Below are 144179 nucleotides of genomic sequence, written 5' to 3'. Positions count from 1 at the left end.
AAGTGCTTCAGCCAGTTGGGCTCAGGAGCTATTTCCAACTCTCTTTGAAAATAAGGAAACTAAGCTATTGAGACTTACCCAAGATCACACAGATAGTAGGTGGGTGCAGAGGCTGATCTATTAAAAGCTACCTCCCTTCCCTCGCCGCCCCTCCCACCCTAGCAGCGACCCTCCTGGCTCTGTTAGAGTTTGCTTCTCAGCTGAGTTCCTAGGATTCAGCACTGGAAGGACCCTTAGAGATTATACAGTCTGATCCTCGTCATTTTACAAATGAGGAAACTGAGGTCCAGAGAAATGCAATGATTTGGCTAAAACTACATGTGTAGCGAATAGCAGAGGTGAGAGGTGGGCAGAAGTGGGATTCGAACGCTATCATTGCAAATGCAGTGATCTTTGCCACAATACCCTGCTTCTTCAGCTTGGAAGATCAGCTTGAGGGTTGTGTGGGATCAGAGGCAGATGCCCGGATGTTGCTCTTTTCACTGGCTTCAACCCAGACCTGATAATCACTGCTCTTCTATATTTGTTCCTCCCCTTGTCTGTCTCAGACCCTGTAGGCAAGGATCCAAGCTACCCACTCCCCATCACTAGTCCCCTCTTTCTATGTTCCTGCCTCACACCCCATCTGCCTCAGTACACAGAAGAAAGAGGACTTTTGTTTCTTTCCTAGGGTTCTTTGGTTCCTAGCAGAAGAGACAGAAAGTTAAGAAAGACCAGGACAGTCCCTGGGAACAGTGGACAGTCCCAGGGACCTACTCAGCAGATCATTGGACTGTGTTGGTTTGAGTGAAGGATCTGTGGGTAAGGTGGGTGGAGTGCGAAGCCTGCAGTCAGGAAGACTCGTCTTCCTGAGTTCAAATTTGGCCTCAGACATTTAGCAACTATGTGATGCTGGGCAAGTCTCTCATCCCTGTTTGCCTTTCTCAAAGAAGACTCCAGACAGAATGTTCTCCCTCCTCATCTCTGCCTCCTGTTCTTCCTAGCTTTCTTTGAGTTCCAGATAAAGTCCCATCTTTTACAAGAAGCCTTTTCTGATCCCTTTTTTTTTTTCAGGGTAATGGGGGTTAAGTGACTTGCCCAGGGTCACACAGCTGATCCCTTTTAACACTAATGCCTTCCTTCTGTTGATGATCCCCAACTGATCCAGTAGGTAGCTTTGATGTAGGAGGCAAAAAGGGGTTAACAGAAAAACCCAAGACCCAAGCTCTAATACAGATATTAGATCCCAGTTAATGGATAACTTCTGTTAGGTTCTCATACCCATAGTGATCAACATCCATAACGGACCAGAACGGGTTAGGTCAAAATAACAATAAAGGAAAAGGACAACCTATAGAAATTCTAATGAAAAATGAATATGTTTTGAAATTAGCCATGGGAATCAGAAAGAGACATGTGCAGAAAAGGCCAAATTTGTCCCCAGATTCACCTTATGACGTGTAAACCCCCAAAACACACCTCCACTGAAAAAGGTACCCACCTCGGGGGTTGGCTTAGGACCCCCAGGAACTCCAAATTAGGATAAGCCCTCCCTTGTAACACCCCTAGGTGGTGAATAGTATAATGAGTAGAACAGACCCTCCCCTGTACCTCCCCAAGGTGGAGATTATTATAATAAGACTGATAATCAATTTATCTATACTATAAATATAACTGTCTTTCCTTTCCTTACTTGAGAGATACCTTTCCACTATTCTGGTTCTTTCCCTATGATCACTCACAGTATTCTAATAAAACTTGGGAAACTGAGTCACTGAGTCTTGTAATTCTTTTGGGACGACTCACAATCAATTTGACCCCAAATTCCAGCCCACATCAGCTTGTTTGTACTTAGTTGTTAGCATGTTGTCTCCCTCATTAGAGTGGTATCTCCTTGAGGGCTGGGACCGTTTATTTGCTTTCTTTGTATCCCCTAGAACTTAACACAGACAGTGCCTGGCACATGTGATTGTTGTTCCAATTGTTTAGTCACCTCCAACTCTTTATGAGTCCATGGACCATAGCACACCAAACAAAGCATGCCATCTTGGTAAAGGTACTGGAGTGGTTTGCCATTTCCTTCTTCAGTGGGTTAAGGCAAATGGAAGTTAAGTGACTTGCTCAGGGTCACATAGCTAGTAAATGCCAGAGGCTGCATTTGAACTCAGGTCTTCCTGACTCCAGGTCCAGCGTTCTATCCACTGAGCTGCCTAGCTGCCTGGCACATAGTAGGTACTTAATAATTGCTTGTTTCCTGACCACCTTTCTTAACCTGGGTTTCTTCATCTGGAAAAAGGAGATAACAGTAGAGGGAGAATTCCCTCTCTGTATCACCAAAAAGTTTAGAACATGAAATGGAATAACAAAGTGAGAGCCCAGTATAAAGGTAAGCCATTTGTATGATTTTGAGGAGTTAGGGACTTAATGTTCTATTCTCTCGTTTATATTTGAAAGAATAGCCCAGAGCAGGCAATATTTAACCAAAAAGAATGAGTCACAAATGTTAGAGTTTGAGGAATCAATAAGGAAAGATATTTTGGGCTTTCCTTTGTAGGCAGCCATTTATTCTACCCATAGATTAGGCCAACCCCAAGACAGCTCTCTCCTTTCACTTCCTGGACTAGGTTTGCCAAGACATTGCTGTTAGGCAGGAGGAATGGATTTGGAAGTAGATTTCCTTGATTGTTGACTCCATAGAAGCTAGCTAAGCTGCAGGTCCTCTTCCTAAGGAGACCTCCAGCTTCCTTCTGCCATTCTTTTGTAATAACACTCACTGGGTCCTTGGGACTAGAGAACCCTCTCTTACTAAGGACTGAATCTAATCCTGAGGGAACCTGGCCTCTAAAGAGAAGGATTAGGCAAGCTTCTCAAATTCTAGGATTCTGTATACTCCCAGCCTAGAGCCCCAGGGAAAAAGCTTAAAAAGTCTTAGGTTTGGCTCCTGTCTAGCATCTTCCCAAAAGAGGTCAAAAAGATACATATTGTAGGGGCAGCTAGGTGGTACAGTGGATGGAGCACTGGCCTTGGAGTCAGGAGGTTCTTGGTTCAAATCTGGCCTCAGACACTTAACACTTACTAGCTGTGTGACCCTAGGCAAGTCACTTTACCCCAATTGCCTCACCAAAAAACAAACAAACAAACAAAAGATACTTAATGTAGAGAGTAGCACAGCTGTTGATTCCGTCCATATCACCCTCCAAATAAAGCTTAAGTACACCAAATACTCATAAGTACACACTGACAAATACTTAAAACATGATACAGTAACTTCCATTACACTCACCTAGGAAGTTAATACTAAAAACATTAAAACATAAAACACTGTGCAATTGGTAAATGGCTATTTCACCTTCACCTTGACTCTGCACTGTCTAATCAGCTTCCTCAATGTGTATATCTTCAAACCTAGGTATGGTTTTGGCTCAACCTCCTATATCAGTCATCATCTTTTCCTTTGAGAAATGTGTAGTTGCAGAAAAACTCCTGCTGCCAGTCAACTACAACTAAGATACCCAGGAATTCTTGAACTGGACAGTCTCTGCTGGAATTTGCAAAAATAGATTAGAGGGAGCTTGGGGAACAAAGAGAGGGAAAGAGACTATGTTCCCTTGTTCATCATGGACCAGAGTAAGGAGAATCTGACAAATATTTGAAACTATAAAAGGAGAAAGAATTCATTCATTCAACAAACATTTGTAAAATGTTTGTACTAAACCTAGGTTCACCTATATTTATGTAGAACATTGTGTTGGGAATATTTAATTTTTTTTAATATTAGGTGCTTACCCTCAAGGAGTTTAATGGGAGATAAGACAGAAACATAGTGATGTAAGGAATTAATTGTGATTTGGGGTTTCCATGACACAACTTTGCTTCATTATGGTCAGACTGAAAAGATGTAATCTTAAAAGCTATGCGGCTTTGGCGTCAAATTGCAGTATGTGGATGTAATGAAATATTACGGTGCTGTAAGAAATGACAGTTATGAGCAATTTATAGAAACATAGGAAGCCTTGTATGGCCCTGTAGTCTTTCATCCAGTGACACTGAACTCCTGGCTGTTCCACAAATATGATACTCCGTATCTTGTCTCTGGGTGTTTTATGTGGCTGACCCGCATGCCTGGAATATTCTTCCCTCCTTAACCTCCACTTACTGGCTTCCTTGGCTTTCTTTTTAAGTCTCAACTAAAATGTCATCTTCCCAACACTCTTCTTAATTCTAATACCTTCACTCTGTTAATTCTTTCTTATTTATCTTATGGGTAGCTAGCTATTATAGTGGGTAGAGTGCTAGGCTTGGAGTCAGAAAGACTCATCTTCCTGATTTCAGTGTGACCTTGGGCAAGTCATTTAACCCTGTTTGCTTCAGTTTCCTCATCTGTAAAATGATCTGGGGAAGGAAATGGCAAACCACTCCAGTATCTTTGCCAAGAAGAGCCCAAATGGGGTCACATAGAGTCAGACACAACTGAAACGACTCAACAATAACATTTATCTTTTATAAAAACTTGTTTGTTTACATTTGTTTGCATGTTGTCTCTTCCATTAGATCATGAACTTCTTGAGGGCAGGGACTGTCTTTTGCTTCCTTCTGTAACCCTGGTTCTTAGCGCAGTGCCTGGCATGTAAGTAGGCACTTTAACAAATGTTTATTGATTGATTAACAGATGAAGTGGAAAGTAAGCAGAACTGGGAAAACAATATAATTCCAACAACATAATTGGAAAGAATAAAGTCCAAGGCAAAGTTTCCGTTTCTCTGATGGAGATATTTTGGGGGATCAGGGAGGTACATTATGCTTAATTCCTACCTCCGTGCCTCAAGTCTCTGTGCCCCATTCTTTTCTACTTATCCAAATCCTATCCATTCTTCAAGGCTCAGCTTGAATAACAACTTCACTGTGACCCCAAATTCCCAATGCCAGAAGTGATCTCTGACATCTACAAGAGTGGGCGGCTATGACCAGGTCTGTAATAGCCCTGCCGTCCTTTTATTCACTCATAAAACATTTACCGAGGGTCTTTCCTGTGTAGGAGCCTTGGGTCAAGTTCTAGAAGGGGTGCAGTGGTGAATAAGATATGGTCCCTTTCCTTAAGGGACCTGACAGTCTAATTAAGGAGACAAAATACCTACAGAAATAAATATGAGGCAGGAGTTAATCAGGGCCATGAGAAAGTTAAAAACAAAGCACTATAGGGGCAGCTAGGTGGCACCGTGGATAGATCACTGGCCCTGGATTCAGGAGTACCTGAGTTCAAATCCGGTCTCAGACACTTAACACTTACTAGCTGTGTGACCCTGGGCAAATCACTTAACCCCATTGCCCCACAAAAACAAACAAACAAACAAAAAACAAAGCACTATAGAAGTTCAGAGGAAGGAGGATTTTCTTTTGACGTGAAGGATGGGAGAAGAGTCAGAGACGGGAAAAGGGTCATTTCAACTATGCCTTGATGGACCGCAGCATCCATGCCCTGAGAAGCGAGAAGGGACCTGTGGGATCTAGCTAAGAGGTAGATGAGATGAGGGCTCACCTGGCAGCAATACTGTATTTGGATCTGAACTTGGTAGGACCAATGCTCTATTGGAACTGATCTAAAAGTGTGCCCCTGAAGTGTTGGAGGGGGGGATTTTGTACATTTTCTTGCTAAAAATTTGAATTAAATATACCTTTCTTAAAAAAAAAAAAGATGGGCAGGAAATAAGTTTAATGTGATTGTACATATATAACCTATATCATATTGCTTTCTGTCTTGAGGGCAGGGAGGGAGAAAAATTTGGAACTAAAAATCTTATGAAAACAAATGTTGAAAACTATTTTTACATGTAGCTGGAAAATAATAAAATACTTTTATGATTTAAGAAAAAAGAGTTCCTGGATATCTTAGGACTTCTAAATATAGTATTGCTTTGAAAAATGAAAGGTATTTTCTTAGATGTAGGGCAGGTATACCTCTCTAACATTAGGAGTATCATCACTATTATTTAATGTCTATGTGAATGACAATTTTTGTTTTGGCTGTAATGGAGGGAGAATTCCAGAGACCTCTTGGTCTTGAGTCTGGTGTGAGAGAAACTGTGTTAGATCTGTTATTATTATTTTGTTTTGTTCTGGTTTTTGTTTGTTTGTTTGTGGGGCAATGAGGGTTAAGTGACTTGCCCAGGGTCACACAGCTAGTAAGGGTCAAATGTCTGAGGTCAGATTTTAACTCAGGCCCTCCTGAATCCAGGGCTGGTGCTTTATCCACTGCACCATCTAGCTGCCCCCCTAGATCTGTTATTGACTGGCTTTATAAACTTGGCCAAGCCCCTTTCCTCTACCTAATTTCCTCACACTTCAATTTAAGGGGTTATAAGAGGCAATAAAGGGGAAATTTGCCTACATAAACTTTGAGGTTTGCAAAATGCTTTATAGAAATAAACTCCTTGAAGCCTCACAACCACCCATTATTCCCATTTCACAGTTCAGGAAATTGAGGTTTAGAGAGTTTAATTGACTTTCCCATGATGATACAGCTAGTCAGTATCAGAGAGATTTGAATTCAGCTTTATCCTTACTACCATGGTACTCACTATAGGTACCATCCAGCTTCTAATGATCTCTGATGACCTAGAATGAGTGACTTTAGAAAACATGGTGCTACATATATAACCTATATCAAATTGTTTACCATCTTAACGATGGGAGTGGGGATGGAGGGAGGGAGAAAATTTGTAACTCAAATTTTATTTTTAAAAAAATGAATGTTCTATCTGAGGGGAGGGAGGAAAGGAGGGATAAAAATTGGAACCCCAAACTTTAAATAAAAGTGTTTATTACATTTTAAATGAATGTTAAAAAAATTTACATGTAATTGGAAAAAAATACTATTTTAAAAAAGAAAGCACTGTGCTACACAAGAGATGTGGAGCCAGGATCAAATCTAACCTTAGTACCAGGCATTCTGACTTCTTCCTTAACTGGATTTGACTTTAGTATCCCAGAAACTCTGTCTTTAATCATTGTTGTTGTTCAATCATTTCATTCGGGGTTTTCTTGGCAAAGATACTAGATTGGCTCTTCTCCAGATCATTTTACAGAGGAGGAAACTGAGACAAACAGGGTTAAGTGACTTGCCCAGGGTCATACAGCTCATAAATTTCTGAGGCTGGATTTAAACTCAGGAAGATGAGTCTTCCTGACTCTGGGTCCAATCCTTTATCCACCATGACACCTAGCTGCTTTAATCATTATCCTTGTCTAAACTTTGCCCCATAATGGGGTTAGTGTAATCTTGATTTTCTCTCCCAGACTCTGGAACCCAATCTTCAGTTCCTGCTCCTCTAAAAAGTTTGGCAATGAGTCAGGGTGGGCCAGAAGAGCATGTTCTATGGTGTGCTGGTCCTGCCTGACTGAAGATGCCAGGACATTCTGTTATAGGAGACCTACATGATTCTAACCCTAGGACCTGACCTTCTCTGGCCTTCTGCAAGTGTCCCCAAGTCAGAAGGAACATTCAGTGCCCTTGATTTGCCCTGTGGTCTCCCACAAGGCTGCTAGTGGTAATTATCACCGAGTCAGTGAGTGATTGTCATCATGCCCTCCAAGGCTAAGTCCCCGGTGAGTCCCTCATCCCTCATTCCTAAGCCTTTCATCTCTTGTCAACTGGTGATTTTATAGCTTCTTGCTCTACCCCTGCCCAATACTCCTTTGTTGGTAAAGTATGCTGAAGTAAGTGGGGAAAATCTAATAGGATGGAGACCAAGAGAGGAGAATCTTTCTCTTGCTCCCCTACCCAGGGCAAATACAAAGGCTGGTTGGTTTTAACAGTCCTGTTAATCTGATAGTAAACATTTGGAACCTACATATTATTGCTGGTTCCCTTTCCTTTTGTTTGTGGTCTCCTCTTCCATCTCTGGTCGCTTAGTAGAGAATCCCATGGGAGTTCAGGAAACAAGCTTTCACTTATCTGTTTCCATTCTTCCCTGACCTCAGACTCTTCCTCTTCTCTAGTATCCAAGAATATTAAGGGGAACACTGCCAAGGTTTCTGGTAGGTCTTCATTCTTTGGCCTTGGGAGCTTGGAATTACCTCCTCCTTTGGATCAAGGCAACCTCACCAGAAAAACTCCCTTAAAATGAATGTATTTTACCTGGGACAGGTAACATATTATCCTATGATTGCCTATTAAGACATTGGCTTGGGATTATTTTTTTAATTGTTTCAATTGTTTTTGGAGTTCCTAAGAAAAAGAAACACAGTAATGGGTGGGGTACAGTGGAAAGGGCATCAATGTGAAAGAAGGAAGAGGAGAAAGAGAAGAAGAAGAAGAAGAAGAAGAAGAAGAAGAAGAAGAAGAAGAAGAAGAAGAAGAAAAGGAGGAGGAGGAGGAGGAGGAAGGCTTTAAGATTTGAAAAGTGCTTTGCAAATATTACCCCATTTTATCCTCAGAATAACTCTGGGAGGTAGGTGCTATTATTATTCCATTTTACAAATGGGGAACCTGATGCAAACAGACATTGTGTCTTGCCCAGCATCACACAGCTTTGAAGTGTCAGAAGTCAGATTTGAACTTAGGTCTTTATGATTCTAGGTCCAAAGCTTTATCTATTGCACCATGTTACTTACCTACTAGAGTTCGAATTCTAGCTCCACTTCCTAGGTAACTGTGTAGACTTTGAACAAGTCATTTTATCTTTCTGAACCTCAATGGAGATAAAGATACTTTCACTGCTGACTTCATAAGGTTGTTAGGAAAGTCAAACAGAAGGATAGCATCTCAGAGTTGGAAGTCACCCCAGAAGTCATCTGGTCCAATCTATACCTGAACAAGAATCTTCTCTACAATAAATCCTTGGAGCATGTGATCATCCGGCCTTTGGCGCAAGACCTCCAGTGAGCCAACCCATTCCCATGTTGGATGGATGGATAACTACAGTTGTCAGAGTTCTCCCTGACATCAAGCCTATATATTCCTCTTTGCAATTCCCACCCATTTCTCCTATTCCTGCCTTCCTCAGCATAGCACAACAAATCCAATCCCTCTTCCTCAAGACAGACTTTCACCTACTTGAAGATATCTGTCATGTCTCCCTTAAATCTTCTTCCAGTTAAATGTCTCTAGTTCTATAACCACAAGCTACACACTCTCCAGGTGACTGCCATCCTCCATAAAATATGGGCCTATTTTGGATGTGAATTTGATCCACTTTACCTCAGACTTTCTGGGCATTTCCTCCATAGTCTCTTTCCTCCATGACTTTACTAGCTGGCTTTTCACCCTGGAGAAACTTCTGCCCTGGAGCCCCATTCTCTTGATTGGTAACTATTTCGGGAAAAGCTCTAACCACTCTTCATTTACTCTTGACTCTGCAGTCATATTTCTTGGGGAGCCCTCCTCCCTCCCCCCCACCCCCCCGGGCCAATTCTAGAACTATGACTCATGAAGCCAACTCCACAATTGTTCCTACGTGAAATATGTTAATCTCTTTTCTGATGGTCGTGCTCACTATACCTGGTTACTTTTGGGTCCAAAGTAACCCCTCTTTGGCCACTACTAACTACCCTTTGTGTGTCATTTCTTACATTAGAATATAAGCTTCCTGAGGGAAGGAGCAGTCTTTTCTTTTTGTATTTTGTATCCTCAGCAGTTGACATAGTACTTGGCACATTTATTGTTGTTTTGTTGTTCAGTTGTTTCTGACTCTTTGTGACCCCCTGGTCATGGTGTTTTCTTGGCAAGGATCCTAGAATGGTTTGCCATTTTCTTCTCCAGAGCCAAAAAGAGGTTAAGTGACTTACTTAGGGTCACACAGCTAATAGTGTCTGAGGTCAAATTTGAACTCAAATCTTCCTGACTCCAAGCCCAGTGTTCCATGCTTGGCACATAGTGCTTATTAAGTACTTTTTAAAAATTCATTCATTGATTCTTTGAATTCAGGTATAAGACTTTACATTTATTGCTATTAAGTCTCATCTTATTAAATATGAACCAACATTCTAGCCTGTCAAAACCTTTTGGGGACATCTGACTATCCATCAGAGGCAGCTAGATGGATCAATGGATAGAGCACTGGACGTGGAGTTAAGAAGACCTAAACTCAAATGTGACCTCAGACATCAACCAGCTGTGTGACCCTGGCAAGTCACTTCACCCTGTTTGCCTCAGTTTCCTCATCTGAAGAATGAGCTGAGAAGGAAATTGGAAACCACTCCAATATCTTTACCAAGAAAATCCCAAATGGCTAATAACAATGACTGTCACTATTTGCTTTTTGTCATCTACATATTTGGCAAGCATGGTATTATGATCGTATTCACGTCATAGATTAAGATATAGAACAGTACACAGTACACTGAGGCACTGATGAACTAAAAACTACTCTTTGCATGATGTCATTCAACCAATTCTGAATTTAACTTTATCTTTTTAAAAAAAGTTTTATTTTAACTTAGCCAACATATAATCAACTTCTTTCTTTCTTTCTTCCTTTCTTTCTTCCTTTCTTCTTCCTTCCTTCCTTCCTTCCTTCTTTGTTTGTTTGTTTCTTTCATGTGTGACTTACCCTGGGTCACACAGCTAGTGAGTGTCAGAAGCTAGATTTGAACTCAGGTCTTCTTGACTCCAGGGCAGGTGCTCTATCCTCTTCACCAACTAGCTGCCCACATATCTTCATATTTTCCATTGGATAGTCCCTTCTTGTAACAATATGAAAAACCCTGTCAAATACTTCGTTAAAATTTAAATGAACAATATCTCCAGAATTCCTCTGATCTATCATTTTTGTTTTGCTTTTTTAAAAAAGGAAATTGCTTTAGACTGGCATGACCTACACTTGGTGAAACCACATAGAATTTCTTTGATTACAGTTTCCTTTCCTAGATGTTTAGTAATGATTTTTAAAATTGGTATATCTTTAGTCCTTCTCCTGAGCTCTAGTCCTATGTTGCCAACTGCCCCTTGGATATTTTGAATTAGATGTTCTGTAGGCCTCTCAAATTAAACTTGTCCCAAAATGAGCTCCTCCTCCTCTTCTTCCTCTCCTTCTTCTCCTTCTCCTCCTCCTCCTCCTCCTCCTGCTTCTTCTTCTTCCTGTTCCCCCTCTTCCTCTTCCTCCTCTTCCTGACTCTAGAGCTAGTGTCTCTTCTTAATCTTCTTATTTTGATTATGGCCACCTTCATTCTTCTGGCCATCTAGGCTTATAACCTAGGTGTCATGCTTGACTTCTCATTCTGACTCACCCAGTATATCCAATCAGCTCTTAAGCCTTATCAATTTCACCTCTACATATTTTACATCCATCCCCTTCATCATCTCTTTCTTGGACTATGGTAATAGTCTTCCAGCTGGTCTCCCTGCCTCACATCTCCCCCCTTTCTAATTCATTCTCCACACATAGATGTCAAAGAAGTACTAAACCATCGGTCTGACCATGTCAGTGCTCTATTCAATGAACTCCAATGGCTTTCTCTCACCTCTACCTTCAAATATGAACTCCTCTGTTTGGCATTTAAAACCCTTCACAACCTGATTCTGACCTACATTTTCAGCCTTATTATACATTTCTCCTCCCTTTTCATTTCTTAGAACACAACCACATACCACTTATTTAGCCATTTCCCAAGTGATGGGCATCTCTTCACTCTCCAATTCTTTGCCACCACAAAATGAGCTGCTTTAAGTCTTTTTGTACATATAGGTCCTTTCCCTTTTTCTTTGATTTCTTTGGGATACAGACCTAGTAGTGGTATTGTTGGGTCAAAGGAAAAAAAAAGATATGCATAGTTTTATAGCCCTTTGGGTACCTGATTGCTATTCATTAATAGGGAAAGGAAGATGCCAAGCTTTATTTCCAATGCTTATCTCCATTCCCACCAAATGCCAGTCCCACAATGAACACATATATGTGTTCATATAGCAAATGACAAAGAAACCTATATAAATAGGTTTTTTTTTGTTTTGTTTTGTTTTTTGTTTTTGTTTTTGTTTTGTTTGCTGGGCAATTAGGGTTAAGTGACTTGCCCAAGGTCACACAGCTAGTATGTGTCAAATGTCTGAGGCTGGATTTGAACTTTTTTGAACTCAGGTCCTCCTGAATTCAAGGCCTGCGCTTCATCCACTGCACCATCTAGCTGCCCCTATAAATAGGTTTTGATAGCAAAAGAGAAACCAGAGGAAGTATACACAGGAGAATATAAACCACTCATACAGAGATGAAGGAGTTTCCCCACTGGGAGCAAAGCAAGTCCTCTCAAACAATAGAAAAAGAGTCCCAGGTCTCACCCAAAGGGAGATTTCCCCCAAGTCTCTAATTTAGTAATCTGTGAATAGTGACAAGATCCAAGTTTTGCATATTGGCTTCTTCCCAGAGTCTTTCTCTCCCTTCAGCAACCTGACAAGAGGTTTGAATGGTATATCTTTCCTCTTAAAGCTGGAAGGTAGAAGAGTCCCAAATCTCTCACCTTTCTCATTTTGCCCCATCCCTCATGCAAGCCTGGGGCACTGATCTTCACCAGAGAGGAGAAAGTTTTATACCCATGGGCTCTGAGGTTTGGGATATAGTATGATCTCTACTTATCTTTTTTAGCTAAAGATCATTCTACATGGCAAAGAAAAGAGAAGCAAAATTAGAGTTGAACAACTCTTCCTTCTCTCTGCAGTCCATTAACATCATTCAATGAACCCAGGGAGTAGGGCCGTTCCTTCTTTGAGCCTCTTCTACTGCCTAGAGCTAGTTTTTTTGTTTGTTTGTTTTTGCAACAAACATTTATTTTATTTTTTTCCAGTTACATGTAAGGATAGTTTTCAACATTCATTTTCATAAGATTTAGAGTTCTAAATTTTTCTCCCTCCCTTCCTTTCCTCCCCCCTCCACAAGATAGCAGTCAATCTGATATAGGTTGTATATAGACAATCCACAAGTGTAGAGCTAGCTCTTTTTGTTAGCTTTCTTTACTAGCTTCAGTTTATTCTGAGCCTTAGCACTCCTGATAATCTTACAGGACTGTGCTTCAGTTTTATGTTACTTGTGTTATCTATCCTTGCTTCCTCTTCTCTTTTGTATATTTCTTTTTTTGAAATCTAGCCTTTTAAAAAGTGTCTTTCTCTGGCAGTTCTTACTTTTTCTTTTCATCAGAATTGTTCCTCTTTGTTATCTGATGAATTTAACTCTTAAAATGCAGTCTTGGGGGCATAGTAATGTAATAGAATCATTCCTTAAAATAAATATATTATGCTATGAAAAGTTATGAAAGAGGTAATTTAGGAGAATACTGGGTAGTATGAGCTGATGCAGAGTGAAATGAGGATAACCCAGAGCACAATTTATATGAAGCTGACAACATCATCAATTAAAAAAACTTTATGAACTCTGAGCAATGTAGGGACCAACCATTCTTCCAGAGGATCTACGTGAAGCACGTTACCCTACTCCTGACATGCCCCACTGACAAAGAAGAACAGATGTCCATGGAAGGTGGCTCAGAAAAGGAAGACAGATAAAAATAAAGAAAAGATTCCAAGGAAAATGCCAGAGTCTAGAGACTCCAGTAAAAAAATATACAAGCTCCACTGGAATACACTTACATGCATTTCTGTAAATACGCTGGAAACACAAAACCCAAGGGATAGAGTGATGCAGCTAAAGTTAGACCAAGAGATTCTGGAATTTATTAATGACAACAATAACTAGTTCAAGAAATTTCCTCAGATGACCCCATATCACCAGATGCTGTTATACCAGGTTGCTGCCCATTTTGGAATGGACCACAATGTTGACCAAACTGGAAAAGCTGTTATCATCAACAAAACCAGTAACACAAGGATCCCAGAACATATGTTCTTAGAGCACGTCCAAGATGAGAAGGATGTAGAATTTCAGCAGAAGTTCATCTTGAAGAGAGATGACAACAACATGGACTGGGACGATAACCAGATCAGTTCTATTAAAGGAGGGAAGGAGGAGTAAGTCCCTAGAAGAAGGAGACAGGAAGAATATCAGAGGTTCTACATAGAATAGTTGCCTGAGAGACTGGCCAGAATAGATATCTAAATGACATGGGGGAAGTGGGAGGGGCTGAGCCACACCTCTAGCAGTTGCTACAACAGCACAGACAGTGAGATCCTATCCCTAGAACCCTGGTCCTGGAGCAGCAGAGACTCAAAATGGCTCTGTCTGTGGTATGTGGCCACTTATTACCAAAGCCAGGAACTTCTGTGGGATCTCTATTCTCACCTGGAGTGACAGCACTGGGAGCCATGAAAGAGGCAGTGTAGAAAGAATCTCTGTGAAAGCAATCTGAAACTATGCCCAAAGGGCTGTAAAACTGTGCCTACTTTGATCTACCAATACCACTGCTAGGTCTATATCTCAAAGACATAAAAAAGGGGGGGGGGGAACCTATTTATACAAAAACATTTATAGTAGCTCTTTTTGTAGTGGCTAAGAATTGGAAATCAGTTTGGGAATGGCTAAACAAGCTGTAGTATATGTTCGTGATAAAATATTATTGTGCTATAAGAAATGATAAGCAGGATGATTTCAGAGAGACCTGGAAAGACTTACATGAACTGATGCAAAGTGAAGGAAGCAGAACCAGGAAACTGATACTGTCTGAATATAGACTGAAGCATGCTATTTTGTACTTTCTTTTATTCTTTTCCTTTTATTTGAGTCTACTTGCACAAAACAACTAACATGAAAATATTTTACATGATTGAACATGTATAACATATCTGATTGCTTACAGTCTCAGGAAAGGAAGCGAGGGAGAGAGGACTCCCAGGTCCCACAGACCCCATATATGGTTCAGTGAAGTCACTATACATACTACAACATGGACCAACAGAGGCAAAAGCCTGGAGACCTGTAGCACCCTGAGAGCAGGCCCCCAGCCAACACACAGATGAATAGCCCCATCACATCTCCCATTTGGTCCCCAACACCGCCTCCTGTCACCAGCCTCAGGAGCGCCTGGACAGGACACAGTATCCTTGCTATCCTTACACAGTGCCCAGCCCAGAGCAATGGGCACTACTCCCTCCTGGGCCAACCATTACAATAACATGTGATCATCTGTCCACACGAGGAACAGATTAGAATGAAGCATGGAAACTGGGGAGGTGACAGATCTCACCGAAGGCATCACCAGCAGAGACAGACAAATTCCCCCAAGATCTAGTGGTTCAGGGACGCTTAGAGACTGCCAGGTAGCAGTGGAGTGGGGACAGGGGAGGTTGAGGGTGGGGATGGGGAGGGTGTAGTGGGGAACAAGAACAGGACTGCTGAGAATGGCCAGCACACAGATCTGGCTGCCACCAGAGGCCCAGCATGCCTCCCTCTACCTCAACAACAACTTGAGTTACTTTGAACTTCAAGTGGCCAAAAAGAACTACGACCTGAGGGTCCTGGGGCAGGCTGCTCCCCATAGGCAGAGGAGGGGAAGAGGCTGGCATCACCGGCTGGGAGCCGAGGTGGGGTGGGCTAGAGATAACAGAAGAAGGACAGATGGAGATGCCGATCCAGACGGACATGTAAATATACAGGATGCTAAGGAGCCCAATGGAGACTGAGGCCAGTCTCAAGCACTCGAGACTGGACTTTTAAAAAACCCTCTAAACTTTTAAAATAACTTCTATCTCTGTGGGATCATTTATTTCATTACTCATTCTTTCCTTGTAATTATTTGCCTTTCTTGTGTTTCTGTTATTTTATGGTGCTTGTAAGTAAAGAAAATGGCAAACCACTCCAATATCTTTGCCAAGAAAACCCCAAATGGGGTAAGACTGGACTGGAACAACAAACGCAACAAATATTCTTCTCATATCTTCTCCCCCAGCACCCCTCAGCAGTGACTTAAATACCACTCTTGTTGAACATCTATCTTTTTGTTGTTGTTATAAAATAGGGGTTTTCTCTACTATCTTTTCGCTCTCCTTCTTCAAGTGGCTCCTTTCCTTTCTGTGTCCCTCTCTTAGCCATCCTCTCCCTCCTTTTTTGCACATCCCTTTTACCATCCTGACTCCCAAATGTATTTCTTTCATATATTGAGAGTGGTATGGAGAGGTCCTATATTCCTCACTCCCCTCCTCCATCTCCACTCTTATTTTTGGTCTTTATAAATATATTTATATAGACAGAATTGAGAAGAAGAAAAAAAAATTATTTTCTCTCTCCTTTCACTTTCTTGTCTCCCCTATTCTGTGAGTTTAAACCTGTGCCTACCCCTCCTTTCATCTACCCCAACCCCCCAGAACATGCATATATATTGGGGTTTTTTAGGTTCCTGTGGGAGTAACAAATATAGTATTTAATCATACATACAAATATATGCTATGTATGTTTACTGTAAATTTTTATTAAGCTGGGTATTTTGTTTGTTTTGAGGGGTTGTTTGGGGAGTTTTTATTTTAATTTGGGTGGTTTTTTTTTTAAAGATCATCTGTCCCTGGGGAAAAAAATACTGGAATGCCACAATGAGGGAAAAAATACAAGAAAACTGTCCAGAACTTCTGTATAATGGAAATAAAATACCAATTAAAAAAACAATAGATTGCCTCCAGAACAAAACAAAATAAAACAAAACCTGTACTTCAAACTCCCTGACACATGGCAATTAAATTTTGCCATTCTCATGACGAATAACAAATTCTGCAAGCAACAAAAAAACCCAAACTTTTTGTACAATTTAAAATTAATTTTAATAACAAGATTATTCCACATCCTCTAATAACTGCAGAAGAGAATGGAACAGTATATTCTGAAAAGCAAAAGATCATAGGAGTTTAACTTTAAAGCTAAAAGGGACCTCAGAGGTTATCAGTTCTAACTGCAACCCAAAATTGCATACCTTACAAGCCTAAGCCTATCCTATATTTGAACTATTCCTGAAAAAGAGAAAAAAAGAAGACATGAGAAAAATACTTGACTTATAAACATCCTAAAATAACAAAAACACAGGAAAGGTAAATAATTACCAAGAAAAGAATAAGTAATGAAATAAATTATCCCATAGAGATAGAGATTATTTTTAGAAGTCATGGGGTTATTTTCTTTCTTTTTTTTTTTTTTTTTAAAGAGGTTATAAGGGGGCAGGTGGTGGCGCAGTGGATAGAGCACCGGCCCTGGATTCAGGAGGACCTGAGTTCAAATCCGGCCTCAGACACTTAACACTTACTAGCTGTGTGACCTTAGGCAAGTCACTTAACCCCAATTGCCTCACTAAAAAAAAAAAAGAAAAAGAAAAAGAAAAAAAAAAAAAGAGGTTATAGGGGGCAGCTAGGTGGTACAGTGGATAAATCACCAGCCCTGAATTCAGGAGTACCTAAGTTCAAATCTGGCCTCAAACACTTGACACTTACTAGCTGTGTGACCCTGGGCAAGTCACTTAACCCTCATTGCACAGCAAAAAAAAAAAAAAGGTTATTTTCTAAAAGGAGAAAAGAAAAAAAACCCTCACCTGTAGTTTTAAAAGGGGGGGGAGGGAGTAGAGTCATCAAGAGATTTTTTAAAACTTTAAAGAGACATTTAAAAATCAAAGACATACATAGAATTAAAATGAGAAGCAGGAACCAAATTTACTATGTATCAGGTGAATAAAAAACTAGAGTTCAAATCATACTATTGGACAAAGCAAAAATAACAATTTATAATATTAAAAGAGACAGGCATGGGAAAGACTGAATCAGAAACAAGAGAGCAATATCAACATTAAACATGCAGCAAATGATATCACATCTAAATTCATAAAGGAAAAATTAACTGAATTACAAAAGGCCATAGCAAAGCAATAATAGAAGGGGACTATAATGTTCCTCTCTCAAAGAAGATTAGATAAATATCTCTAATAAGACTCTGATATTGAGTATAAATAGCAATCGTTTGTATTCTGGCCAGAAACTCTAAAGTTCTTATCCTCCCAGATTGATTTTTTTTTTTTGAGTAGGCAAAGTAGGTCATCTTTTGCCTCATTTCTTTCTATCTTCAAATCACTGAATGGGCGTTGCTTCAAACAAACTGAGACCTGGGAAAGACCTTAGTCTTTACCAGTGTCTTGCCACTGGACTCAGATGACTCTGGAGGAGAGAGTGAGGCTGAAAAAAAAAAAAGAAAAGGGGCAACTAGGTGGCTCAGTGGATAAAACACTGGCCCTGGATTCAGGAGGACCTGAGTTCAAATCTAGTCTTAGCCAACTTGACACTTACTAGCTGTGTGACCCTGGGCAAGTCACTTAACCCCAATTACCTCACCCAAAAAAGAAAAAAAAGATGCATGCAGCTATCCATGCAGACTTCCTTTCTGCAAAGATCTGTCTCCAAGAGTCTACTGTACATATCTAAGGTTTTTTGCTTATACTCACTGTTAGCTCTTTGGTTTGATTTTGTTTTATTTTATTTTTCAGAGTTAATAGTTGGGGTATTACCTGTGTGATGGTATTTTTCAGAATTAACACCAGTTGCATAACCTCTGTGACTCTTTGATCATTTATCTTCAGGGTTTGACAGGCCCTCTCTTGCCTTAAGCTGAGATTTCATTTCTTTCCCATCTAAAGAGTTCATTCACTAGAGCATTTTCCTTCTTTCTTTCTTTCTTTTCTTCCTTACTTCCTTTTTTTTTTTTTTGCGGGACAATGAGGGTTAAGTGACTTGCCCAGGGTCACATAGCTAGTAAGTGTCAACTGTCTGAGGCCATATTTGAACTCAGGTCCTCCTGAATCCAGGGCCAGTGCATTATCCACTACACCCACCTAGCTACCCCTTAGAGTATTTTCTAATTTGTACAACTTCTCTGATTTATGTTTGCTTTGCACTTAGATAGATGGGTTTACTCTGCTATTTGTGTATGGGATATGTGGGGTGTTCAAGGAGGACTAGCACCTCTGGTGTGAGAGCTTACTGAGCCCTTTTCAGGGCCGCTCATCCACCCTTGGTGTCCATTTTTACCCGTCACTTGTGGCTCCAAGAAACTGGAGCATACACAGTGGCCACACCCCAGGTAAACTGTCTGGGCTCAAAAGCTGTTGGTAAATTAGGGGGATGTCTACACTAAATTTGTGAAGATTTCCCCCTGGCAGAATGGGTGGGTGAGGACAATTTGTTCCAATGGCCTTGAAAGTAGCTGAAGTAGGCACTGTGGAACTGTTAGAGCTTGGTTGAAAATGCCAAGGTCCTCTGATGGCATCCCAGGCCATCACCAGCTGTTTTGACTTGTGTCTTGCCACTGGACTTCAATGACTCTGGAAGAGAGAGTGAGGCTGACAACTTTGTGAAACTTTGCCTCCCTTAAATCCAATTCATGCATGACTCAAGACATCATACTGTGATGTCGTTGGTCCTCTTCCAAAATGAAGGCCAAAATAACAACAGTTATTTGTGACGGTCTTTTGTGTAACCAGTTTGGTAGGAAGGAGTATAAGTTAAAAGATTCACCTTCCTTTAAAAGTAACCAGAGGGGGCAATTAGGTGGTGCAGTGGATAGAGCACCGGCCCTGGATTCAGGAGGACCTGAGTTCAAATCCAGTCTCAGACACTTGACACTTACTAGCTGTGTGACCCTGGGCAAGTCACTTAACCCTCACTGTCCTGGAAAAAAAACCAACCCATATAACCCCCCCCTCCAAATCAAACAAACAAACAAACAAAAAGATACATACAGACCAGTAGTGAATTGGGTTAACCAGCTTTATCAAAATACCAGCTTTTAATAACACTAGTAATAATTTTTGTTCACTCATGTCTGACTCTTCATTACCCCATGCACTATAGTACACCAATACTATCCATGGGGCTTTCTTCTTCTTCTTCTTCTTCTTTTTGCGGGGCAATGAGGGTTAAGTGACTTGCCCAGGGTCACACAGCTACTAAGTCTCAAGTGTCTGAGGCTGGATTTGAACTCAGGTCCTCCTGAATCCACGGCTAGGGCTTTATCCACTGCGCCACCTAGCTGCCCCCCATGGGGCTTTCTTGGCAAAGAGACTGAAGTGGTTTGCCATTTCCTTCTCCAGTGGATTAAGGCAAACAGAGGGTAAGTGACTTTCCCAGGGTCACACAGCTAGTAAGTGTCTAAAAGCCAAATTTGAACTCAGGTCTTCCTGACTCCAGGGCCAGTGCTCTATCCACTGCACCACTTAGCGGCTGCATCATCATCATCATAGCTAACATTAATATATCACCTTAAGGTTTTAAAGCACTTTTTAGAAATTATTAGAAGCTAGTTGGACAGAAATGCAAGAAATTTTCAACAGATGAAGATGATTTTTTGGAATAGATACATATTCTCCCAGGAGAGGGAGGCGTCACCATTGACATCCTCAGCAAACAAAACAGTCACCACAATTGGCTCTGAAAAATGATACTGGCTCCTGGTTGTTCTGCAATGATCAACCACAGTCCTTTCCCTAGCATGTCATCCCACTGGGATGTCACTGGGATGACATGCTAGGGAAAAGACTGTGGCATTTGAACTTAGGTCCTCCCAACTTCAGGGCCAGGGCTCCATCCACTGTACCACCTAGCTACCCCAACCCAGTCCTAGCCTCTCTGTTGACCTCCAGTCTCTCATCTCTAACTGCCTGTGAAGTTTTTTTTTTTTTTTTTTTTGGTGAGGCAATTGGGGTTAAGCGACTTGCCCAGGGTCACACACCTAGTAAGTGTCAAGTGTCTGAGGTGGGATTTGAACTCAAGTCCTCCTGAGTCCAGAGCCGGTGCTCTATCCACTGCACCACCTAGCTGCCCCTGCCTGCGAAGTTTTATTATGTAGACATCTTAAACTCAACATGCCCAAAACTGAACCCATTATTCCCTCCACTTCCCTAACCCTCTCCTCTTCCTAATTTCCCAATTACTATTGAAAATACCTCCATCCGGTCCTCTCCTATCCTTTGCAGCTCAGACGCTCCCATACAGAGCTCCCACACACGCTCGCACTCTTTTTTTGTTTTGTATTTTTGGGGTTTTTTTGAGGGCAATGAGGGTTAAGTGACTTGCCCAGGGTCACACAGCTAGTTAAGTGTCAAGTGTCTGAGGCTGGATTTGAACTCAGGTCTTCCTGAATCCAAGGCCAGTGCTTTATCCACTGTGCCACCTAGCTGCCCCACACGCTCGCACTCTTACCCACGAGTTCTTGCCCCACACTGCTATATCCCTACTATGAACCATGGGCCGCTAGAAGGAGCTTGCGTCACACTGGGGGGACCTGCTGCAGATCCAGTACTGGCTGCTGTGCCAGGCTCTCCCTGAATGCCTTGAGACGCTCATACTAGTGATATTCGGCTGTGGCTCTGTGGCCCAGGTTGTGCTGAGCAGAAGGACACACGGTAGCTTTCTTACCATCAACCTGGCTTTTGGCTTTGTAGTCACACTTGGTATCCTTATTGCTGGCCAGGTGTCTGGGGCCCACCTGAATCCAGCTGTCACCTTTGCCATGTGCTTCCTGGTGAGGGAGCCATGGATCAAGCTGCCCATCTATACACTGGCCCAGACATTGGGGGCCTTCCTAGGGGCTGGGATTGTCTTTGGGCTATACTATGATGCAATTTGGGCCTTTGCTGGTAATGAACTTTTTGTCTCTGGCCCCAGTGGCACTGCTGACATCTTTGCCACCTACCCCTCTGGCCACTTGGACATGGTCAATAGCTTCTTTGACCAGGTCATTGTCACGGCATCACTCATCGTCTGTGTGTTGGCTATCATGGATCCCCACAACAACCCAGTTCCCCGAGGTCTGGAAGCCTTTCCTGTTGGCTTTGTGGTCCTGGTCATCGGTACATCCATGGGTGTCAACTCTGGTTATGCTGTTAATCCAGCTCGAGATTTTGGTTCCCGCCTGTTCACCGCCATTGCTGGCTGGGGTTCTGAGGTCTTCATGTAAGTGATAGATGCCCTTCTTTCTACTCCCTCCCTCTTTCTTTCTACTTTGGTTCCAACTTCCAACCTGGTCCCCCTCATTGGACTCTCCCTATTTTCCATCCTCCCTAAAAAGGGTCATCAGGGCAACTATGTCCTTCACATTACCTTAAAATAAATACCTTATGAGAGGACTGGTAAGGAGGGTTGATTGGGCTCTGTATGCCAGGAACCTCATACAGGTCTTTCCTTTTTCTTTCTTTCCAGAACGGGTCGGTACTGGTGGTAGGTCCCCATCGACTCACCACTTCTTGGTGCCATTGCTGGAGTTTTTGTCTATCAGCTCATGATTGACTTTCACCTGGAGACTCCACCTCCTTCCACAGAGCAGGAGAATGTCAAGCTGGCTCATGTGAAACACAAAGAACAGATCTGAGTTGGGAGTTACACCTCCCTCTCCCTCCAGGATCCCCACTCCTTCCCTTAGGAACTAACACTGATAGGACTGTGCCAGAGATATGTCCCCAAAGCAGCCATAGCCTCCACTTCTCTGGTCCCCATCCCTCCCACTCCTCTGGCCCTAGGAGACCCTTTCCTGAGGGCTATGTTTAGTAATAATGCTAAAAAAAAAAAAAAGACCCCTCAAATCTCTCTCCCCACCCTAGGGGGTCAATGAATCCTTGGGAATCCTGGTCAGTATGGATTTACAATGGATGTTGGACCTAAGGCCTGCCCTGAGAGTGTCAGACCTGAAGTAGGATATTTGCCAGAAACAATAAATCAGTTTTGAGTTCTTGGAAGGTTCTCCAGAGGGAAAAGGAGAGGGAAAGGCAATGGCTAGAAGCTCAGCAGATGTGTGAAAGAGGCTAGATAGGTGAGAGATGCATAGGTGTGAGGGTAGTTACAGCTATACAAGGGCACTTTAGCTTTGGGAAAGTCCCTCATTCATTCATTCATTCATTCAATCCTGATATGGGAGAGGTTTAAATGAAAGGGATTCTAAATGGAGACATGTTAAATGTATGACAGTACAAATGTAAAGAAAGCCCAAATGTCTGTGCGTGTGTGTGTGTGTGTGTGTGTGTGTGTGTGTCCAGGTATGAGTGATTGCAGATGTGTGTCAACTGAGATGTGTGTGTAAGGGGGAGGGTACATTTGATGAATATGTCCCAGAAAAGAGAGAGACCCAAAAGTAGAGGATCTCACTAGACTTTGAGGAAGGGGAGTCAGGGAGAGCAGAAGAACCTCAAGAGAGAGGCATTAATTTGTCTAGGATGGGGGTGTGTGTGTTGGGGGGGCTCAGAATTTGAGGTTCAGAGCTCTGCACAGAGGCAGAAGCCATTCGCATGTTCCCAGCATGAGGGGAGGGGGTGGGTGCTAAGTATAGGTGTATATTTCATTTTGGCAGATGTTACAGCTGGGGTTGGGGACCTTCCTTTCCAAACCAATACCCCTTGTTCCTTGCTCCTGGGTGTTCTCATTCCCTCTAGGCATTTCCAGGATGGTTCAAATAAGGGTGCCTATTCCTTAAATACTCCTTATTCACTATGTGGATACCCCCACTCCCTATATACTCTTTCTTGTATTTTTTAAAATAAAGACATTTACACAGAAAAAAAAAAAGAAAGAAAAGAAAATACCTCCATCTCCCAGGCACCCACACTCACAACCTGGATGACTCCTCATTCATCCTTGTCTCCTCACTCTTAATTACCCCACAACCAATCTGTTGCCATGACCTGTCAATTTTACCTTTGTAATATCTCTTCTATATTTTCCTCCTTTCCTTTGGTTCTGCCGCTACCCTGGCATAGGCACTCATCACCTCACATCTGGATCATTGAAATAGTGTGTTGGTTGGCCTATTCCACAAATCTCTCCCCACTATATAGTCCATCCTCCCCTCAGCTGCTGTGAGAAATAATTATTAATAATCAATATCTTGGGGGACCCAGAGATCTCTCCTTTTTAGTCCTATTTTCTCTCCACTCAAAGACAAGACCTCCTTGAGAGATTTCATCAAATCTCATCTAGGTCAAACCCAACCCAAACTGAAGCTAACAAAAGGAGCCTTGGGTGGAGACAGATTCTTTTGTCTAGATAAACCGAAGGACTTTACTGGTGAGATTTGGCCTGCTTGAACCAGTTCTGGATAGGAACCATTGTGCTGCTGGGTAGGGGTCTCTATATGTCATCTCCACTTGAGTCACATATCCCCCGACTTCATTTTAATATAAGCCACCTCTGAATCATGTCAACCAATTAGATTTGATTGCTGTGTGATGGGAGGCAAAACAGGCACTAGCCAATCTGTGTCAGGCTGGGAAAATGCTTGTGCAGCTGGGGTTCTTTGCAGATAAGCTGACCCTCCTATCTTCATAGTTTAAGCAGTTCCCAAAAGGAAAAGAATGAAGCTTTTACCATCACCTTGCTCCTCCCCTTCAGGAGGGGTTTTATCCTTTTCCCAGCCTTTATTCATAACTTTCCCCTCCCATGGCACACCCCTTCCTGTTTTCTCCTCCTCCTTTTGTTATACTGTTGGAAATATGGGTTCCACTTGTAGGTTCATTTCTCTTGTAATAACCCTGGTTTTCACGTAAATCTCATGATATTGTGATTGTCTATTGACACATGTTGTCTCTCCTGACATTGTCATTGCCTGTTGACACATGTTGTCTCATCTGACATTGTCATTGCCATTGCCTGTTGACACATGTTGTCTCTCCTGACATTGTCATTGCCTGGGGACACATGTTGTCATTGCTTTTTGACACATGATATCTCTCCTGACATTGTCATTGCCTGTTGACACATGTTGTCTCTCCTGACATTGTCATTGCCTGCTGACACATGTTATCTCTCCTGACATTGTCATTGCCTGTTGACACATATCTCTCCTGACATTGTCATTGCCTGTTGACACATGATATCTCTCCTGACATTGTCATTGCCTGTTGATACATGTTGTCTCTCCTGACATTGTCTTTGCCTGTTGACACATGTCTCTCCTGACATTATCATTTCCTGTTGCCACATGTTATCTCATCTGACATTGTCATTGCATGTGGACTGTGGTAAAAATTAATATCGAAAGTTTTAGCTGAATCATTTGGGAGGGGCCACACCTGGCCCACCCTGGGATTACGTATGTTACTAAGAAGGACCTCCCCTTTTGGGGGAGGAAAATGCCAGACGTGACCAGAAGGGAGGGAACTTCTGGTAGGAGGGGTGTGTTCAAAAAGTTTGTGGTCTTTTCGGCCTGGGGTGCAGTCTGGTGGTGCTTGGCTCGGCTCGGTGGTGGGGTGTTTCATGCTCAGTCTTGGACATGCTGGTTTTTGGCCTGGTGGGCAGTTCGGGATTGGTGAGTTTTATGAAGGGAAACCCTAAATTCCTTTGAACTAGCTTAATTGGGAACTCTCTGGGATCACATAGGCTAAGCTTAGAGTTAAGACTGTCCATCTGTATTTCTACTTCCTCATTTACCTAATTGGTTTCACCTTTGTGGTCTAATTAATTCCCAAGCAATAAAACCTGATCCTTTATGAACTAAAGCTCAGAGGCTCCTTTTCTTATTGGCCTGGGAGGAATATATAAAAGGGAAAGTTCAAAAGAGAGATTAATACTCCATAAATCAAATTTTGGCCCTCACAGTTCACATGTTATCTCTCCTGACATTGTCATTGCCTGTGGACACATGTTGTCCCTCCTGACATTGTCATTGCCTGTGGACACATGTTGTATCTCCTGACATTGTCGTTGCCTGTTGACACACGTTGTCTCTCCTGACATTATCATTGCCTGTTGCCACATGTTATCTCATCTGACATTGTCATTGCCTGTTGCCACATGTTATCTCTTCTGACATTGTCGTTGCCTGTGGACACATGTTGTCTCTCCTGACATTGTCGTTGCCTGTTGACACACGTTGTCTCTCCTGACATTATCATTGCCTGTTGCCACATGTTATCTCATCTGACATTGTCATTGCCTGTGGACACGTCATCTATCCTATTAGACTGAGTTCCTTGAGATCAGGGAATATCCTACTTCAAATCCCCAGTACTTAACATAGTGCCTGGCACATAGCAAGTACTTCAGAAATGTTCATTGACTGACTGAGTTCCAGAATTCTGAGCTGCAATGGGCTAAAGCTGATTGGATGGATATCCACACTAAATCTGGCACCAAAATAGTGAGCCCTTGGGCATGGGAGGGGAGTTTAATGCTCGAGCAGGGCTGAGGTTAGAAACAGCAGGATAAAGTGCCCATGCTGATCAGCAGTGGGATTAGACCCCATGAGTCACTATTGTGCTTCCAGTCTCCATGAAATAGGGAGTCTCCAAATTTTTTTTTAAATTAAATTAAAATTAAATTAAATTAAATATGTATGTATGTATGCGTGTATCTATGTATATATTCCCAAGGGGAACCATAGGTTTGACAAAATGGAAGTCTGTCTCAAACAATGCAACTTTTTTTTTAAATGGCATCTGCCAACCATGAGGCCTTTTCATCCCCTACACAGGATGATCTAACACATATATCTCCCTTTTAGACTGGGTAAGGCAGCCTCAGAAAGGGGCAGTGATTTATCCCAAGTTATACAGCAAGGTAATGGCAGCCCTATCTGTTCCCTTCTTCACTACCCCCACCCCCAACCAAACACACACACACACATACACACACACACATGCACACCTATCCTGCATCCATTCTCAGAGGGCTTTTTTCTCAACTGGTAGCTTTTCCAAGTGGAATTTTAGGCACAATTCCCAATCCTTTGGGGAAGGTATGGTCTTACATCCTTTAAACTACAGTACAGTATATAATTAGCTGCATATTCTGACAGAAAGCCTGGTGTAATGAAAAGATCACCAGTTTGTTCTTGTTTAGTCATGCTCCACTCTTCATTTTTTTTTGGTGGGGCAATGAGGGTTAAGTGACTTGCCCAGGGTCACACAGCTAGTGTCAAGTGTCTGAGGCCAAATTTGAACTCAGGTCCTTCTGATTCCAGGACTGATGTTTTATCCACTGTGCCACCTAGCTGCCCCCACACTCCACTCTTCGTGACTGCATTTGGGTTTGGTTTTTTTGTTTTGTTTTGTTTTGTTTTGCTTTTTTTTGACAAGATGTCAAACCGGTGTGGTTTGACATTTCCTTCTCCATTTCACAGATGAGGAAACTGAGGCCAACAGAGTTAAGCAACTTGCCAAGGGTCACACAGCTAATGTCTGAGGCCAGATTTGAACCCAGGAAGATGATTCTTCCTGACTCCCGGGCCAGCACTGTATTCACAGTGCCATCTAGCTGTCAAAATCACTGGATTAGGGCCAAGAAACAGGGGTTCAAGTCACAATTCAGCCACTTACTAGCTTTAACCTAGTTGAAATCTTCACAAGGCAAACCCCTTTAAATTTCTTTTCTGGGTCTTTGATAGCTCTGGTTGCTGTAGCTATGACCTACTGAGGGAGATGTCTGGACACATTTTAAGAAGTAAAATTGTTGGGGGGGACTTGCAACCTAGATGGGGGAGGGGTAAACTCACTCAAAGAATTAGAGGCTCATCATGAATCTTGTAAAATAAAAAGAGATTTGATATGGGGGGAAAAGCACATAGGGGCTTAGGATTCTTCTGTAAAGAATTACACTCCCGTGCAAGTCCTGTTTAGGAATAAAAGAACAGGTTTATTGGGGTACAAGAGAAACTGGCTGGGAGGAAGGTTTGAAAAACATTTTCCTCCTCAACTAGTTAGGGGAGAGCCCTTTTATAGGGCTAAGGTGGCATGGGTAAAATGTCCCTTATTGGGAGATGGGTTGGAAGTCATCTGGTGGTGGGTTGGGGTAGTTTGATGATGGGTCATGGGTGTTCTGGTTGTCATCAGTCGCTGCCTACTACACCCATCTCCCTTTCCCCATCTCCACCCACGATGCAGCCAAAGACTGTTTCCCCTCCCCCACCTACTCCACAGCCAAAGGCTGTCACCCCTCCCCCACTGGGCCCTGCGCCCAATCCTCTGTCTCCACTTGAGCTATCTCCCCAACCCAGGTCCGTACCAGTGTCTCCCACTGCTTCCCTGCTTCCATTAAGGGAATTTCCCATTGGGAAGGGCACAACATTAAGGCATGTCCCTTTTTCCATAAGCAGGTTATCTCAGATTAAAGAGAAATTGGGGAGCTACTCAGAGAACCCCACAAAGTTCATAGATGGCTTTAAGTCTGTGACACTGGAGTTTGACCTTTCCTGGACCGATTTGCAAATTATTCTTGCCAGCTATTGTACCCCTGACGAGAAAAAACAGATTTGGGACCTGGTGGTACAAGTTGGAGATGAACACTCGCAGGTTGGAAATTGGGTTGGGGTCCCTGGATTTACAGCTGTCCCGGTCGTAGAATCGAGATGGAACTATGATAACAGGGAAGACGGGGGCTCATAGAAATCACATGGTCACCTGCCTAGTTGAAGGAATGAGAAGGGGGGTTAAGAAACAAGTCAATTATGGAAAGGTGAGGGAGGCAACACAGGGTTCTGACGAAAATCCTGCTGTCTTCATGAGCCGCTTAGCGGACTCTCTGAAGAAATATACCAACCTAGACCCCCAAAGAGATGTAGGAATAATTGTCCTCAATATTCATTTTATCAGCCAGTCTGCTCCTGACATTAGGAGAGAGCTCCAGAAGTTAGACTGGGGTCCCCAGATCCCATCCTCACAACTCCTTGATATTGCTTTTAAGATTTTTAATAACAGGGACCTTGCAGTAGCCAAAGAGAGAGAAAAGATGGCTTGTGCCCGCTCCATAGACGAAGCTTCTATAATAGCAGCAGCCATCACCACATCTGCTACCAGCAGAACTCCAGCTAGCCCAGATTCTGGCAGCTGCAGTAAACCAGGACACAGAAGCGGGGACGCCGCACGAAGGTGAGGCCAGCTCTCCTACCTCTTTGTCCCCAGGGCAGCACCCAAGAGATCGACTTAGCGAAAATCCAGCGCTCTGCAGCTTGCTCTCCTGACCAGCACCTTGTCGGGCCCATGGCCAAGCTGGACATAGGAGGCAAGCCTAGGAATGGTTTTGGGGCAACCTCTGTCTTACTCACTGGTTCAGGTCCTAGTGTGCCATCAAGGTACAAAGTGGGGATGGGATAAAAGGACCCTAAATGTAGACAGATACTGCCTATCACAGAATTAGGTTTAATTTGATTACTTAACTCTGGTAAAGCAGGCCACACCCTGTCCTGAAAAAAGGTCCCACTTGACTCCTGATCTGATATAGTCCCTTTTCCTTTTTTTTTGCTCTGGTCAGTTTTAATTTTGTTTAAGTCTGTTCCATCTAGGCTCAAGGATTCATGGCAGATACCCATTGTGCCTATGTGTCGACTCTGGACCCTTTGGGCCCCTCACAGCTCCGAGTACTCCAGGCCTTCTCCACTTCTCTCCCCTCCCCCTCCCTTGCGCCGATTTCTTTGACCCCCAGTCAGCATGAAGCAGTTTCAGAAGAATCTTCATCCCCTTTCCTTATATATAGAGAAGTGGGGAATGTCATGGGGTGCAGAGCACCCCAGAAGTTCTCTGGGGCACATCAGGGAAACTTCTCCTTGAGAGACTAAATCAGAGGACAGATAACGCCTAGAGAGATAAGCTGAACCAAATTGGACAGAGCTAGTTAGGGATTCCTACCCTTCATTCTGGTCTCCCTTACCCTGGGGAGATAAATTTGGGTGTGGCTGTGACCTTTGTGTTCTGAAGAGGGATCTGTAGCCTCACCCAATTCCCCCAGCTACCACCACTGGGGGATGGTCCTCTCTCACTAAAGGAACTTTTCATGGGCAGATGGTCCACCCCCATCAGTCCTCTATAAAAGTACCTTCCACTCTCCTGTTCGAGGAGATTGGTACCTCTGAGCCATGTGCTTTGTGCCTGTCTCCCCATGAGAAGTCCAAGGATTTCTTTCATGGTTTCCCTCCCCCCACCCTTCCCTTCCCTTGGCCCTAAATAAACTACCACCTTATTCTAACTACTTTTGTGTGCAAGAGGGTGTAATTCTTTAAAGAGGAATTCCTAAGAACCCCAACCCGTACCCCATTTTCCCCCCATATCATGGTGATGGGCGTTAACTCCATCCTGGTGGGTCCAAGCAGTCTGCTGGTGGGTGGTTTCTTTGTCTTCTCCTAGTGCAGCCCTGCCTAACAGGATTACCTCATCAAGGTGGTGAGGAGGAATGGAATGCAGGGTGGTGGTCCTCAAACTGAGCAAGTGCTGCTTATCTCTTTTGGGTGTGTCTGTCCTTTGGTTGAGCTCAAGGAGAAGCTTCCTTGATCTCAGGGGAAAAACTCCTGGGGTTTCAAGGTAAAAGTCCCTTGACCTCCCCAGACAACTTCTGGGATAACCGGGACCCCATAATACTCCCATAACAGATTTATTAGGAGAGAGGAATACATGGCTGGGGGACAGATCACAATGGAAAGCTGTCCCAGTTGAGTCAGAGAAGACTTGGTCTTTTGTATGTTTACAAAACAAAGGGAAAGAAATTACAAAGCAAGAGGAAATAGCTGTGTGATCCTGGGCAAGTCACTTAACCCCGATTGCCTCACCAAAAAAAAAAAAAAAAAAAAGCAAGAGGAAATGCAAAAACTGGGAAGAGCAAGATAATTAGGAGGGGATCTTCAAATAATTAGGTATCAATAGGATATGCAGCATCTATCCATATTCTGCATATCATCTTGCAGACCTTGGTATTGCTTATCAGCTAGCAGGGTCCTGCTCCACAACACCTTATTCCTGAGATGGGAGATTGAAGTGCCTTTCCCTTGGGAAAGTAAGGATTCCTTGGGGGTTGGGATTGTTAACCTGGAAATTAAGGAAATGATAAATATAGGAGAAATAAGGTTTTTAATCATGGCAGAGGAACTATAGCTTGTGGTATTACAAAGCTCAGAAGCTAGGAATACCCAAAGATGAGAACAAAGGACAGGATTTTAATGAGGTAACAGAACAGAAGGGAACCAAAAGATTGCTCCAGAGTCAGGTACGACTACTTAATGTAAATGAACCTTTAACAAAAGAAATAATAGAACTGCTCCCAAATTAAATTTAGGTGCTGACTCTCAATAGAAACTACTTAATGTAGATGGACTTTTTTACATAATAATCATAAAGTCCAGGGATTAAGGTGGGGAACATTGGGAGGGGATAAATTGCTTGGGGGAAGGTCCATAAATCCATCAAGGGTCTGGAAATGACAAAGACATTCAGCCCCAGGCAATTCTCCTGCCTGGGTAGGGGGACTGGGTAGGGGAATCAATCAGTTCTCAGTAAAATTTGTAGTTATCAGGATCTTTAGGTTTCTTGGGGTCCCACTGCATTCCCACAACAAAATTAAGTCACAACCTTTCTGGACTTCAGTTATCTCATATGTGAAATGAGGACAATCATCCCTGCCCTGCCTACCTCATAGAGTTAACGTGAGGACTCAGGATGTGAATATACTTTGATAGTCATAAGGGCCATAACAAATTACATGGGATTATTATTGCTCAGAGGATACAAAGAGCTGATGCCCAAGGGGAAGGACTGTGGGTTCTGAAAAAAAAAAAAGGCCCTTCTTCTTTGAGACCTTTGTTGCTATCAATTCTCAGAGCTTTCTACATTCTATATTCCAAGAGGCAAAAACCTTGAGGGAGCAAGGAACAAGCTATCTCTTCTATTTGAGATAATCAGGAAATTCCTCTTCAAGGTACACCCCACACACACACACACCATTCCCCCACCAAGATGTCCCTGCTCAGATATTTCTTTTTTCTGCTTCCTGCTCCAAACCTGTCTGGGTTAGGAGGACCCCATTAAGAAAATACATAGTGTGCAGGAGAGAGAATTCTGGGAGCCTAAGAGGGTCGGGGTTTCCCTTAGAGAGGACATTGTCTTCACTGAATGTCCCACATTCCAGTCTGGATTAAACCTGTGACCCGGTTAAACTGACCTCTTGAAGCAGTTCAGCCTCACTCTCGATTGATGGGGACTGTACCCACAGAGACAGTGTTTTAATAGAGAAGGGACCAAGAAGGATAAGAAGTGACCTACCCATTAAAGAGAGTTTTAGAAATGGAGAAACTGAAGCCCAGAGAGAAGTTACTTGCCACAGATCTCATGGTGAGTTAGTGAAAGTACCAGGGTTAGAACTCAGGGCTCCCTCACTTGCACTCCTGTCCTCTTATTACTAAGGTAGACTGATTCCAGAGTGTTGTGGGCCCAAAGTACCTCGAGCCTCCTGCTTGAGGAGATTGGTACCTCAAAGCCATGTGCTTTGTCTGCAAGGAACTGTTCATGGAAAAAGGAACATGCCTTAATGTTGTGCCCTTCCCAATGGGAAATTCCCTTAATGGAAGCAGGGAAGCAGTGGGAGAGGCTGGTAAAGGCCTGGGTGAAGCCGGATGGGGGGATAGTCGCGCAGCTAGCTTAGTTGGTAGAGCATGAGACTCAATCTCAGGGTCATGGGTTAGAGCCCCACATTGGGCGCCAAAACGTTATGGGGGAAATGGGGTAAGGGTTTGGGTTAGGGGTAGGGGTTCTTAGGAATTCCTCTTTAAAGAATTATACCCTCTTGCACACAAAAGCAGTTAGAATAAGATGGTAGTTTATTTAGGGGCAAGGGAAGGGAAGGGAAGGGAAATCCTTGGACTTCTCTTGGGGAGAAAGGAACAAAGCATGTGGCTCTGAGGTACCAATCTCCTTAAGCAGGAGGCTGGAAGGTACTTTTATAGGAGACTGATGGGAGTGACCATCTGCCTGTGGAAAGTTCCTTTAGTGAGGGAGGACCATCCCCCACTGGTGGTGGCTAGAGGAGTTGGGTGAGGGGTGGCTGCCCATCTCTCAAGCTATCTCTCTCTTCTGGACACAAAGGCCGCAGCCACACCCAAACTTATCTCCCCAGGGGTAAGGGAGACCAGAATGAAGGGTGGAGGTCCAGAAGCTAGCTCAGTCCGATCTGGTTCCACTTATCTCTCTAGGAGTATCTGTCCTCTGGCTTAGTTTCTCAAGGAGAAGAACTTCTGGGGTACTTTGGGCCCACAACAAGAGGAGTTGATGTATAGGTGTCCTACTGCATGACCTTGATATTTCCAGGATTCTTGCCCAGAGATGCAATTAGGAATCCCACTACTTGAAGAGAATTCATTTGAAGGAGGAAAGGGGAAGGTTGGCAGCAGAGGAGGAGAAGCAGATATGTCATTACAGTTGCACTGGGAAAAGGGGGAAATTATCTCCCAGAGGTAGCTAGGTGTCCCAGTGGAAAGAGCACTGGACCTGGAGTCAGAAACCTGCGTTCAAATTTCCCCTCAGACCCTTACTGGCTGTGTGACCCTGGGAAAGTCACTTAACCTCTATTTATCTTAATCCGCTAGAAAAGGAAATGGCAAACATTCCAGTCTCTTTGCCAAGAAAACTCCATAGACATCATTAGCATGCTATGGCCCATGGGGTCACAAAAAGTCTGACATGACTGAACAACAACAATTTCCCAGAGTGTATAGCCCATGCCTTTATGGGAGTGAAAACAGGCCTTTGCATAGGGATGCCACGAGATGCCACTAGGGATAGCAGTTGAGGAAATTTGCAGACCTGCTCACTCTAGCAAAGAAGTGGGCCCAGGCTGGAAGCGTTAAGGGCCTGAGCCAGGGTGGTGCCTGGGTGAATAACAAGAGGGAGACAAATGAAAGAGTTACTTCGGAGGTAGAATTAACAAGACTTGGCAACTGATTCAATGTGTAGGGTGAGGAATGACGGAGAGTCAGGGATGACTGAAATTTAAGACTTTGGTGACTAGAAGAAGGGTGGTACCCTCTATAGAAATAGGGCAGTTATAAAGTCATTCTGCATACTCTGTCTCTCTTAATGGAGCCTAAAATCAAATTTAATTTCTTTTTGGTCCCCAAATCACTGTTGTATTTTGAGCTTGTAGGTTATTAAAACTCTCAGATCTTTTTCAGATGAATGATTTTTCTAGCTATACTATGCCCATCTTGTACTTGTGAGGGTGATTTTTTTTAACCCGTGTTGATCCTTATTAGATTTCATCTTATTACCTTCAACCCAATGTTTCAAACTTTCAAAGATACTGACACTGCCGTCTGGTGTGTTAGCTATGCTTCCCAGTTTTATGTCATCAGCAAATTGGATAAGTATGCTTCTGTGCTCTTATTCAAATCTTTGATAAAAATGTAAAGAGGCATAAGGCCAATAGCTCTCACCATCTCATTAGGGCCTATAGTTGAATTTTTAGGACAAGCATTTATAGTTTGGAAATCAACAAATACTAAAAGTCAGGGCATGATTGATTGTGTTGTTGATTGTCTTAAGAAAGGGATAGAGAGGGGGCAGCTAGGAGGTGCAGTGGATAAAGCACTGGTCCTGGATTCAGGAGGACCCGAGTTCAAATCCGACCTCAGACACTGGACACTTACTAGCTGTGTGACCCTGAGCAAGTCATTTAATCCTCATTGCCCGGCCAAAAAAAGAAAAAAAAAAGAAAGGGATAGAGAAAATCTTAATGCAGATTAAACTTAAACATCTGTCACCTTGCCAGAGTGACATTTCCCCCCCAAGAGAGCTGGTTGTTAAACATTTACCATCACACTCCTGGGGCTAAGCACAGATCCTTAGGACACTCCACTAAGGACCCTTTGATGACTTTGGGTCCAGCTATTCAATCAGTTTGGAATCCACCTAACGGTATTATTCTCTGACCTCATCCCTCTATCTTTTCTCTAGGAAGAGGTTGGGAGATTTTGTCAAATGCTTAACTAAAATCTAAGTTAATGATATTTGTGTCATCCCCCAAGTCTACCAGCAAAAATGTTAGTCTGATTTGACTAGCTCTTGATGAAACCATGCTTGTTGTGATCACTGCTTCTGTTTCTAGATGCGTACTCCATCTTTCATAATATGCTCTTTAAATTTTCTAGTCATCAAAGTCAAACTCACTGGGCTATGGTTTGCAGTTGTATTCACTTTCCTTTTTGTAACATTTGTCCTTGTCCACACTACTATTCTTTTTTTAAATTTTTTTTTTTTTTTAGTGAGGCACTTGGGGTTAAGTGACTTGCCCAGGGTCACACAGCTAGTAAGTGTTAAGTGTCTGAGGCCAGATTTGAACTCAGGTACTCCTGATTCCAGGGCTGGTGCTCTATCCACTGCGCCACCTAGCTGCCCCACACACTACTCTTCTTAAAAGGTGATAATAATAATAATAAATAGCTAACATTTTTATATATAGCACCTACTATATACAAGGTACTATACAAAGCCCTTTACAAAGATTATCTCCTTATATTCTCACAACCACCCTGGGAAGAGGTGCTATTATTATATCTATTTTACAATTGAGGAAACGAAGGCAAAAATTGGTTGAGACTTGCCCAGGGTCACATGATAAATTTCTGAGGCTGAATTTGAACTCAGGTCTTCCTGACTCCAGGGCTAGCCCTCTAACCATTGCAACACCTAGCTATTAAGCTCACTGGGTTTGCTTGTTTGTTTGTTTGTTTGTTTTCCCAGCACATGGGGATATTAGGATATAGCTGCTAAGCATGATGACTTAAACTCACCAAGAAAGGTAGGAATTCTTTTACTATCTCGGTATTTCTCTTGGGTATCAGTATGCTAATAGCTATTTTTTATTTGCTTAGAACCACAAAAATGGTAAGAAGCAGAAATGGAATTGGAAACTAGGTGGCAGAGTGGATAGAGCCTTGGACTTGGAATCAGGAAGATCTGAGTTTGAATTCTGGCTTTAAAATCTACCAGCAGGGGGCAGCTAGGTGGTGCAGTGGATAAAGCACTGGCCTTAAATTCAGGAGGACCTGAGTTCAAATTTGGCCTGAGACACTTGATACTTACTGGCTGTGTGACTCTGGGCAAGTCACTCGACCCTCATTACCCTGCCAAAATCTACCAGCTACGTAACTCTGAGCAAATCACTTAACCTTTCTCAGACTCATTTTCCTCAGTGGGAAAAAAGTCAATAATAATAGCATGTAGTAAGGTTCAAATGAGATAATGTATGTGTAATCCTCTTCCTTTAAGGTTTGTTGCTGATTTAAGTTTATGGAGATTTATGAGAAAAAAGCTACTGAAACAATTGCTTTCTGATTGAGAATTCTGAAACAAGTTGATGATGATTTGTGAATTTAACAAAACCAGGGAGATCTAAGCACCCAGAACTGTTGTATAATTATGGACAGATAAGATTTATCACATTGTAGACAGAGATGACAATTTGATGACAAATCGTAAGTTAAGATAAGGTCATTCACAGAAATGATTCAGAGTCTAAACCCAGAAAGATGAGAGAGATAGGGGTGAAATGATAGATTTCAGAATTTCATCAGTTAAATTTCAAGCTAGAAGTGATGGATACTAGTGTTGCTGCCTAAGCAGAGGAACAGATTGGAAGTAGAACATCAGAGAAGACTCTCGGTGAATCAGGGAGTTTGATTGAGGTATCATTCCCAGTGAGGTGTTAGTTAAGCACATTGTGGACCAACTCCTAGCAGTGAAAGTATCTATTCAACACATCCTCCATTGGAATGAATGAAAGACATTCGTCAAGGATGGTTTTTTTTTTTTTTTTTTATCAACACTACCTAAGGCAGAAAGAGAACAGTGAAGTTTACCATTCCAGAATTGTGAGTTATCCTCAACATATGAGATTTCCTCACTCACGTTCCTCCTTGGAAGATTTCTCTAAACATTTCTCTACTTTTACCCACAGATACTAAGTGTATTACTGGGAGAGCTGGACCCAGGTTTATGTATGGATTATAATGTTCTATTATTTATGCATTTGCTTTAATACATGAATGTCTGTGTTGTTATTACTTCTTTTGTCAGTTATGCTTAAGATCTAAAAGTATGATTCTTGTAAATGAATGGTTGTATACGTAGTAATGTATCAATGGGGTCTCAAGAGGTAAAGTGAGTAGGGAGAGTATGTTTCCCCTCCAAGGGGGAATTCCCTTGAGAGAATTGGAGAGTAACTGGTTAGTGGTGTTCTTTTTCTGAGAACCTAGTCTTGCCAGTGTGAGAGCAGGTTTAGAGTAACAGCCACCATAGAAAGTGAGCAGGTTTCCATATACCCATATGAGAGATGTAAGGGAATACAAATGGGGAGATTTGCCTCAGCAACTGTTATATATGTTAAATGGTTTGCAAACCTTAAAGAGCTAAATACATTTGATCATCATCATCACTGTCATTATTGTCATCATCATTGTTGTCATTGTCTTCGTCATCATCATTGTAACCCGGATTCACTTATTTCAAGGCCAGTATTTTTTCCACTAATGATAGGGCAAGGCATTTGAAGGTTATCTCGTGGGCAGTGGAGAGCAAAGGAAGGTATTTGAGTAGGAGAATGACAGAAAAGAAAGTGATTTGGGGGAAAAAAAGAGCCTGAAAATGATGCTTAGGATTCAGGAGAAACTGAAAGCTATCAGGCAGTGATTCTCTGACTCAAATGTACCAAGTGAGCCCAGGGGAGAAGGAAAACCTGTTGAGGGGTAATGGAATAATTTATTTCCCCTTATCTTCCCAGGAATGATAAACTAAATGCTGTCCTCACTCCTCACTGCACTCCCCTCAACCCCTTCTCAAAGACTGTTCAGAGGAGTGACAGTCTAGAGGGATAATTAGAAAAAGGATTAAGGATTAATCCTTCTGTGGCGAATAAATCTAAGATCCTCAAGTGACTCAATTATCCTCTTCATGAGGAAGGGAGGTCGGAGAGAGGGGCCCTTAGAGCAGCCTTGCTCCCCTCTCCTGATTAGGGCCTGTGAGTAATGATTTACAGATTGTATTTCCGGCCAGGGCATTGGGATCACACAGAACAATTTCTCTTTCCCATGACAGCCCTTCAAATACTTAGGATGATAGGATTTGGGAGTTTAAAGGAACTTTCGAGGTCATTTAGTTCAATTCCCTTGTTTAGCAGATGAGAAAACGGAGAAGTGAAGCTGTCTGCACAGGGTCACAGAGAAAGTGTCATGACTGAGACTTGAAACCAGGCCTGATTTCCAGACTTCTTAGTAGGGTGCTACTTGAAGGTGGCTTTCTTGTTATTCCAAAGTCTTCTCTAAGCTAACCACCCTCTGTCCGTTGTTTTTTTTTTTTTTTTTTTGCGAGGCAATCGGGGTTAAGTGACGTACCCAGGGTCACACAGCTAGTAAGTGTCAAGTGTCTGAGGCCAGATTTGAACTCAGGTCCTCCTGACTCCAGGGCTGGTGCTCTATCCACTGTGCCACCTAGCTGCCCCGTACCCCCTGTCCTTTTAACTGGTCCTTATAGCATGGTTAGAGGCTCATCACTCACCATCCTTGCCACCGCCTCTGGTTACACATCAGTTTTTCCACATTCTTCTTAAAGTGTGGCACCCAGAATTAAGATAATACTCTTTATGAGTCTTAAACAGGGGAAAATCCCAGCAGGACTATGATCCCTCTTCCCACCTTTATTTTAGATACTTGCTTCTTATCACAGGTTTAAGCTCATATGATCTTTTCATTCTCATCTTTTTCAACTGGGTTCAGATCAAAATAATCCTGGAACAAGCAGCTATCCTGCTATTCCCTTTTATTTAAAGTTCTGTGGACTTTTTAATACCTGGACAAAATGGGTGAATAAATAAACAAATAAATGAATTGCCCAGGGTCACATAACTAGTACATGTCTGAGGCCAGATTTGAACTCAGGAAGAAGAATCTCTCTGAATCCAGGCCCAGCTCTTTATCTACTGAGAGAAACTGTTCTGCATGATCCCAATGCCCAGCCCAGCCACCTAGCTACCCTATGATGACATGTATTTTTGTTTGTTTGTTTTGGTGAGGCAGTTGGGGTTAAGTGACTTGCCCAGGGTCACACAGCTAGTAAATGTTAAGTGTCTGAGGCCGAATTTGAACTCAGGTCCTCCTGAATCCAGGACTGGTGCTCTATCCACTGCACCACCTAGCTGCCCCATGACATGTATTTTGTTCTGTTGTCTGTAAGGGCTAAAATTCTAGCTAAACTATCTAAAATCTAATGAGTGGTCACTTTATAAGCTTTAGCAAGAGTGTTTAAATGTTTAAGTATTTATTAAAGAGCATTAGGGTCAGAGAGAAAGGTAAAAATCTATTTCTAAGAGACCCCATCATCTGACCCACCACGGTGAGGTCAGGAACCAAAAAGAGACAGAACCCCTCCACCAGCATCTGCTTCCTACTTCATGTCCTCCTCCCAGAAATGAGAGGCTCCTCAAGTTGATTGGCTGGTAGCCTTGATAGACAGTACCCACAAGCAAATGTCACTTCCTGATGCTAAGGACCTTGACCACAGGGCTTGCCCTCAGAGACCTTCTCCTCATGGTGGAGCTTTTCTACAGTAAGTCTCCAGCAGGTGCCATCATTCTAATGATTACATGTCACAACTTTGACTTATTTTCCTAAAACGCCTTATATTTTAATTGCACATAGTTTTGAGATTATATTGGGTATGTTGACACTTGTCAATCAATCAATTAATCAACAAGTATTAATTAAGTGTCTATTATGTGCCTGGGTGTTATGGTCTGGTCTCATAATGTCCAATGAACCCGGAAAGGTAGGTTGAGGCCAGATTATATGGGGATTTAAAAGTAAAACAGGGGGCAGCTAGGTGGCACAGTGGATAGAACACCGGCCCTGGAGTCAGGAGGACCTGAGTTCAAATCCAGTCTCAGACACTTAACACTTACTAGCTGTGTGACCCTGGGCAAGTCACTTAACCCCAATTGCCTCACTAAAAAAAAAAAAAAGTAAAACAGAAGAGTTTGTATTTTATCCTTGAGGCAATAGGAAACCATGGGAATTCATTGAGTAAGGGAGTCATATTGTTCGATGGGTTTAGGGAGACTTTTTTGGTGTATAAGATGGCCTGGAGAGGGGAGTTATGAAGCAGGGAGACCAATTAGGAAGCTGCTGCAATAATCTAGGCTGGAAATAATGAGGTCCCAGACTAAGGTGGTAACTGTGTGTTTGGAGAAAAGGGACTGAATGGGAGGAATGTTGTAAAGGAAGAAGCAGAAAGATTTATCAACTGATTGGATGTTTGAGGTGAGGGAGAGGGGAGTCAAGGATGACACTGAGGTTGCAATCCTGACTGGAAGAATACTGATGCCTCCCACAAAATGGGGAATCATGGAAGAAGGAAAGGTTTGAGGGGAGAGATGATGACTTCAGTTTTGTTTTTGTTTTTTTGCTGGGCAATGAGGGTTAAGTGACTTGCCCAGGGTCACACAACTAGTAAGTGTCAAGTGTCTGAGGCAAGATTTGAACTCAGGTACTCCTGAATCCAGGGCTGGTGCTTTATCCACTGCACCACCCAGCTGCCCCATGAGTTCAGTTTTGAATGTGTTGAGTTTAAGATGTCTTTAGGGGGCAGCTAGGTGTTGCAGTGGATAGAGCACCGGTCCTGAAGTCAGGAGTACCTGGGTTCAAATCTGGCCTCAGACACTTAACACTTACTAGCTGTGTGACCCTGGGCAAGTCACTTAACCCCAATTGCCTCACTAAAAAAACAAAACAAAACAAAACAAAACAAAAAAAAAAGATGTCTTTAGGACATGTATTTGAAATGTCCGATAGGCACTGGGTAATGCAGGACTAAAGCTTGGGGGAGAAACTGAAGGTTTATATATGTACATTTAAACATATATACAAACACATATATATATGTATATGTGTGTATACTTACATACATGCATACTTGGGAGTCATCTGCATGGAGATGATATCTGGTAAATTTACCAAAAAGATAAGTATAAGCAGGAATTCTTTACCTTTCTGTGTGTTATTGATCCCTTTGGCAGTCTGGTATAGTGAATGGACCCCTTTTAAAAATAATGTTTTAGGGGGCAGCTAAGTGGCACAGTGGATAGAGCACTGGACCTGGAGTCAGGAGGACCTGAGTTCAAATCCGGCCTCAGACACATGACACTTACTAGCTGTGTGACCCTAGGCAAGTCACTTAGCCCCAATTGCCTCACCCCCCCCAAAAAAAAGACATAGTAGATGGGGTGGCAGCTAGGTGGTGCAGGGAATAAAGCACCAGCCCTGGATTCAGGAGGACCTGAGTTCAAATCCAGCCTCAGACACTTGACATTTACTAGCTGTGTGACTCTGGGCAAGTCACTTAACCCTCATTGCCCTGCAAAAAAAAAAAAAAGATTTAGTGGATGTCCAGTACTCTGACCTACTGACCAGATACACTTCTTCCTCTTTTTTTTTTTTTTTTAGCAAAAAAGAAAAAGAGTTGCGCAACTCTGGTCCCATAATGATGAATTCCCACTGCAGCCAGACTTGAAGGACTTCAGGTTCAGGTCTGGAGGAACTATGCCAAAGTTATGGTGCCCTAGAAATGTGAAGGAGGTGCTACAAAATATATAAGGGGTGGCTGGACACCAACTAGGTTACCATGATAGCAATGGATATATGAGGCACCCCAGTTCCCATTGGAGTTTTTGAGAGAGGTCAAACCACCAAGGGGAAGGACATTTTTGCTCAGGTGGAAGTGAGTGGAAGACCTTTCTTTTTCTTTTTTCCTTTTCTTTTCCGGGCAATGAGGGTTAAGTGACTTGCCCAGGGTCACACAGCTAGTAAGTGTCAAGTGTCTGAGGTCGGATTTGAACTCAGGTCCTCCTGAATCCAGGGCTGGTTCTTTATCCACTGCGCCACCTAGCTGCCCCTGGAAGACCTTTCTTTGAGGTCACAGTTGTGATGGTTAATGAAGGTGATTGTATTCTAGGAATGGATATTATGAACCTTAGAAGCCCTTTTGGCAACCTCCATGGTGGTCACTGTGGGTAGAGGTAAATGAAAACTAGTGAAAGTTATTTCCTCTCTAGTGGTGGACATGAAGGAGGCCAGAGTACTTCACCATACCAGTTCCCTTTACAATAACCTGGAATGGTCAGTGAAGAAGGTATATGATACCTGGCAGCTTCCTGGAACTAGAGAGAGCTGGACAAAATGATCATATGCATTACTACAGCATTAATGGTCTGGTCAGTGTGGTGAACCAAGTAGCCAAGGCCCCAGATGAGTGATATGGGGTTATCAACCTCAGCAACCCTCTTATTTCTATTCCTGTGGTTGAGACAAGTCATAAACCATTAGCTTTCATCTTAGAAGGAGTTCAGTAAACCATTACTATTCTTCCTTAGGGCTACCTCAACCCTCCCTTATGCCACCATATTCCAATGGACAGGGACTTGAAAGAGACATTGACCAGACCAGACAAGGGAATGGTTGCTGAAGCCCCAGAGGCCTATAACAACAGGTGGGAAATCAATGCTAAAAAATTCAGAGTCCAGACCACTAAGTCATGTTTGGGGAATACACTTGTTAGGAAGAACCTAGAGATTCCATAGATAGTCCAGAATAAGCTACTGACACTCACTTTCCTACAATGTGAAAGGGGAGCCCAGCAGCTTAGGAAAAGAATATGGAAAATGACTACAATGGAAAAACAGCCATTCCGCCCCCCCTAACAAAATCCTAATTATCATGATCAAATTTGGACCCCAAAAAGAGATGGGAAAATGTACCTCCCCCTGGTCTTCTCAGTCTGGGGGAGATTACAAGTGAGGAACCTTACCTCTGTTGTCAGGTTCAGTTTGTTTTCCTGAACTGTTTCCCCCACCCCACCCCCATCCCCCCACTTCTTTTTGAATTCTTTGTGACAAGGATAGGAGAGAGGGGCAGCTAGGTGGTGCAGTGAATAAAGCACTGGCCCTGGATTCAGGAGGACCTGAATTCAAATCTGGCCTCAGACACTTGACACTTACTAGCTGTGTGACCCTGGGAAAGTCACTTAACCCTCATCACCCCACCCAAAAGAAAAAAAGACAAGGATAGGAGAGGATCAAGGGATACATTCAGAAGTGAAAGGATTCTAAAAAATATATTAATACTTTAAACAAAATCTATAATTCTATATCCTACCGACAAAGCCCCTCCTTTAAATGAAAGGATGAGGGAAGGTGAACAAACTTGAGTTGATATTCCCAATGCAACTGTATATCAATCATACCAGTCTGATTAAGAACTGGAATCTCTGTCTCCTGAACATTGTATCATTTCCTTTCTCCTGATTTCACCTTCATTTCCTTTCAAAGATGACTATGGGCTGAACTAATTCTTCTGCAGGAATTAACACACATAGCACACTCACTCACACACAGCCACATACACAACTTCAATATGCTGGCCCCAAAGATTCCTTGTGGTTTAAAAGCATCAGATGCTAACACATCTTTCCAGTCAGAAACTTCCCTAGGGCATTGCAAACCAAGGGAATTCTTCCATTATGAAAGCCTTGCTCCTCCTTATTCTCTGTTAGCTAATAGGCAGCAACTCAATGAGGCAGTCCAGGAGGGAAAAGGAAATAGTTGGTGTTGTAAAAGATCTGGTCTAATTATCCAAAAATCAGCCGAGAAGGATCCTGTCTAATTCTGAGGCAAAGGAGTGAGAATGCTCTTCTCTCTTCCTGAAACACACAACTCAAGCTGCCCTTTTGAGTCTTTTCCCTTTGGGGGCTGTTCTTGGTCTCCACCATAATGAAATATATACCACAACCATGATCTATGGAAACCAGTGCTGGAGATCTATACTGTCTAATTTTTCCTGGTACCATGTTCTTTGGGATGAGACTATAGAATCATATATATCAGGGGTCTTCTGATCCAACCCACTCATTTTCCACATGAGAAAACTGAGAGCTAGGGAGGCGAAGTGACCCACCAGGTGGTGAGAAACAAAGTTAAGATTTAAACCAGAGTACTTTGAATTTAGGTTCAGTGCTCTGAGTTCAATTTTTTAAAGTATTGAAATAGGATTGTCCACATATATATTGCTTTGCAGCAGAGCTACTCAAACAGTAAGAGACATTGCAACCAGAAGAGCGGAGAAACATACTTTTCAGAGGGACATGAACATTGTTGCTGTTTGTCCTTTGTTCTCAAAGAGGATGATGATATCGGGAGGTGATATCTTGACTTGCAGTGAATTGGATTTAAGCAAGGGCAAGCTGTGCAAGGTCACTAGCCTCACTCTCTCTTCCAGAGTCATCTGGGTCCAGTGGAAAGACATACATCAGGACTATTGGAGATGGCCCTGGATGTTTGAGGCAATCAGGATTAAGTGACTTGCCCAGGGTTGTACAGCTAGTAAGTGTCAAGTGTCTGAGGCGGGCTTTGAACTCATATCCTCTTGACTCCAGGACCAGTGCTCTATCTACTGTGCCACCTAGCTGTCCAGATATAGACACAGAGAAGCAATGTTCAAACAGTTTTCTCTGCCTTTTTTTTTTTTTTTGGCAGGGCAATGAGGGTTAAGTGATTTGCCCAGGGTTACACAGCTAATGTGTCAAGTGTCTGAGGCTGCATTTGAACTCAGGTCCTCCTGAATCCAGGACCGGTGTTTTGTCCACTGTGCCACCTAGCTGCCCCCATGAAGTTTTGTTTTGTTTTGTGGGGCAATGGGGGTTAAGTGACTTGCCCAGGGTCACACAGCTAGTAAGTGTCAAATGTCTGAGACCGGATTTGAACTCAGGTACTCCTGAATCCAGGGCTGGTGCTTTATCCACTGCACCACCTAGCCGGCCCCCCATGAAGTTTTAAAGAATGGGACTTCTGGCAGCAAAGCAGAGAGCTAGCTATGGACTCAAGAGAGAGTTAGCTCTGGCAATCAGGAGCCTAGAAACTAGAGTTGAGCTGAAGATAGGACCAGACTCTAGAAGTTCATCTGAGCAACTTGCCCAGCAGAGATACTGAACTTGGAGGAGATGCATGAGGACTCTATAAAAAGAGGAAGGATAAGGTGGCACAGTGGATAGAGCACCAGGCCCTAGAGTCAGGAGGACCTGAGTTCAAATCCAGCCTCAGACACTTGACACTTATTAGCTGTGACCCTGGGCAAGTCACTTAACCCCAATCGCCTCACCGGAAAAAAAAAAAAAAAGGAAGAATATTGAAGCCCTGTAGTGTCAAAGGTTTGAATTGCCTTGGTCATATGTGTTCTTCACATCTGGGTCTCGATATCTTTATACTTTAAAACTGTACCTACCCTTCCTCCATATTTGTGGAAGTATTCTTCACGTTTATGAGGGGTATGTTTTAACTACTTTTTCTACTACAAAGTCTTAGTAAATGCCTTTACTAAGAACTAATCATGTTAAGGGAAACCATGTTGGTGAGGGTATAAGAGCTATCATTTTAGGAATACAGACCCACATAATAACCCAAGAACTTGGGAGTAGCAGCTGACCCTTGGGAGTCCCAATTTGTAAGAGAGAGTGTAAGACAGAGGAATAGCAAAGAGAGGAAGCCACAAAAGGGATGATTGGAGGGGGAAGGTAGGGGGAGAGATAAAGTCAGAAATAAATTGGATCTAAAACAAAGGGCATCAACAAAAATAAGTCAGATTTTTTTTTTTTTGAAGCAAGAGCAGTATCTTATTTTGGGGAGGGGGAGCATGGTACAGACCGAACAGCTTAGCATGCTGTAGTTCCTCAGAAGTTTGAAAGAATCTTTAGCAAATCTCAAAACTGCAGGATCTGAAAGGCTTAATCATGAAATAAAATAGCTTGAAAGCAAGCACTTTTCCACCCCCAAATACCAAAGAGGTCAGCGCTAAGAGGTCCCAGCAGAGAATCAGTGGATTACATAGAGATTCCAAAGAAAATTCATTTCCTTTTTGCCTGTTTTCCCTTGATGGTCTTACTGACGTCCTGATTCTGGCTGCTTTCCGGCCCTCTGGTCAAAGAGATAGTTGGCGTCACAACCATCCATACTCTTCATCCACATCATTAAGAACAAACGTTCATGGCCCTAGAGAAATAGGAGTCAGCAGCAGCTGTGCCTCAATTTTCAACATTCTGTTTCTCCAATGATCTGGGGATAGGGAGATGGGAGAGAAAGTGAGGCAGAGGAGCAGTGCTGTATAATTGAAAGGCTCTGAGATGGACTGGGAGTTAGAGCTCCCATCTCCTTATTTTTAAAAATAACCGTGCCTGAGCTACTTACCTCACAGGGCTGAGGTAAGTACTCATAATGGACTTTAATGTGCTTTGTAAATTGAAAAGAACTATAGAAATTGATGTGGCATTATTATTGGTTGTCAGCCTATGTGGTCCAATTTGAAGGGTATAAAGAAATCTGCTTCACTGGAGCTTACTTTCGCGTCTGAAAGTCCCTCATTAGTGCTTCATTTCTTTGGCTAAAGGCTTATTTCTCCAAGTCCCCCTCCCCACTTAAATAAATATTATTGTTATCTTTTGTTTTTATATCACCAAAATTGCTCCCAGCTTCCTTATCCTCTGAGCCCTCCCAGAGAGTCATTCTATAAAACAAATAATAATGTTTTTAAAGGAAGAAGAGAAAAAAATAAGCAAAATCAATGCATACAGTGAAAGTCTAAAAACACCTACTACAATTTTCTACATTTGTGAACCTTGCACTTCTACAAAGTTATGGGGTGCGGATATCTTCTCATATGTCTTCCTTGGGGCCATGCCTCTTTTCCATAACTTTTCCACATTAACTTTCCATTGTCTTGTGGTTATTTTCCCAATTTTCCTTTTAACATGCAAAGATACCTGGGAGGAGAAATGAATTAAGCCTAATCAATCATTAACACCTTAGTGTGAATTAGTAATTGATATCACAACAGGTCTGGTCAGACTAAATTTATTTCTTTTAGGTTTTCCCCACCTACAGGTTGTTAAGCTGGTAGATCAAGGAAATTATGTAGACATAATTCACCTAGATTTGATAAAGTATTTTGTACTATTCTTGTGGATAAGATGGAGAGATATGGACTAGATGGCTATACTAATTGATAGATTTGGAACAAATTCAATGTCTGGACTAGAAGAGTAGTGATGATGGTTCAATGTCACAGTCACATCACATCATAAGAGCAAAAGCAGGAAAGGACCTAGGAGGGTATCTAGTCTGATCCCCCTTTTTTACAGATGAGGAAACTGAGGCCTATAAAGGTAACTTGCCCAAAGTCACGTTCAGGAGAACTGAGATCTGAACTCAGATCCTCTGACTACAAATCCAAAACTTTTCCCAGCACACCATGCTGCATCTACTGCTTCATCATGGTGGAAGAGACTTCTAGAAGACTGCCCCAGGGATCTCAGCTTGGCCCTATGCTACTTAAAATCCTTTATCAATAACTTGGATAAATGCATATATGATGGACTTATTATGGTAGAAGGCTAGGAGTAATCTCTAGCTCTATTTTATCATCTTTAAAATGAGGGTGGTGGGGGGCAGCTAGGTGGCGCACTGAATAAAACACCGGCCCTGGATTCAGGAGGACCTGAGTTCAAATCCAGCCTCAGACACTTGACACTTACTAGCTGTGTGACCTTGGGCAAGTCACTTAACCCTCCTAGCCCTACCAAAACAAACAAACAAAAATAAATAAATTAAGGGGCTGGAGCAAAATCAAGAAAAAAAAAATGAGGGTGGTAGACTAGCTGATCTTTCAAGGTGCCTTTTACCTCTAAATCTATGATCATGACTATGAGCCCATCATCACTACTCTTCTAGCCCAGACATTGAACTTGCTCCAAATCTGTCAATTAGAATAGTCATCTAGTTCACATCTCTCCATCTCATCCACAAGAATAGTACAAAATATTTTATCAAATCTAGGTGAATCACGTCTACATAATTTCCCTGATCTACCAGCTTAGCAACCTGTAGGTGGGGAAAGCCTGTAAGAAATAAATTTAGTTGGACACAACGTGTTGGATTTTTTGTTTTATTTTGTTTTTGTTTTTACAAGACCTGTTGTGATATCAATGACTAATTCACACTAAGGTCTTAATGACTCATTAATATGATAGGATGGGGATCCAAGAATAAGAATTCCATGATAGAGTTAGAGTGAGCCATATGTAATTCGATAGGGATAAATGTAAAGTCTCATCCATTGGTCCCAAAAAAATCAACATTGCAAATAACAAGCTGCAGGATGCATAGTTAGATAGCAGTTTGTTGGGGAAAAGATGTAGGGAGTCTCATGAACTACACATGCAGCATGAGTCAGTAGTGTGGCATAGTAGCCAAAAGGAAAATGTATTCTTGGACTGCAGTAAAAGAAGCACAGCTGGGGGCAGTTAGGTGGCACAGTGGATAAAGCACTGGCCCTGGATTCAAGAGGACCTGAGTTCAAATCTGACCTTAGACATCTGACACTTACTGTCTGTGTGACCTAGGTGGAGTCACTTAATTCTCATTCCCCCCAAAAACCAAACAAACAAAAAAGAGAAGCACAGCTTCTAGGAACAGGGAATAAGAATCTCTCTGTATTCTGCTCTGGTCAAACTATCACAGACTGGCTAAACCAGGTTGAGGGTAACTGACTGGTCTCAAATCCATCAGTGAGTTAAGTGAGTGTCTACCCCCAAGGACATGGAGACTTCCCCCTGGCAGAATGGGAGGATAAGAACAGTTTGTTCCAATGGCCATGAAGGCAGGTGAAGCAGGCACCGTGGAGCGCTTAGAACTTGGTCGGACATCAAAGATGCCAAGTTCAGCCGCTGCACCTGGGCCATTGCCAGTCATCTTGACTTTTCTCTGGTCTTTGATGATTAGGAAAGAGAGAGTGAGGCTGATGACTTTGCACGATTCTGTCTCATTTAAATCCAATTCATGCGTGAAGAACATCTAAACAAGTTGTGGTACATGAATATAATAGAATATTACTGTGCTCTATAAGAACTGATGAATACAGAGGATATGTGAAGTTTGTCCTATCAAGCGAGTCCCCTTCATTTGTTCTTGAATGGCTGGCGATAGGAACAGATGCAATGCGGAGGATTGGAAGCAGTGAGTGATACTAGAAAAGGTGAGGAGCCAACTTAAGGAGAATTTCTTTCATTCTTTGGAATGAATCTTTGTTAAGATAATAGCATAAGTTGGAGCTGGGTAATGAAGTACAACACTAGACTGTTCTCATACGTGGCACCAGGAAATAGTTTATTAACAAATATATTTCACTATAAGGCCACGAAGGTACCACATGATGACATTAGACATACAGATTTCTAGATAGCCCTTCAAATAGAGAGAAATAGACTTTGCTGGACCAAAACGGCAGCAGATGTCTATACAAAGCATACAATTGGTGTTCAGTATGTTCAAAGGAAAGTGCTACCTACTTGTGCTATATACATGGATGTATCAAAAACATGCCTAACAATATGTATCATCAAGTCTTTGGAGTCTCCATGTGTCAATTTTCTGTCTCTGGAAGAAATAGTAAAAAGCCATATCTGAGCAGAGAAAAGTCATTTCACCTGGTATGCATAGGTATACCCAACCAGAAACCAGAAAGTAATTATAATTGCTAAGGTATCAAAGGAAAAATACTCTCATAAAATCATATTCTCAGAGCATGATATCCCTGCCAGAATCCACTCTGACCAAGGTAAAGACTTTGAAATAAAAATTACTTAAGGAGACATTGATCTTAACAGGAAAGGCTTCATATAGAAAAGATCCTACTTGAGCAGAGATTTGAAGGAAACAAAGAATTCCAAGAAGTAGGGATGAGATCAGAGAATATACTAGGCATAGGGGAGAGCCTAAAGTATGTAGACTGGATTTAACATCATGTGGGAGGATTAGCAAGCAATTTAGCTGGATTATAGAGTGTGGGAAAGGGAGTGTTGTATATTGAAGATGGAAAAGGTAGGTTAATTCATTGTTAATCAGTAAGAATAAGGCAAATTTGCTAGGTGGCGCAGTGGATAAAGCACCCATCCTGGATTCAGGAGTACCTGAGCTCAAATCCGGCCTCAGACACTTGACACTTAGTAGCTGTGTGACCCTGGGCAAGTCACTGTTAAGTGACCCAATTGCCTCAACCCCCCCCCCAAAAAAAGAATAAGGCAAATTCAAATTTAAAAAAACTAAAATTTTATCTCATACCCAGAAAAATAGTAGAGATAACAAAATATGGGGATATGAGAAGACTAAACTCTAAACAAAAGAGCTTGGGGGGGGTGTGACAATGAGGGTTAAGTGACTTGCCCAGGGTCACTCAGCTAGTAAGTGTTAAGTGTCTGAGGCCGGATATGAACTGAGGTCCTCCTGAATCCAGGGCCAGTGCTTATCTACTGTGCCACCTTGCAGCCCTTATGGGCTTATTTTTGATCCTAGAAGTAATGATCAGACCTGTGCTTTAGGAAAATAATTTTGACAGCTGTTTGGGATTGGAGGATGAATTACAGAGGGGGAGACTTAAGGTAGGAAGACTAATCAGGATGTTATTGCAATCGTCCAGGTAAGAAATGATGAGAACCTGACCTAAGGAAGTGGTCTTGTGAGTACAGATAAGGAGATGGATTTGTGAGATATTGTGAAAGTAAAAAGAATTGGCACCTAATTGGGTATATGGGGTAGAACATTGAGAAAGGGGAAAGGGAAAGGGAATAAGCATTTATTAAGTGCATACCATATGCCAGGCACTGTGCTAAGTGCTTAATGAATATTATTTCATTTGAGCCTCACAGCAATGCTACAAGGTAGCTGCTATCATTACACCCATTTTACAGTTGAGGAAACTGAGGCAGATGATAGTTAAGTGACTTGACTAAGGTCATGAAGTAGATTTGATCAATCAATAAACATTTTATTAAATGCCTAATATATGTAAGGTACTCTGCTAAGTTTTGGAGATACAAAAAAAGGCAAAAGATAGCCCCTTGCCCTAAAGGAGCTTACAATCTAACTCTAGGCTTAGTCTTCCATCCACAGTGCCATCTAGCTGCCTGGAGTCAAGGATAGCACCAAAGGTGTGAACCTGAATAACTAGGAGTATGGAAACATATGAAAAACTTTCTTTTTTTAGCTTCTCTAGAAATATTAAGAAATAACATTTCTTCAAAAGTCCTTTCCAAAATCCTTGGAAAACCTCTTTTCTTTTGGTGAAGGCGTAGATGAGATTAAATAACATAATTTGTAGTTGACCTAGTAAACTCACTTGTGTGATTTCTCTCCGCTCTGTCTAATAGCATATGAGCATGAGTAAAAGAGGCTGCTATTGGGATTTGACAATATGTAAGTATTACTAGGGCAGGGAAAGAGTTTGACTATGGAGTTGTTGACACCAAAGAGAGCTGAATGGGTTGTCAAATTCTTAAGAAGTAGCAATTGTCTATAATAGTATTAACCAGAAGCTTAGTTAGGCTTGGGGTCAGTTAGAGGCATAAACATTTCCAAGAAGTTAAAAAAGAAAAAGAAAAAGAGGCTAAATTCTTTGTGGTAGCAAAGAACCAGAAATAAAGTTAGTGTCCATGGATTGGTGAAGGGTTAAACAAAGTATGTGTGTACCTTCATGTATGAAAATAATGAAATATTGTGCTCCAAGAAATGACAATCATGATGCATACAGAACACATAAGTAATGCTTTGCTATTCATTCATTCTATAGGATGATAATGGATTTAAAGTTAGACAATCAAAATAGTAGCTAGGTGGCATAGTGGATAGAGTCAGGAAGACCTGAGTTCAAATCTAGCCTCAAATCATAGTTGTATGAGCCTGGAAAGTCACTTAATCCTGTTTGCCTTAGTTTCCTCATCTGTAAAATGAGCTGGAGAAGGAAATGGCAAATCATTCAAGTATCTTTGCCAATAAAACCCCAAATGGAGTCATGAAGAGTCAGACACGACTAAAAATGACTGAACAACAAACAGCAAAAGAATAAAAAATGGGTGTATATTGTTACTAACTGGGTTTAGAGGTCTGTTTGAAGATGAAAATAAAAGGGGCTTTTGGTTGGGAAATGTCTAAACAGATTGTGGTGTGTGAATATAATGGAATCTTACTGTGTTCTAAGAACCTACAAATATGATCAATACAGAAAAACATGGAAAGATTTCTATGTATTGATGCTAAATTAAGTAAACAGGGCTTAGAAAACAAGATACACAAAGTCTCTGCAAGGTAAATGGAAAGAAAATCAACTGCAAAATAATCAAAACTGAATTACATAGAAATCATGAAGAACAAATTTGGTTCCAAAAAAGAGATATAAGAATATAACCTTCCATTCCTTTGCAGAGGCCTGGACCCATAGAGTGCATAGAAAGTTAGATTATTTTCAATGTTTTGATGTTGTTGTTTTTTTTCCTTTGGTGAGGCGATTGGGGTTAAGTGACTTGCTCAGGGTCACACAGCTAGTAAGTGTTAAGTGTCTGAGGCCAGATTTGAACTCAGGTACTCCTGACTCCAGGGCCCGTGCTTTATCCACTGTGCCACCTAGATGCCCTGATGTTGTTTTTTTATAATTTAGGGACTATTAGCCATTAATAGCCCTTAATATTCCTAGATGATAGGACACCTAGAAACCAGATCTTAAGTAAAGAAATATTATAAACACAGAGACCCTCTGGTTCTGACAAGTTTAAGCATGTCTTTATGAACATGTGCAGAAAGGACCAAGTGTGTCCTTAGTTTCACCTTATGATGTGCAAACCCCTAAAACACACCTCCAAGGAAAAAGGTACCCACCTTGAGGGTTGTCTTAGGACCCCAGGAAGTCCAAATTACGATAAGACTTCCCAGGTACCTCCTTAAGGAGAAGATTAAGATAATGAAGAGATAACCTACTTTTTCTCACTATAAATACAACCATTTTCCTTTCCCTATTTGAGACACCTATCTCCTTTGGGGGCTTCTCCCTGTGGTCTCACAGTATTCTAATAAAACTTGGGAAACTGAGTCTCTGAGTCTCATAATTCTTTTGGGACACCTCATGATCAATTTGATCAATTAAATCTACTTCCACTACTACATCACTTTGAGGAGGTGATTGGTGGATTCTTTCAATTTCTATTTTACCTTCTGGTTCTAGAATATCAGGGTAATTTTCCCTGACAATTTAGAAGATGATGTCTAGGCTCTTTTTTTGATCATGGCTTTCAGGGAGTCCAATAATTTTCAAATTATCTCTCCCAGATCTATTTTCCAAGTCTGTTCTTTTTCCAATCAGATATTTCACATTGCCTTCTATTGTTTTTTCATTCTTTTGATATTCCTTTATTGTTTCTTGATTTCTCATAAAGTCATTAGTTTCCATTTGCTCAATCCTAATTTTCAAGGAATTATTTTCTTCAGAGAGTTTTTGTACCTTCTTTTCCATTTGTCCAATTTGGCTTTTCAAGCTGTTGACTCTCTTTTCATAATTTTCTTACATCACTCTCATTTCTCTTTCCATTTTTTCCTCTACCTCTCTTACTTTATTTTCAAAGTTCTTTTTGAGTATTCCTATGGCCTGAGACAAATTCATATTTTTCTTGAAAGCTTTGGATATAGGAATTTTAACTTTGTTTTCTTCTTCTTAAGGTATATTTTGATCTTCCTTGTCACCATAGAAACTTTCTAGGGTCAGCATTTTTTTCTGTTTGCTCATTTTCTCAGCCTATTTCTTGACTTTTGACTCTTTGTTAAGGTGGGGCACTGCTTCCAGGGTGGAGGGCTCACTGTCCCAAGCTTCAGGGGGTTTGGACAGCTGTTTTCAGAGATGCTTCTAGGGATTTGTAAGTCCTTAGTTCTTCCAAGGTTGTATGATTTAAGGAGAGGTATGTTCATCACTCTCCTGGCCTGTGCTCTGGTCTGCAAGCAATCACAGGCCTGCTTTTCTGCCTTGGAATTATGAACAGAATCCTGCTTCCTTGTGGTTGCAAGCTCTGGTGTGCTTGTACTCTTCCCCTGCCTGGGACCACCCCCCAAGACTGTGACCTGGATCCAAGTATGGGCAAAACAACAGAGTCCTGCCTCAATGCTAGGAAAGAGACCCATGTAATCTCCCTCTGGCCAACTGCTCAATGCCCTTACCATCTATGGGCTGAGTTCCAGAAACAGCTACTGCTGCCACTTATTCAAAGGCTTCAGAGGCCTGCTTTTGACTTGTTGTGACTGGGTCTGTGCTGGTGGGGCCTGCACTTCACTCTCACCCTGGTACAACAGGTACCTGGTACCGACCTTCTAAATTTGGCTGGAAAATTATTTCACCCGGTCCTTTTGTGTGTTCTGCTGCTCCAGGAATTGTCTTATGGCATTCTTTGAAGGTATTTAGAGGGGTCTTGGAGAGAGCTCAGGCAAGTCACTGCCTTTCCTCTGCCATCTTGGCTCCACACCCCATTTTCATACGTTTTGATCAATTTTTCTTCCTACTCTTTTTCTTTCCTTTATTAAATTTTTTTTCTTTGTAGTAAGGGATGACTTTCTGGGAAAGGAGAAGAGGAAGGCTATAGGGGGAAATCTAGGTGATATAAAAACAAAAGGTATCAATAAAAAATCTATGTAAAACTTAAAATATTAAAAAATAAAAATCTAAATGCCCAACAAATACCCTAAGGCTGGAAATCCCAACCATTATGGAAAGGAGGGGAAATTGTGTGACTTGTATCAAGCATATTTTATTTGTATACCTGCCATAGTCAAGAAACTGTTATTTGCATTCTAAGTTGAGAGAAAGTATTATTTCTCTCATATTAATAAGCAATTATTGAATTAGGACCAAGGTTTTCCCCCTTTTCTATTTCCTTATCTAGAAATCAATCAGTCTGGGAAATCTTAGGCAAAGACTTCCCCAACCCGGCTGAGAGAATTGGTGAATTCCTGTTCATTGTATATAGTCAGACAGGTCTGGGATAGAAGTGGATTTCCTCTTTGGTGTGCATATAGATAAGTCTCTTTGACTAAGACATGGGTGATCTAAGTCACTTTCCCCCAAGACCCTCATTAGAATGAGCACACATCTCATTAAAATATTTATTTGTTCATTAATTGTTAACCAATCAGAGTTGATTGCCAGCCTTAAGAACGCCCCAGTTATATAATGAGAGCTTAAAAACCATGTTTAAGGCTCTTATTGAAGAGGAGGGAGCCGGTTGCTCTGAAGAAGAAGAATGCCAAAGAATGACACAGAAGAACCAAAGAAGCTACCAGCTAAGATTATCTGTTAATGAGCAGAGGAAAAAATTGATAGTAGTAGTTGGTGATATGATGCTTAGGGACACGGAAGCAGCAGATCTGATAACAAAGATGTCTGTTGTCTTTCTGAGGCATATATCTAAGAAATAAGAGAGAACCTCCCAAGGCTTACCAAAACAGATAACATCTACACACTCATGGTGATTCATACAGGCAAAAATGATACCGCCAGAAGCAATCTAAAAAGTATTGCCAATGATTATGAAATCTAAGCAAGAAATTAAAGATCATAGGAACACAGGTTGTGTTTGTCTCACTGTTGTCATTTGAAAGCAAGGGATGAAGAAGAAGAAAATTAAATTGGGAAGTGGAAATACTGGCTGAGAAGTGTCTGAGAATGAGATTTGTACTTCTGAACCAAGACTTAATATATAGGTGTGACAGATGCCTGGCCAGAGGTGGAGTATACCTAATGAAGACTGGGAAGGATATCTTTCTTTATAGATTGTCTTGAAAATCTAACCAAAGGTGCTTTAAAATAAAAGCACTGGAGGAAGGAAAAAACTGCCTATTTATTGCTGCTAAAATAGATAGCATAAGGAGTAGGCTACAATGAAGGAAGAAGAATGACTTACCTAGAAGTTCACAGGAAGCAAAATCCAAGAATGGAACCAGTAGTAAAAACCATGGCCTCAAATATTGATACACAAATGGCCAAAGTTTAGGCAACAAGCAAGGCTTAAAAGAAAGACAAATTTGTGTTGCAGAGATACAACATGTATTATTGAGACCTTGTGGAATGAACCTCATGGCAAAGGATGTGGATAGGTGTAACAGTAGTAACAACAATAATAGCAATAATAACTAGTTACCATTTATATGGTGATTTAAGATTTGTAAACCACTTTACAAATATAAGCTACTTTGATACAAATATGAGATAACCTGGAAAGTAGTTCATATTATTATCACCATTTTACAGATGAGGAAACTGAGGCAGACAGAAGTTAAGTGATCCAAGACTCAGGATCACACAGCCACTAAGCATTTGAGGTCAGAAGGGGTGGGTTATCACTGTTTATTAGGAAGATATACTCATGTGAGGAAAGCAGGAATCATATTGGTCAAGCATAGTGGAGAGAATTTGGGTGAAGGTCAACAGAGGGAGAAACATGAGGGACTTTTATCACTGGAAAGTACTCTAAACCACCAAGACAGAGAGCAGAAATAGATGAAGAGTTTGGGAAACTAATCACAAGCCTGACACCAAGGCATGATATAGTAGTAATGAGGGACTTCAATGATCAACTCATCTCCTAGAGGTTCTGTCTCTGTCTCTGTCCCTTTTTTCTCCCTCTCTGTGTCTCTCAAAAACAAAGCAACTAATAGCTTTTTTGACTTGCATTAGTGATAATCTCATTCTTCAAAAGATGAAGGAGTCAAGAAGAGAAATTTTTATAGAACTGATCCTAACTTACAGGGAGGAACTAGTTTCTGGGGTGGAAATGATAAGACTATGGTGGAAATGATAGGGCTCCTAGAGTTTGTGAGAGAGGAGGGAAAATCTGGGGGTAGTCTGACATGCACTATAGATTTGGGCAAATACATTTTAAATTTAGGAAGTAGATGTGAAATTTAGCAACGTCTATTGATCATCTATGGCTAAGACTGGAAGGTCCCTTCCACATAGTCTAGTTTTTACCTAAAAAGATGATAAAACTATCATCAAGACTTAATTGATGGGCAGCTAGGTGGTGAAGTGGATAAAGCACTGGCCCTGGATTCAGGAGGGCCTGAGTTCAAACCTGGCCTCAGACACTTGACACTAGCTGTGTGACCCTGGGCAAGTCACTTAACCCTCATTGCCCCGCTCCACCCCCAATCCAATGATGTACCTTTGCACTGGAGAAACAAAGACAAATATGAAAACTAAGAAATTGTTATATCAAAGACTTAATTGAAGCAGGAGACTAAGAATGGAACCATTAGGTGGGAGGCACTTCATAAGCTTGATGGACTTCCCACTGACATTCAAGTAAAGTTAATACTGCACACCCTTCCGATCCAACATAGTATCGTGGCAAATTAGAAGTTCAGGATTGCAGTGGCTAATTAAACCAATGATATATCTTTGTTGAATATCATTTCCATGCTATTTTGAAATGATCTTCCTTTTTTATACCTGCTCTTCTTGTAGTGGCAAAGAATTGGAAATTGAGGGGATGCCCATCAATTGGAGAATGGCTAAACAAGTTGTGGTATATGAATGTAATGGAACACTATTGTACTGTAAGAAATGAAGAGCAGGCAGATTTCAGAGAAACCTGGAAGGACTTACATGAACTGATACTGAGTGAGATGAGCAGAACCAGGAGAACGTTGTACACAGTATCAACAACATTGTGTGATGATCAACTGTGATAGATTTGACTCTTCTCAGCAATACAATGGTCCAAGACTAAGGACTTGTGATGGAAAATGCTCTCCAGATCCAGAAAAAAAGAACTAGGGAATCTAGATGCAGATTGAACCATACTATTTCTACTTTTCTTCTTTTTTTGAGGCTTTTCCTTTTTGTTCTGATTATTCTTTCACAATATAACTAATGCAGAAATATGTTTAATGTGATTATACATATATAACCTATATCAGATTGCTAGCCATCTTGGGGAGGGGGGAGGGAATGGAGGGAGGGAGAAAAATTTGAAACTAGAAATCTTATAAAAACAAATGTTTGGGGTGGCTAGGTGGTGCAGTGGATAAAGCACTGGCCCTGAATTCAGGAGTACCTGAGTTCAAATCTGGCCTCAGACATTTGACACTTACTAGCAGTGTGACCCTGGGCAAGTCATTTAACCCCAATTGCCCCGCAAAAAAAACCAAAAACAAATGTTGGAAACTATTTCTACATGGAACTAGAAAATAATAAAATACTTTAATGATAAAAAAGAAATAAACTTCCTTTTGTTAAAAGCTATATGGATAGGGGCAGCTAGGTGGCACAGTGGATAGAGCACCAACCCTGGATTCAGGAGGACCTGAGTCCAAATCCAGCTTCAGACATTTGACACTTACTGTGTGACCTTGGGCAAGTCCCTTAACCCCAATCGCCTCACACCAAAAATAAACCCAACAAAACTATATGGATATCTTATTGCTTGCCACATCAGGGAGGGAAGAGGAGAGGGAGGGAAGGAGGGATAAAAATAAATAAAAATGTTTATTACTTTAAAAAAAGCTATATGGTCTATATTGAGCATGTCCAATGTGGAAATGTTATTTGTTTGACTATAAATGTTTATTATAAGAGTTTTATTTGTGTTTTTCTTTTCCAGTGGAGGGGGAGGTGGGAAGAAAAGAAAATTTGTTTAATTGAAATAATAAATATAAATATATACAGTTTTTTAAAAGATTATATGATCTATAAATGTTTAATTTCTTTCTAATCCTGAGTCTGAACCACTAAACCAGCCTGAGTTAGACCTGGTCCAGAACAAAATGACTCAGAGGAAAGATATGGTAGCATCCCATGGACCAAAACCCTACAAAGGAAGTCAGCCCAGGAGGAATAGGGGAAACTCAACAAAAAATATTTCTGACCATATAAAGGGAAACAGTTATAATGAGGAAGAAAAATTAGATATATCTGAAGAAGTTGGTTAATGACATACAGGGAATTCACCAACAAACAGCTTTAAAAAAGAAACAGACAAGGGCAATTAGGTGGCACAGTGGATAAAGCACTGGCCCTGGATTCAGGAGGACCTGAGTTCAAATGTGACCTCAGATACTTGACACTTACTAGCTGTGTGACTCTGGGCAAGTCACTTAACCCTCATTGCCCTGGGGAAAAAAAAAAAACAAGATTAAAAAAAAAACAGACAGAAGAGAGTAACAAGGCCAGGTAGCAGATGATGAATTTAAGAGCATGGCATACTCCTCCTGTAAAAATAACAGCAGGAGTTTGAGAGCTCAGAATGAGCCAGGGTTTACAAGGGAAATAACAAAAAACCAAAAGGATTTATTTGATTGTGCATTATTGTTATTGTTTTTTAAACTCTGTAATGGCAGAGGAGAATCCAAGAAGAGATAATACCTTTGTTTGAGGTGGATGAGACAATAATAATAATGAGCAAGGGAGAGAAAGTGGAGGTACTTAATCCTCATTTTACTTGCATTTAACCTTTATACTGACAAAATGAAAATGACCAACATGGGGTTAGTTGATTCCCAAAAATAGTAAAGAGATAGTAAGAGAGCACCTAATTTCCCCTGCTGAAGGCAAGCCACACAATCCAGATGTATTATATCTCTGGCTCTGAAACTGGCAGATGTGATTGTTGAGCCACTGACAGCAATATTTGAAAGGTTGTGGAAAACAGGAAAGTTATCAAAAGACTGGAGAAAGGCAAATGTTCCAATTTTCAAAAAGTGAAGGGAATAGTCTATAAACAATATCAGCCCTTGAGTTTGCCTTAAGTTTCTAGGAAAATTATAGAACAGATAATTAAAGTGATGATTAGGAGATACCTGGAAAAAGGAAGTGGTGATTACAATGAGCCAGTGTTGCTTTATTGAGAACAGGTCATATCAAAGTGGTTTCAGTGTTAACATGGAAGGAGCTCTCCAGCTCTCCATCAAGGTATATGTGCTTGCCCTGTGCTGTTTAATATTTTGTCAATGACAGTTTTATCAATCACAAAAAAAAAAGGAATGATCATCAAATTTGCATATGACACAAAGTTGGGAGAGATGGCTAAAACAACAGATTTTAAAGGCAGAATTTTAAAAGATGTCATCTGTAAAATGATAGAGGTAGATTTAGATAACATTTGTGTTATGTTTTACTATGTGCCAGGCACTGTGCTAAGTATTTTACAATTATTATCTCATTTGATCCTTAAAACAAACCTGGGAGGTAAGTGTTATTATTATCATGACCATTTTACAAATGAGGAAACTGAGGCAAACAGAGGTTAAGTGCCTTGCCCAGCATCACACAGCTAGTAAATGTCTGAGGTCAGATTTTGGGGGGGGGTGGGGCAATGAGGGTTAAGTTACTTGCCTAGGGTCACACAGCTAATAAGTGTCAAGTGTCTGAGGCCAGATTTGAATTCAGGTCCTCCTGAATCCAGGGCCAGTGCTTCATCCATTGTGCCACCCAGCTGCCCCCTGAGGTCAGATTTGAACTCTGGTCTTTCTGCTCTTTCTGACTCCAGGCCCAGTACTCTACTGTAACGATTGGAATAACGCCACCTGCTGGAGACTTACTGTAGAAAAGCTCCGCCATTAGGTGAAGGTCTCTGAGGGTAACACCATGCATCTTTTCTTTGGCGTCAGGAAGTGACGTTTGCTTGTGGGAGGAAGAAGGGGGAGCCTGGCGCTCTGACTCTCCCTCTTTCCTGAGGACTCTGGTGGAGAAGGGAGCTAGAAATGGCCTCTCCCTTTAATAGATAGATGAAGCTAGGCCTTTCTCTCTCTCTTCACCAAATTCTTATTCTCCTTAATAAATGCTTAAAAGTCTAACTCTTGCTAAAGCTTAAATATTTTAGACAGTACAGCTAGAATTTTAGCTTTTATACCACCCATTGTGCCACTTAGCTTCCCTCATCAGGTACTAGAGGTCTGTTAAGAAATACTGGTGTGAATTTAATTATTCAGTGCCATAACAATCAGACTACCTAAAAATTATTTTGTAGAGTTAGAAAAAATAATAACAAAATTCATCTGGAAAAACAAAAAGTCAAGAATATCAAGGGAACTAATGAAAAAAAAATATGCAGGAAGGTGGGCTAGCTGTACCAAATCTGAAGCTTTACTATAAAGCAGCAGTCATCAAAACTATTTGGTACTGGCTAAGAAATAGAGTGGTGGATCATTGGAATAGGTCAGGCACAGGAGACACAACTGTAAATGACTATAGTAATCTACGGTTTGATAAACCCAAAGACTCCAGCTTCTGGGATAGGAACTCAATATTCCACAAAAACTGCTGGGAAAACTGGAGGATAGTATGGCAGAAACTAGACTTAGACCAACATCTTACACCTTATACAAAAATAAGGTCAAAATGGGTACATGATTTAGACATAAGAGGTGATACCATAGGTAAATTAGGAGAGGAAGGAATAGTCTACCTTTCAGATCTTTGGAAAGGAGAACAGTTTATGACCAAACAAGAGATAGAGAATATTATGAAATGCAAAATGGATGATTTTGATTACATTAAATTAAAAAGGTTTTGTACATACAAAAGCAATGCATCCAAAATTAGAAGGGAGGCAGAAAGCTGGGGAACAATTTTTATAGCCAGTGTTTCTGACAAAGGCCTTATTTCTAAAATCTATAGAGAACTAAATCAAATTTATAAGAATCCAAGTCATTCTCCAATTGAGAAATGGTCAAAGGATATGAACAGGAAGTTTTCTGATGAAGAAATCAAAGCTATCTATTGTCATATGAAAAAATGCTTTAAATCACTATTGATTAGAGAAATGCAAATTAAAACAACTCTGAGGTACCACCTGACACTTATCAGATTGGCTAAAATGACAAAAAAGGAAAATAATAAATGTTGGAGAAGTTGTGGAAAAATTAGAACACTAATGCATTGTTGGTGGAGCTGTGAACTGATCCAACCATTTTGGAGAGCAATTTGGAACTATGCCCAAAGGACTATAAAGCTGTGCATACCCTTTGACCCATCAGTACCACTACTAGGTCTTTTTCGCAAAGAGATCACAAAAAAGGGAAAAGGACCCACATATACAAAAATATTTGTAGCTGCTCTTTTTTGTGGTGGCAAGGAATTGGAAATTGAGGGGATGCCCATCAATTGGGGAATGGCTGAACAAGTTGTGGTATATGAATGTAATGGAATACTATTGTGCAATAATAATGATGAGCAGGTAGATTTCAGAGAAACCTGGAAGGACTTACATGAACTGATGCTGAGTGAAGTGAACAGAACCATGAGAACATTGTACACAGTATCAACAACATTGTGTGTTGATCAACTGTGAGGGACTTGACTCTTCTCAGCAATACAATGGTCCAAGATAGTTCCAAAGGACTCATGATGGAAAATGCTCTCCAAATCCAGAAGAAAAAAAAGAGAACTATGGAATCTAGATACAGATTTAACCATACTCTCTATATTATTTTTTGTTTATCTTTTTTGAGGTTTTTCCTTTTTGCTCTGATTCTTCTTGCACAGCATGACATGCAGAAATATGTTTAATGTGATTGTATATATATAATCTATGTCAGATTGCTAGCTGTCTTGGGGAGGGAGGGAGAAAAAATTGAAACTAGAAATCTTATAAAAACAAATGTTGCAAACTATCTCTACATGTAGCTGGAAAATAATAAAATACTTTTATGGAAAAAAAACCCCCAAATGTTGAAAACTATCTTTATATGTAACTGGAAAAAATAAAATACTATTAAGATTGAAATTAAAAAAAAATTCTTTCCCAGTTTTCTGCTTGCCTTATAATCTTGGTTACATTAGTTTTGTTTGTGCAAAAACTTTTGAATTTTATATAATTAAAATTATATATTTTTTTAAAAAAAGAAATACTGGTGGGAGGGGCAGCTAGGTGACACAGTGGGTAGAGCACCAGCCCTGGAGTCAGGAAGCACTGAGTTCAAATCTGGCCTCAGACACTTGACACCAAACTAGCTGTGCAACCCTGGGCAAGTCACTTAACCCCCATTGCCCTGAAAAAAAAAAGAGCCTTAATAAATATTTGTTGATTGAATGGTTAATGCCCCCAGGTTGTCTTCTCTGTGTGAAAAGAGAGCACCTGCTTCCCCCTCTACAAGGCAAATGAAGAAAAGAAAAAGCCTTAGTCCTTCCTTTTTTGTCCCTTGCTTCTAGTTTTGAAGAAAACAGCTTCATAAACAGTCAGAACCACATGCATGTAGACATACATACACCAGGGGCCAACTCTGGTTGCCAGGCTCAATCTGTTGCTAGGAAAGCTGATTGTATCAGCTCCAGTGCCTATTCAAAGAGCAGGGGCAGGTGTTTGGGATGGCAGAGCAGTGCTTTGAAGCAGAATCACCTGGTGGGTCACTCTGACCCCAGGCCCATGGCTAGCTACCAGCTAATAGACCATCTGTCCAGGAAACCTAAGGGTTTGTTGGCTTATGTATTGCAAGACTGAATTCAGGGGTCTGGGCCACTAAAAATGGAATGGATAGGATAGATAGTGAAGTAGAGAAAGGATCCCAATTATTCTTTAGTATCTCGACTCCATTTCTAAGTGAAAATTCCAATGTTTGACCCAACTTTACACTTCATTTGCATTTACGGTTTCCAAAACACATTTGTATCCATTATCTCATTCTGACATCCCAGTTTGAGAATCTTGAGGCCAGTATTGTTAAATTCATTCTATTGTTAAGGAAAATGAAGCAACCACTTTGTTCAAAGTCACAGAGCCAGTTAGCCACAGAGACAATTAATCAATCAAGTGCCTGATCTATGTTAGACTCTAGGTTAGGTGATAGGGATACAAAGTCACAAAATGAAACAATCTTTGCCCTCAAACGCTTACATTCTACAAGGATAGACAGTATGTACACACACACACACACACACACACACACACACACGTGTGTGTGTGTGTGTGTGTGTATCTGGAAGGAAGTGGAGGATACTATGAGGAGGAAATGAGATGATTGAAGATGTGTTCTCTTTGAAGAAAAGAAGACCAGTCTTTGGCTAAACTGGGAAGTTGAGTCATGTATAATGAGGTTGGAAAGAGAGATTAGGCCCTGATTGCCAAGGGCTTTAAAAGCAAAAGAGAAGATTTTCTATTTTCTCCCAGAGCCCAATGGGAGTCACTGGAGTTTATTAAGTACGTGGTCAGATCTGTGTTTAAGGAGATTACTTTGGGAGCTGTGTGGAGGTCACACTGAACTGAGGAGACAACTGTACAGAGATATTAACAGTAGAAGACGGTAACAGGGACTTAAACTCCATACCCTCTCTTCCAAAGGAGGAGCTGAACAGAGAGGTCACAATGAGCAGAGTTTGATATTAAAGAAAATTATTTCTAATTTTTCTCATATGCAATAACATAATATGCAAAATTTTACAGAATATCTAATGAACCTTGAAGTACACTATCATGCCAAAGGAACCTTTGAACCACTGGCTTGAGCCAGAGATTCAAAGTAAAAAATGAAAATTTAGGGACTTTACCTTTTCTTGGAGGAAACAACATGTATGTACAGAAGGATATATAATACATATCAAAGTATATGCAAAGGTTATATATGTGTGATCATGTAAAGCGTTTCCATATTAGTGATTTTGAATAAAGACTTGAATGAAAAAGAAAGGAAGGAAGAAAGAAAGAAAGAAAGAAAGAAAGGAAGGAAGGAAGGAAGGAAGGAAGGAAGGAAGGAAGGAAGGAAGGAAGGAAGGAAGGAAGGAAGGAAGGAAGGAAGGAAGGAAGGAAGAAGAAAGAAAGAAGAAAGAAAGAAAGAAAGAAAAGAAAGAAAGAAAGAAAGAAAGAAAGAAAGAAAGAAAGAAAGAAAGAAAGAAAGAAAGAAAGAAAGAAAGAAAGAAAGAAAGAAAGAAAAAGAAAATTAGCATGCTTCAGTTTGTGTTCAATCAATATCAGTTCTTTCTTTGGAGGTAGGTAGTATGCTTCATCATTAGTCCTTTGGGATTCTTTTGGATCATTGTATTGCTGAGAATAGCTAAGTCATCACAGTTCTTCATCAAACAATGTTGCTGTTACTGTGTAAAATGTTCTGTTCACTTCACTATACATAAATTCATGTAAATCTTTCCAGATTTTTCTGAAATCATCCTGCTTGGCATTTCTTATAGCACAATAATATTCCAGTACAATAATATACCACAGGGGCAGCTAGGTAGCATAGTGGATAAAACACTGGCCCCGGATTCAGGAGGACCTGAATTCAAATCCAGCCTCAGACACTTGACACTTACTACCTGTGTGACCCAGGGCAAGTCACTTAACCCTAATTGCCCTGCAAAAAAAACCAAACCCAACAATAATATACCACGGCTTGTTTAGCCATTCCCAAATTGATGGGTATCTCTTTGATTTCCAATTCTTAACCATCACAAAAAGAGCTGCTAGAAATATCTTTGTACAAATAGGTCCTTTTCCCTTTTTAAAAATGTTTTGGGGATATAAACCCAGCAATGGTATTGCTGGATCAAAACGTATACACAGTTTTGTAGCCCTTTTGGGCATAGTAAGGAGCTTATGATATAATGCAAGCCCATAGAGATGGGAGTTAGAATGTTGTTTGTGAAGAACAGCAAGAAGACCAGTGTGGTGGACCATAGCATGTGTGAAGGGTGTAATAACCCTGGAAAAGGTTGGCTGGGACCAGGTTATAAAGGGCTTTAGGTGCCAAACAGAAGAATGTTTTCGAGAAATTAGGAAGCTGTTAATTCTTATTGAGGGGGTGCGAAATGGTCAGAGCTGTGGTTTTGAATGATCACTCTGGGGGCTATGTAGTGAGTGATTTAAAGAGGGCAGAAATCTGTGGCATTGAGACCAATCAGGAAGGTATTGAAGTAATAAAGGTTAGAGGTGATGAGGGCCTGATATAGGCTAGTAGTCACATAATAGGAGAGAAAGATTGACACGTTTCAATGATACAACGAGACTTGGCAATTGATTGGACATGCTGGAATGAAAAAAGGTGAGGAGTGGAGAAAAGTCAGATTTGGGATAAGGAGGTGATGGTGGGATTGGTAGCCTGAGAAGAGGGTAGAGAGAAAAAAGGTCCCTCCAATTTGCTCTTTTGGGGATCTGGCACCCACAGTACGGTGAAGGAGATTAAAAGTGTTTTCCTTTTTTTCTTTTTTCTTTTGTTGAGGCAACTGGGGTTAAGTGACTTGCCCAGAGTCACACAGCTAGTAAGTGTTAAGTGTCTGAGGCTGGATTTGAGCTCAGGTCCTCCTGAATCCAGGACCAGTGCTCTATCCACTGTGCCACCTAGCTGCCCCAATTTTTAAATTTTTTTTTTTGTGGGGCAATGAGGGTTAAATGAGTTGCCCAAGGTCACACAGCTAGGAAGTGTCAATTATCTGAGGTCAGATTTGAACCCAGGTCCTCCTGAATCCAAGGCTGGTGCTTTATCCATTGTGCCACCTAGCTGCCTCCAAAAGTGTTTCCATTAACATCCTCCTGTGGACATTTCCTCACTTATACCCTCCTACCTATGCCTTTCCCCACACCATGTTTCAGTCCTTTCCCCCTCATACTCATAAAACTCCCTTAAAAAACAAACAAATAGAGGGGCAGCTAGATGGCGCAGTGGTTAAAGCACCAGCTCTGGATTCAGGAGGACCTGGGTTCAAATCTGACCTCAGACACTTGACACTTACTAGCTGTGTGACCCTGGGCAAGTCACTTAACCTCCATTGCCTAAAAAACAAAACAAAACCATACAAATAGAAAAAAAAATCACCCAAATAAACAACCCCCCTGACCTCTTTCTAATCTACTCAGTGCACTCCTGTGGAGGGGGAAATCTCTGCTAGTGGAAATCTTTCCCTATCCTCCCACCCCCAGCTCCCCATGATTATCACCAGTGAAGGAGGCTTCCAGGTGTGGAACTTCCTTCTACCAATGAAGATTCCCATCCGTTCTGTTACTTATAAACTTAGATGCCACCCAGAAGTGGCTAGGAAGACCTGAGGTCAAATCCCATTTCAGATACTTTCTAACTGTGTGACCCTGGGCTTCCAAAGGTTGTGAGGATCAAATGAGATACTAATTGTAAGGTGCTTAGCACTGTTGTTTTTGTTGTGGTTGATGATGAAGTCATAGTAGTGGTGGTAGTGGTGGTGGTGGTGGTGGTGCTGCTGCTGCTGCTGCTGGTGCTGGTGTCTGTGGCAGGAGCAGTAGTAGCAGCAGTTCAGTAATATTTCCCCAAAATCACAGAGCCAATACATGTCAGAGACAGAATTTGGCCCAAGGTCACACTGGTAAAAATGGGATAAGCCACTTTATGCTGAAGTGCTAATGAGTAATGATAGTTAATGTGTCCTCCTTATACCCAACACTATGTGAACATTCCCATGAGCCCTCAATGGCAAAGGAACATTCTAATGGGGCTGCAAGGCAGACTTTAAAAGGGAGATATTGTTCATATGGAAAGCCCTCCTGCTCATACAGATTTGTGATTGGGGGGGGGGGGGAGCAGGGCAATGAGGGTTAAGTGACTTGCCCAGGGTCACACAGCTAGTGTCAAGTGTCTGAGGTCGGATTTGAACTCAGGTCCTCCTGAATCCAGGGCCAGTGCTTTATCCACTGTGCCACCTAGCTGCCCCCTACTCATACAGATTTGAGTAAGATATAGTTCTTTCGGGGCAGCTAGATGGCGCAGTGGATAGAGCACCGGCCCTGGAGTCAGGAGGACCTGAGTTCAAATCCGGCCTCAGACACTTAACACTTACTAGCTGTGTGACCCTAGGCAAGTCACTTAATCCCAATTGCCTCACTAAAAAAACAAAAAAAGATATAGTTCTTTCCCTTTTAGAGCTCAGAGTATATACCAGGGGAGATAAGTACAAAAATAATAAATAGGAGCTCACATGTATATGGTGCTTTAAGGTTGACAAAGTGCTTTTTAATAAACATCGCAATGATACCCTTGTGAGGCTTAAAGGGGTTATTTGGCCAGTAAGTATCTGAAGTAGGATCTGAACCTAAGTCTTCATTCTATAATCTACATACCATACTGTCTCTCACCTAGGCCAAGGCAGAATGTGGTCATTACTTGACAGAGGTACAAGCAGAATGATATGTGTTTCATAAGAGAAAGAGATCACCTTTGACTGGGGACAATAAAGGAAGGTTTCATGGAGGAGATGACATTTGAGTTGGACTGCAAAAGATTGATAGAAATTAGACAAGTAGAAGTGAGTATAAGAAGGAGTAGGGGGGGCAGCTAGGTGGCAAAGTGGATAAAGCACGGGCCCTGGATTCAGGAGTACCAGAGTTCAAATTTGGCCTCAGACACTTGACACTTACTAGCTGTGTGACCCTGGGCAAGTCACTTAACCCCCACTGCCTTACAAAAAAGGCAGTAGGGAGGGTATTCTAGCTCAGGAGTTCTTAACCTTTTTTGTGTGTTGTGGAACCCTTTTGGTAGGCTGTTGAAGCCCATAGACCCCATTTCAGAAGAAGGTCTTTAAATGCATACAATTTTTGTTATTGTTTGTCCTTCATTTTTGGAGAGGACCAATGACATCACAGGTGATGTCTTGACTTGCACATGAATTGGATTTAAGTAAGGCAAAGTTGCACAAAGTTGTTAGCCTCACTCTCTCTTCCAGAGTCATCAAAATCCAGTAGCAGGACAAAAGTCCAGATGACTGGTGATGGCCCACGATGCAGCGGATGACCTTGGTGTCTTTGATATCTGACTAAGTTCTAAGCTCTCCACAATGCATGCTTCAGTCTCCTTCATGGCCATTGGAACAAATTGTTCCCATCCATCTATTCTGCCTAGGGAAGTCTTCACTTGCTTGGGGTAGACAGTCCCTTAACTCACTGACAGGTTTGAAGCCTGTTGGTTACCCTAAACCTAGGTTAGTCCATCTACTGAAATGGAGTGTGGCTGCTGCACATGCTAGAGCTTCTTGGAGCCACAGGTGACAATTAGGTAAAAGTGAACATAAAAGGTGGATGAGCAGACCTGAAAAGGGCTTGGCAATCCATCACTCCAGAGGGGCTAGTCCTCCCTGAACACTATGTATACCCCAAATGTGCAAAATACATAAGGTTACAAAGGAAACCAACTATACTGAAATATAGTTATCTATCTATCTATCTATATTGTTTAAAATCCAAGTTTACAGACCCCAGTTTATAGAACAGGGAGCCACATAGGAAAAAAGATGAAAAGATATTAGAATTCAGTTTAACATGTTGATGAGTCTTTTTTGGGGGGGGCAGGGCAATGAGGGTTAAGTGACTTGCCCAGGGTCATGCAGCTGGTAAGTGTCAAGTGTTTGAAGCAGGATTTGAATGCAGGTCCTCCTAAATCCAGGACTAGTGCTTTATCCACCGCACCACCTAGCTGCCCCTAGTCTTAATCTGAGACAACTGATAATGAAATATGGGGTGTTCCAAAAGCACATTTTCCAGTTTAAAAGATTTTTGGAACACCTTGTATATGTATTTCCCTTTTCTCCATAGAGAAGGGGTAGATTATGGATGTAGAATGCTGCCTACATTTGTTTGTTTTATACTTTCTCTTTGTTTAGAGGGAGCATTTAATGGAGGGAGGGAGAATATATTAGATGACATAAAAATAAAAAGCACCAATAAATTTTTTGCAAAAACCATTGCACCCATGTTGGCTACATTTCCAGGTAATCTCACAGGGAGGGTTCTGCCCAAGGCCCTCTATGCTGTTTCACTTGATGATTTCATCAGTTCCCATGGATTTCATTATGCTTTCTATGCTGATGATTCTCAAATCTCCTTATCCAGCTCTCCTTTCTCTGCTGACCTGCAGTCGTCCATTTCTAATTGCCTATTAGTCCTCTCAAACTGAAAGTCCTGTAGACAAACTGAATTCATTAGCTTTCTCCCAAACCCTCCCCTCTTCCCAACTTCTCTAGTACTGTCTAGGATATGACCATCCTCCCTGTCAGCTAGGCTCATGACCTAGATGATGTCCTTAACTTTCCACTCTCTCTCTCTGACCATGTCTCACATCTTCCAGTCTCCACTCAATAAATTTCATTGGCTCCCTATCTCCTCTAGGATCAAATATAAAGCCCTCATACCCTGCCCCCCCAACCTTTCCAGTCTTCTTACAGCTAACACTCTGCCCCCCCCCCACCCCAGTTCATTGACTCTTGCCTCCTTGATGTTCCTTGAACAAGAAAGTCCATCTTTCAGTTCCAGGTATTTCTCCTTGACTATTCTCCAAACATGGAGGACTCACCTGACTCATCTCTGCCTCCTGGCTTCTATCAAATCACAGCTAAAACCCTACCTTCCAGAAGAAGCTTTTCCTGATTTCTCTTAATTCTAGTGCCTTCCCTCTGTTGATTATTTCCCATCTCTCCTGTATAAAAAGCACTTTTGTACATAGTCGCTTATTTGTTGTCTCCTCCATTAGATTGTAAGCTCCTTGAGGGCAGGGACTCTTTTGGCAGTGCTTAGCTCAGTGGCTAACTAGTGACTGACTAGTCCACAAAACTCTGTTAATTGTTCTCATAGGAAAGAGGCTCAAATACATTTCCCTAGGCATGGAGATGGGGGAGGCAGAGTGAATTTCGAGTCATGTTTGGAGAATGACAAGTAGCTTAGTTCTGTTGCCTTATAGGGTAAGTTCTATCCTTTGTTCCCCACCCTCTCTTACCATACAGGTCCTTCCTCTTTTCTCTCTTATGTGAATTTCAGGATATTCGACTGGAAATAGTTTGGTTTTGTTTGCTTGGTTTTTACTCTCTGGGGCAAGGTCATCCCTCTGATGGGCTCAAGGCATGAGTCATTCAAGGCTGGAAGGGGGATGTGCCCCGTTCCTGAGGTCATCACCACTGCTATCTACAACCAAGCAGGATGACTCCTTAGCAGCCCTGGGCACAGTGACTCTTATAGGCATCTGGGGACAAAACAGAGTTCACAGGTGGGGATTCATTTGGATCAACATACAAACAAATGCAAGCATAGGCCAATATAGCCCTTGCACTTTTTTTAAGGGAGCTTTTTGGGCAATATATAGAGATTAGGAGTTGATATACAAAGTTTTGTGGGGGGGTGTAGTAAAGGCTACAGTTAATTTATAAAGCATCATTATCTTTTTTTTTCTTTTCTTTCAACAAACATTTATTTTATTTTCCATTTACATGTAAGGGTAGTTTTCAACATTCATTTTCATAAGATTTAGAGTTCTAAATTTTTCTCCCTCCCTCCCTCCCTTTCCTCCCCCCTCCACAAGATCTCAATCAGGTTATATATGTACAATCCACAAGTGTTCTTTTCATCAGTTCTTTCTATGGGGGTGCATAGTAAGCTTCCTCATTAGTTCCTTGGGATTGTCTTGGATCATTGCACTTCTGAGAGTAGTTCACTACACACAATGTCCTCTCAGCGCTGCTCACTTCACTATACATCGATGTTCATTAGTTAAAGCATCATTATCTTGAAGAATGGCGCTTGAATTCATGTAATCCTAGAATTATGGTGGCCAGGCAGCACAGTGGATAGCAAGCCAGGTCTAGAGTCAAGAAGACATCTTCCTGAATTCAAATCTGGCCTCAGACACTTACTGGCTGTGTGACCTTAGGAAAGTCACTTAGTCCTGTTTGCCTCAGCTTCCTGATCTGTAAAAATGAGCTGGAGAAGAACATGATAAACCGCTCTAGTGTCTTTGCCAAGAAAGCCCCAAATGGGGTCATGAAGAGTCTGGCATGACTGAAAAGCAACTAAACAAAAAGAATCCTCGAATATCGGCACTGAACAGGGGCTCAGAGATCTTCTGAATGAGTCATTTTATAGATGATGAGGACAGGAAAAGGGAAAATGATCTGTTCAATGTCACTAAGAGTATAAAAGTTTTTCTTTACTTTCACCATTCCCCTCTTCCCCATACCTTCCACTCTTGTGGTTGACTTTTTCAGTATTCCTTATGTGGTCAAGCTCTTTCCCTATTCCCATCCCCAACCCCTTACCCCATCAAACCCTGCTCCTCAGGAAAGACCTGATGTAATCCAGAGCTGTTGAATTCACAACCCATGTCTGTTAGAAGTCTGTTACAAAACTCAGGGGCAGCTAGGTGGCGCAGTGGATAGAGCACCGGCCCTGGATTCAGGAGTACCTGAGTTCAAATCTGGCCTCAGACACTTGACACTTACTAGCTGTGTGACCCTGGGCAAGTCACTTAACCCCCATAGCCCCACCAAAAAAAAAAAAAGTACAAAACTCCCTAACTCATTGAACCAGATTAAAATAGAATAAATACAGTGGATAAATCACCAGTCTTGGATTCAGGAGGACCTAAGTTCAAATCCAGCCTCAGACACTTGACGCTTACTAGCTATATGACCCTGGGCAAGTCACTTAACCCTTATTGCCCCCCCCAAAAAAATGAATAAATGAGAGTACAATACCACATAGATAATATTAATTTGTGAATTTCTAAGTCAACATGTAGCCAGCCCACAGTGATCTTTTTCTATTTGAGTTTGGTATAGGTCATATGTAGCCAGGTGGATAGAGTGCTGTGCCAGGAGTCAGGAAGACATCTCCCTGACATTAAATCTGGCCTCAAACATTTACTAGTTGTATGACCCTGGACAAGTCACTTAACCCTGTTTGTCTCAGTTTCCTCATCTGTAAAATGAGCTGGGGAAGGAAATGGCAAAAACCACTCTTGTATTTCTGCCAAGAAAATCCCAAATGGGGTCAGAAAGAGTTGGACAAGACTGAAACAACTGAACAACAATAGGTCATATAAGCCACTTTCATCAGAGTGAGGCTCTATGCAATTTAGGGCCATTTCAGTTGGGGAGTCTTGAGCCTCATCTCTTTAATTATGGAGTTAAAGGACCTGTCTCTTGAATTTCAAATATCAAGTCAACCAAGAAGATAGTTGAGGGATTGGGAAGTTCTTCCTGCTACTCATAAAATCATTTCCAACGGAACATAGATGCCTGAGAGCAGAAGCTATTTCTTTTCCTTGGTATATCCAGGGCCTGGCACAGGCCTTGCCTGGAACAGCTGCTTAATCAATGGTTTCTGATTTTACTATTGCCTTGGTGCTGCCTTAGGGGATACACACACAGCATGGTGCAAAGGGGGACATGGGTTCTAGTTCTGCCTCTACTATTTTACTAACTCCATGATTTTGGGTAAATTCTTTGAGCCTTAGTTTGATTATCTACAAAAAAAAAAAATAAAAGTGGTTGGGGGAGAGATAATTTCTGTCTTATCTCTCTTACAACATTGTAAATATTAAGTGAAAGTACTTTGGAACCTGGAAAGCACTGTCCAAGTGTAAAGGAAGATGCTGATGTGATAAATGATGATGATGAAAATTAAGGAGACAGCATAGTATAGTGGCAGCTAGGTGGCTCAGTGGATAGAGCACTAGACCTGAAGTCAGGAAGAGATGAGTTCAAATCTGGCCTCAGACACTAGCTGTGTGACCTTGGACAAGTCACTTCACCTCTGTTTGCCTTAATCCACAGGAGAAGGAAATGGCAAACCACTCCAGTATCTTTGCCAAACAAACTAAAACAAAAAACCACAGATGGACAGTCTGGTCCATGGGGTCAAAAGAGTCAGATACTACTGAACAACAGATAGTCCAGTGCACAGAGTCCTGACTCTGGAGTCAGAGAACATGCATTCAGATTCCTCTCTGGCTTATTACTTGGAGAAAGGGAAGGAAATAAGCATTATTAAACACCTATTATGTCCCTGGCATTGTTCCCAAGTGTATTACAAATGTAATCTCATTTGATCTTCACAAAAGCCCTGGGAGGTAGGTGCTAATATGACCCCCATTTTACAATTGAGGAAACTGAGGCAAACAACGGGTAAGTGACTTGCCCAGGGTCACACAGCTAGTAAATATCTGGGGCCAGATTTTAACTTGGGTCTTTCCAACTCCAGGCCTACCATTTTCTCCATTTCAAACAAGGCCTTTTGACCTTGGACAAATCACTTGAGCTAGTCCTCAGTTTCCTCATGTGTAAAATAGAGGAGTCAGACTAGATCTCCTCTGAGTTCCTCTCCAGCTCTATGCCTGTGATTCTGGGATGATGGTAAAGAATCTTCTTGGTATGTGTGGTCACAAAGTCAATCTGGAAAGCCGTGGTATTCCAGAGAAAGGTCCAACCTTACAGTAGCCTTCTGTTTCTGCTGGGCTTTCTGATAGCCTCTGACTTCTTGTCTGATGTTTCCTGGCTAATCCGGCTATTTCTTGCCTCATACGTAATGATGGTTACAGAAGGGGGAAAGGAGGATGAGACGGGATTTTCAATCTCTCAAATGGGAATGACAAAAGCGTTAATGAATAAATGAAGGCCCTAAACAACAAACGAAAGAGCTGAATTTATGGAAAACTCAAGGAGATGATCCTGAGATAGAGCCATCTGACTAATGTCAGAATGAGGGCATATTCCTTTGGGGACACAGTGAACAGTATACCAGATGCAAATCTCCCAGAACAGGGTTCAAGTTGATCTCAGAGCATCCAAGGTTCACTTTAAGGACATTCTAGCCCCAAAGACTATCAGAGCTGCAAGGACACTTAGAGTTTATCCACTCTAACTCCCTCCTTTCATAGCAGAGAAAACAAAGGCACGGAATACTGAGGTCTTGGAATTGGAGTCTGGAGCTGGGATATCACTTAGGACAAACCATATCTTAATAGGAACTCCTTCTATTTAATTCTTTCCCCAAGATGACACAGAAAGAACTCTTGGCTTCTGACTCTTTGATTCTGTGTGTGTGTGTGTGTGTGTGTGTGTGTGTGTGTGTGTGTGTACATGCCTGTGTAGATAACTGGCAGTTACAAGAAGGGATTGCTGTTCCTTTTAAAAAAAAATATTATTTGTATGCATGTTTACAACATACTTTATAGATAACAGAAAGTGGTTGTACATGCCTTAAATAAAGGAGGCTAGATGCCACACTTCTCCTGTGAGTGCTTAAGAACATTCTTTTTTTTAAATTTATGGAATAAAACAAGCATTTCCATAACATAGCAAAGTAAAAAAGATGATTGCACATGGAACTGAAAATCTATTATGTATAACTTGCTATTCCTTTCAAAGATACAACAAAATTATGGTGTATGTTTATTTTTTTTCCTTTTTCTCTTCTTCTCTTCCCTTGCCCCCAGTCTAGAGATGGCTATCATTAGACACAAATAGGTGTGTGTATATGCACACATACACACATGCGTATTTATATGTATGTATATAAACATACACAAATACATATATATTTGTATGTATATACTATGTGAAGTTATTCTGTACATACTTCTATTTATCAGTTCTTTCTCTAGATGCAGATAGTATCTTTCTTCATATGTCTTTTATAGTTAATTTGGGTATTTAGCATAGTCAAAATAATTTATTCACTCAAAAAATAACTTATTAGGAAATATACTATTGGGGCAGCTAGGTGGCGCAGTGGATAGAGCACTGGCCCTAGAGTCAGGAGGACCTGAGTTCAAATCCGACCTCAGACATTTAACACTTACTGGCTGTGTGACCCTGGGCAAGTCACTTAACTCCAATTGCCTCACCAAAAAAAAAAAAAGAAAGAAAGAAATATACTATGTGTTCCTCAGCTAATATTTGCATAACTGTACAGGAATAATCTATACCAAATTACTTGCATTCTTAGAGTGGGAAGGGAAGGGAGGGAGGGAGGGAGGAAGAGAATTTAAGACTCAGAAAATTTTTTAGTGTTAAAAATTATTTTTACATGTAATTGAGAAAAATAAAATATAAAAATGTTAAAAAGAAGAAACATACTATATATTTCTACATAGCTCTCAAATGCATAGTAGGGGAGATGGGGGGCACTTTTTAGCAGGTGAATCAAGTAAAACAAATGTAAACTAAAGCCTGACGTAGTTTGGGGAAGGTCAATCATGAAATGTCGGGTGCTGTGTACACAGAAGGAGAAATGACATCTGATTGGTGGAGAGTTCTCTGACGTGGGGATGCTATGTAAATGTGGAGAGACTTTGGGGGGGGCAGGAAGAAAGACAGGAAGGTGTGTGTGTGTGTGTGTGTGTGTGTGTGTGTGTGTGTGTGAGAGAGAGAGAGAGAGAGAGGGAGAAGAGAGGAAGAGAAGGAAAGAAGAGAGGGAGAGAAAGGGGCAGAGAGACAGAGAGAAGAGAGGAAGAGGAGAGAGAAAGGGGCAGAGAAGAGAGGGAGGGAGAAGAGAGAAGAGAAGGAGAGAAGAAAGGGAAAGAGAGGAGAGGGAGATAAGGGGGGGGAGAAAGAAGGAGAGGGAATCTTTCTCTAGTTTATTCCCCTCATTTTACAGATAAAGAAACTGAGGTCAAAGTGGAGGAAGTCCCTTGTCCAAGGTTCCTAGTCAGCCCAATTCTAGTACATGATGTAAGATAGATATGATCCTTGTCCATGAGGAACATGCATCCTTGTCACTAGGAGTCACTCGACATTATATGGTTGAGTTCTACATTGTTCGATGCTGAAAGAAATGTCATAGCATTCCAGAGGAGAGGCTGATCAGTGTGGGCTAGAGACATCAGAGGACTGTTAAAGTAGCACTTAAGCCAGGCCTTGAAGGATAAGAAAGAAATAGAGTTGTGTAAAAAAATGGGGGGGGGGAGACATGCAGACAGGTGCAAACCTCTGAGCAAAGGTGATGGGGCAAAGGGAGGAGGGGTGTGGCTCATCCCTTTGACTGATAGTGGAGGTGGGGCAGGATCAGGACCTGTGATTTCATTTGGATAGGGAAATGAGATTCTCTCTATTAATGAAGAACAGCACCCTCTCTGCCCCCCACCCCCACCCCTGAATCTTAGAGAGTTCTCTGGGAGTGCTGAAACTTGCCCAGGGTCACAAACCAAGATATATCAGAGACAGGACTCGAACCCAATTCTTACTGACTTTGGGGCTTACTCTCTATGCGCTCTCTCTCTGTCTCTCTCTGTCTCTGTCTCTGTCTCTGTCTGTCTCTGTTTCTGTCTCTGTCTGTCTCTGTCTCTGTCTGTCTCTCTCTGTCTGTCTCTGTCTCTGTCTCTCTCTCTCTCTTTCTTTCTCCTCCCTCCCAAGCATCAAAGGAAAACATAGACCCAATCCCCTTTTTCACCACTTATATAAGTTCCCTGCCTTTGACTTTGTTTCCCCAAACCCTAAATGCAATATTCCCACCAGGCTATATAGGGGCTCCAGGGGCTCTGATAGGGATGTGCTGGAGCCATCTCAAACCAGCTCTGGAGATTCACCCTTTCCCAAGAAGTCTTTGGAAAGAGAGAAAGATTCTGAGAAGAAGTCACTGCATAGGGAAGCCTAGCTGAGATCATTTACCACTCTAGAGATGTTGGGGAATTCCCCCTTGGGTGAGATCAGAACTTTCTCAGTTGAGTAGAGGTATCCCCAGGGGTCTGCTGGAGGCAGATCATGTAGGCTCAATAGTGCCTGACTGTTAAGTTTTCAGTGTGTGCATTTATTCTTGGGAAACAGGCGAATGCTACAGATCAGGGCTTGATTCATTCTTCTGTTGATTGTCCAGACTTAAGAATGTGATAGAGGAAATTGTAATAAAGAATATAAACTATAAGATTTCTTTTATTTTCCCTAGAGGGCCAGTTTACCAGCATATCCCTGCTGAGATCCCTCTCGATAGTCACAGATTTGAGAGTAACATCTAGTGTGTCTCCCGAGAGCCAAATGTCACTGTTGTTATTGTCTGTCCTTTTCTTCCCAAAGAGGACCATGACATCAGGGTGATATCATGATTTGCACTGAATTGGATTTAAGTGAGGGAGGGCTGTGCAAAGTCACCAACCTTACTCTCTCCTCCAGAGCCATCTGGGTCCAGTGGAAAAATATACATAAGGATGACTGGAGATAGCCCTGGATGTTTTAAGGCAATTAGAGTTAAGTGACTGGCCTCAGGATCACACAGCTACTAAGTGTCTGAAGTGAGATTTGAACCCAGGTCCTCCCAACTTTCATGCCAGTGCTCTATCCACTGTGCCACCTAGCTACCCAAATGTCACTGTATCTAACAAGTGTATAACACTGTAAATGTATATACACATAGAGCACCGGACTACAAGAGACCTAAATTCTAACATTGGCTCTGTTACTTATTGAGTGTCTGGGTTGATAGGAGGTTCAAATGAGATAATGTATGTAAAGTCCTAGTTAAATGACACCATGAACATCATTTTTGTCATAACCACTTGGGTAACACTGGCCAAGTCAAAACTCTTCTCTGATCCTCTATTTCCTCACCCATAAGATGAAAGGGTTGTGCTGTAGGAGCTAGTAGATGCCAGTCTTAGGCAGCTTGGTGTTACACTAGATAGATCTCTGGGCCTGGAATGAGGAAGACCTCAGTTCAAATCCAGCCTCAGAAACTTGCTATCTGTGCCACCCTAGGCACAACCTCTGTTTGCCTCAGTTGCCTAAATTGTAAAATGAAGATAATAAGAGAAAAGGGGGGAAATTGTACAAAAAATATTTATAACAACTCTTGGTGGAGGCTAAGAATTGAGAATCAAGGGAATGTCCATCAATTGAGGAATGATGGGGGCAGCTAGGTGGCGCAGTGGATAAAGCACCGGCCTTGGATTCAGGAGGACCTGAGTTCAAATCCAGCCTCAGACACTTGACACTTACTAGCTGGGTCACAACCCTGGGCAAGTCACTTAACCCTCACTGCCCTGCAAAAAAAAAAATGAGGAATGATGGAAAAAGCTGTGTTATATGATTGTAGTGGAATGGTCTTGTGCTATAGGAAATGACAAACAGGATGATCCATAAAAAAACCTGGAAAGACTAATGAACATTGATGTATAGTGAAGTGAGCAGAACTGGGAGGATGTTGTGCATAGTGACAGCAGTATTGTTCAATGAGCAATTGTGAATGACTTAAGTACTCTCAGTAGTGCAATGATCCAAGACAATCCCAAGGAACTAATGAGGAAGCTTACTATGCACCCCTATAGAAAGAACTGATAAAAAGAACACTTGTGGATTGTACATATATAACCTGATTGTAATCTTGTGGAGGGGGGAGGAAAGGGAGGGAGGGAGGGAGAAAAATTTGGAACTCTAAATCTTATGAAAATGAATGTTGAAAACTACCCTTACATGTAAATGGAAAATAAAATAAATAAATGTTTGTTGCTGAAAAAAAAAATGAAGATAATACCCTCATCTTCTTAGTCTAGCACGTGGTAGGTATTATGTAAATGCTTTTATGTCTTTTCTTCCCCTTTGAGCTCTAAATCTCATGTTCCTATGACACAGCTGTTTCCTGTCACCATGGCAACAGCAGCAGTGCCAATGATGACAACACAGTGCATTCGGAAAGAAGGAGTGGTAGCCGCCACCATTTCATAACCTTGGCCCCACGTTGGTAATTCTAGGTCTCCAGGGGAATGTTTCCACTGCCTCGCTAAAAATAAATAAATAAATATTTACATCATGGAAAGAGCAATGGGCTAAGATTTAGGGGATCTGGGTTCTGATACCAGCTGGCACTAATTCTCTGTGGGCTAATGGGTAAGTCACGTCTGTCTCCATCTCCTGTTCTGTCAAAGAATAGGGTTAGGTGATATCTCTAAGGTCCCCTCAAGCTCCAATATTCTGTGGTCCTAATCAGTAACAGGAGCCTGGAGGTGTGATCTACTAGATTCTGTAACCAGTAGAATCAATAAAACCCAGATCACAGAACTTCCTGAATATCATGCTTCCAACATGAAAGCTATAGGGGGGAAAGAAAAAGAAAGGTATAGGGGAGATGGTAGTAAAGTAGGTAAGATCACAACAGTTTGGTGGATGCTCAGAGTAATTATGAATAGTTTAATAGCAGCTTGAAAATTGGTCAGCACTCAAGTACCTTACGGATTTATGCTGAGTCCTGTTCTATTGAACATTTTTTATCAGCGTCTTGATATAATATATGTAAAACATTCTGTAAATTGTAAAATGCAATACACATGTAGTCTCTTGTTATTAAAAGCATAGATGTTATGTGTTAAAAAAAAAAAAGATGTTGTTCACTTGTGTCCAACTCTTCACGACCCCATTTTGGGTTTTCTTGGCAAAGATATTGGAGTGGTTTGCATTTCCTTCTCCAATTCTTTTTACAGATGAGAAACAGGTGCTGAAGCCAAGTGGGATCTTGGGGAAGGACTCCCTATCCAAGGAAAGGCAATCCAGTTGGGATCATCAAGGGGCAGCTTGTTTAGTGAGAGGAAGAGAAGAAATACACTGTCATCTTCACTTCTGGAATACCCTCTCCTTCCCCTGTTGGTCTCTCCAGAGCCAACCAATCTTTCAAGTTGCAGAACAAATCTTGTCTTCTCTAAGACCACCCCAACCCATGGAGATTGCTCCCTCTTCATTGCTCCTTGAGATGGGATGGGGTCATATCTCATACTTCTCTATACCCCATGGGGCCTCACACAGAGATTGTGCTCAATACATTTCTATTGGTTGAATTGAATGAAATAATAATAATAATAATAATAATAATAACATATTTATATAATAGTTTACAATTTACAAATTGGTTTCTTCACAATAAGCCAGCAGGGTAGGAAGGACCAGTGCTTCATTGTCATTCAGTCATGTCCAACTCTTTGTGACCCCATTTGGGATTTTCTTGGCAAAGATACTGGAATGGTTTTGCCATTTCCTTCTTCAGCTCATTTTACAGATGAGGAAACTGAGGCAAGCAGGGTTAAGTGACTTTCCCAGAGTCACACACCTAGTAAGTGTCTGATTTGAATTAAGACAGATGAATATTCCTGACTTCAGGCCTGACACTCTAACCATTGTGCCACCTAGCTGCTCAGTGAATAGTTAATAATTCCCATTTAATAGTTAATAATAATAGCTATAATTTAAATGACATTTTAACGTTTGCAAAGGTTTTATTTATATATGTTATCTCCTTTGGTCCTCATGGATATCCTGGGAGGCAGTTATTATTATTCCTATTTTACACTTGAAGAAACTGAGGCTGAGGTTAAATGACTTGCCCAGGATCACACAGCCAGTAAGTTTCTGAGGCAGGATTTGAACTCAAGTGTTCCTTATTCTAAGTCCAATACACTCTCATGCAATGGACTAGCTAGTTGCATAGATGAGGAAACTGAGGCCCTAAGAAATTAAGTACCTTTCTCAAGGATGGTTAAATAGAATGTTCTTTCTCCTACATCACATCACCAAAGCATATTCTAAAGTCCAAGTAAGAGGAATCATAAAGACACCGGACCACTTAATCCTCCTCCAGCTCTAGGCTAAAGAGAGAGCACTTGCCAGTTTTCCATTCAGCAAGGGGAAGGTGACCTGACCTGCTGAACTCCACAAATGCTCTGAATTTCAAGTGGAGAAGCATTCATCAGGCACAGAAGGACCCTTTGAGCTTATAGGGACTCAAATCTGGGACTCACCAATCAACCTTCTGAGTGGAATGTGTTTTCTCAAGGGGATTGCCCAGCTGGGAAGAAAATGTATTCAGCTCTCTGTCTTTTGCCTGTTTATATCTCTCCTTGTAGTGACAAGGGAGGAACACTAGAATGTGACTCAGGAGATGTGAGTTTCTGATCAAGTTCTGCCTTGGGTAAATAAATTGATCTCTCAGTGCCTCAGTTTCCTCCTCTGTAAAACTGGAGTGATGGATCAGATGATCTCTTCCGGCTCCTTTCAGCATTGCATCCTATGTTCCTTGTTGTAGGGAGAAAATCAAGCACTGAAGTGACATGATAATGAGGATGGTGGTGGTAGTGGGGGTGATGACAGCTAACATTTTGGTGGCACTTTAAGTCAGTCAAAGGGCTTTCAAGATATATTATCTCATTTGATTCTCATGACAGTCCTGTGAGGTAGGTGCTATTATTACCTTCATTTTACAGATGAGTAACTTGCTTGAGGTCATGTCTCTGCTAAATTGGCAGAGCTAGAACTCAAATCCGGGTCTTCTGATCCCAATACTCTTTCCACTAGGCTCCCTTCTGGCGATATCATTTTATGAAATGAATGAGCTGGCATTCAGGCTTTCAGATCAAACTACCATGCATTTGGCTCAAGTCCCTTAGGAGGTTTAAGGGAAGAGGGACAAAACAAGGACAAATAAAGAGCCATGTCAGGAGGGAGAGAGAGAGACAGAGAGACAGAGACAAAGAGAGGCAGAGAGACAGAGAGACAGAGAGACAGAGAGGGGAGGGAAGGGAAGGAGAAAGGGGAGAGGAGTGAAGGGAGGAAGGTGGGAGAGAGGAAGATAGAGGGAGGGAGAGAGGGAGAAAGGAGAGAGAGGGAGAGACACAGAGGGAGAGACAGAGAGAGACACAGAGAGAGACGGAGAAAGACAGAGGGGGGAAGGGAAGGAGGAAGGGGAGAGGAGTGAAGGAAGGAAGGTGGGAGAGAGGAAGATAGAGGGAGGGAGAGAGGGAGAAAGGAGAGAGAGGGAGAGACACAGAGAGAGACAGAGGGGGGAAGGGAAGGAGGAAGGGGAGAGGAGTGAAGGAAGGAAGATGGGAGAGAGAGGAAGATAGATAGAGGGAAAGAGGGAGAGAGAGAGAGAGAGAGAGAGAGAGAGAGAGAGAGAGAGAGAGAGAGAGAGAGAGAGAGAGGTCTTAAAGGGCTATGGATGGGCTTTTTTTTTTTTTGGCTTCACCTAATTCCTCACACCAGCCCAGACATAGGTGAATTCAGAATCAAAAGACCTGAAAACAAGGGTAAGGTTATGAAAACATCAGACTACTTACAATGAGTCACCTTCTGAGTTCCCCAATCCAGCTGAAGCTTTTTTTCAGTCGTTTCAGTCATGTCTGCCTTTCTGTGGCCCTTTTGGGGGTTTTCTTGGCAAAGATACAGGAGTGGTTTCCTTTCCCAGCTCATTTTACATGTGAGGAAACAAAGGCAAATAGGGTTAAGTGACTTGCCCAGGTTCACACAGCTAGTAAGTGTCTGAGGTCAAATTTGAATTCAGGAAAGTAAGTCTTTCTGACTCCATACCTGGCACTCTATCCACTGCAGCCCCAGCTGAAGCTATAACTAACCATTTTGGGGCTTAGGGCAAAATCTGCTCACATTCAGTTGAAGCAGGAGGTTGTGCTGGTTATGTAGACCTTGGAACACCCTGGTTGGGGTGGATGCAGGGATGAGGGTAGCTGGGGCAGGTACTCACACAGGGAGCACACCATGGAGGGAGGAGAGAAGAAGCGCTCAACATCTGCTAGCTTACTACTTTAATTAATTTTATTGCTAACTCAACTGCTATAGTCAGTTGTTTCGAAAGAATCATGAGTGTTTTCAGTGCTCTCTCAGTTTGGGCTTCTGGTTTGACCAGGACTAGCTATGCCTCCAGCTCAGGAGGCTATTTCTGACATGGGCAAGTCATGAGAGCAAGGTCTTTGTCCTGATTGCCAAGCTTATTGGTTAGAAGGGAGTTTAGAGGGGAAAAAACCCACTGATATGAATACTGTACTCCAGTTTAGTCTAGCCTACCCCAAACAGTTTAATTTATTTTATTATTATTGAGTCCAAATCATTTCTGATGGAGAGAGACACAGAAGCAGAGAAACACAGAGAGAGAGAGGGAGGGAGGGTGAGAGAGGAGTGAGGGAGAGAAAGGAGATATACGACATAACTGAATTTAACCATGATGTCTGATACCTCCCTGCCCTAAGACAATTTTAGGTAAAAAAAAATCCTGAGGGGGCAGCTAGGTGGTGCAATGAATAGAGCACCAGCCCTGGATTCAGGAGGACCTGCGTTCAAATCCAGCTTCAAACATTTGATACTAGCTGTGTGACCTTGGGCAAGTCACTTAACCCTTATTGCCCTACCAAAAAACAAAAACAACAACAAAAAATCCTGAACAAGGACAAGATCATTAGATGGTATAATACAATTTGGGGTTAACATTTCAGAATAGTCACTACTCTATTCCTTCCTAGACAACTCCAGGGATGAAAAGGGGTGTCCTTGAGAGCCATGATGTCAAACACTTGTAATCCCTTCCACTATGGAAACAGAAGCTGATGGATTTCTAGAACATGGGAGTGTTGAACTACAGTAGAGTTAAAGACAAAATTTGGTGAGCCCCAGGAGCTTGAACTTATTCTTCAAATCATTTCAATAACTGTAATTAATTAATTAATTAATTTTTGGTGAGGCAATGAGGGTGAAGTGACTTGCCCAGGGTAACAAAGCTAGTAAGTGTCAAGTGTCTGAGGCCAGATTTGAACTCAGGTCCTCCTGACTCCAGAGCTGGTGCTGTATCCACTATGCCAATAAATGTGTTTCAATATAATTAATTTCCATTCTTCTTGTTATTTGGTTATGCCCAACTCTTTGTTGCCCCATTTGGGGTTTTCTTGACAAAGATACTGGAGTGGTTTGCCATTCCCTTCTCCAGCTCTTTTTACAGATGAGGAAACTGAGGCAAATAGAGTTAAGTGACTTGCCCAGGGTCACCCAGCCAGTAAGTGCCTGAGGCCAGATTTGAAGTCACAAAGATGAGTCTTCCCATCTCCAGGTCCTGCATTCTATCCACTACACCACGTAGCTGCCCCTTCCTTGTTAGCCTATGTATTTTATTTTATGTTGTTGATTTCACAAGACTGCCAAAGGGGGCCATGGCAGAAAAAGGGTTAACCCATTGATTCTTTTTTTCCTTTTGGAAACTGCATACTTTTAAGCTGTGACCAATCTAGGAGTAAGAAGTTCTCACCTTTTGAGTTTTGTTTTAAGAAGTTATATTTTGGGGGCGGCTAGGTCGCGCAGTGGATAAAGTACTGGCCCTGGATTCAGGAGTACCTGAGTTCAAATCCAGCCTCAGCCACTTAACACTTACTAGCTGTGTGACCCTGGGCAAGTCACTTAATCCCAACTGCCTCACTAAAAAAAAAAAAAGTTACATTTCTATTTCTTGATTTAAAAGCACCATTTTGTCTCCAAGAATAATAGCTAATATTTATGTGTACTTTAGGATTAGCAAGTACTTTGCATATAGTATTTTATATAATCCTCACAACAGTCCTTTGAGGTAGGTCCTATTATTTTCACCACTTTATAGATGAAGAAATCTGCCCTGAGAAAAGTTAAGTGATTTGCATCATGATTCATCATCATGTAGGCTAGTAAATAACAGAGACAGGATTTGAATATAGATCCTTTGGGATATAAGGTGAGAATGGGGTAGGAGAATCCCAGTTCTGGGATTTAGAATTATATCTATCCTTTTCATGATTTTTGATCTTGTCCCTGCTTAGAGTCTTTCCAGGCTAAAAAGACCTCATAGAAACTGTGAACTGATCCAACCATTTTGGAAAGCAATCTGGAATTATGCCCAGAGTTATAAAACTGTGTATGCCCTTTGACCCAGCAATACCACTATTAAGTCTGTTTCCCAAGGTGATCAGAGAAAAAACAAAAGAACCCATATGTTCCAAAATATTTGTAGCACCTCTCTATGTGGTGGCAAAGAACTGGAAATTGAGGGGATGTCCATCAATCAGTGAATGGCTGAACAAGTTGTGGTACATGATTGTGATAGAATACTACTGGACTATGAGAAAAGATGAGCTCAATGATTTGAGAAAAACATGGAAAGACTCACAAGAAAAAATGAAGAGTCACGTGAGCAGAACCAAGAGAATGTTGTATACAGTAACAAAAATATTGTTCAAAGAATAATTGTGAACAACCAAGTTATTCTGAGTACTATAAATACTCAAATCAACTATAAAGGTTACCTTATGAAGGAAGATGCTATCTACCTCAAGAGAAAGAACTGATAAACAGAAGCACACCTAGTATGGTTCTACATATATTTATAAATCTGTGTCAAATGGTGGCCTTTTCTAGTACAGGGTGTTGAGGGAAGAGAACAGTTTGGAACTAAAAATGTAACAAAATAAATAAATAAGAGAGTAAAAACAAATAAACAAAGATAAAAGCCTCTCATCCCAAGGATAACTGATCCCTGAAATAGTCTGGAGAATGTTTCAGGGATCAGATGCTCCCTGGAGTTTGGAGTCATTGCCAGGAACCCCTCAGTCCTCACACTTTCCGTAGAATAGGGATTCTCAACCTTTCTCTTGTCATGGACTATTTTGGCGACCTGGTGAAGCCTCCAGACCCCTTCTCACAGTGATATTGCATAAGATAAAATGCACAGGATTACAATGGAAAACAATTATGTTGAAATACATTCATTGAAATACATTAAAAAAAAAACCAATAAGTTCATGGATCACAGACTAAGAACCCCTGCAAAGGTGTTCAGGCTTTCTTTTTTTTTTTTTAAATCAAGCTGTGACTGACTACAAGAAAGAGCTCTATTTTTGGTAACTCGTTCTGTGAATCGTGTGCCCAGCTTTGGGGAGGTCTTTATGGAGCAGTTCTCTCTGACTCACGGCAGAAATCATTGACAGAGACAGATGCCTGGTGACTAAGTCAGAGTCCTGAAGATTAACCTTGGGAACCAATGAGGCATTGCAGATGTAGGGTGTTTCCATCAATACACGTAGGCAGATAGCATCTCTCCCATCTTCCTGTACATCTGGACAAATTCAATTAAGGATTATTGGCCCTGGGCTCTTTTTCAGGTACCTAAAGATGAGGGGAAGCTATGGTAATAACTTACCTATTTGGAACTCGCCAACCTTTCATACACACATAACTAAGAATTTCAATTCAGTCAAAGAAATATTTATTAAGTCCCTACTGCGTGCCTAATGGGACAACTAGGTGGTGCAATAGATAGAGAAGTGAGGAGGACCTGAGTTCAAATGTGACCACAGACACTTACTAGTTATGTGACCCTGGCCAAGTCACTTCACTCTGTTTGCCTCAATTTCTTTACCTATACAATGACCTGGAGAAGGAAATGGCAAATTAGTATCTTTGCCAAGAAAATGCCAAATGGGGTCATATAGAGTTAGACTGACTGAAATGACTCAACAACAACAAAATGCATAATGACTAATTCCAGAGGATCATAAAGCTAGAGTTGGAAGGAACCCAAGAATCCATCTAGTCCAAGCTGTTCATTTTACAGATGTGGAAATTGAGAACTAAGGAGGTTAGGGGACTTGCCCAAGGCATCAAAGGTGGTAAGCGTCTGAGGTGGAATATGAACCCAGATCCTCTAATCCCAGGGCCAGGCCTCCTTCCATGGTACCACATTGACTTCCCAAGAACCTTGCTCTCCTTGTGTATAAAATGCAATTAGGGAAAGGCTGTACTAAATCTAGAAGGTCATTCCAAGGTCTGATGTTCTGTGATTCTTTTACTCTAAATGTACCATGCATGGTAGGCATTGGGGAGAGAGAAGGATACAGGGAGAAATTTACAAACAAAAGGTAATAAAAGCTAACATTTATATAGCACCTACTATGGTGCTGAGCACTATGCTAACAACATTGGGAGGTAGATGCTACTGCTGCTGTTCAGTTGTTTTTCATTGTGTCTGACTCTTTGTGACCCCTATTTGAGGTTTTCTTGGCAAAGGTACTGGAGTAGTTTGATAGTAGTTTTTTCTTGGCAAAGGTACTGGAGTAGTTTCATTTTTTTTTTTAACTTTTTTTTTTTTTTTTTTTTAGTGAGGCAATTGGGGTTAAGTGACTTGCCCAGGGTCACACAGCTAGTAAGTGTTAAGTGTCTGAGGCCGGATTTGAACTCAGGTCCTCCTGAATCCAGGACCGGTGCTCTATCCACTGCGCCATCTAGCTGCCCTCCAGTTCATTTTACAGATGGGGGAACTGAGGCAAACATCTTGAAGTGACTTGTCATGGGTCATACAACTAGTAAGTGTCTGAGGTCACATTTGAATTCAGAAAGATGAGTCTTCCTGACTCCAGGCCCAGAACTCTATCCTCTGAGCCACTTAGCTGCTCTTGAGTGCTGTTACCATCCACATTTTAGTCCTAGATTATTTTTGAACTCAAGATCTTCTGGACTCCAAGCCAATGCTCTATCCACTGTAGTTTTCTGACAATGTGTTTTTCTAAAAATATCACCTTTATAGGAATATTATATGCATGCGTTTAGTATATACATGGTGATGAATAAAAATAAAAAGAAGTCAGGGCAGCTAGGTGGTGCAGTGGATAGAGCACCGGCCCTGGATTCAGGAGGACCTGAGTTCAAATCCGACCTCAGACACTTAACACTTACAAGCTGTGTGACTCTGGGCAAGTCACTTAACCCCAATTGCCTCACAAAAAAAACAAACCAAAACAAACAAACAAAAAAAAGAAACCAATTGCCTTGTTTGTTATCCTTTTGTTGTTGTTGTTGTCTTCCTGGTTTGTTTGTTTTTTTCTGAATTAAGTTCCTCCAGTAGTGTCAACTATGCTACTCTCTTTCAATCTCTAAGCTTGTTGTTCCACAAACAAAACAGTGCATCCCTCAGCTCTGGACATTTTCTTTGGCTGTCATCCATGCCTGGAACACTTTTAGTCCTCATCTCAAGCTGCCTGGCCTCCTAGGTTCCTTCAAATCTCAGCTCAAACCCTACCTTCTACAGGAAGCCTTTTCCAACCCCTCTTAATCCTAGTGGCCTCCCTCTGCTATTTTCTTTTTATTCTACATATAGCGCGTGTATGTATCTGTTTGTTTGTTGTCTCCCCCATTAGACTGTGAGCCCCTTGAGGGCAGGGACTGTCTTTGGCCTTTCTTTGTATCCCCATTCTCAGCACAGTGCCAAGTGCATAGCATGTACTTAATAAATGATTATTGACTGGCTGACTGAAGTCAGGGTTTTCCAGTAATGAACCTAAGTCCATTTGAGTTGTGGATGATCCTTTACAAGATCATTAGGACCATTCCATTAAGGGGTAGGATGTGGAAGGATTGACTTCTACTAAGGTCCCTGCCACATAGGTTAGGCTAGTTTTTGCCTAAAGGGTAATGAAACCACCTTGGAAACTTAATTGGTGAAGGTGAATAAGGCTCAAACCACTGATCAAACAACTTTTTGGTCACCTAAGCACAAAAAGACAATGACCAAGGGGCAGCTAGGTGGTTCAGTGGATAAAGCACTGGCCTTGGATTCAGAAGGACCTGAGTTCAAATCCAGCTTCAGACATTTGACACTTACTAGCTATGTGATCCTAGGCAAGTCACTTAACCCTCATTGCCCTGCAAAAAGAAAAGAAAAAAAGGCAATGACCAAGGACCTAGGACACTCATGGATGACTAGAGTACATCCCTCTGGCAAATACAGAAAGAGAGGAGCTAAGTGCAACTAAATCAATGATGTATCTTTGCTAAATGTCCTTTCCCCTGCTATTGCTCAGTAAACCTCTTTTTGTGAAATACTAGATGGCCTACAAGTATCTCATTTTATTCCATTGCTCAATGGACATCTTCATACTGGCAATGACTCCATTTTTACAGACCCCTCCTCCAGCAGTGAGCTTGTCCCCAAACCTCGATTTGAAGAAGCACCCATACTAGTCAGGTTTACTCCAAGCCAGGTTTAGCCCATGACTTCCCAGAATCCTTCTGTACCTTCACTCAAGCAGCCATCTTCACATTGGCATCACATCCACCTCTACAGATTCCTTCATTTGAGGAAGAACTCATACCAGCCATACTTTTTGCAAAACCAGGTTTAGACTATGTCCCTCTGGACTCCTTCTGGACCTTGCCCCATGTGGGGCTGCCTTCTCCCTCTCTTATTTAATTTTCAGTTCCCTTTCTATGTTATGTGTTGTTCTCTTTGTTAGAGTGTAAGCTTCTTGAGGACAGGAACTATCTTGTTTTTGACCTGTATTTGTTTTCTCAGTGCTTAGCACAGTGACAGGCATATAGTAAGTACTTAATAAATGTTCTTATCTATCTGCTTGTCTTCTGTCTATCTACTTACCCACCCACCTTCCCACCCACCCACCCACCCATTCATCCATGCATCCATGCATGCATGCATCCACCCATCCATCTATTTATCTATCTATTCTCAAGCCTGAACCACCTGATTGGTCTGAATCAGACATGCCCTAGAAGACATTGCATTGTTGACGTATTAGGCTTTCTTTTTCTTTTAATCAACAGTCACACATTCCCAACAGCCTGCAGACATCTCCACTTGGTTGTATTTGTGGCATCTCAAAGTCAACACATACAAGATTGAATTTATCATTGCCTCCCTTAAACCAGTCTTTTCCAATTTTATTTCTGTTTAACTTCCTAGAAGTTCTTCCACTAATTCAGATTCTGAAACCTCAGTCATCTTTTCCTTTTCCTCACTCCCTATATCTTCTCTCTCTCCCTCCTGTGATTCCCTCAATCTAATCTGTTGCTATATTCAATTGATCCTACCTTCACATCTCCTGAAGAAAAAACATACCTCCCACCTCTTGACAGAAAGGTAATGGCCTAAAGATGCAAAAGAAGATATATTTTCTCAGGTATAGTCAATATGTTGGTTTGTTTTGCTAATTTATTTTTTAAAACATATTTATTACGAAAGATTTGTTTCTCTTTAGCCAGGATGTGGGGGTGTAAAGATAGATGTAGAACTCCAGGCACTGAATGGTAAAGGTACCAATGTGTGTAGCATGTTTGTGTATGTGTGTGTTTGTGGCAGGTTTATTTTTTTGTTTGTTTGTTTGGGTTCTTTTTGTTTTGGGGGGTTTTTTGCAGGTCAATGGGGGTTAAGTGACTTGCCCAGTAAGTGTCAAGTGTCTGAGGCTGGATTTGAACTCAGGTACTCCTGAATCCAGGGCCAGTGCTTTATCCACTGCGCCACCTAGCTGCCCCCATGTGGCAGGTTTAAAGGAAGGGTACTGGGTACTTAGAGAGAGACAGAGAGACAGAGAGATAGAGAGAGAGAATGAGAACTGAAAGGGATTAGGCAACATAGAAAGGGAATTAAGAAATCTAGAAGACAAAACTCAACCTATTCTTATAATTCTCTCCTAGATCACCCTGGAGCTAATGAGTCAAAGGTCAAGCAACTGAAAAAAGGGAGAGGGTTCCAATGAAAAGGGAAACAGTAAGAGGCCCTGGATAATCAACAGACTGAATAATTGAGAATAATCTGCTATTATGATATGACTCTGGGATGGAGGTCTTGAAAGCCAACCATAGCTTTTCCACATGGGGGAGGACCTGGTGTTCAGTTCTTTATTGTTAGTAAAAAATAACAATGCCCTTATTATGGTTGAGATGTAGGCAGGAAGTATGGATGTGGAAATAGGGTTCTCTGTTCTGATTGTCTGTTGCTGACTTGTTTTGCTCTGTTCAGAAGAAGGAGAGAGGCTGGGGCAGATGCAAACTCCAGGCACCTCTGAGTGATTGTTGAAGTTATTGAGAAACATATTGAGAAGTCCTTAAAATAGAATAGGTAATGACAAGCTGTATGAGAACATGCTTATAGAGTCTGCCACTCAGTTCTTGAAAGCTGGTTTTCTCCCAAAGGGCTTCAATCTATATTGCTTTCATCTGAATTTGACACTTGGTACAGTCTCCTAAGGGGGCCCTGGGACAAAACAGAGAAAGCAGAGCTCCAGCGGCAGTGTGGGTGGACAGAGCCCCAATGGATGGAGTGAATGATAATTACTTCCTTATTGTCTTCCTGACCTCCTCAGTGGGAAGGAGCTATTTCCTTCTACAACCTCTGGCAATATAGAAAAATTAACCTGACTTTCAACAAGTAAGTCAGGTCTATGGGCCTAGGGAAAGCTATGTGCCATACTCTTGCAGGCATGGAAGCTGGTTAGTCAACTACTTCACCAAAAAATTAGGAATGGCCCTAGCAAAAGTTTTCAGCTGATCAGGGAATAAAGGCAGGGGAATTTTCATCTTGTTGCTGTATTGTGTTCCTTTTCCCTCTATCTTTTATCCTCTTCCCTTCTGATATGGGGGAAAATAGGATAGGGAGTTTGGGATAGGGTTATGTTGTGGGAAAATGGGGTAGGGGGGTTGGGATAGGGATAGGGGTTTGGGGTCCTTAGGAATTACACACTCTTGCACACAAAAGCAATAGAATAAGATAGTTTATTCAGGGGCAGGGGAAGGGGAAGGGAAGGGAAACCAGGAGAGAAATCATTGGATTTCTTTTCATGGGGAAAAAGGCATGGCACAGAGCATGGCTCTGAGATACCAATCTCCTCAAGCAGGAGACAGGCAGGTACTTTTATAGAGGACTGATGGGGGTGACCATCTGATTGTAGAAAGTTCCCTTAGTGAGGGAGGACCATCCCCCACTGGTGGAGGCTGGAGGAGTTGGGTGAGGGGTGGCTGCAGATCTCTCTAGCCATCTCTTTCCTTAGGACACAAAGGCAGCAGCCACACCTAATCTTATCTCCCCTGGGTTGAGAGAGACTAGAATGAAGGGTGGAGGCCCTGAAGATAGCTCAGTCCGATCTGGTTCCATTTATCTCTTTAGATTTGTGTGAGGGAAAAATCAATCCTCTTCTCAATAATCCTCAGGAACTCAGCAGCCACTTGACAAAGGCTCTTTTATTTCCTTCTTGTGAGGAGGCACTCTAGTGTGCAGCTAATGGGTACAAAGAAAGGGGGCTCACAGACCCTATTTTATACCCTAGTCCCTAATGCAAATGGACCCTCCCCCTTTTCATCATTGGTCCAATTACTCAAGGGTTACAATCTACACTCAAAAACTAGCTAATCGGAATGTAGTATTCCCATCCCTCTTCCTTATAGGGGCATAACTCAGGAGTGGACCTTATTCTTCCTTATATGGATACAACTCCTGGCAGACCTTATTGAGAACAGGGCTCCTTGAACCATATGATTTTGTTAGCCTGAAGGGGAGGGGGATCTGAGACCTTTGTCCTACAAGCAGGTCAGGAGGGGTATGATTGTTATATCCTCATTGAGAGGAGACAACTACCCATTTTCTCACAATGTGTCTCTGTCCTTTGGATTAGTTTCTCAAGGAGAAGGTTCTTTGATATGCCTCAGAGAACTTCTGGGGTGCTCTGGGCCCATAACACTTCTTTCCCATGTCCCACTCTTTACAAATCACTTTGGCACCCACTGAACCAATCACTATCAGCAACTCCATCTAGCACCACTCCACATCCAAAGTGTCTTTGTCTTCATTCCATCTTCATTTGTTCCAGTTCCTGAGGAAGCGATAGCCCTCCTCAGTGCCAGGAGTAAACAACCCTCCTGCAGTACCCTTCATTTAATTTCCTCCCATTTCTTCAGGGATGCTTGCTCTGGTCAATAATGGCTCTGAATTTAATCTCTAATCTCCCTATCCCCTCCCCTCCCCTTCCCTCCCTCACTGGAGGCTTCCCTTCTAATTACAAACAGGCTCACATCTTACCTAACTTTTTTTTTTTTAGTGAGGCAATTGGGGTTAAGTGACTTGCCCAGGGTCACACAGCTAGTAAGTGTTAAGTGTCTGAGGCCGGATTTGAACTCAGGTACTCCTGACTCCAGGGCCGGTGCTCTATCCACTACGCCACCTTGCTGCCCCCATCTTACCTAACTTTAAAGAATGAAACAAAATAAAACCAAAATCAAAACAAGAAACCTTCCTCTGATCTGACTATCCCTAGAAGCCCTTTCTTTCAGCAAAAATAGATAAACGAATGAATATGTAAATAAATAAGTAAATCTCCTAAGAGATCTCCATACTCACTGTTTCTACTTCCAAACTACTCTGTGTGTGTGTGTGTGTGTGTGTGTATACATGTACACATATCCTGCTATTAATGAAATCCCAAGTCCTATCCCTCTCTGAATAATGTTACACTCTCTTTGGTGATACAACCCATAAATATGAGGTGACCAAAATGTAGTGACTGAGCTGTTTCTTTAAATGTGGTGATGAAAAAAACAAACAAAAACCCCCACAATAACGTGGAAGCTAGGTGGCACAGTGGATAAATCACCAACCCTGGATTCAGGAGAACCTAAATTCAAATTTGGCCTCAGACACTTGACACTTACTAGCTGTGTGACCCTGGGTAAGTCCCTTAACCCTCATTGCCCTGAAAAAAAAAAGTGGTGATGGGTCAAGAACAGGGACATGGACGACATACACACACACACACACACACACATATATATATACACATATATACATATATATACATTAAAAATATATGTGTATGTAAGTATGTACTATGTAGGTATCTATATTGTTGTTGTTGGGCAGCTAGATGTCACAGTGATAGAGCAGTGGTCCTGAAGTTGGGAGAAACTGAATTCAAATCTCACCTCAGACACTAGCTATGTGACCCTCAGCAAGTCACTCAACCCCAATTGCCTTAAACATCTGGGATTATCTCCATTCATCCTGATAACATATCTTGCCATTGGATTCAGATGGCTCTGGAGGAGAGAGTGAGACTGGTGACTTTGCTTATGTGTGTGTGTGTGTGTGTGTGTGTGTGTGTACATAGTCCCTGGCATATGCTATTGTTGTTTAGTCATTTTCAGTCATGTCTGACTTTATACATGGATTTGAGATTTTTCTTGGCAAAGATATTGGTGTGGTTTGCCATTTCTTTCTCCAGTTCATCTTACAGATGAGGAAACTGAGGCAAACAAGGTTAAGTGACTTGCCCAGGGTAACACAGGGAATAAGTGTCTGAAGCCATATTTGAACTCAGGTATTCCTGGCAGTTTATTCATTGCATCACCTAGATGCCCACCTAGTATATAGAAAGCACTTAATTAATGCTCATTGACTTGACTCTACCATTAGTCTGAAATTACATTGCATAAAATCATTTATGACCAACAGTGACTTTTCCCTCCTCAATTTCCCATGTCCTGGACACCTCTAAGGGAATGACTCCCAGATCTTTGCCTGAAGTCCTCACCTCTTTCCTTATCTTTGGAACTCTATTTCCTTATTACTTGTTAACTAGAGCTGGTAAAAGATTTTATAGATGATCTAATCCTATACTGCCATTTCAGAGATGAAGAAATTATAGCCAAGAGAAGTTAAGTGACTTGCCCAAGGTCACACAGATAGTAAATAGTGGAATCAGGATTTAAATTAAGATCCTCTGGTTTATCACTTTTTCTATTGTCTCTCACTGATAGTCTTAAAAAAAAAAGTCAGTCAGTCAGTCAACTAGTATTTGTTAGAAAGTTGTCTGAAGCACTGAAAGGTCAAGTAAATTGCCCATGATCACATAGCTACTGGGGCAGTTAGGTGGTGAAGTAGATAGAGTACCAGATCTGGAGTCAGAAAGACCTGTGTCCCAATCCAGGCTCAGATACAGATGTGTGACTCTGGGCAAGTCACTTAACCCTCATTGCCTTAGTTTCTTCACTTGTAAAATGAGAAGAAAATGGCAAACCACTGCAGTATCTTTGCCAAGAAAACCCCAGATAGGGTAACCCCTGAATAACAATAACAACAAAGAGAATTAAATAGGCTTTTGTGATTTACCCTGGGAACTTAGTCACCATTTATACTCTATGTTTCTAGGAAACTGTTGCAAATTCTGAATAACTTTGCTTTTTTGTTTGTTTGTTTTGTGGAGCAATGAGGGTTAAGTGACTTAGGCTAGTGCTTTATCCACTGAGCCACTTAACTGCCTGGCAAATTCTGAATAACTTTGAAGGAGGGCAGCTAGGTAATGCAGTGGATAGAGCATTAGCCCTGGAGTCAAGAGGACCTGAGATCAAATCTCACCTCAGACACTTACTGTGTGAGTCTGGGCAAATCATTTAACCCCAATTGCCTTAACCACTGGGGCCATTTCCTGTCATCCTGATACATATTGTTAACCTGAAAATTAAGGAAATAATCAATATAGGAGAAATAAGGTCTTTAATCGGGGCAGAGGAACTATAGCTTATGGTATCGCAAAGCTCAGAAGCTAGGAATACCCAAAGATGGGAACCAAGAACAGGGTTTTTATGGGGTAACAGAACAGAAGGGAACCAAAAGATTGCTCCAGAGTCAGGTACAACTACTTAAATGTAAATAACCCTTTGACAAAAGATGCAATAGAACTGCTCCTGAGTTAAGTATAGATGCTACTAGGGGGCAGCTAGGTGGCACAGTGGATAAAGCACTGGCCCTGGATTCAGGAGGACCTGAGTTCAAATCCGGCCTGAGACACTTGACAATTACTAGCTGTGTGACCCTGGGTAAGTCGCTTAACCTCCCATTGCCCAGAAAAAAAATTATGTATACACACACACACACACACACACACTACTTAACTCTAACTAGAAACTACTTAATGTAGATGGACTCTTTTACATAATAACATAAAGTCCTGGGAGTAAGGTGGGGGAGGTCCATAAAGCAATCAAGAGTCTGGAATTGACAAAAGATTGGCTAGCCCCAGGCAATTCACCTGCCTGGGTAGGGGGAACTGGGTGGGGAATCAGTTCTTAGTAAATTGGTTGTTATCAAGATTTACGATCCTATCATTTACAAATGGGCTACTGGAACACTATCATTTGTTGAAGACTGCCTATATTATTTGCAAACCACTAGCCCAGGAATCAGGAAATCTGGTTCTACCAAGGAAGGCACCTCAGGCAAGGCCCAATTCAATCCAATCAACAATTATTAAGGACCTATTATGTGCCAGGCATTGTGCTAAGGACTGGGAATACGATTAATATGAAATAGGTCTGTATTTTCTCATCTGTAAAATGAAGGGGTTGATGATTTGTTTGGACATTTCCAACTCTGACATGATTCAGATTAGTTCCTGCACATATGTTGTGTTTCAACTGGACAGGAAGCTTCTTTTTTTTTTTTTTTTTTTTGCAGGGCAATCAGGGTTAAGTGACTTGCCCAGGGTCACACAGCTAGTAAGTGTCAAGTGTCTGAGGCTGGATTTGAACTCAGGTCCTCCTGAATCGAGGGCTGGTGCCTTATCCACTGTGGCATCTAGCTGCCCCCATGGAAGCTTCTTGAAGAGAAAGATTGTGGGATGAAAACAACACTTTGGTGTTTCAAGGAGCTGTGATTTTGACAGCACAGCAATTTATCAGTTGTTTCTGTTCAGCCATTTTCAGTCATCTCCGAATCTTCGTGACCCATTTGGGGTTTTCTTGGCAAAGATACTGGAGTGTTTGCCATTTTCTTCTCCAGCTTCATTTTACAGAAGAGGAAACTGAGGCAAACAAGGCTAAGTGACTTGCATGATCACTCAGCTAGTAAATGTCTGAGGCCAGATTCCTGACTCCAAATCTGGCATTCTATCCACTTAACCACCTAGCCCACCTCAGTTTATCAGCATAGCAATTCAAATCCTCAATGTCTTTTGCAGTTGGCCTTCAGGAGTTGTTCTGGCTGAAAAATTCATCACCCTGTGGCCAGCCTAGTGATAAGAGCCTCCCTAAACTTAACTAGATGGGTCCTCACTGGACCTACCCTGGAATTCTTTCAAAATTGGTGGGACCTCCTTGTGCTTTCTAGCATTTTGAGAACTCCCCAGGAGATCCATGCTCTGGGGTCTCTAAGTAGGGGAGGAATAATAATGATGTACATATTTTTGTTTTGTTTTTTGTTGTTGTTTTTTGTTTTTTGTGAGGCAATTGGGGTTAAGTGACTTGCCCAGGGTCACACAGCCAGTAAGTGTTAAGTGCCTGAGGCTGAATTTGAACTCAGGTCCTCCTGACTCCAGGGCTGGTGCTCTATCTACTGTGCCATCTAGCTGCCCCACATACCTTTGTATTATCTATTTCCACAGTGCCTAAGATGCATCTAGACCCAAGAGAAGGTAATCAGAAACTACACTCAAGGGAAAAGGCAGTTTGGTATGTGGTAGAGAATATGTTGCCTGTGGAGTCTGGGTTCTAATCTTAGCTCTCCTACTAACTACTTGTTTGGCCTTGGACACATCACTCAACTTTTCTGAGCCTCAGTTTCCTCATCTGTAAAATGAGAGTTAGATTCGATCAGAGTACTGGGCATAGTGGTACAAACATACCTATAATCCCTGATGTTGGGGAGACTAAAGCTGATGGATCACTTGAGTTTAGGAGTTCTGAGCTGCAATAGAGCTATGCCCCATAATGAGTGCCCACACTAAATCTAGTAACAATATGGTGACCCAGGGAGGAAGTAACAGGCTGCCTAAGGAGGTGATAAACCAGTCCAGGTTGTAAACAGAACAGCTGGAAGCAAACTTGACAGTCAGTGGTGGGTCTGAGCCCATAAGTGAAGGCTGCACTTCCAGGCTGGATGAAATAGGGAGCCCAGCCTTAACCATTCCCTTTTACCCCCTCCCTCCAAAAAAAAAAAAACCCCAAAACACACACACACACACACACACACACACACACACACACACACAAGCAAAAGAAGGCTAGGTCAGGGCTTCTTAACCTAGGGTCTCTGAACATTTTTATATTGATGATTATATTTTAATACAATTTATTTCCTTCTGTAACTCTATGTATTTTATTTTGTGTATTTAAAAGTATTTTTGTGTGCAAGACACAAAAAAAGGATAAACCCTCTTGGACCAAATGTATTTGAAGGTCCCTTCTGTCTTTGAATCTCAGAATCTTTGGGACAGAATTGAAAGGGACCTTTCACAGGTGATGCCAATTTATCCTAGCCCACACCTCCCATCATCTACACTAATCCCTATACCATATTTTCCCTCCAGTAAAACTCCCAATTCTTTCTTCTTTCCCTTTGTCGGTCTGGTTCACAAGTGAAGCTTTCTCCATTCTTCTCTCAGCCCCTTCACACCTTGCCAAGTGTTTTTCTGGTCAGAATTGCTGAGACTTGCAATCATTGGCTGGGGTGTGGGGGTGGACAGCACAACAAAATCCAATTCAACAAATGTTTATTAAATGCTTGATACTTGAAAGGCATTGTGCTAAGCGCTGGGGATTCATTCTCTTTTTCCTCTTTTTTTCTTTTGCATAGTCTGCACATTTAGTCACTTAAAAACCTCTAACAGCATCCCGTGGCCATTAAATAGATCCTAGCACAGTGAGACTGTTTAAATTACATGAAAAATCACTGTGTACCAAAAACCAGCCCAGGCAGGCCATGGGAGGATGATGGAGAGAAAAGGTGGATACAACAGGCAGAGCCCTAGTGGGGAGGACAACTGCTTCTCACCCCAGTGGTTGGTTAACTCCTAAGGGACTGGACTCCCAGAAAGAAAACACTCCCAGGGAGGAGATGTTTCTGATTGGCCTGTATGTGGGGGAGGGGGGAAGAAGGAGGAAGGAAACAGCAGGTTAATGCTTTTTCCCATTAACTCAGGCACAGTGTAGGGAGGGTGTTGGCAAACCTTATGCCACTGCCTACCTGCCCCCTCACTTTTCAGCCCTGGCACAAGGAGAAATGAATGACACATGAGCCCTTAGCACTACCAACCCTTGGTTGTTTTTTTTTTAATCATAGAAGTATTTAATTATTTTCCAGTTACATGTAAAGATAGTTTTCAACATTTGTTTTCATAAGATTTTTAGTTCCAAATTTTTTCCCTCCCTCCCCCCTCAATACAGAAAGCAATCCGATATAGGATATAGATATATATATGTATATATGTATGTATGTATATATAATCACATTAAACATATTTCTGTATTAGTCATGTTGTGAAAGAAGAATCAGAACAAAAGAGAAAAATCTCAAAAAACAAAAAAACAAAAGAAGCAAAAGTAGAAACAATATGGTTCAGTTTGCATTCAGAATCCACAGCTCTCTTTTCTGGATGTGGAGAACGTTTTCCATCATGAGTTCTTTGGAATTGTCTTGGATCACTGCACTGATTAGAAAAGCTAAGTCTATCACAGTTGATCATCATACAATGTTGCTGTTACTGTATACAATGTTCTCCTGGTTCTGCTCACTTCACTAAGCATCAGTCCACTTAAGTCTTTCCAAGTTTTTCTGAAATCTGCCTGCTCATCTTTTCTTACAGCACAATAGTATTCCATTACATTCATATACCACAACTTGTTCAGCCATTCCCCAATTGATGGACATGCCTTTGATTTCCAATTCACAACCTGTGATGTTTAAAATCTAATGTGTGAGATGGCACAGTGGATAAAGTATTGGCCTTGGATTCAGGAGGACCTGAATTCAAATCCGTCCTCAGATACTTGGCACTTACTAGCTGTGTGACCCTAGGCAAGTCACTTAACCCTCATTGCCCCACCAAAAAAAAAATCTAATGTGTGAGGGGCAGCTGGGTGGCACAGTGAATAAAAGCTCTGGTCCTGGATTCAGGAGTACCTGAGTTCAAATCCAGCCTCAGACACGTGACACTTACTAGCTGTGTGATCCTGGGCAAGTCACTTAACCCCAATTGCCTTACAAGAAAATCTAATGTGTGTCCTTACCTGCCCCCTCCCCCCAGTTTTGGGGGGGAAACTAGATAAGATTTACTGATAAATTCAGCAACAGTTTAGGCTTTTAAGCATTTATTCAAGTATATTAGGGGTTAGCAGAGAGAGGGAAAGCCACCTTCACCTAGCTATCCAAGAGAGTACACTTGAAGTTCTGAAAGATAGGAAACCTGTCTACCCTGGGCAGCTTCTTCTGCCACCACGAGCTTGTTCCAGTCACCAAAGAGACAGTTTCTTCTTCTTCTTCTTCTTCTTCTTCTTCTTCTTCTTCTTCTTCTTCTTCTTCTTCTTCTTCTTCTTCTTCTTCTTCTCCTTCTTCTTCTTCTTCTTCTTCTTCTTCTTCTTCTTCTTCTTCTTCTTCTTCTTCTTCTTCTTCTTCTTCTTCTTCTTCTTCCTTCTTCCTTCTTCCTTCTTCCTTCTTCCTTCTCCTTCCTTCTTCTTCTTCTTCCTTCTTCTTCACAGTTTCTCAGTCTATTCAAGTGGAAGCTTCCTTCAGAACCAGAAGAGTGGCTGTCCACACAGCTCCAGGCTAATTGGCTGGTACCATTCAAGTCCATTGATTGACATGACTTAAAGGTGTAAGGGCCCAAAATTCTGGCTAGTCTGTCTAAAATATCTTATGGCTGGTTGCCAATAAATTATAAGCTTTAGCAAGAGTTAGACTTTTAAGCATTTATTAAGGAGAATAAGAATTTGGTGAAGTGAAAGAGAAAGGCCTAGATTCATCTATCTATCAAAGGGAGAGTGCATTTCTAGCTCCACTCTCCACCTGAGTCCTCATGAAAGAGAGCAAGAGAGCCAGCCTGGTCCCTTCTTCCTCCCACAAGCAAACATCAGGAAGTGCAGACAAAGAAAAGCCACATGGCTTGCCCTCAGATGCCTTCTCCTCATGGTGGAGCTTTCCTACAGTAACTCTCCAGCAGGTGGCATCATTCCAATTGTTACAAAGGCAGTCTTTGAATAGAGGCAACTTCCGAGAAAAGGTCATCTCACAATGTCTTTCTTGGCAGGGGGTGTTGCCCTGGTTCTCACACTGCTCCCTGTGCTTCATAAAAAAACATCATTTCCTTACATGAAGCAATAACATTACAGATATTTATGACTAACAAATTAAAGGGAATGAAAAGAGAGAAAAGAAATTGAGCGATGCATTGACAAAAGCTAAAGGAGACATTTCCCTTTAGCAGGTGGACATTACAAACAAAGAAAAACTAAAGGGGGCACTCCCCTTTAGTAGGTGAATATTACAAACAGTGTATGCAATGGGGAAAAGGAAAACAGGAAAATGTCTATTTAAGTCTTTGAAAGCCTTATCTCAGATGTTTTTTGGGATGTCCTCTGGGTGTAGTTGTGGAGTGAGAGTCTTTCAGGTGTGGATGCTGATGATCAACTAACAAGTCTCAGCTGTAGAGTTTCAGGTGTGATTGTAAAGTCTCTCAGATATTTCAGATACAGGTAATCAGCTGGAAAGTTTCCTACAAAATTGATCTTAACACAACTTTAAATAGCTTTGCCAATAACCAAATCAAACAGTGAGACTTCTCAAAAACATGTCTAAGGAAATTCAGAATCTTTTAGAGATTTTACAAGTATTGTCCAGTTGTTACACATGAAACATATAATAAAAAAAATTGAAACATTCTCTAAAACTTAATATTACTGCAAACCCTTGTTTTTAACACAAAAAAGCACCCCATTTTCTCCCTTCATCCCATGTAGCCCTCTACCATCTTTTCTCACCCTGACCAATGCCCTGTCCTGAGCTCAGTGACTCAGTTTTTCCATCAAGGCCAGGAAGGTGAGTTCATTCATTCAGTCATTTATTTGGTCTAAACCAGTGATTTCACTGGTAAAGGTAGCCTTCAGTGAGGAAGCCCCTTATACCAAGGCAGAGCTTTTGTATTTCATCATCTTGAGTTAGTTGTCTGTGTTACACCAACAAATTAAGTAATTACTCTGAGTCCCATATTTAGTATATGCCAGAGGCAAGACTTGAATACAGTTTTTCTGATCCTGAGGCAGGCTGTCTATCCATTATACTATATTACTTCTCAAAGACAAAATGAAAACAGTCCCTGAAGTCTAGGAACTTTTTTCTACACTGAGGGTAAGTTGGATCCATCTACAGTGAGGATATCACTATAGCATTGTCTTGGCCATTTCAGAAGGAGTAAGGTTATCAGTGTCCTTGGCTCTGCCAGGCGGGGACCTCAAAGGGCCAAAGGAAGAACCTAACAGCAAAAAGCTGTTGGCAACTAACTGAGGATTGCTGGTGTGGGTTAAAGGTTGATTTTTCCCATATGATGCTTCCAGGGTCCGAGGACCTGGTTTGAAACTAGAAAGTTTGAAGTATCCAAAAAACAGGTTATACAAGGACATTTTTTTTTAAAATAAAAGAAATAAAGGAAGCTTTTTCTCAGTTACCCTCAGTAAGAATTTGACACTGCTAATTAGACCCCTCCTTATGGACAGTCTCACCTTCCTTGATGGTCTACTTTCTTCTGGTTCTTTCATTCTTGGTTTCTTTCATTGAACAAATGAAATCATCTTACCTTCTGCTCCACTCCCCACCCCCAACCCATCCCCTCAAGTGTGGGTATCTCCTATAGATCGGTCTTAGGCCTTCTTTTCTTTCCTCTCCATACTTTCTTCCTTGGTCATCTTATCTACTTCCCCCTTTCTAACACCATTCCATTGTAGGGCAATAGGGTAATAGATTTAGAACTGGAAGGTATCTTAGAAGTCTTCTGGAACAATCCCCTCATTATAGATGAGGAAACTAGAAAAATTAGACATCAAAGAGATTTCAAACCTGGATGGCCAAGTCCTCCATTTGGAGTCAGGAAGATTTGATGGCAAATCCTGCCTTAGACACTTATTAGCTGTGTGAACCTGGGCAAGTTCCAGTTTCCTAATTTGCAAAATGGAGCTAATAATAGCACCTACCTTGGAGGATGATTACGAGAATTAAAAGAAATAACATATGAAAAGTGTATTGCAAGCCTTAAAGTGCTATCAAAATACTAAATATCATTCATTCATTTATCTATTTATTTATTTAGAAATTTTCATTTATTTATTTATTAGTATTCTTTAAAAAAATTTTGAGTTCCAGGGGCAGCTAGGTGGCACAGTAGATAGAGTACCAGCCCTAGATTCAGGAGGACCTGAGTTCAAATCTGGCCTCAGACACTTAACACTTACTAGCTGTGTGACCCTGGACAAGTCACTTAATCCCAATTGCCTCACACCAAAAAAAAAATTTTTTTTTTGAGTTCCAAATTCTCTGCTTCTGCCTCCTTCCACCATTGAGATGCCAATATAATATTAACTATACAAGTGAAATGTTATGTTGGAAAATTAAGGTAAACTGAGAGACATTTTGAACACAATTTATAGGTTAGACTAGCAATAACCAATAAATCAGGTCAATGGCTTCAATAACCAAAGACCCCAAGTGAGAGCCAAACTTAAATGTGTCTCCTTCCTGATTGGCTTGACAGTATGTCATTTGGAGGGGATGTATGGATTGTTTAGGAAGGACTAGCAGCTCTGGTGTGTCCTTTTCAGGGCTGCTCATTCACCTTTGGTGTCTATGTATTACCTAACTCTCACCTGTGGCTCTGGGAAGCTGTAGTATGTGCAACATCCACACCCTAGCAGAAACCATCTGGCAGGCAGGCTAAACCAGATTAAGGGTAACCAACAGGCCTCCTACCTGTTGGTGAGTGAGGGGGATATCTATTCCTAGATTTCTCTTGGGGGGATGGGCAGATGAGAATACTTTATTCCAAAAGCCCATCAACCCACATGAACATTTGGAGTGGAGATGCTTCTAAATTTGCACATCTCATGTTTCTTTTGAGCTACTGCAATTCTCCTTTGCTCATATAGCACAGTGCCTTCTTTGATGAAGGCATGCCATGCTGGGTGGTCCTGTGCCAGTGTCTCCTATGTCTCATAATCAATTCCAGAGTTCTACAGAGAAACCTTAAAGAGTGTCCTCGTATTGCTTCTTCTGACTTCCATGTGAGCACTTGTCTTGTGTGAGTTCTCTGCAAACTAGTCTTTTAGGCAAATGTACTTTTGGCCTTCAAACAACATGGCCAACCCATCAGAGCTGCACTCTTTGCAGTAGGGCAGTTCAGCTTGAGAAAGGACCTCAGTGTCCAGTACCTTATTTTGTGAAGTGAACTTCAGAATCTTCCTAAGACAATTCAAATGTAAGCAATTCAGTTTCCTGGCATGGTTTGGTATATACTGTCCAGGTTTCACAGGCATACAGCAATGAGTTCATCACAGTGGCTCTGTAGACCTTCAGTTTGGTAGGCAGCTTAATACCTCTTCTCTCCCACACTTTCCTTTGGAGCCTCCCAAACACTGAGGTAGCTCTGGCAATGCATGCATCAACTTCATCATCTATGTGTACATCCCTGAAAAGTATACTGTCAAGGTAAGTGAATTTATCCACGGTATTCAAAACACCTCCATTTGCTGTAACCGATAGTTTCATGTATGGATGGCATGGTGCTAGCTGGTGGAGAACTTCTGTTTTCTTGGTATTAATTGTTAGGCCAAAATTAGCACAAACAGCAGAGAATGGATTCATATTTTTTTGCATCTCAAACTTCTGGAGAGACTTACATTGAATGCACAATCATCTGCCAACAAAAAGTTAGGCACAGGGCAGCTAGGTGGCACAGTGGATAAAGCACCAGCCCTATATTCAGGAGGACCTGAGTTCAAATCCGGCCTCAGATACTTAACACATACTAGCTGTGTGACCCTGGGCAAATCACTTAACCCTCATTGCCCTGCAAAAAAAAAAAAAAGTTAGGCACCAACTCTTCTTTCACTTTTATCTTGGTTTATAACCTTTTCAAGTTAAATAATTTAGTCAGGGCAGTAGCTAACCTTGATGCTATTTTCATCCTTGTTGAAGGCAGCATTTAACTCCATCAAAAGTGGAAATGAAGCTTAGAGAGATACAATATTCTTGGCTCAGTAAAAAGGCAAGTGAAATTCAGTTTTATGCTGATACTAACAATCCAAAGGGCTTTTATGATGCCCTGAAGGCTATTTATGGACCAAAGACCTAAGGTGCATGTTAACTACTCAGTGCTAATGGAGCCACATTGATTAGTGATTGGGACATGATCCTGGATATGTGGGCTGAACACTTCCATAGTGTTCTCAACAGATCATCATCAATCAATGCTGAAGACTTTTCATTTGGGGGGAAGGGGGGCAGAGCCAAGATGGTGGAAGAAAGACATGATCATCGCTCCAAAAAACCTCCAAATAATGCCATAGGACAATTAATCGATCCTGAAGCCACTGACAGTAAACCTCAGGTTGAAGTCTTTCCCTCTCTAGCCAAACTTCCAAGTGAAGAAGAGATTTTTAATGTCATTAGGCTTCTTTTCTGTGGCAAAGCACCTGGTGTTAATTTTGTTCCAGCAGAGATTTACGGGGGGGGGGGGCGGGGGGGGCGGGGATCCACTGCTTGTGCAAAAATTGAAGGAAATCTGGATTATATGGCAAGAGGAGATTATGCAAACAAACATAAATAAATAAATGCATGCATGCATGCATGCATGCATGAATGAATGAATAAGTAAAGGTCCCTTGACAATGACAGGGGAATCTCTCAGTCATTACAAGCAAGATTCTTTCCAGAGCCCTCCTTAAAAGGGTAGAGGTAATTATGAGACAAAAGCTTGACTTTTGGGCAAGTTTCTCCAGGATGTAGGTGAAATGTGAAGTTACAAGGGTGAAGCTACAAAGAGTTTGGATTTACAAGTATCGGAGAGTATTTGAGCCTATACCAGCTTGACTATGTCTTTAAAACAAAATTAAAATCAATTTTCAATTTACATAAATCATGTAAAACATATTTGCATATTAGCCATAATATCAAAAAAAGTAAGAAAACTAAAGAAAGGGAGAAAATTATACTTCAATTTGCACTCAGGGGGCAGCTAGGTGGTGCAGTGGATAAAGCACCAGCCCTGGATTCAGGAGGACCTGAGTTCAAATCCAACCTTGGACACTTGACACTTCCTAGATGTGTGACCCTGGGAAAGTCATTTAACCCTCATTGCCCTGAAAAAAAAAATGCACTCAGAGTTAATCAGTTTTCTCTGGAGAGGTACAGCCTTTTTTTTATCATGAATCCTTTGGAATTGTCTTGGACTATTTCATTGATCAGAGCAGCTAAGTCTTTCACAGTTGCCCATCATTATAATATCACTGTTACTGTGTACAATGATCTCCTAATTCTGCTTGCTTACTTTTATATAAATCTCTCCAGGATTTTCTGAAACCATACCCAACCATTTTTTATAGCATAATATTACTCCATCACAATCATACACCACAACTTGTTCAGCTATTCCCTGAATTTCCAATTCTTTGCCACTACAAAAAGACCTGCTTTATTTTTCTTTTTTATTTGGTATCTGGGGTACAGACCTAGTAGCTGGGTTAAAGGGTATGCACAGTTTCATAGTCCTATGGGAATAGTTCCAAATTTTCTCCAGAATGACTGGCTTAGTTTACAACTCCACTAAGTTCATTAGTGGACCTCTTTCCCCTCATTTGTCATTTGTGATAGATATAAAGTAATACCTCAGAGTTGTTTTCATTTGCATTTCTCTAATAACTAGTGGTTTAAAACATTTTTTTCATGACTATAAAGTGCCTTGATTTCTTCTGAAAACTTCTTGTTCATATCTTTTTTTTTGTTGTTCACTTGTTTTTTTATCATGCTCAACTCTTCATGACACCATTTGGGGTTCTCTTGAAGTGGTTTGCCATTTCCTTCTCTAGCTCATTTTATAGATGAGGAAACTGAGGCAAATAGGGTTAAGTGAATTGTCTGGGATCACAAAGCTAATAAGTGTCTAAGGCCAGATTTGAACTCAGGAAGTTGAGTCTTCCTGACTTCAAGACCTACCACTCTATAATTTGACCATTCATGAAGTGGAGAATGGATTTTATTTTTGTAAATTTGACTCCGTTCCCTATCTATTTGAGAAATGAGGCTTCTATCAAAGAAACCTGCTGTAAAATTTTTGATATTAGTTCATTGTCTGTGATATGTTTTAGTAAAATGTAGTTTCCCTGATTCTCTTTTACTTAGGTCTGTTTTTGCTTTTGCTTGATCTGAGTTCATGATTGCTACCCCTGCCTTCTTAACTTCAGCTGAAGCATAAGATTCTGCTCCAGCCCCTTATTTTAACTGTGAGTCTTTCTGTTTCAAGTGTGTCTCTTGTAAACAACATATTATTGGATTTTGGTTTCTAATCCATTCTGCTATCTTGTTTTATGGGTGAGCTCATCCCATTACCATTTACAGTTACAATTACTGTGTTTGGGACAAACTGCCTAAGTTTACCCAAATAACTTGAGAGGACCACCAAGTCAAGCAGAGACAGATTTATTACATTCTCATGAGAATGGGCAACCTCAATACCAGGAGGACTGCAATAAGAGGCTCATGTTTTGGATTTTTATAGGAATTTTTGAGGGGGAGAAAGTCCCCATGTGCACCGGGTGAGCTCACAATCTAACATCCAATCCTGTCTCACCCAGGGTGCATGCTTAGCTCGTGATCAATGTATAGAAACATGTATATGTGTAAGGGGTAAAAGGGGGGGGGGGAACAAGGGCAAACTGAGGGAAGAGGGAAGAGGGGAGTATAGATAATAGTATTAGACATTGATAAGCCTTAGGAATGTCAAAGAAAAAGAGGGAGGCAGGAAACATCCACCTATCTGATCACAATTAATCCATGACAGGGACTGGGGGTCTGACATGTAGGAGATGAGTACCGGGCAGGCTGGAGACACAATTTTTATTACAGGCAGTAAAACTAAACCATAGCTGATAAGTAGTAAGACTAAGCAAGGGTAAATGGTGCTAACTGAGCAATAAAACTTAAACAGAGACAGGAAGAACTGACAAGCAAGAAAACTTAGGCAAAGACAGAGAAACTAACTATACTGGGGGTGGTGGGGCTGGGTATTTTCCAGACCCCATCCTCAGAGCCTAAACTGACTCAAATCCATTATCCCATACAACTGTGTATTTCCCTCTATTCTATTTTCTTCTGTTTATCTTTCTGTCTCTCTTTTTATTCTGTCCCTCCTCAAAGGTCTGGTTTTCTTCTGACTACTACCTCCCTTAATCTGTCCTCCTTTTTATCTTCCTCCCTTTCTTTTATCCCCTTCCCTTTGCTATTGGATAAAAAATATCTCTATACCCAAATGAGTATGTGTGTGTGTATATATATATATTTAAAAAAATTTTTTTAATTTAATTTTATTTTTTCCCTCTCTGAATCAATTCTAAAGAGAGTGAGGTTCTGGAAGCAGAAGCTCCTGTGCCGGTTCACACCCGCCACTGCCTTGCTCCGTTCAGGTCTCCACCTGCGCCATGGCCTGCAAGAAGAACAAGAAGGGGGGTGACGGGGGCAGCTAGGTGGCGCAGTGGATAAAGCACCAGCCCTGGATTCAGGAGGTCCTGAGTTCAAATCTGGCCTCAGACACTTGACACTTACTAGCTGTGTGACCCTGGGCAAGTCACTTAACCCCCATTACCCTGAAAAAAAAAGAAGGGGGGTGACGGGAGTTAGGCCCCCCTCGTGCTCATCTTTGACAACAACAAGCAGTGGGAACTACCTGATGGGCTTCCACAAGTGGAAGGTGGAGCGCAGGAAGGAGGCCCTGGAGGAGATCCAGAAGAAGCTGAAGGAGGAGCAGAGGAAGCTTCAGGAAGAGCACCACAAAGAGTATCTGAAGATGCTGAAAGATCAGGAAGAGGCTTTGGAAGAGGCAGATGAGCTGCACCATCTGGTGACCTCCCAGACAGAGTGTGAGCAGTATGACCACCCCAAACACAGTGACAGTGACTACCATCAGCGACCTGGACCTCTCCAGGGCCCAACACCTGGGGCTGCCCCCACCTGGGGGAGATGGGGACCCTGGAGCCGAGGGAGCAGAGACCCCTGCTTTGCCCAAGATTTCTTGGAACCCCTTCCTGCCTCAGAGGATCCCTCATAGCCTCCCTCCATGCACAGACCCAGAAGCACACCAAGACGAAATGTCCTTGTCCACACTGAGGCCCAGACTCCACCAAGAAGCCACCCAGTGCCACTGAACCAGCAAGACTCACCACTGCAGGATGACCGGCAGAGTTGGGAACAAGAGAGATGGGGGACCCATGGTAGCTTTGGGGGCCTTCCCCCCCAGCCCCCTGGCCCTCTCCTTGCTGCCTCCTCCTCGAGGCTGGAACTTTCCAGGAGCTGCTAAGGAGCCCTGCTTCCTTCTTCACCCTGGCCTCATGCCCTCCCAACTGAGCAGACCTGGCCTTGATGGCCTCCACCTCAGGGGCCACGCTTCTTTGATAAATCTGGGGAATGTGGGTGGGGTGGGGTGCGGCTGAGCTCCCTGACTGTGCCCCAGCCTCTGAGAAGCCCACCCCTCCAATTCCTGCTTGTGAAACTGGGATCCCTGAAGGGTCTAGGCAGGGATGGGCCTGGCCTTGGGACCCTTGGATGGAGATCCACCCACTTGCTGCCCAGTGACTCCACCTGAGTGACCTGTGCAGCCACAGGAAAGGCTGCCCTAGTCCCTGCCTCACTCCAACATGCAGTGTGACCAGAGAGGAAGTGATAGACCTTGCTCTAGCCAGTGAGCATTTATTAATCACTTCCTGTATGCCCCACGGGTGGTAGGCAGGACGGAGTTCATTCTAGGAGGGGCTATCAGGATGGGGGACCTCCACATTTGTGCCTCCTGGAGACTGATCTGAGGACCCCTGAATGTTTGGCCTTCCAGAGAGAATGGGGGGCAGGACTACCAACTCCCTGCTGTTTGGAAGTGATGTAGGAGGTGAAAAAAGGGTTAACAGAAAAACCTAAGACCCAAGCTTTAATTCAGATATTAGCTCCAAAAGGAAGTTATACCCCAGTTAATGGTTAACTTACAAGTCAGGATGCTAGGTTCTCTTACCAACAGTAATCAGTACCCCTAATGGGAACAGAGGGAGCTAGGCCGTGAAGGCCTAAAACTATAACAATAAAGGAAATGACAGGCTATAGAGAAATGAAAAATGTTTTGAAATTAAGGATGGGAATCAGAAAGAGACGTGCAGAAAAGGCCAAATTTGTCCCAAGATTCACCTTATGACATGTAAACCCCAAAGACACACCTCTACAGAAAAAGGTACCCACCTTGGGGGTTGACTTATGTAACTATTGGCATGATGCCACCTGCTGGAGAGCTACTGTAGGAAAGCTCCGCCATGAGAAGAAGGCATCTGAGGGCAAGCCATGCAGTCAGTTCCTTGGTGTCAGGAAGTGATGTTTGCTCATGGGTACTGTCTATAAAGGCTACCAGCCAATCAACTTGAGGAGCCTCCCATTTCTGGGAGGAGGACATAAAGTAGGAAGTGGACCCTGGCAGAGGGCTTTTTCTTCTTTTGGTTCCTGACTTTGCCATGGCGGGTCAGATGATGTGGTCTCTTAGAAATAGTTAGATTTTTACCTTTCTCTCTGATCCTAATGCTCTTTAATAAATACTTAAACACTTAAATACTCTTGCTAAAGCTTATAATTTATTGGTGACCATTCATTAGATTTTAGATAGTATAGCTAGAATTTTAGCCCCTTACACTTAGGACCCCAGGAACTCCAAATTAGGATAAACCCTCCCCTGTACCTCCCAAGGTGGAGAATATTATAATGAGACTGATAATCAATTTATCCATACTATAAATATAACTGTCTTTCCTTTCACTATTTGAGAGTTACCTTTCCACTATTCTGGTTCTCTCCCTGTGGTCACTCACAGTATTGCAATAAAACATGGGAAACTGAGTCACTCAGTCTTGTAATTCTTTTGGGATGTCTCATGATCAATTTGACCCCAAATTCCATCCCACATCAGAGGGACATTCTGTAATTTGATTTTTTTTTTTTTTGGTGAGGCAATTGGGGTTAAGTGACTTGCCCAGAGTCACACAGCTAGTAAGTGTTAACTGTCTGAGGCCGTATTTGAACTCAGGTCCTCCTGAATCCAGGGCCAGTGCTCTATGCACTGCATCACCTAGTTGCCCCCAGAGGGATGTTCTGGAAAAAAAGAAGCAGCATTAGATTCATCCTGTTGGCCAACATGAAACACTTTCGGGAAGTGCCCTAGACCAATAGAGTCATTCAGGCAGTTACGAAGCACCTTCTATGTGCTGTGTGCCCAGCACAATCCTAGACACTGGAGACATGTGTTGGAGGAGTTAAACCCTGTGTGAAAGGAGCTTGTGTGTTTGATGGTGTGGTAAGATTATTGGAATTTGGGGGTGGCTAGGTGGCGCAGTGGATAGAGCACCGCCCTGGAGTCAGGAGTACCTGAGTTCAAATCCGGCCTCAGACACTTAACACTTACTAGCTGTGTGACCCTGGGCAAGTCACTTAACCCCAATTGCCTCACAAAAAAAAAAAAGATTATTGGAATTTGGCTGACTCATTGGGAGGAGCTACACCTGGCCTGCCCTGAAGTGACATATGCTGTTGATGTCAGAAGGAGAAACCACTCTCCATAGGCAGTTTTGAAGGACCTCCCCTTTTGGGGGAGGAAGATTAAATGCTCACTGAGGGGAGCTCACTCTCTTCCAGAGTCTTTTTTTCCTCCTGGTGGCGTGAGCAGCAGCAACAGAGGAGTCCTTCAAGCCTGGCTCTTTTGAATAGACTTAGGTTAGAGTTAGGAGGATTATCCGTATTTTTTTTCCCCTATTCCCTTGTCTTTGATTTTATTACTCTCACTTTTGCTGTTTACTTTATTCTCATTAATAAAACCTGATTCATTTGTGGAAAAGAGGCTGTTAGGCTCCTTTCTTATTGGTCCAGGAGAAACATCTAAAAAGGCAGTTCAGAGGGTTGGGAGCTTTGAACCTAGAGGTCCCTCATTATTTCTGGGACCCCAATATTATGGTGAGCCACTATATTAACTCTCCACATATGAAACTTGGCCCCCACAATGGCAAAGAAGACTCCCAGTGATTGGGACTCCCAGAGTGGAGTGGGGCTGCTTTGGGTGCTGGTGAGCACCCATTCACAGGAGGAAGGCCCCCTTGGGTCCACATCTGTAAAGCTGGGGGATTAGAGCCAATAGCTCCTCCAAGGTCTGCTCAGAGCCCCCTGTGCCTGAGAGTGTGTGGAAGAACAATTGCAAACAGCCTTGCAATTATACTGCCTTTGTCCATGCTGTTTTGTGAAATATTTCTAAATATGTTTTTATTTTATTATGTATTTATCAATTACATTTTTAAAAATTAAAAAAAATAGTGAGGTTCAAGCATTGCTTATCCTTCCACTTCCTCTCCACTGTAAAAGCTCTTCTTGCACACCTCTTTTATGTGAGAAAATATTCTTCACTCTACCTCTCAATTCCCTTTCTCCCAGTGCATCTCTCTTACTTTTTCACTCTTCAACTCATGCCCATGCCTTCTGTCAATGTAGACTCTTTCTAACAGTAGTACTACTACTACTAGTTTTTCAGGGTTACATATAAAATCTTCTCCTATAAGAACCTGGCAGTTGAGTGACACAGTAGATAGAATGCCTGGTCTGACTTCAGGAAGACTCATCTTCCTGTGTAACCCTGGTCAAGTCACTTTACCCTCTCTGCATCAGTTTTCTCATCTGTAAAATGAGCTGGAAAAGGAAATGGCAAACCATTCTAGTATCTTTGCCAAGAAAACTGCAAATGGGGTCACAAAGAGTCAGACAGGACTGAAGGACAACAACTCTGACTCCAGTGTTCTTTCCACTTCATGACTTCAAAAATTATGTATCTAGCCTATATTCTACCCTGAGGTCCAATCTCACATCTTCACCTGGAGAGGCTGCTCCTATAAATGAAGTCAGCAAGTCTAAAGTAGCACTCATTACTTTCCTCTTAAAACTTCCCCATCCTCCCAACTTCCCTATTACTGTTAATGAAACTGCCCTCCTCTAAGCCACCCAGGTTTGTGTAAAAAAAAAAAATTAACTATAACTAATCTAAAAAATTATATAACTGAACTTATATGAAAAATTGTTTCTATATGAAAATTTATAACTTTAGAAAAATTACAATTGGGCCATAAGTCTTGCCTCGATCACCATTCAAATGTAAGAATTATTTTACTGACTTAGTGGGGTCTAATCTAACTGGGTGCCTAATCTGGGGACTTTTGACTGACTAGCTATCTGACTGCTATTAATTTCCTAAGCCAATCTGTTAGGGCCTTTTAAAAATTTCTCCACACTGCTCTGCTCCCAAATTGATAAGCAAATGATTAAGAAGCCTCTTAATTAAATAATCAAAGCAGAACTTATTTATAAAAATCAATGTAAAAGATAAGGGTAAAGAAATGCAAATTATACCTGTCTGCTTTTAATATAATAAGGGCCATTGCTGCCTCTTGCCTGAGAGTATGCTGCTTGGATCTCCAGTCCTCTCCAACTTTCACTCTTTTTCTCCTTCATTCTAGCTCCTCCGCACTTTCACTGCTCTGCTCCTCTCTTCTAACTCCAAGCCCCCTTTACTTTGTCAACCCCCCTTACCGTCTAACTTTCCTCTCTGTACTGCTGCACTGAACCCCTGCGTCTCTCTCTCACAGACCTCCTTGTGTTCTCTTAGTCCTCTGGCATCCTCCTTCTGTCCGTCCTTCATCCCTCCTCCCTCTGTCTAACTCTCTGGTATATATCTTCCTTCTCTCCCCTCAAACCTCAGGCTCCCCTCACCCCCGAACACACCAAGCTAATTGGCTGGCCAAGCTAGGGCTGCAGCCAGGGGCTCAAGTCTGCCGTGCCTCACCACACCCAGGGCTTGAGGGGCCGTGCCCCCTGCTTCGAGCCCAGGACGGCAGGGCAAGCTCAGGATCTCCATCCACCTGGCCGGCGTTTCAGCTAGGATGAAGCAGAGGGGGAGAGGCTCCAGCCCCTCTTACGCGGAAAAAACCCCTGAGGGCCTAAGGCTTTTTACTCTCAGCCCAAAGGCAGGGTCCCCAAATCACAGTAAATTCCCACATTTGAAACCTGTTATCTTTGAATCTCTTATTTCTCTAGTTGCTCACAACAAATCAGTTGCCAATTCCTGTTGATTGTAGAACTGTATCTCTTCTCTCATTTTCACTTATACTGACGCAGTCCTAAATCAGCCTCTCATACCTGGATGGGGTAGCAATAGCTTCCCAGCTTCTCTCCCTATTTCTGGTCCGCCTAACATCTTGCCAAAATAATCTTCTAAGATCTAGGCCTAAGTATGCTCAGAAACTTTTAGTGGTGGTCTGTTACTGCTAGAATAAAATGGAAATTTCCTTTTTGTGTGTGTGTGTGGCAACAGGGGTTAAGTGACTTACCCAGAGTCACACAGCTAGTAAGTGTCAAGTGTCTGAGGCTGAATTTGAACTCAGGTGTTCCTGAATCCAGGGCCGGTGCTTTATCCAATGTGTCACCTAGCTGCCCCAAAATGGAAATTTCTTAATGTGGCATTTAAGGCCCTCTGTAATTTAACTCTAACCTACCTTCCTCATGAATACTTGAATTCTAACCAAACTGGACTATTAGCTGATTCTGATGTGGGATGGAATTTGGGGTCAAATTGATTGTCCCAAAAGAATTACAAGACTCAGTGACTCAGTTTCCCAAGTTTTATTGCAATACTGTGGGTGACCACAGGGAGAGAACCAGAAATGTGGAAAGGTAAGTATGGATAAATTGATTATCAGTCTCATTATAATAATCTCCACCTTGGGGAGGTATAGGGGAGGCCCTGTCCTACTCATTATAATATTCTCCACCTAGGGGTGTTTCAGGAGAGGGCTTATCCTAATTTGGAGTTCCTGGGGTCCTAGACCAACCTCCGGGGTGGGTACCTTTTTCAGTGGAGGTGTGTTTTGGGGGTTTACAATTCATAAGGTGAATCTGGGGACAAATTTGGCCTTTTCTGCGCATGCCTCTTTCTGATTCCCATCCTTAGTTTCAAAACATCTCCATTTTTCATTAGAATTTCTATACCCTTGTCATTTCCTTTATTGTTCTTTGACCTGACCCTTTATGGTCCTGTTATGGGTACTGATCACTGTGGGTCCGAATAACTAGCATAAGTTATCCATTAACTGGGGTCTGACTCCCTTTTAGAGCTAATATCTGAATTGGAGCTTGGAGCTTAGGTTTTTCTATTAACCCCTTTTTGCCTCCTACATCAATTCCAGAATTCAACATGCCAATCTTATGCCCGTATGAGCCTTGTAGACTTCATCAATTCCTCAATGAATGCAATTCACTTCCTTCAAACCAGTCTTTGGAATCTTTGTCTTTAAAGCTCACCTCCTGTGCTCCTCTGTGTAGATTTGTTTTTTATTCTCCCAGTTAAACGTCTCAGATGTTCCTAGAATATCTTGTTTGGATCTCTCCTTTGCCCTCATCATTTCTTACCTTTTATCAAACATAACTTGTATAAACTTATATAAATGTGTCTCTATATTCTGTACCTGAGCCCAGGGATTATGTCATTTATTGTATGTTTGTATTACTTAATACCTAGCACTGGGTCTTTTCTCAAATAGTAGGCTTAAAAAATGTTAATCCAACTGAATTAAATTGAAAATATTAAAAGGGGTGCCTGGTGAAACTGAAAGGAGACTTATTCTGAGCAGCTTCAGAAGGCAGAACTAAGGGGGGGAAAGAGTGAAAGTTATATAGTGGCAGATTTCAGGCCGGATAAAAGATAGAACTTAGCAAGAATTAGAGCTATTTGTTCATCTACCTAAAGGACTGCTTTATGAGGTAGGGAGCTCTGAATCTGGAAGTGTTAGGCAGAGGCTAAAAATTCTGTCACTAATGTTTTCTTTTCTTTTTTTTTTTTTTTTGGTGAGGCAGTTGGAGTTAAGTGACTTGCCCAGAGTCACACGGCTAGTAAGTGTTAAGTGTCTGAGGCTGGATTTGAACTCAGGTCCTCCTGAATCCAGGGCTGGTGCTCTATCCACTGTGCCACCTAGCTGCCCTGTCACTGATGTTTTCTAGCAGGGTTTCTGGGAGGGACTCAGTGAAGCTCTTAAGTCAAGTGCAAGTCTAAGATTTGGTGGTTTTATGATAAAACAAACAGGCAGTGATCAAAGAAGACTTTCACTTGAATGACTAGAATCCCATTAAAATCTATGCTCCAAATTTCTCAGGGAGGAAATTTTAACAAAGGGAAGGGGGAGGGGAGGAGCTTGGATCCATCTGGTTGCATCAGTTCTAGTTTGATCTCTAATATTTACCTTTCTCTATTTGGAGATAAAAATCAAACTTAACAAAAAAACTTTGGCTCAGACCTTGGGGAATGAGGGGCAAGGGTTAGGGCCTTGAGACAGGAATGTTAAGTAAAGAGTGACCACAGGCCTCCAATGATATGGACACATGGGGATATAGCCATGCTGTAAGCATTTTTAATTTTTTCTTCATTACTGTTAACCTGGAAATTAAGGAAACAATCAATATAGGAGAAAATAAGGTCTTTAATCATGGCAGAGGAACTATATCTAGTGGTATCACAAAGCTCGGAAGCTAGGAATACCCAAAGATGGGAACCCGAGGACAGGGTTTTTATGGGGTAACAGAACAAAAAGAGAACCCAAAGATTGCTCCCAGAGTGACATACAACTACTTAACATAGCAAATGAACCTTTAACAAAAGAAACAATAGAATTGCCCTAAGTTAAGTATAGGTGCTATACTTAGTGCCTATAGAATAGAAACTACTTAATCTAGATGGACTCTTTTATATAATAAAGTCCAGGGAGTAAGGTGGGGAACATTGGGAGGGGATAAGTTGCTTGGGGAAAGGTCCCTAAGTCCATCCAGAATCTGGAAATGACAAAGATTGGTTAGCACCAGGCAATTAATTTGTCCGAGAAACAGGGGACTGGGTGGGGAATCAGTTCTCTGTAAATCTTGTAGTTCTCATTACTAATTTGTGTCCAGCAAGACCACTTTAATTGACAGAAAAGTCACTTAGGTGTTGAGATTTTCCTGACTCCCACTTATTTCGATTGTGGTAAGAAACCTCACCCAGTAAAAGAATTTGTGATACTCATTGGTAAAGCCTAGGCTCCTTGTTAAAAGATTTAAAAATAAATTAGATCTGATGTGATTTTATTTTCCAGCTTTCTTTGAAATGTAAACCCCACTACCCCCTCACACCTATTAGTGTGGCAAATATAACAAAAAAGGAGAATATTGGATGTTGGAAGGGATGTGGGAAAACTAGAACACTAATCCACTGTTGGTGGAGTTGTGAAAAGATCCAACCATTCTGGAGAGCAATTCGGAACTATGCCCAAAGGGCTATCATACTGTGCATACCCTTTGATCCAGCAATAACACAGCCAGGTTTATATTCCAAAGACATTCTGAAAAAGAGAAAAAGACCTATTTGTACAAAAATATTTATAGCAATTCTTTTTGCAGTGACTAAGAATTGGAAATCAAAGGAATGTCCATCAATTGGGGAATGGCTAAGCAAGCTTCAGTACATGATGGTGATAGAATAGTATTGTGTTTTTAGAAATGACAAGCATCAGGGAGGGAGGGAAGAGAGGGAGAAAAATCTGAAATTGGAAAGCTTGTATAAACAAATGTTGAGAACTATCTTTACATGTAACTGGAAAAAATTAAAATACTCATCAGAAAAAAAAGAAAAATAAATATATCAAAACAAAAAAGAAAGAAAGAAAGAAATGACAAGCAGGATGATTTTAGAAAGGCCTGGAAAGACTTTCATGAAGAGAGTGAAGAGAGCAGAACCAAGAAACACAATATTGTACACAGTATGTACACAGAGACAGCAATATTGTTTGATGAACAACTGTGAATGGAAAAGGACTCACAGACTGAAGCATGCTATTGATATGGTGGGAAAATGGGGTACGGGTTGGGTTTGGGGTTCTTGGGAATTCCTCTTTAAAGAATTACACCCTCTTGCACACAAAACTTAGTTAGAATAAGGTGATAGTTTATTTAGGAGCAAGGGAAGGGAAGGGTGGGGGGAGGGAAACCATGAAAGAAATCCTTGGACTTTTCATGGGGAGATTTGGCACAAAGCACATGGCTCAGAGGTACCAAATCTCCTCGAACAGGAGACTGGAAGGTACTTTTATAGGGGACTGATGGGGGTGGCCCATCTTCCTGTGGAAAGTTCCTTTAGTGAGAGAGGACCATCACCCACTGGTGGTAGCTGGGGGAATTGGGTGAGGAGTGGAGGACCATCCCCCACTGGTAGTGACTAAAGGAATTGGGTGAGGGGTGGCTACAGATCCCTCTTCAGAACACAAAGGCCGCAGCCACACCCAAATTTATCTCCCCAGGGTAAGGGAGACCAGAATGAAGGGTAGGAATCCCAAACTAGCTCAGTCCGATTTGGTTCAGCTTATCTCTCTAGGCGTTATCTGTTCTCCGGTTTAGTTTCTCAAGGAGAAGATTCCTCGGTGTGCCCCAGAGAAATTCTGGGGTGCTCTGCACCCCATGACACTATTTTCACTTTCAGTTTTTTCTTTTATTCAAGTTTTCTTGTACAAAATGACTAACATGATAATGTTTTACATAACTACAAATGTATAACCCATATCTGATTTTTTTTCCCTGGGGCAATGAGGGTTAAGTGACTTGCCCAGGGTCACACAGCTAGAGTGTCAAGTGTCTGAGGTCGGATTTGAACTCAGGTCCTCCTGAGTCCAGGATCCAGGCTTTATCCACCGTACCACCTAGCTGCCCCTCTACCCATATCTTTTTGTTTTTGTTTTTTCGGGGCAATGGGGGTTAAGTGACTTGCCCAGGGTTACACAGCTAGCAAGTACTTCAAAGTGTCTGAGGCCGGATTTAAACTCAGGTACTCCTGAATCCAGGGTGGGTGCTTCATCCACTGAGCCACATAGCGCCCCCTCCCCCCCCCCCCATATCTGATTGCTTACTGCCTCTGGGAGGGAGGAGGGGAGGAAATGTAATCTTCACAAGCATATCTTTGTAACGGAAATCAGTAGTTGTAAATTCCTGCATCTATAATCCAAAAATTGTATTCTTTTACTTCATCTGTTTGATGTGATTTGAAACCATATAAACTTTAAGAAGTCTCTTTTCAGGGGTGTTATGGGGAGAATAGAGGTGCTAGGGAAAGGAAGCCAGGAGAGAAATCCTTGGACTTCTCATGGGGAGGAGGCATGGCACAGAGGGGTGGCTCTGAGATACCTATCTCCTTGAGTGCAGACAGGCAGATACTTTTATAGAGGACTGATGGGGGTGATCATCTGACTGTGGAAAGTTCCCTAATTGGGGGAGGACCATCCCCCAATGGTGGTGGCTGGGGGAATTGGGTGAGGGGTGGTTTCGGATCTCTCTAGCCAACCATCTCTCTCCTCCTCATGCCTCAAAGGCAGCAGCCACACCTAATCTTATTTCCCCAGGGGTGGGGGAGACTGGAATGAAGGGTGGTGGTCCTGGAACTAGTTCAGTCCCCACCTGGTGCCACTTATCTTTAGATGTGTCTGTCCTTTGGTTTAGTTTCTCAAGGAGAAGGCTCTTTGATGTACCCCTGGGGTACTTCTGGGGTGCTAGGCCCACAACAAGGGGTACAGAATTATTTGGAAATACTAAAGCATACATAATAAACCTTGGATTTACCTCCTAGATCTCTGCCCTTTGATAACTGTGATTGGAAGCAACACCTAAGAATCATTAGATATTTCTGAAAAAGTGGTTATTGCCTCCCTTCCTCTCCCTTCACTTCAAGAGAAGCAAGTTAGGTTGACTTTACTTTGATGCTCAATGTCATGTTCAATGATTCACACTGGGCAATGACTGAGAAAGAAGCCTTGAAGCTTCCAGGACTTTGCCCACAGTATATGGTCTGTCAGGTAACACATTATTTGTCCACCTACTGCAGGGCAAACGGGGCAGTGTCCCGCAGAAGAAACGTCACTATAAGAAGGGAAGTTTCCTTGGTGTTTGAAATAGGAATCGATCTGGAGGCAGAGGTAAGGAAGAAAAAGAAAAGGGGAATTAACAATTGGTCAATTAAGTTTTTATTGAATGGCTTACTTTGGAACCAGCCTGTTCTAGGACCAGTATGGGAGACCAAAACAAACAAACAAACAAAACAACCTCCCTCTGCCCCAAACCCTCTTAGATAATAATGGTCTCTGCTTTCTAGGAGTTCAGGGACTACTGGGGTGAGAGAAGGTACTCCGATAACTCCCCAGTGCTATTCCAAAATTCAAGAATTCAATTCAATTTGCATGTGCAATGTGCCAGGTACTTCTCTAGGTCATAAGGATTCCAAGACCTAACAGAAAAGTCCCTGCATATAAGCAGCTTACATCCTCCTGACAAGAAGGAGGGAGTGGAAAGGCTATGCAGACCTACGGACTAGCCTAGCAGTATCACAATCCAGGTAAGATCTCCCACCTCCCGAACCAGTCTCTCTCAACCTTTCCCTCTTGCAGTTCCTCTGCTAGCTCCCTCCTCTCCTTTCAAACTCTCCTCTCCAAAAAGACTTTCTAAGTCTTGCCTCCTGTCCTACAATTGCTCCAGCAACCCACTCCGAAATACTCCTGCTAATTGTTATGTCCTGGACTGTGTGGAATAAAGTGTTTTCTGAATGCCTTTGCTGCCTTCTACTAGCCCAAAGAAATTGATTGACAGTCTCCCCTGGAGATTCTGGCTCTCCTTCGGAATGGACTTGGGGGAATGGCACACGCTGCAATTTTGGCTCCAGGTGTCCCGGGGTGAAGGGAAAGACCCTGGATGAGTTTAGGGCCGAGCTGGAGGTGGGTGGGTGGAGAAGCTACCTCCGCGACGCCTAGGATGTGTGTCACCAGTTTGGGGTATAACTGGGACAGTTTGTACTAGGCATGCACGGCCCCAGGCCAAACGCCTGCAGGAGGAGGAGGAGGAGGTGGAGAGAGCGGGGGAGGGGGCTCTTTCTAGGACAAAGTCCACCTCCTCGATTCCCGCAGGGGAAGTTATTTATATCTACTCCCCCCAATCCTAGCCTTCCAATCCTATTACCGGCAGAAGAGAGGGACAACAGGTCAGTAACCCCAGGTAGGATAAGAAAGGCTTCTGCCCTGGAGGGTTGCTACCGAGAGTGGAGAGAACGGGTGGGAGAGGGTTGGCGAGCCCTGGCACCGGGATCCAGACCAGACCTGGGATCGAAGGACACGTGTTGACTCTCAGACACCTGAGACGCACCTTTGAAGTTCTCTTTAAGAGTGCGGGGTAGAGCCCTCTCCAAACTTCCTGGGACTCGTAGTTCCGTCTCCTCAAGAATGGCTCCAGGTCTCGTGGAAGCCCTCGGAGGATGGGGAGGGAGCGGACTACATTTCCCAGAAGGCTTTACGCTAAGTGTGTGATGTGAAGCGGGATCCTGGGCGGTGGGGGGTTAACCTAGGAAGCTCTAGTGAGGATGTTTGAAGAAATTTAGGGGCGAGCGAGGGTCGGGGACCCTTTTGATCCCTTGGACCAAGGGTGGCGGCGGCCTTGGGGCCATGGGGTGACCGAGCAGTGGAGGAGGCGGGGGGAATTTCGGGAAAGACCGGAGCCGGGACCATGAGGGGTCGGCTAGGCTGGTACGACTGCTGCGGAGGACTCGGGAATGTGGATTTTTACCAGGTATGGGGCGGAGCCAGGGTGGGAGGCGTGTACTGGGGGTCAGGATGTGTAGGTGCAGAGTTGCCGAGGTCCGGGGGCGATGTGCACAGATGCAGAGTCTCATATGTGTATAGGTGCAGGGTCTCATAAGTGCTGGGGTACAAGGGTGTGCAGAGGGGTAGAGGGTGCCAAGGCACGGCGGGCGAGCCTTTGGCAGGGCAAGGAGCGCTCTATGCCCTGCCCCAGCCGCGGGGAGCTGTCGGAGCAGCAAGTCAGGCTTCTGATCTTAGGGACCACTCTCCCTCTCAGTGCCTGAAGCATCACCCAGCAAGGCTGGAAACCCTTCGGCCTCCGGAGTCCTTGGGCTAAGAGCTGGTGGTGATTTCTCTCCCCTCCCCCTTTCCTCTCCAATCCTCGGAAGTTAAGAAAACTTTGTAACAACTTCTTTCACTTTCTTTCCAAGCTGACCTGCCTCTCATGGACATCTTTGGTGACCTAAGCCCTTGCTCTATTCTCTCCCAATCAAAACTTGATTTTAATAGCTTCCATTCATACCGTTCAGTTCATTCTAGAAATATTTGTTAAACACCTAATATATGTATGTCACTGGGACACAAATACAGAAGGAAAAAGCAGGCCTTGCCCTCAAGGCTTTTACTTTCTACTGTGCGGATACAACTTGTATCACCATAAATACATAAATATTAATTGGAACTTCCTGTAGAGGGTGGTTTTTGAGCTGAGCCTTCTAGGAAAGCTTCTGAGATGCCATGGTGAAGGCAGAGTATTCCAAGCACTAGTACCCTGTGTGCCTAGGAGTAAGGAAATCAATAAATATTTATGGAGCATTGACTCAAGTGTTTGCCTTTCTTTGTGCTTCTAGAGTTGAGCAAAGTGAAGTAAGCATTTAATAATTGTTTGTTGCTTGGCATAGACTTATACAATAGCCTTCTCCCTGCCTCTAGACTCCCTCTCACAATAATCTTCCAAATTGATTGAATCAACTTGAATTTGGGTTGTGTGGGAGCTGGGTGAGGTTATAAAGGTGGCTGATGCTGGAGTCTGAGATACAAATTAAAATAATAGAATTGAGATTGAAATGACTGGAGGTAACCTGAGTAAAGGGTGGAGGTAGTTAAAGACAGAATAGGGACTAAGAATTTTATCCCAGTTATTCTAATAGACTAACTTGAGAAGGGATGGTTTCATCAAGCTTAATCTTTGAACCATTCACCCCTTGATGTTTGAGACCACTAGTGACTGAGGCATTGACAAATTCCATGGAGGGCAGTCCCTTTTGATAAATAGGTCTTACAGAAACAGCAATGCATGCAGAAGGAATGAGAGGGAAGTGTGAACATTCATTCTCTTTCCTAGTAGCCCATTCCCAATGTCCATTTCATCAGCACATCATAACTTATTAGGTTTCAGATGTCTTATACAGTTATCTGGTTTCTGAAAACATCTCCTCTGGAGATTCTGGAATGAGCCTGTTCTCCAAGCAGCTCTGAAGGGGGTTTCTAAGACCTGCTTTTCTGGTTCAGGTTACCTGCAGAGATTCTTAGATGTTTCTGTTATAATCTTTTGGAAAACAAATTTAGTACACCCTCCTAAATTTAGTATTCCAGTAATCAGCTCAAGCATCAGGAACCCATAACCCACCCAAAACTTCAGAGAATTTAAGATTTTATATACCCCTTGCAGTTTCTATCTTTCTCTAAACTCTTTATGTGATATAGATACTGCTAACAACAGGCTGAAGGAAACTTTTTTTTTTTTTGGGTGAGGCAATGGGGGTTAAGTGACTTGCCCAGGGTCACACAGCTAGTAAGTGTCAAGTGTCTGAGGTCAGATTTGAACTCAGGTCCTCCTGACTCCAAGGCCTGTGCTCTATCCACTGCGCCACCTAGCTGCCCCTTGAAGGAAAACTCTTAAAGAAATCCATGAGGGCCTAACTTGTTCAAATAAGCCTGTTTTATCAATAGGAAAATAATTTTGCTTTCTTGACAGTCATCAATTTTATATACTTATTTTTTATTCAATTTTAAGAATTCATGTATACACACACACATAAGTTCCAAGAGAAACAGTCCGATCCTATTTTCTCAAAGTTGACTACGGTTTTTAATTTAGGGTTGTTGTTTTTTTTAATTAGAAAAACCTTTACAGCTATGTCTCATTTCCCCCTTAGGACGGCATCAGGACTTCAGGGATCTAATCTTATACATGAATATATAACTATTAAGAAAGGAAGATAACAAATCAAAAAATTCATTCATTTCATTGTTTAGGATATGGAAATTACTATAATTTCAGATTGAAAACAGTAAGAACTTACATAGTTGCATCCCATTATAGTAACTTTGTTACATTTTCCTTAAAATATATCTAAGAATGCTACTCTGAAACTCACTTAGATATTTTAGCATTTATAAAAGCATTCAAACCACAATTTGGAAATTCACAGTAGAGAAATTACATTTTAGTCTTTGACTAGTTTATGATGCTATAAATTCCCTGCAGATTTTGATTCCTATCTGTGTCTCTTGTTTGCTTTCTAACTTGGCCAGATTGAGGAAGCAGAGAAAGATTATTGCTCTGAACTCCTAACATAGGTAAAACTTCCCATATTGATCAGATTGCAGGAAGAAAACAACTTGGTTTACACAAATAAACACACAACAATAGTAAAAACTAGTAATGGAGCTACCAAAAAAAAAATCCCTTTTCAGGTCAATAGTGGGATTTAAATTAATTTGCTCTGTGTTTTAGTTATCCCCCCTCTGTCTAGCTAACACAAGGCTTCCTCAACCCCTCATGGGTTCTGAAGAGTGTCAATATCACTCTGATTACTCCCCAAACCTCCCCTGGGGGGGTCTTTCTTAAAGGAAAAAAAATGCCTTCAGGGGATTTACCTGGGCTTTGTGTTGCTAGTTATTTCCAAATTATCACACTGAACACAAAACGGCCACCCCGCCTGCCCCGCCCCCCCTCCCTCCCCCAAGACTGATGCAGAGAGACAAAATTAACTTTTCCTCCATGGGGTGCCTACCTTAAGCTCAAAAGAAATTGGAGTTGGGAGAGTCAGATTCCTGGCTGTAGTACTTCGTGGAAAAAGCAACCAGTGGCAAATTCCACTAATGAGATCTTGGGATTTTTTTCCCTGGAGGCCTATTTCATTTACTGGTTTCCCCAGTCCCTTCATGGGTCACCAATTATTACCTTTGAAAATTAAGGTAAACTGAGAGACAATATTCCAAGCATGATCAATTTATTAGTTAGGTTAGCAGTAACCAATAAATTGGGTCAATAGCCTCTCTCACTGACCAAAGACTCATAGTGAGGGCTAATAGGGACTTTTAAACAGAGACGTCTCTTGATTGGCCTGACTACATTATTTCAACCTTTTGTCGAAAAGATAATAGTCTCTATTGGTAGACATTTTAATGAGAAGATGAGTTAAGAGTCACCTCAACTCATCTCCATTACTTTCTCATTGGGGGAATGTATGGGGTATAGGCTTCAAGGGCTTTGATACAGTCAACTTGAATTCGGGGGTTGAGTGGTGGTCAATAGGTTACAAAGGAACTTGCATTTGAGTTGTTAATCCTTCTATTTTTTTGTTGGTTTTAGGTTGGACAATGAGGGTTAAGTGACTTGCCCAGGGTCACACAGCTAGTAAATGTTAAGTGTCTGAGGCCAGATTTGAACTCAGGTCCTCCTAACTCCAGGGCAAGTGCTCTATCCACTGTGCCACCTAGCTGCCTCCTAATCCTTCTATTTTCGAAGAGGATCAGTGACATCATAGGTGATGTCTTGACTTATACATGTATTAAATTTAAGTGAGGCAGTGCAGCTTCACTCTGTCTTCCCGAGTGATCAAAGTCCAGGGCCAGGACAAAAGTCAAGACGATTTTCAATGGGCAGGGATGACCTTGGCATCTCTGATGCCTGACTAAGCTCCAGCCTTGCTCCAGCTGCCTTCATGGCCATTGGAACAAATTGTTCTCATCTGCCCATTGTCTTCCCATACTTGGGGTAGACATCCCCCTAACTCACCAATGAGTTTGAGGCCAGTAGGTTACCCTCAACCTGGTTTAGCCTGTCTGCCAAGACAATTTTACTGGGGTGTGGCTGCTAGGTATACTACAGCTTCTTGGAGCCACAAGTGAGAGTTGGTTGAATCAGGTGGACACCCAAGGTGGATGAGCAGCCCTGAGAAGGGCTCAGTAAGTTCTCACACCCCACACACCCCTGCATTTGAGTTAAATGGGTGGTGGGTGAGGTTATTGTCCACAAAGGTGGAAAAAAACAGGGCAGAGATAGAAATTAAAATAATAGAACTGAGAGAACTGTGGGAGACATAAAAAAAGAAAACATAACTCTTGTCCTCATGGGGTTTACTGTCTAGTAGGGAAGGGTAAGACTAAGACATAAGTAATTTGAGATATTTAATGTGAAAATATAGTAAAATAGATACAAAATACTATGGGATTATAGAGAAGAAATACTTGTTGGCTGAGGGTTATCATGGAGAAGGCAGTGTTTGTACTTCTGAAGAATGGGCAGGAATTGAGTAGAGCTGGTGGGAAAGGCATTCTGTTAGGACTAAAGGGAGATCCCTGAGAGCAGGGCCTGTCTTTTTGTTTTTATTTGTACCTCTATCACTTAGCACACTGCCTAACACATAGTAAGTGCTTAATAAATCTTTATTGATTGACTGGAGTCTGGAAAGGGAAAGAATATTGGAATATTTGGGAGACTGTCTGATAATTCAGTTTAGTCCTGATTCCATTTCTCCAGTTTTATATTTATGACTACATTTATGTCCACTTAGATGACTTGCTTTCATCCTAAATAGTATTTCCTCAAAATAAACTTATTTTCTTGAAACTAAGTCTCCCTACCTTTCTTATTTTTAGCAGTGGGATTGGTATTTTTTTTTTAATTTTTCGTGGGGCAATGGGGATTAAGTGACTTGCCTAGGGTCACACAGCTAGTAAGTGTCAAGTGTCTGAGGCTGGATTTGAACTCAGGTCCTTCTGAATCCAGGGCTGGTGCTCTATCCACTGTACCACCTAGCTGCCCCCGGGGATTGGTATCTTTCAAGCTAGAAACATCCTTTGTGCCACATTAGTTACCAAATCCTTTTGATTTTTCTTTTTATTTTGTCTCTTGGATCCCTGCTGGGTCCATACAAATCATACCCCCATTTTCCTATTCTGTGATAACTCAACACCACCTTGTCCCTAACTCCAGTCTCCTCTACTTAAAATCCAGATACCATATTTTAGGATGGGCATTGATCAGCTGACATGTTTCTCCCTGGGGGTGGGAGATGGTAAAGAAACTTGAGTTCATGCCATGGTGAGGGTTGGTGGAGGGATCCAAAAATGGTCAGCCAGGAAGAATAGGGGACTTGTACATGATAGGAAGAGGAATTAGCTTTATTCTGCTTGATGTCAGAGCATAGAAAAGTGGACAAAATTAGGCTTGATATATGGAAAACTTCCTGACTAAAGCTGATCAAATGTGCAATGAGTTGCCTGGGAGGTAGTGGATTTTTTTTTTCCTTTTGGGGGATCTTCAGGCAAAGCTGAATGATTTTGTGTTAGAGTGGATGATGCTCTCTGAGATACCTTGCAACTCTGATGTTCTTTTTTTTTTTTTTTTTTTGGTGAGGCAATTGGGGTTAAGTGACTTGCCCAGGGTCACACAGCTTGTAAGTGTCAAGTGTCTGAGGCTGGAGTTGAACTCAGGCCCTCCTGACTCCAGGGTCAGTGCTCTATCCACTGTGCCACCTAGCTGCCCCACAACTCTGATGTTCTAATTGTAAAGGAGAGAAGGGTGAGCCTATTTTGGAAAGGTTGTTCTCAGATTGTAGGGGATATAGAATGTCAGTTAATCCCCCCCCTCCCCTTGCAATTTTATTGGTATTAGGAACTTTTAGTGAGAAGATCCTTTTATCAATGAAGATAGGTATCTTCTGCAATTTACAATCTTGGAGACTTTTTTGAGACACTGAGGGATTAGGGGTCAGAAAAAAGACAGTTTTAAATCTAGGTCTTTCTGATTTGTAGGCCAGATCTCTACATACTATGCTGCTTTTAATCTATATCCAGTAGTTAATGGAGCTATTTTTGAATGGGAGGATGACATATTAATCTGTCAGTATTGTGTAGAATTGATTGTACTGATCTCCAGTGCAATGAAATAGTGAAGTCTTTTTTAAAAAAAATTTTTCTTTTCTTTTCTCTTTTTAGTAGTGAGGGCTTAGGGGTGGGGATGGAAACAGGAAGGACATTCCCAGCCAGAAATGGGGAAAACCTAAGGCATATGGGAAATAATAAATAATACATCAATATGGCAGAGAGAAGATGGATGTGATTATCAATAATGCAAAGTATTACTGTTTTCCTTCAGCATTTGTCTTTTAATTGGGATTGGAACTGCCCAAATAAAGGAGTGAAATATTAATGGTAGAATTTTAAGCATCATTCATTATATAATAGGTCTTTTTCTTTTCTTTTCCCCTCCCCCTTTTCTCTTTCTCCCTCTTTTTTCTCCTTCCCTCCTTCCTTCCCTTCTTCCCTCTTTCCTTCTTCTTTCCCTCACTTTCTCCCTTCCTCCCTCCTTACCTCCTCCCTCCCCACTTCTGTCTCTTCTATCTCTTCCTTCTTTCCTTCCTCTCTTCCTTTTCTTCCTTCCTTCCTGAAAGTAAGGAGTACTTCTTCTTAGCTCTTGTAGGCCAAGGAATTATGAAGTGACCTGCTTGCAACCTTTCCTTCCCATGCCCCCAGTGATATAGTACAAAGAAGGAACATTGTAGAGCATTTAGGGGTTTCTGGGTTGGAATGACCCCTGCTGAACAATATGCTCTGCCTTGTGCAGCTGTTTTGAAATGATTCTGTTAAGCCCTTTATGGTAAATGGATGTATGAAAAAATCTTTACATGTTTTATATTGTTATCATCAGTATCATTCCACCCCATCTCCAATCCCTATATTTCTGATTTTAAACAAAACAAAACATAGTAAACTCAGAGCCCAAGTAGGCAGGGTTAAAAGCTCCTGGAGCTGATGGTGTGCACATGCTTACAGCGGGTGTCTGTCATGTATACAAACCAGCCCGTGTCCCTAAATTGGTGTCACTGGACCTATGCCCTGGCCCAGCTAATATCTATGGTTTTAAAAGAAGTTTTTAACCATCCCCTTCTCCCCCCAAAACCTGATTCTGTGAAATTAGGGGTAGGGGTGGGGCATGACCAGTGTTAGCCTTATGCAATCAAAGCAATAAATGGCCTCTGTCCATTTTTTCTCCTCTTGCCTCTCTTTCCCCACCATGTGATTTCATTGCTCAACATGGTGACAGTATGATGCAAGTGGACTGCCAGGTTGGCTGGAATGGGGCCTGCTGACTGTAGCTAGGAGATCTATACCATGCATGGTCTCAGCAGCTGCCACTGGTGCACAGGTTTTTTTTCCCCTCTGGATTGGTAGGAACAAGAATGTTTGCAGATCTTCAGAGGTATTTGGACAACACTTGCTGTAGTGGGATACCTTAAAATACCTACACAGAAAATCTGTTGCTGTGTGTGTGTGTGTGTGTGTGTGTGTGTGTTGTTGTTGTTTTTTTGAGAAAGCCTATTTCAAACACATCTTTTTCTCTGCCCACTTTTTGTGAGATAAGAAGTATAAAGCAGGAAATGGCATTCCTGTACCCATGTTTGCAGTTTAGTTAGGGAGATAAGATACGGATACCTACACCTACACCCCAGGTCTCCAGTTTTAAATGTAGCATGTTGCCAGATACCAGGTCTTAATTAACATTTCATAATATTGCCAGTTTCCATTTTAAAATGCAATGTGTTACTGGAAATAGATGGAATCTTAAAGCAGAAACATATGAGGCAAAATCCCTGATTTGTGTGTGCTGTGTTCGGACTTCATCAACAGTTGTCTTCAAATGAACAAGACATCAGGGTAAAAAGCAGATTAGCAGGTAAAAGTGGTGTGAGGTGAACCCCGAGTCTTTAGACAGAAAAATGAAGTGATAAATAGTAGTAGCTTGCATTTATAAAGTGGCTTATATGTATATTCAGTGCTCTTACTCACAGTAACCCTATGAAATCCTGGGTTCAAATCTCTCTCCTGTCACTAGTTTGAGTGACTGTGGACAAGTCTGAGGTTTCTTTTGTGAAATGGGGGTAACAATACCTGTAATACCTACCTCACAGATGGCTGTGTGACTCAAATGAAATCATGTGTTGCTAACCTTTTTTTTTTGGTGGGGGAAAGATCAGATCAAATTTTACTACTGTGTGGAAAGTCCCTCTTCTGGGACAGATTGGCAGTTCATCAATAACTTATGGCCTCAGGGAGCTGCATGGGCCCCTGACAGGTTAAGATCATATAGCTAGTATGTGTCAGACGCAGGTCTTAAACTCAGGTTTTCTCACTCCCCAAACCCACTCTCTGTTCACTAAAACATGCTGCCCTCCTTTGCAAACCTTAAATTACTCTTGGGAGCAGCTAGGTGGTGCAGTGGATAAAGGACTGGCCCTGGAGTTCAAATCCAGCCTCAGACACTTGACACTTACTAGGTGTGTGACCCTGGGCAAGTCACTTAACCCTCATTGCCCTGCCGCCTCCCCCCCCCCAAATTACTCTTATTATTCATTAAAGTATTAGCCTCATTTTGTAGTTGAGGAAACTGAGGTGCAGAGAACTTAAGTGACATGCCTGCCTAAGATCAATAAGGCTGGTAAGTGTCAGTTAAGACTTCAATCCAGCTCTTCTGACTGTAAAGACAGCATTTGTGGAGAGGGGAGAGGGGGGAGTGGAGGGAGTAATGATACAAAGTCAAATGACTAGTAACAAATATATTGACTATAGCGGAGCTTGTGCAGTTATCAGAATCACAGAATGACAAGATGAATTGGGTTAAGTCACTCCATCCCTTCTCAGTATCCCTACTTCTTCCTCTCCCTCAATGTAGGGGAAAAGTTTCTGTGGAAATCAAAGTGACTTTGACTCTTGTCCTCTACTGTTTGTCCTGATGTCATGGAGGGAGGTGTGATTTCAGTGCTATTTATTGATCTACTGTAGATATTTCCCAGGAAAAAAAACATTGTTTTGAAATGTTCCCAAATCACTGAATAAACTAGACTTGTTAAGTCTTCCCTTGCCAATCCAATCCAAAAAGTAAATTAAGGTTACTCCCAACCAGGCTTGCATTATTAACTCAGTCCCTGACAGATCAAGAAATTATTTTGGGAGCCAGTAGAGAAGAAAAGGTAGTATGACATTGATCCCCATTCACTGTAAGCATAGCTATTCATACTAGTATTCAATGGGAGTTTATATTCTGCCTAAATTGTGTTTCCAAATTTGGGGAATTGGCTGAGAGCCAATTGATTCTTCTTCATGGTGGCTGAGGGGCAGACCTGGATATCCTACCAGGGACCCACCCCCTGCATAGCCTGACACTTCCCTTCTCAATAATCCTTGATGTTTGTGCTTAGGTTGGATTGGGAGGAAGATTTAGCACTCAGGAAATGGAGTAGGCTACCCTATCTCTCCTTATAGGTGACATCCTCACAGGTAAAGAGTAAGAGTGAGACCACTGGACCCTGTTCTTTTCTCTTTGTTTTTTGTGGGGCAATGAGGGTTAAGTGACTTGCTCAGGCTCACACAGCTAGTCAGTGACAAGTGTCTGAGGCCAGATTTGAACTCAGGTCTTCCTGAATCCAGGGCCAGTGCTTTATCCAGTGTGCCACCTAGCTGCCCAAAGCTGTTCTTTTCTTTTCTTTTTGCGGGGCAATTGGGGTTAAGTGACTTGCCCAGGGTCACACAGCTAGTAAGTGTTAAGTGTCTGAGGCCGGATTTGAACTCAGGTCCTCCTGAATCCAGGGCCGGTGCTCTATCCACTGCGCCATCTAGCTGCCCCAAAAGCTGTTCTTTTCAAGCATGACTTTGTTTTTCTTTCTCTATCTGGGTCTTGACCAGGAGGCTAGTGGGAAAAAAACCCTCAATTATGGGTTGGCAGGAGACCCAAGTTCTATTTCTGACCTGTCACTAAATTGGTGTATGACCTTGGGCATGTAACTTCAGCTCTCTGATCCTGTTTCCTTTGTAATCTACTAATTTCGTGGTGTGAAGCAGACTCCTGGCCCAACTCCCCAGTGCCACCAAACTAGATTAAAATATAATTGGGAAATGGTTTTTTTGTTTTTGTTTTGCGGGGCAATGGGGGTTAAGTGACTAGCCCAGGGTCACACAGCTAATAAGTGTCAAGTGTCTGAAGCTGGATTTGAACTCAGGTACTCCTGAATCCAGGGCCAGTGCTCTATCAACTGCTCCACCTAGCTGCCCCCGGGAAATGTTTAACAAAAGAAATACAAATACAACAGAGATAATGTTAATTTTTAGTTTTCTGAGTCCCTCAGGGATCCCTTTTCTATTTGAGTTCTCTATGGACTAGACAGTCATTAAGGATTCTTCCAGTTCTAACATTCTAGAAATTCTAGGATGGAAACCAATTCCACAGAGGTAGGAGAGGAGAAAGAAGGTGTGACCTAGTGAGAAAAGAAGGCATCAAGAATGGGGTGACCGCTTATTTGATGTGAAAAAAATGTCTCCTAGACAAAAGTCATTAATGCCTGGAATCCTAACATCACTAATTCATTCCTCTGACTCAGTGCATAAGCATAAGTGGCGGCTCCCTATGTGTTAGGGTGTGAGGAACACTGAAAAGGCCCATCTTTCTTTCTTTTTCTCTTTCCCTCTCTCTCTCTCTCCCTTCCTTCCTTCCTGGGAAATAAGGGTTAAGTGACTTGCCCAAGGTCACACAGCTAGTAAGTGTTAAGTGTCTGAGGCTAGATTTGAACTCTGGTCTTCATGAATCCAGGGCCGGTGCTTTATCCGCTGTGCCACCTAGCTGCCCCCTACACCCTCATTTTCTAATTAGGCTTTTTTGAGATAGGAAGCAGGTTTCATTGTCTTCCTATGAAGTCACTGTATTGATTCCAAAGTCTTTTATTGTTGCTTTCTTTTACTTTATTGTGGTCATTTAATACTTCAGTAGAAATGGGCTTACCCTTTGTTTTGGGAAAGTGCTTGGCAATATGAGGTTATTGGGTGCCTGAAAAGGGGAGCGGAGATGAAGGTCTGGTTGGTGAGGTGGCCAAAAATGAGTACAAAAAGGGGAGGTAGCAGGTGTTACAGACAGATGATGCCGACTTTATCATTCTACCAAGGGGCCAGCAGTGGTCAGGAGCTCTGGATTCTTAAATTGGGTTGTTGGTTGTTTTGTCTGTTACCCAGGGCAAGTTATCTAACCTATCACTGCCTCCTGCCTGATGCCCTTCTTACTTCACCAGCCAGTGCTATAAACCCTCAGCTGACTTTTGGAATTTCTCTTACCCCTGTTTTCTGGGTGGATTCTTTCCCTCAAGTTTCCACCTCTGGGACTAGTTTGGAACAAAATGTTGGCACATTTTGTCTCCGGTTTCATTTATCTCCTCATAAATGGCAAGATATCCTACCAGGGAGGAAAGGGGTCTTTCTAATCAGCATATTTGCAACTGATGATGTGTTGGAATGAACAAGTTTCTCCTTCCCAGAAGGGTTTGATTTATAAAAGATGGGCCCACTGAGGGTCATGCTTAATCCAAGGGAATGAAATGCTAATTTTAAGCAAAATGGTATTTAGAATAGAGATTCTTTAAAGACATTTTGTGACATTTTAATTTAGAATTTTGAGTTCTAAATCTATCCCTCCCTGCCTCTACTACCCCCTCCCTAAAACTAAGCAATCAGATATAGATTATACATATGCAATTATGCAAAACATTTCCATTAGTCATTTTGTGTGTGTGTTTTTTTTTTTTTTTTTTTTAGTGAGGCAATTGGGGTTAAGTGACTTGCCCAAGGTCACACAGCTAGTAAGTGTTAAGCGTCTGAGGCCGGATTTGAACTCAGGTCCTCCTGACTCCAGGGCCAGTGCTCTATCCACTGCGCCACCTAGCTGCCCCTCCATTAGTCATTTTGTACAAGAAAACTTGAATAAAAGAAAAAAATGAAACAAAGTGAAGAATTACATATTTCAGTCTATATTCAATCAATATCAATTCTTTCTCTAGAGGTAGATAGTATGCTTCCATCATTTGTCCTTTGGGATTGTCTAAGATCATTGTATTGCTGAGAATAGCTAAGTCATTCATAGTTCCTCATCAAACAATATTATTGTTACTGTATACAACAATCTCCTGGTTCTGCTCACTTTACCATGCATCAGTTCATGTAAGCCTTTCCAGGCCTTTCTGAAATCATCCTGATTGTCATTTCTTATAGCACAATGATATTCCATTACAATCACATACCACAGCTTGTTTAACCATACCTCAGCTGATGGTCATTCCTTTGATTTACAATTCTTAGCCATCACAAAAAGAGCTGCTATAAATATCTTGTACAAATAGGTCCTTTTCCCTTTTTTCCCCCTTGGATGTCTGGCATACAGACCTAGCAGTAGTATTTCTGGTTCAAAGGGTATGCATATTTTTCAAACCTTTTGGGCATAGTTCCAAATTGTTCTCCAGAATGGTTGGATCAGTTCATAACTCCACCAACAGTGCATTAGTGTTCCAGTTTTCCCACATCCCCTCCAACATCCAACATTTTCCTTTTTTTGTCGTATTAGCCACTCTGCTAGGTATGAGGTAAATCTCAGAATTCTTTTAGTTTACATTTCTCTGATCAATAGTGATTGGGAGCATTTTTTCCTATGACTATAGAATAGTGGTTCTTAAACTTTTTTTGTGTCCTAGACCCTTTTGACAGTCTGAAGAAGACTCTGGAACCTCTTCCCAGAATAGTGTTTTTATTTTATTTATTTATTTTTTATTTATTTCAGAAGAGTGTTTTTAAATGTATAAAAGAAAATGCAAAGGAAACCATTTATAATGAATTGCAGTTATCAAATATTTAAATATTCTTGGTAAATATTAAATATATATATTAAAAAAAAAACAAGTTCACAGAGCTCAAGGTAAGAACCCCTGATCTAGAAGGATAATAATAATATAATAGCTAACAATTATATAGCTTCCATTACGTTGTTGTTGTTTGTTGTTTGTTCTGGAAGAGGACCATGACATCAGGGAGGTGATGTCATGACTTGCAATGAGTTGGATTTAAGTGAGGGAGGGCTGTGCAAAGTCATCAACCTCTCTCCAGCCTCCAGAGCCATCTGGGGCAGTGGCAGGATATTTATCAGAACAACTGGAGATGACCCCCTACTGTGTTGTAGGCCCTATGCTAAGCACTTTTAAATTATCACATCATTTGAGCCTCACAACAATGCTGGGAAATAGGTAGCTATTTGTATTCCCATTTTACAGATGAGGAAATTGAGGCAAACAGAGGTTGAATGACTTGCCCAGAGACACACAGTTAAATGTGTCTGAGATGAGATTTGAACTCAGGTCTTTGAGACTATGGGTCCTGTGCTCTATCCACTGTACCACTTAGCTGCCTTCAAGGTAGAAGGAAATGATTTGAGGGAGTTAGTTCATTTTGATGCTCCTCCCCCCACCGGCAACATACTGCCTTTATCTATCTCATCTATGCATAAAACGGGCCTAGAGGAAAGCAATGAAGTTGTTTGCCACAGAACCCTTGAAATGTTGAAAGCCAATACTGATTGAAACATAGTAATACTATAGTATTACTTAGTATTTACTTTGTAGTCAAAGGATTTAGAATTGGTTGGAAAGAAGCTTAGAGATAATTTAGTTCTCACCCCTCATTTTTCAGATGCTTTGAGGTTTATTAAGCACTTTCTTCACAATCATTCTCTGAGGGAGGTGGTGGAAAATATTCTCCCCATTTTGCAACTGAGGAAGTAGGCCCAGAGAGATCCAGTTACTTGCCCAAGGTTACCATTTAGTAAATGTTGGAGCAGAGGTTCTAACAGACCACAGCTGCCTCTTTGCTGAAAGCAAATGAGCTGGTGCCATTGGTTCGCACAATTCCCCATTCCATTCTGGCCCTGGATCTGTGAACCTATGATCATTCTGTGACATGTGGATGTATGTTTATAGTCTTGCTATTCTTTTTTTTTTTTTTTTGTCAGGCAGTTGGGGTTAAGTGACTTGCCCAGGGTCACACAGCTAGTGTTAAGTGTCTGAGGTCGGATTTGAACTCAGGTCCTCCTGACTCCAGGGCTGGTGTTCTATCCACTGCATCACCAGCTGCCCCTTAGTCTTGCTATCCTTGCTGACCAGGAACCACATTGTACTTCCTCTCCCACTGTGTTGGCAAAATTTATCTTTAAAATTCTTTTGCCTCTCTTTTCTATGCCTTTGGTCTCCTTTCAGAATTGTCATAAGTACTTCCTGTACTTTACGTGATTAATAAGCATTTATTAAGTGCTTACTATATTGTAGGCACTGGGAATACAAAATAAAAAGATAGTCCCTGACCTTAATAAGCTTATTTTTCTGAAGGGCGTGGTGGGGAGAGAAGGGAAGACAAACACAAAAAGGAAAGTTGAAAAGGAGTGGGGGAGAGATAAACAAAGTCCAGAGTCTGGAACATAGCCCAGAGAAGTATGAAGACATGGTTGACCTGGGGATCCTCCTTAAAATGGAGCCTCTTGGGGAAGCCAGCCAATCAGAGGGAGAGGATAGAGGGCCTGAAAGCAAAGTGAGCTTCCAGGGTGAAGAGGTTTCTATGGCATAATACAGAAAGTCCTGTGAATGTGAGTCAGCAGTGCCTGGAGGGAAATGGTTCTGTTGTGTCATAGTAGAAAGGCTATTGAATTTGGAGTTAAGAGCCCTGAATTTGAGTCTCAAAGCTGCCATACAGCTGCTTCCTAGTGAAATGGATTTGGGGCAGGTCATTTCTCCCCAGCGTCCTAATCTGCAAAATGAGGATATTAATCCTTCATGAAGATAATGTTCACTTCCGGAGAAAGAACTGATAAATGGAAGTTTTACATACATGCTATGGTTTTACACAGGATGGTTTATATATGTCTTATGGTACCTTCTCTGTAGTGTGGGGTGGGAGGAGTGGAAGGAGACAGTTTGGAATTGAAAGTGTAACAAAAAATTAATTAGATTAAAATACCATCATTACTTAAAGGGACGTTTCTAGGATCAAAGAAAATCATGTATGTAAATATATACATTTTATACTCATAAAACCTAAAGTGCTCTATGAAAATGCCAGTTTTTGTTCTTGTTCTATTCTAGGCTGTTCTAGTCTTGGACAAAAAGAACTTAAATTGTATTTTTAAAGAAGAACTAGAGTGCTTAACACTGAATATGAATGACTTTCTGAGGATGGAACTGGCATCTAGCTAGGCGGAATAACTTCTGAACAGGGGACCCTTTCCAGGAGCTCTCCTAGCAGGCTTCTGTTGCCCTGCATCATCTATGGATGGGATCATTTCTCGTGCCCAGCCTCAAGCCAGAATGGGCTTGCTTGCCAGATTCTTTAGCTTCTCCACTATGTGTTTTGATTTCTGCTCTGTCTGTACCCTTTGCTCTAGCTGGGTGAGAATTGAATGTGTATTTCCTTGTCTTCCCTTTTTCCTTCTTGGCTGGGGTAAGAGCATAAATCCTTGTAGGCTTAGGGTAAAGGAGAGTGGCTGCCCATAAAAACCTACCCCATTTGAATGAACTGAATCTTGAATTAGAGCCAATTTGGTTATTTGCTATCACCAGAGAACCTGGTATCTTGGTGAATTTAGGATTCTTATGAATAGGAATTACATTACAATAAAATATAATTAACACTCTATTATAGACAAAATTAATTTTTTTATGATTCCAAAGATTCTTTAGGATCTTTTCAAGTCTACAGGGTTAATTAGTGAAACTATTAGTTTTCATTGTGGTAGATATGAGCAAAAGTACCAGTTAATAGGAAGTATTGGCTAAAAAAAAAAATCTGCTTAATAGACAGTTCTTGTTCATATAGACTTCTGTTGAACAGAGAACCAATATATAACTCTTTTTTTTGTTTTGTTCTTGTTTTTTGTGTGAGGCAATTGTGGTTAAGTGACTTGCCCAGGGTCACACAGCTAGTAAGTGTCAAGTGTCTGAGGCCAGATTTGAACTCAGGTTCTCCTGACTCTAGGGCCTGTGCTCTATCCACTACACCACCTAGCTGCCCTGTATATAGAACTCTTAAAGGATTAATAATTTCCACAGAATTGTTGCTTAGTCGTTTTCAGTTGTGTCTGACTGTTGGTGACCCCATTTGGAGTTTTCTTGGCAAAGATATTAATGTGTTTGCCATTTCCTTCTCCAGCTCATTTGACAGATGAGGAAACTGAGGCAGACAGTGTTAAGTGACTTGCCCAGGGTCACACAGCTAGTAAGTGTCTGAGGCCAGATCTGAACTCAGGAAGATGAGTCTTCCTGGCTCCAGACCTGACACTATCCACTAGCTGCTGCCCCTCTTACATCTTACACCTTTCCATGTACTCTCTGATCCAGTGACACTGACCTTCCACATATCATGGCTCCAGGCATTTTCTCTGGTTGTACCCCATGCCTGGAATGTTTTCCCTTCTTGTGTTTGCCTCCTGGTTTCCCCAGCTTCCTTCAAGTTCTAGCTAAAATCTAGCCAAATTCTACAGGACACCTTTCCCAATTCCTCTTAAGTCTAATGTCTTTCCTTTGTCGGTCATTTCCAGTTTGTCCTGCATGTACCTTGTTATAAGGAGATAGTTATTTGTATGTTTCCCCCAATAGACTGGGAGCTTCCCAGGGCAGGGACTGCCTTTTACCTTTCTTTGCACCTCCAGCACTTAGCCCAGTGCCTGGCACAGAGTAGCAGATTAATAAGTGTTTGTTGACTGACTGATTGACTGACAACTAGAGCTGTGCAAGAGAGGAATTTACCATGTAGGTTCACTATCTACAGCACAGTATTGATGGGATAAGGCCTGGAGAGATTTTTCCAATTCAGACTCTGGCTGTCAATGCAAGTAGATGGTCATGGTCTGGATTTGATTGCATAGGCAGTAAGCTCAAAGCATTCTCCCCATATCATCCTTTTCTCCTACCAACTCTAAACCAGAGGCCACATATGAGGCCAGAATGGGAACTTAGCAACCGAGGCCTCTAAGGCAGAGTCCTGCCTCTCTATACACATGGCTGGGATGCTGCATCCTCACGTCCTTTGGGGTAGTGTCTAGGAATCTCAGTGAACCCTTACCCCTTAGTTTGGGGCATTTCTAACCTCCCATCATCTGCCAACAGTTGTAAAATGTTTTGTGGCTTCTTTGCATGACAGCCCATAAAAATAAGGTCAAGACCTCAAATTGCAGTGTTTAGGCTGCTGTTAAAACTAAGCTTCAACACAGAAATCTGAAGGCAACCCAATCTCCTGAGCTAAGTGCCATTTGTTAGGGGTTGGCAGAGGCCCAATCCTGGAATCCCAGAAGGTACCATTTGAGAAACAGACTGCCCCTGACCTAATGGCTGAATCTTTCCCAAAGTCTGGTAGCTGAGACTCAGCCCTTTTCTTCTGTTTTCCCCTGATCCACGAGCCAAGATGACTCTTGTAGGGATTAAAATCACAGGGTTGTTTGGGACAAAAGGGGCTAGGCCAAATCTAATCCAGTTCCTTTGTTCTATATAAGTAGAAACCAGGACCCAGAGAGGTGAAGGGATTTATTCAAGAATGCCCTCAAGGAGGTTGGTTAGGGAATAAAACCCCAAACTCTTGGTCTTTCCAGCCGACTTTTCCTTCGACCTTGTATGTAGTACACACCTAGTACAAACCTCCATATGTGAATCATCATTTGTCCGAAGGATGTGAAGTAAATTTACAGCCAATCGATCATTCTGCATGTCTCCCAGCCTGTGGCTTTTAGATGGTTAATTCCACGCTTCCTTTACCTCTATCCCTTGGGTGAAAATTGAAAGTTATGAACTTCAGCCCTGTCTGGTTCTTTAGGCTTGTTCCAAAGCTTTCTTTCTCCTGAGATGTTTTTACCCTTATAGTGACTTAATCCTGGAATCACTTGTTGCCTTCTATTCAGCCTGACTGCCCTCCTGAAGGACCTTGAAGCCCGGGAAAAGAGAGTGGCATTTCTGTTGTCATAGTGGCCACATATCTCTTCCATGTGTCTTCCCTAGGGTGCCATGACCTGGGAAAGATGAGGAAGAAACTGAAAGGCAGAGTCCCATGCTTGTCTGTTTCCATACTGTTTGTTCCAGGGACTCCAGTAGTTGCAGGCTGAGCTGCCTTGCCCTTAGAAAGCACTCAGTTCTCTACTCTCTCCCTTCCTTACTCAAATCCACAATCGTTTATTGAGTGTCTGTTACATACCAGGGGAGAAAAAGAGGTTAGCATTTGTTCATATAATTCCACATTTTCATTCATTCAATCACATTCTTTTTTAAAAATCTTATTTTTATGGATTTCTTTTTTTATATCACTTTCATTTCCCTTTTCCCTACTCATTGAGCCATCCTTTGTAAACAGAGGTTAAAATTGAAAGGGAAAAAAAAAAGCAATTTAACAAAACCAACACATCAGCCAGACCTGACAGTATATACAATTAATATTTCACACCTATAGTTCCTCATCTCTGCAGAGAAGTGGAGAAGTGCCTCTAATCAGCTCTTTTCTAGGACTAAGTTTGGTCATCATAATTCTAGAGTGTTCAGTCTTCTTTTTTTGGTCTGTTTTCATTATTGCAGTCATTGTCAATCATTCTTTTTCACTCCATTCACTAAGTTTCTATTAATGATCTGTACCTGGTGTCAAAGACAAAAATCAATACTCTACTGCGTTTTAGGTACAAGTCTGCCAGAAATAACTTCATTCAATTGAACATTAGCCACTTTTGCTTGTGAAAGAGAAGTGTACAAACTAACAGTTCCTCTATGCCTTTTTTTTTTGACAGGGCAGTGAGGGTTAAGTGACTTGCCCAGGGTCACACAGCTAGTTAAGTGTCAAGTGTCTGAGGCTGGATTTGAACTCAGTGTCCTCCAGGGCTGGTACTTTATCCACTGTGCCACCTAACTGCCCCCACCTCTATGCCTTTTTTTTTCTTTTCTTTTTTTTTTAAAGTGAGGCAATTGGGGTTAAGTGACTTGCCCAGGGTCACACAGCTAGTAAGTGTTAAGTGTCTGAGGCCAGATTTGAACTCAGGTACTCCTGACTCCAGGGCCAGTACTCTATCCACTGTGCCACCAAGCTGCCCCCACCTCTATGCCTTTTAATGTGTGTCTCTGCTCCTAGATAGTTTTAGGTAACATTTATAATGATCACAAAGAAGAAAATCACAGTATGTAAAAAATACAGTTGTTGGTTAACATACCAGAATAGTTGAATAACAAATGTCAACCACCCTATTCTTTCCCCAACCCCCTTGGAATCCTTGAGACTCCTGTAAGAGAATCTCTTCTGAATAATAGAATAGAGAATTTTCCTTTGAAAAGAATAAAGGACACTTCCTTTGGATGGGTGTATCTGCGGATCAGTATAACTAGGGGAAAGGTCTTTTTTTCCCTCTAAACTTCAGTTTTCATCCTTAATCTATTTCCTTTTGAAAGGTCTTTCTGTTCTCAATCTTCTACCTGGCCTTTTAGAAGGGGTGTCTGGGAAGACATTTCTAGAGAAACTAAAAAAAAGAGGTTTTGTATTTTATTTTTGAATCTCCCCATCTCAGTCAGGTTGCAAATACAGAGACTACTTACAGGCCTGATCCCATTTCTGATTTGCATGGAAGTTTTGAGTTCTTTTTCTGACCTTAGTTGGTTTTCCCTTCCTTAGGCAACCCGGTGGTCTCCCCAATTCCAGGGGCTTATTACTGTATTGGTGCTGGAATTTAATGTGGCCATTGAATCTGCTTAGTTTGGCTACAACTCAGAACTACTGACCTCAAGCAGTCTACAAGCCTCAACATCCCTGGCAGCAGGAATTATAGGTGTGAGCTATCACTCTTGGCTAAAGGAGGTTTTTTAGTTGTTTTTTTTTTTTAATTTTTGTGGGGCAGTGAGGGTTAAGTGACTTGCCCAAGGTCACACAGCTGGTAAGTGTCAAGTGTCTGAGGCCGGATTTGAACTCAGGCCCTCCTGAATCCAAGACCAGTGCTTTATCCACTGCGCCACCTAGCTGCCCTCAAGGAGGTTTTTAAAAATAGGATTCTACACTGTGTACATTGTGGCTATAGAAGTGAAGACATTATCCTTGCCCAGAAAGAAATTATCAACTTTTAGGTAGCTAGGTGGTACAGTAGATAGAGCACAGGGCCTGGAGTCAGGAAGACCTTAGTTCAATTCCAGCCTCAGAGACTTATTAGCTGTTTGACCCTAGGAAAATCACTTAACCTCTCTTGGCCTCAGTTTCCCCATCTATAAAATGGGGGTGATAATAACACCTCCAATCCAGAGTGGTCATGAGGATCAAATGAGATAGTAATTGTAAAGGGCCTTTACACAGTTCTTGGTAGGTAATAAGTGTTATAGCCACCACCACCACCATCATCATCGTCATATAGTGGGAGCTAGGGTTTTCAGGGAAGGCTTATTCGAAGAGGTAGCCATTGAGTAGGGCTCTGAAGAGTTAGAAAACCTTAGGTAGAGAGGAGGGGAGATGTCATTTCAGAGTAGGTGAATGAGATAAGCAAAGGCCCAGGAGCATGGCAGGCGTGGGGGTCTGGTTTAGTTGGATTAGAGAGGCTTAGGCAAGGATACTTGAGAGTGTGATGGCCTGGAAAGCACCCTTTGCACACGTTGGGATCCTGGGATTTGAGTTTATGCCTTTACCAGTGAGGCTGCCACACTAATGTAGCTGTGTTCCTTCCAGGCAAAACTTTCCGTTATGACTCGTCTTCTTGGCTACGTTGATGTCACAGATTTCAGCTTTGTGGCTGCTGTCCTCTGCATCATTTTCAATCCCCTTTTCTGGAACGTGGTAAGCTTGTCTGGCATGATGCATGTTTATACTACATGATTACATTCACTGGGCTGTCCTCACTGTCAGATAAATCAAATGATGTAATATTCCCAAGGACACTTTTCCTTTTTGGACAGATTCCCAAAAGACGGGTAGACAATGTTGCAATGGATAAAGTGTTATATAGATGACTGGTGCTATTATTTATTTTTTTGGGGGGTGGGGTGGGGCAATGAGGGTGAAGTGATTTGCCCAAGGTCACACAACTAGTGAGTGTCAAGTGTCTGAGGCTGGATTTGAACTCAGGTCCTCCTGAATCCAGAGCTAGTGCTTTATCCATTGTGCCACCTAGCTGCCCCATAAGCTTTCTTTACAGACATTAGAATTAGTACTTTTATTGGGTTCTAACTGGAAAGTTTGATGGATCTGTATCTAAAATTTGAAAATACAGCCCCATGTGTCCTATAAAACTTTGTGTAGTACAAATAACAGGTCCTGAGTGTCTGTGATGTATTATTTGTTTGGTGGCAATTGCTTCTTTTCACTATGTTGGAGTCACCCCCTCAGGAAAATTGTAAAGCTGTTAAAAGTTTGACTTGCCTCTTGGGTCTTCTCTCCATGAAGTTGTACAGTTCAGATGTTCTTGGTGGTGGTGGTGGTGCTGGAACAAGAGGAATCATAGAATTTAGAGCCTGAATGGCACCTTACGGATCCTCTAGTTCACCTCCTTTCTTCTTTTAAAATTATGAACATAAATATCAGCAAATATGGATATTCTCATACACAGAGAATAAGGAAAGAAGATTGAATGTGAAACCATGATCTCTTATGACATAACAGCATTTTTGAAAAGTGTACAATTTTGGTAATACCAGCATTGTTCTGCTTGTCTGTGATTCCTTCTGAACTTCCTTCTGTTCTCTTCTATTGATTTTTTTAAAAAGCATTTAATTGATATTCATTTCTTTTGGCATGATGACCACCTTTCTATACCTCCCCAATAAATCATCCATTTTTGTTGTTCATTTGCTTCAGTTGTGTCTGACTCTACATGATCTCATTTGGAGTTTTCTTGGCAAAGATACTGGAGTGATTTGCTATTTCCTTCTCCAGCTCATTTTTACAAATGTAGGACTCTGAGGCAAATGGTTATGTGACTTGCCTAGAGTCACACAACTAGTAAATGTCTGAAGCTGGATTTGAACTTAGGAAGATGAATCTTCCTGACTCCAGACACAACTGCACCTCCATCTCCCTCCAGCGCCACCCCCACCACAAAAGTCCTTGTAACAAATACCTAGACATAAGCAAAACAAACTGGCTGGTATGAAAATGTTTCTTTAATTCCATAGTTCTAGTCTGTGGCCTCTCTGACATCATCATCAGTTGGCTGGAGTCATGGTTGGCTGCTTCATTGATTTCCTAATTACTTTACAGTTCTTTCTTTCTTTCTTTCTTTCTTTCTTTCTTTCTTTCTTTCTTTCTTTCTTTCTTTCTTTCTTTCTTTCTTTCTTTCTTTCTTTCTTTCTTTCTTTCTTTGTGGGGCAATGAGGGCTAAGTGACTTGCCCAGCGTCACACAGCTAGTAAGTGTCAAGTGTCTGAGGCTGGATTTGAATTCAGGTCCTCCTGAATCCAGGGCCAGTGCTTTGATCCACTGCACCACCTAGCTGCCATCACAGTTGTTTTTCTTTATGATGAAGTCACTGTATAAATTGTTCCCCTGATTCTAGTTACTTCACTCTGCATTAGTTCAT

At 41.9% G+C, this 144179-nt stretch overlaps 3 pseudogenes; all 3 read left to right on the top strand.

Annotated features, from left to right (window-relative positions):
- The first annotated feature begins 13324 nt into the window (after positions 1-13324).
- Positions 13325-14262, top strand: LOC122750878 (annotated as a pseudogene).
- A 6851-nt stretch (positions 14263-21113) lies between these two features.
- On the top strand, positions 21114-22302 carry LOC122736315 (annotated as a pseudogene).
- Positions 22303-25127: 2825 nt separating this feature from the next.
- On the top strand, positions 25128-109271 carry LOC122750872 (annotated as a pseudogene).
- The last annotated feature ends 34908 nt before the right edge of the window (positions 109272-144179 follow it).

This window comes from Dromiciops gliroides, chromosome 1 (assembly GCF_019393635.1).
Source record: "Dromiciops gliroides isolate mDroGli1 chromosome 1, mDroGli1.pri, whole genome shotgun sequence".
Classification (NCBI taxonomy): Eukaryota; Metazoa; Chordata; class Mammalia; order Microbiotheria; family Microbiotheriidae; genus Dromiciops; species Dromiciops gliroides.
The sequence above is the reverse complement of the archived record's forward strand: the minus strand, read 5'-3'. Positions and strand labels throughout refer to the sequence as shown.